A 140,254-nucleotide genomic window follows, 5' to 3' on the forward strand; every position below is an offset into this window, starting at 1 on the left:
TTCGGTTTGAGGTTCTGACTGAAAATGTAACTAAAGGAATAGAAAGTTAAGGACTCATTTGCAGAGGAAATGAAAGTAAAAACAGAAGTGTGACAAACTAATATCACCAACCAAAACAATTGAAAAATCATTTGAACATATTTCCTTCAGTTCAAGGGCAAAGTGTTGTATGCGTTTGTGTTACTTGGCTTCCTGTCCCGTTTCTGTGTCCCCTCATCACTCATCAGGATGCAATACTGTGCATGTTCTGCACAGGCACTCCAATAAGAGAAGACAGGTTTATGTCAGAACAGATTTGAGTCAAGTTCAAGACTTTTATCTAGTCTTGGGAACATACACCTTCAGTGTAATGCATTGAAGGGTATACAGGCACTTACAAGACCAATACACGTTAGACAGCAGGGATTGAATCATGCGTCATATACCAATACAAGAAGTCTGTGTGAGCTTTAGGCACATCCTGCTGCCAACAATAAACGATATGAAAAGAGAAAGAAAGTGCTTAATGTTCAGAGCACATTGAAACAGGTGCAGATCAAATTGAGGCACTTGGGAGAAGAATGCCATTTGCAGGCTTTCATTCCATAATCACTCACATGCCAACTCTCACAAACCAACTCACTCCATCCTTCTGCTATAATAAAGGACCCAGGAGCATTGGTGTGCTTGTTCACACCCTACTGTACTGTGGATTGGTGTGGCATTCCAGTCCAGCACATTTTTCATGAGACTGAAGTATACTTGCTCACTTGTTTTTATACCTTATTATAATAAAGATAAATAAAAGGGCATGGTTCAGGCTAGCTGAAGTAGAGGGGGAGGATTAAGATTGTCAGGTGCATCTTCTCATGGAATAGCTCCCAATCAGAACATGGAACAACAAAGTCCTGACATGCTCTAACAGGTAGTTAAAAATAACAACAACAGTGAATTGGATTTATATAGCACCTTTCCACCAGGTGCTTGAAGCATTTTGGTCCTCGTGTTGGTAGAGCATGGAGCTTGCAACGCCAGGATAATGGGGTTGATTCCCAGGACCACCCATACAGTGCATTCGGAAAGTATTCAGACCCCCTGATTTTGTTAAGTTACAGCCTTATTCTAAAATTGATTAAGTCAGACTTAGGAGGCTTGCACATCACCCACCACTTGGTGTATATTACTTGCTAATGTCCAGTCCCTAGATAACAAAGTTGACGAGATCAGGGCAAGGGTTGTTTTCCAGAGAGACATCAGGGATTGTAACATACTCTGTTTCACGGATACATGGCTCTATTGGGATATAGTGTCAGAGTCGGTACCGCCACGTGGATTCTCAGTGCATCACGCAAACAAGAATAAACGTCTCTCCGGGAAGAAGGGTGGGACAACTTCCGGTGAAACTGGAGGGCGCACAATTCAAATAAATAATCATAAATATTATGGATTTTAAACATATACCGGTAAGCATCTTATATCGACTGAAAAAGCTTAAATTATTGTTAATCCAACTGCACTGTCCGATTTACAGTAACTATTACAGCGAAAACATGCCATGCAATTGTTTGAGGACGGCGCCCCACATCAAAATATTTTTCAGGTTTCATACATTCACATATAATGATTAAATATTCACTTCATTTTTGAAAATCTTCCTCTGATTTGTCATCCAAAGGGTCCCAGCTATAACATGTAGTGTCGTTTTGTTAGATAAAATCCTAAAGTCAGTTTAGTAGGCGCCATCGATTTGAGTAATCCACTTGTTCAACTTACAGAGAAAGGAATCCGGAAATCTACCCCTAACTTTGTTTCAACAAGTAAACATACATTTCTATTTACTCCTCAGATACCCTCAAATGTAATCAAGCTATAATATTTCTTTTGGAAAGAAGTATGTTCAATAGGAAACCGATTTTAGCAGGTGCGTAATATCTTCATGGCGCTCGCAAACACAAATTTTCAAGACTGTGTCCTTCTACTAAAACTGATATTTCTTATTAGTTTTTGAAGTTACAAGCCTGAAACCTTGAACATAGACTGCTGACACCCTGTGGAAGCCGTATGAATTGCATCCAGGGAGCTAATTTTCAATATGACCTTTCTCTTGCATTTTTAAGAGGATGGTCGCTCTCAGAAAAAACATTCTGGTTGGTTTTTCTTTGGATTTTCTCCTACCATATCTATTGTGTTATATTTTCCTACATTATTTTAACATTTCTACAAACTTCAAAGTGTTTTCTTTCCAATGATACCAATTATATGCCACCAGTCTTTGGATGTGCCCCGTAGAAGAATATTCATAGTTATCAACAACCCTTCATGTGTTAAAGGATGAAGAGCCAGAAATTCTTCATATTTCTCTAGATAGATCAAAGGATCTTCATCATCCTCCCATTCTCCAAAGTTGGGAGACTTGACCTTCAATGGTAGTTTGTATCTGTGAACAGCAACGCCACTCTCTTCCCGGCGTGGGCCTCCAGATCTATTCTCTGTTGCCACAGTAGGCTCCCTTCCTGTCATCGGCCACACCGTGTCTCTTCTCTGGACAAACTCAGCATCTCTTCTTGCTGCAGACCTGGCATCTCTCCTTGTCCCAGACACTGAGAAATGGACAGACGTAGCTTCATCACACAATGAGCTGCCACTTTTGTACTAAGGTCCTTGAGTTTTGTCCAACTGTCTGCCTCTCCACGCCAAACAATCAACCATCGACTGCCTGATTTCTGTTATAGCAGCATCAAAGGCATTTTGTACGTTGGCATTTACGGTCAATATAGTACCGGAGAACATCTTGCCTTACAGCATTGTAATGGAATGCCTGAATATCTCTTTGCACAGGCTACCCTGGGGTGGCAGGGTAGCTTAGTGGTTAGAGCGTTGGACTAGTAACCGGAAGGTTGCAAGTTCAAATCCTCCAAGCTGACAAGTACAAATCTGTCGTTCTGCCCCTGAACAGGCAGTTAACCCACTGTTCCTAGGCCGTCATTGAAAATAAGAATTTGTTCTTAACTGACTTGCCTAGTTAAATAAAGGTCAAATTTAAGCGTGAAGTCAAACAATTGTATTTATCATCTTCCTCATCATCATTGTGGATCGGTTGCCTCAGGGCTGAGGCTACCTCAGAATGGGCATGGCCAAGAGGTGGTTCATCAGTACTCCCTTCTTCATCCTGAGAATCTCCCACATACAGTGCATCTAAAGTCACTGTTAGATCGCTTGTTTAGTCACAAAGGGACCAGCCGTGAAATCTGAAAGAAGCCCCCCTTCCTGCTCAAGGGAAGAATCCTCCCTCTCATGATGGATATCAACAAGAGTTGTAGAAGCAGCCATGGATAAGCAATCCTAAAACCCCAATTATCCTATCAACTCACAGAAAATTATATCTCTCACTGTCCCTTCGTGGTCGCCATTTTTTGTCACAAACTTGCATAAACCACACAACCTGGTCAGAAATAAAGATTAGGAAACCTATTCAGTGCAATGGTGTATTGATAGCAATACTATGGGTTTCTACATAAACAACACAAGCATAATACAATAATCAGCAATACATGAATAGACCTGTCAGAGCCAACAGTAACCATAAGAAAACCTTAGTCCTACCAGAACCTCCGGTTGATTCTTTCAGTCCTTGAATGGAAGTCCAAATCCAAGTCCATAGAAAGATGTGTAATCCAAAGGAAAGAACTCTAAAAAATGCAACTAAAAGTAAATCCCAACGGAATCTGGATGCAAAGTCACAATCCAACTGAAAAAGGTAAAGGTCCAAGTGAAAAGACTGTCTCTGAACTATTCAGTGTCTATTATACCAACAAACAGTTGTTTGGGTGAGAATAGAGGACTAATATCCCTCTGGCACACAGCAATGTGGCGTGGCCACGCCTCTGACCTCACCCATACCTGCACCCTTCAATACCTACTGCTTTATAGGCAACTATATTCCCAATACAGTGTGATACTCTAGTCTTGGCCAAGTACATACAGCAATACATTATTTTCATAAATTCAGTTATTTCAAGGGCAGCATATTATGCTTTCATGTTGATAACGCATGTTACAACTGTATGACACCACACATACTGTACCTGTCTATAGCATTAAAATACATACAGTAAGTGTTAGTAGGGACACTTGTAAATTGGGATCGCATAGTCATTCTGGAGCAAATGCATCTCCCTGTAGCCTAACTGTTTGGTGTCTCATAATGACTGTTTTGTTTATCTCATGCTGCTATTTCTTTTGCATTATGCTGAAATTAGTTGGGATCAGATAAAGTCTTGATTAGATAATGACTTAGCTGTTTGTCTGCGTTATATGCCATAATGACAATAGAATGACTAGATAGGGTAATTTTTCTGACGAAAAACTGTGCTGTTTATCATGATGACCTTTGTTTTTGTCATGATACTGTTTCTACTTTTGCCAGATCATTTACCAGCCATTGACTTATTGATAAATTAAAGCAGGGGTGTCAAACTCATTTTACCCAAGGGCCATAGTTGTTCTTCACCTCGGTCCGGAGGGCCACATCGCAGTTTCTTGAAAAGCTACAGGGGAAAAATTCCTTTGGCCATCGTTTTTTGCAATATCTTTCTAAAACTGTGGCTTTTGTTTTGTCATCAAAATAAGTTATATTTCCATCGTATTTTTTTGCATTTTCTCTATTCCCCGACAGTCTATCTTTAATTGCAGTGATTGTTAGCAGGCTAAGGTACTATTGTCATTTCTACACGGTTTATATCTGGTTCTAATAATTCTCTTAGCCTTTTTTCAAGATTGAAAAAATCTAGTCAACATGACAGACCACATTAAATTGACACATTTAGGCCTTGTGTTAATCACGTTAAGTACAGCATTAAGATGTTGAAAGCAGTCGTGATCAGATAGTCTGGATCAGATAACGACTTGGCTAGTAAGTCATCTGCTTAATTTGGTTTGTCATGATGACATAAGAAGAACTACAAAGGGTAATTTACCTGAAGATTTACCTGTGTGCTTGATTAAGGTGTCCATCTAGCTTTATTGAAGTGTGGCCCTGCTTCACGTTTTAAAGTTTGAATGACATTTCTATTGTAAACAGTTTGAGAAGTAGCGCTCTAACGTATTATAATTAGTCAGAAATACACTACATGACCAAAAGTATGTGGACGCCTAATCGTCAAAAATCTCATTCCAAAATCGTGGGCATTAACATGGAATTGGTACCCCCTCTGCTGCTTTAACAGCCTTTGCTTCTGTAACAGACTGTCCATTAGATGTTGGAACATTGCTGATGTGAATTGCTTCCATTTAGCCATAAGTTAGTTTCGGCGTTCCAATTCATCCCAAAGGTGTTCGATGGGGTTGAGGTAAGGGCTCTGTGCAGGCCAGTCAAGTTCTTCCACACCGATCTCGACCTACCATTTCTTTGTGCACAGGGCCATTGTCATGCTGAAACAGGAAAGGGCCTTCCCCAAACTGTTTCCATAAAGTTGGATGCACAGAATCGTCTAGAATGTAATTGTATGCTGTAGCGTTAAGATTTCCCTTCACTGGAACTAAGAGGCCTAGCCCAAATCATGAAAAACAGCTCACTCTTGTCACATTGTTGGAAGAAATGGAATTGAGCATTGGAAACACAAATAAATTAAGTCTACTTCTAGACTAAACAGCATGGTCAACTGAGTTTCCAAAGTGCGTATTCAGTCCAGGAGTATGCTCAATATGGGTCTGGATAAACTACTTTTGCTCAAAACTTTGTAGGTCTAATGCTCTTCTTCAGCTTGTTTCTTCTTGTCTAACTCACAAACCCTCTGTGACCTTCTGGTTGTATCATACAATGATACACTCTCAACAACTTTGTTTCCACAGCACGTATCATCTGACTCTCATATCTCAGTTACCATGGCAACACATGACCTGCCATGACCACTTTTGAATACACTGTAACCCATGGCCATACTCTTTTCAAGGTAGAATGCCTGTGGGTAGAGTTTTGTTTGTTGCATGATGAAAGTGGATTTGGACTGTAGCTCAGAAACTGGCAAGGACATTCTTAATTATGCTAGAGGATATTTTATACCTTGACACACCTTCACTTTTAAAATAATGTTATAAGCTGGTGTTCAAACCATAGACCGTATGGCTCATATTGTAAAGGACTGTTTCCATGTGCAGTCCAGATGATCTTATAGTTTTTCTCAATCGCATACAAGCAATTTTGGGATCTGTGTTGAAACAGCAATGTAGCTACGCTGAGTGTACAAAACATTAAGAATACTTTCCTTATATTGAGTTGCACCCCCCACTCCCTTTTGCCCTCAGAACAGCCTCAATTCGTCATAGCGTGGACTCTAAAAGGTGTAGAAAGCATTCCACAAGAATGCTGGCCCATGTTGACTCCAATGCTTCCCACAGTTGTGTCAAGTTGTCTGGGTGTCCTTTGGGTGGTGGATCATTCTTGATACACACCTGGCACCTACTACCATACCCCAATCAAAGGCACTTGCATATTATGTCTGGCTTATTCACCCTCTGAATGGCACACATACACAATCCATGTCTCAAGGATTTCAAATTGTCATTTAACCTGTCTCCTCCCCTGATTGAAATGGATTTAACAAGTGACATCAATAAGGGATCATAGCTTTCACTTGGTCAGTCTATTTCATGGAAATGTTTTATTTCATTTGAACCTTCATTTAACTAGGCAAGTCAGTTAAGAACAAATTCTTATTTACAATGACAGCCTAGGAACAGTGTGTTAACTGCCTTGTTCAGGGGCAGAATGTTTACTTTGCCAGCTCGAGGATTCGAATTTGCGACCTTTCAGTAACTAGTCCAACGATCTAACCACTAGGATACCTGCCTGCTGGAAAGAGCGGGTATTCCTAATGTTTTATACAGTCAGTGTAGTTTTGATGAATGTATTAATGTTTTGAGAAGGCAACTACATTTAAAAAATGCATTTACTGTTATTCAAATGTCAGAGTTTAGTATCTTGTGAAAAATACTGTTCCAAAAAATGCTTTTATGGGTTTGAGAAACACCGTACCAGAATTTTTGCAGTGTCTCATGCAATCCAGTAGATGGCGATGTATAAGTAGCTTTGAACCACTCAGGACATGGGCCTTAAAGAGAAAAGTATTTGCAGTATTTACATTTGAGGAGCCTATCAGAGACTTATTTTATTTTTGAGATCCAGCATCTATTAGTATAATGTAATGTAACATTGGACACAGTCATAAAAGGTAACTCTTTTAATTTGAATTACAAACATAGACACCATCTATTCATTTGGCAAGAGACATCTCAATTTAGACGTGACTCATTAAAAGCCAATTGGGGAGAAAACCCTCTTCAGGGACTGTAATTGTTTGAGTGGTATCTAGCAAACTAAAATAACATGCATTTTGTTTTGGTGGCAAACACTCTCAAACAAGACTATATCATCCGCTTATTGAAATAATTTTAACATTCTGTATTATTAAAAAACATTGCATTTGTCATACAACATATTCTACTGCATAGACCAGTGCACTTTTCTACATTCAACTAAAAAGTTAATATAGGAATAATCAAGATAAAGGTGTGTGAATAGTTATTGACATTATAATAGTTTATGGCTACCGGTACCTATTTTACAGTAAAGTATATGCATGAAAGATTATTAGGAGACAGTATGGCCATTCAAAACGCACACCAACAGTCAAATCTACCACATCATTTCCACATATAGTTGGAGTCACTAAAGGTGAAAAACATTGCAATGAAATAATGAGTGAATGGACACACAGCATCTTTTGGTTATTTGTTTAAATACAAAGAACATGGGGGAAAAATTGTGTCCTGCTTTGTCTGTCTGCTTGCTGGTGGCGAGTTACAGTGTGAATATTGGGCGGAGCAGAAACAGGTGTAATGGGCGGAAGGGAGAACAGCAACACAGCTAAAAGCAGCACACCTCTGATCTCCAATGGCACAGTACCACCTCCCTCTGGGGAAGACAGTACCGCTCTCTAAAAAACAACCTCCATCAGACAAAAAACAGGCCAACTCCACCCATCAATTTTTATCTCTTGATTGATGCAGAACCAGGAAGTCGATTTGACCTGCTGCCAGGTGGGCATTTGGTTCCTAGCACTCACTGGCCCGAGCTGTGGACAGAAAGAAAGATTACTTAATATCTGGAATCATTAAAAGGCATTCATTACCAAGCCATGTGAGATAACACAGATAACACAGCTCTCCGTTGGGCAGCCATAATGATCATGTCCTCCATGTCCCCAGATCACAGGCAAAACATGACAGCCATGGCTATAGTTCTGGACTGGACAAGAGTTTTTGGACAGATTGAAAGCTTTTTGATGATAAGCACAATTAATATTAGCAGCACAGATGCGCAGTGCAGTTCTGTTCAGCAGTGGGAAGGATATGCCCCACCCAGCCTACATCAGCTGGTGAGCTACAGGGGAGCAAGCGATGAGTGTGGGCAGATAGGCAGACAAGCTCTGCTCCGGCTCCGCCTATACAAGTTTTTCAATGAATTGTAATATTTGTAGCTAATTTTTAAAGAAAATACCTGCAGTCAACTTGTGCAATACATTAGGAGATAAAGCAGATTGCGTTCTTCATTTCACGTGTCATATTATTTTACATTATGAAGCTTACCGTAGTCCACCAGAACGGTTGAGCCAGTCACATGTTTGTTTGTAAATAGCACAACGGGAGAAAGCGGGAGCAGGTGAGTCCAGCTGTGTATTTGGTTTACCCTCCTAGTTAGCTAAGTAACTGGCTGGATTAACAAGGAGACGGGGCATCATATAGTCCTAGCTTTCTACTGTGTTTGAGAAGTCAAAGTGCTTAGGATGAGTTATCTATACAGCTGTCACTGCTATCTTCATTTCCTAGCATGTGTTCTCCTCTCTGTTCTCGGCAGCCTCAGTCTGCTCCTCTGCCCTCTGCAGAGCAGGCAGACAGGCTGTTGCCCTAACGACTCCACACACACACAGTGTGTACACATACTGCTCTAGAGCAAGCGGCAAAACTGAATTCATTTGCACAATTTCTCTCGTTGACATTTTCTTGTAAACTCACCAAAAAGGACATTCGGTAGCTACTACCTATATAGGTATAACTTTATGAACTGGATTGCATGTCTTTGCAACTTTTTATTTTATTTTTGCTTGCACTCATTAGCATATTTAGCATATCAGCCTCCATGGAAATTACTTTTACTTGTGAATTATTTGTTGTTGTTGCCTTTTAATGGACCCTTTTTTACTAAGCCAGTAATACTGTAAATCCCGGGATGAGAGAAGGACGGTTTGACGATATGAAAATCTGGATACCGCTCAACCCTATAGGCAACTTTCTTGCTTCCCCGTAGCTATTCAGTCACCACCACTTCTAGTTAGCTACCCTTTGCCTGGTAAGAAGACAGAGCTGCTTTACAAAATTAAAAACAATAGCAGAATTTAATTTAATAGTAAAACAACAGTCTAGCAGGTTTTTCTATCCCTTGAGTATAGAAAAGTAGGCTGTCTTTGAATTTGTAGTCTCGCTCAACCCTCCCACTTTCCCCACTGCATTTCATAGCCAGGTTCTGTAACCAACGAAGCCAAATCTCCCTCTTTTCCTCAGAGAAATGGCTTGATTCTAGCCCTTATGATTCAAAAGATATGACCCATAATCCCAGAGCTAAGTTTTTTTCTTTCTGTCATGCATTGATGGACAATCTGGTGCCCATTCAGCAGGATGGAATGGTCAGATAGATGGAATGGTCAGATAGAAATATGCTATGTAGAACAAACATGCTTCTGACATGTTGAATAAGGAATAACGTTGACTGTATTCATGGAAGTTCTATCTGCAACGTCCGAGAACATTTTGCAACTGAACGTGGCACTGGTAACATTACAATTAGCCTATATGCAGACATTTGGTGGCACAGAAAAAAAGGTAAAGGGATAGAAAACAATTTATTGACTAAATTCCTCTTGCCACTACACTATATTTGATTGGGTAAATTACTTAATTTTGAGTTCATGTGGACCCAGGGCCTCACTTGAGCACTTGGACTTCAGCCATAGGGACTTGTGACTCGACCATTGGTGACTTAGACTTGTGACTCGACCATTGGTGACTTAGACTTGTGACTCAACCATTGGTGACTTAGACTTGTGACTCGACCATTGGTGACTTAGACTTGTGACTCGACCATTGGTGACTTAGACTTGTGACTCAACCATTGGTGACTTAGACTTGTGACTCGACCATTGGTGACTTAGACTTGTGACTCGACCATTGGTGACTTAGACTTGTGACTCAACCATTGGTGACTTAGACTTGTGACTCAACCATTGGTGACTTAGACTTGTGACTCGACCATTGGTGACTTAGACTTGTGACTCGACCATTGGTGACTTAGACTTGGACTCGGAAGTGAGCATAGGGGACTCGAGGTTTAGTGTCTCGACTACATCACCAGACAAAACAGTCATTAGCTCCCGTTCGAAGTCATTGGCCCCAGTTCTACTTTTGGACACCAATGTAGCTGCGGCATCTGTGGAACACTGATAACAATGGCAATGACGTGACTGAGTGATGAAGGTGCAATCAATACTATTTTGTCAATACCGTGCAGCACCATCCGGTGAATGTGCTACTCTCTCTCTCTCGCTACCTCTCTCTCTCTCGACCTCTCTCTCGCTGAGCTTGTATGTGTCTATTTGTTTTGTATGTAATGTGTAATATCTATGTAGACTGAATTAGGAATTTACATGGCCAAATAATTATTATATATTCTTATATGCAGTACTAGTCAAAAGTTTGGACACACCTACGCATTCAAGGGTTTTCCTTTATTTTTTACTATTTTCTACATTGTAGAATAATAATGAAGACATCAAAACGATGAAATAACACATATGGAATCATGTAGTAACCAAAAAAGTGTTAAACAAATCAAAATATATTTATATTTGAGATTCTTCAAAGTAGCCACACTTTGCCTTGGTGACAGCTTTGCACACTCTTGGCATTCTCTCACGCAGCTTCCAAAATGTTGACTGGTACTGTATGTTTGTAATTTTTCTGCTGTTGGGAAGAGAATAGGATGCTATGCAGAAAGATAGGACAAGCTTGTGCACATGGAAGTCAGTGATTTATGTTTAACATAGGTTAATGAGGCAATATAAATGTGATGTGATGAAAAGGCATTTAGACTCAAATTGGCCACTGTTTTCATAATTTTGACAATAACAAGACTAAATCCTTATTCAAATGACAAAATTGCGACTTAGTTATATTTTAGCTAAAAGGACTAAGACTAGACTAAATCTAAAAAAAGAGCGCCAAAATTAACACTGAGACAGAGGTGGCATGGCGGAGTTAGTGAGTCATGGTGGAAAGAATCAGTCAGCCAGTGTTTGGGTCTCTGTGCCACCTGTGTGATAGCAGGACTGGCATACAGCACAGCCAATGCCTGCTGACAGTGTTATCTAGGCCTGGCAATAGGCAACTAACACTGAAACAGATGGAGAGCGTAATAACAAGATAACGCCCAAACCCACCCGTTGCTCCAACATGGCAGCAGATTTCTAATTATTTTTTTCTGAAGAGGATATTTTGTAATGATCACTCAAACATGCCATTGAGTTATATATGTTAATTATATTCCTAGCAAAGACAATGCATCCAGGTGACTAGGAATCATCCAGTGTACAGTGTGGGCCAATCAGAGAGGAGGTTGAGAGGTCAGGGGAACAGACCTTGGTCATTGAGTGGCTGGGCAGCGTTGCTTCCTGACCTCCTCCTGCAGAGAGAGAACCAGCGTGTCACACTACATTCCATTATACATTACGACACCTAGCTACATAACACACACACATACACCTACCTGAAACATACAGTTTCACACAAAGAGTGTGCCCTGATCTGGACTGAACTGAGCATCCACTGATATGATAGATCATTTACCTTTTGTCCTGGTTGAACTTGCATCTGCAGTGTCCGCCTGTTATAAGAAGAAGTGGTCACAAGTCAATCTGTGTCCTATGTTAATGTGAGCATGTGTAAATACATGCTATGACTGTGTCATCATGTGTGAGTATGTGTATGTGTTTATGTGATGGAGTCTTACTGAAGAGGATGGTGATGCCGATCAGACACAGAACTGCTGCCAGGATCAACCCCCCAACACGTAGCCTGTGATAATCTGAACAGAGAGAGAGAGAGAGAGCAGGAGAGAGAGCAGGAGAGAGAAGAATGGGAGAGAGAGAGTGAAAGGAAAAAAAGCATTAATCATACACAGTAAGCCAGGAATGTTGAAAGTTGTTGAGTGTTCTGAAAGATGTATCTCTCTGCTCACCAAAGGTAAATGGATCCTCCTCCTCCACTGTAGGGACAAAAATATGACAAAGGTCAGTTTATACAGCATCTAGACACCTTCAAAAATAATACAAACAACTGGAACGCACCCAACCTCAAATGGACAAATAGCGAATGGCCTACTTTAATTTGTGAATCAATGATTTATCTGGAGACCATATTATTGCATGTCAAAAGATTTAGAGTAATAAAACTATGGAACGCTATTATGATAAACAATGGTCAGTTACATACTTTCTTTCTGCTCCTCTGCGAACACAAGGGACGCAACTGCTAACAGAAGAGACACAATGGTAAGCACACAGCATAATGCATTGACAACATGGCATCCCAACAATGTCCCAAACAAGTCAGCTTTCCATCCCTGTGACAAGTGCACTCTCTAGTGGTCTCTCAACTGCTTTCACCTTGAATAGCACTGGAGAAGGTCAATGAATATATCCTTTCTCTATTTAGTTCTAGATTGGTATACTATTCATATCCATAACCATATGTATTTCATAAAATTACAAAAACATATTCTCTCTCTCACTCAAAACATACAGTAGTATCTACTGTGCTGAATACTGAGCCAGAGTTGTGAGTGAAGACTGGGCAAAACAAGATGAACAGAGATGGTAGCTTTGAGGAAACCTAAGCAGGAAGTGGCATTAATAGCTGTGTATGATTGGTCTTTAAGACCTGCCACTCACATGTCAATAAAAGCAAAGCAGAGATATTCGCCATCTTCAAACTCTCTTTCACCTGGGGAAGACAGAACATAAACAATTGCATTATAATATGATCATATTATAATATTAGACTGACTTTATATGATAAAGTAGCTGAGGATTATGACTGCAGTGCACCCTAGCAAATTGGCACTCATCCTCCTTGCCCTTTTCACACCCACATAAGCAAGAGCTCTGCTACACAAAATGGAAAAAAATGTACTCGCTTGATTGTCTGACCAAGGCTCCACTTGTTAGAATTAAATTACCCTTGTCCCACTACCTATTTGATTTGATTAGAACTTTTTAAACCTGGGAAGCTAATGGCAGCTCAAATAGTGCCCAAAACTGGCTCACACCAGTTCCAATGTCAACAGAGACATGACACAAAGTTTAGCTTTCCCTGGAGTCCCATATCTGATTTAGATTTGTACAAAATGGCTTCTGAGCAGCATAACCCATGTGATCTTGAATGTTGTCCAGAGTGCTTTGCTTCATCTCATGCCAAACCTTCAAACCCAATTATGTTTCAGCTTTTCCTTGTTCAATATATATTTTGGGATATAATGTCTTTATAATCATATAACTGTCAAATGCCATAAAGGAGTAGAAAATCCACAAGGGAAAAAATGCTGGATCATTGAGCATGGCTCCAGCGGCAAAACATAAAGTAACTAGACCCCAGTGATTTTCCATCACACCTTATGGATAAAAGACAAAGAGAGGAAATCACCTCACCAATCAGCAACCACACACTAGCAACAACCCAGCAGAGCAGAGCTCCAGGGGTTTGGCCTTCTTCAATCATACTCTGCCTAACATGATGGTTCTGGAAGGGCTGGATACTGATTTGGACAGGAATGGAGTCTCGAGGAGATTTGGTAGCTAAATCCCTTATGTCACAACTGTCTTAAGCTCAAATTTGGTTTCTGCTCATGATAAGGCTACATTTATTTTACGTCATGTGTTGTACGCCACCAGCCACATACTGGACAAGCACCAGATACAATCTTCAAGGATTCAGACTCCCATTACTCTTCTCACTATATCCTATCCAGGTTCCAGGGTTTAAGAGGGTACATACACTACACTACTAGACCATGTGTGTTGTGGTTTTTCACTATGAGCTAAAAGGGGTTTAAGAGTGTAATAGGTCTACACTTTGCCATTGCATAGTGAGTAGTAAATGTAACATTATGTGAGTACCATAAATTACTATGTTTTTGGTCACTTGGTATTTTCCTGCCTTGGTACTATAATGAAAAAACGACTATGGTACTACTTTTTTCATTGTATTACCATGGTACATTTTTAGTAAGGGCAGCTCCTATAACAAAATTACAGCTCCGATAACAACACTACAGCTCCTATAACAACACTACCTATTCTATAACAACACTACAGCTACTATAACAAAACTACAGCTTCTATAACAAAACTACAGCTTCTATAACAACAATACAGCTCCTATAACAACACTACCTATTCTATAACAAAACTACAGCTCCGATAACAACACTACAGCTCCTATAACAACACTACAGCTCCTATAACAACACTACCTATCCTATAACAACACTACAGCTCCTATAACAACACTACCTATCATATAACAACACTACAGCTCCTATAACAACACTACAGCTCCTATAACAACACTACAGCTCCTATAACAACACTACCTATCCTATAACAACACTACAGCTTCTATAACAACACTACAGCTTATATAACAACACTACAGCTCCTATAACAACACTACAGCTTCTATAACAACACTACAGCTCCGAAAACAACACTACAGCTCCTATAACAACACTACAGCTCCTATAACAACACTACAGCTTCTATAACAACACTACAGCTTCTATAACAAAACTACAGCTCCGATAACAACACTACAGCTCCTATAACAACACTACAGCTTCTATAACAACAATACAGCTCCTATAACGACACTACCTATCATATAACAACACTACAGCTTCTATAACAACACTACAGCTCCTATAACAAAACTACAGCTCCGATAACAACACTACAGCTCCTATAACAACACTACAGATCCTATAACAACACTACAGCTCCTATAACAACACTACAGCTCCTATAACAAAACTACAGCTCCGATAACAACACTACAGCTCCTATAACAACACTACAGATCCTATAACAACACTACAGCTCCTATAACAACACTACAGCTCCTATAACAACACTACAGCTCCTATAACAACACTACAGCTCCTATAACAACACTACAGCTTCTATAACAACACTACAGCTTCTATAACAACACTACAGCTCCTATAACAACACTACAGCTTCTATAACAACACTACAGCTCCTATAACAATACTACAGCTTCTATAACAACACTACAGCTCCTATAACAAAACTACAGCTCCTATAACAACACTACAGCTCCTATAACAACACTACAGATCCTATAACAACACTACAGCTCCTAAAACAACACTACAGCTTCTACAACAACACTACAGCTCCTATAACAACACTACAGCTTCTATAACAATACTACAGCTTCTATAACAACACTACAGCTTATATAACAACACTACAGCTTATATAACAATACTACAGCTCCTATAACAACACTACAGCTTCTATAACAATACTACAGCTCCTATGACAATACTACAGCTCCTTAAACAACACTACAGTTTCTACAACAACACTACAGCTCCTATAACAACACTACAGCTCCTATAACAACACTACAGCTCCTATAACAAAACTACAGCTTCTATAACAACACTACAGCTTCTATAACAAAACTACAGCTCCGATAACAACACTACAGCTCCTATAACGACACTACCTATCCTATGACAACACTACAGCTTCTATAACAACAGTACAGCTCCTATAACAACACTACAGCTTCTATAACAACACTACAGCTTCTATAACAATACTACAGCTCCTATGACAATACTACAGCTCCTTAAACAACACTACAGTTTCTACAACAACACTACAGCTCCTATAACAACACTACAGCTCCTATAACAACACTACAGCTCCTATAACAAAACTACAGCTTCTATAACAACACTACAGCTCCGATAACAAAACTACAGCTCCGATAACAAAACTACAACTCCGATAACAACACTACAGCTCCTATAACAACACTACCTATCCTATAACAGCACTACAGCTCCTATAACAACACTACAGTTTCTATAACAACACTACAGCTCCTATAACAACACTACAGATCCTATAACAACACTACAGCTCCTAAAACAACACTACAGCTTCTACAACAACACTACAGCTCCTATAACAACACTACAGCTTCTATAACAATACTACAGCTCCTATGACAATACTACAGCTCCTAAAACAACACTACAGTTTCTACAACAACACTACAGCTCCTATAACAACACTACAGCTCCTATAACAACACTACAGCTCCTATAACAAAACTACAGCTTCTACAACAACACTACAGCTCCTATAACAAAACTACAGCTTCTATAACAAAACTACAGCTCCTATGACAATACTACAGCTCCTAAAACAACACTACACTTTCTACAACAACACTACAGCTCCTATAACAACACTACAGCTTCTACATCAACACTACAGCTCCTATAACAACACTACAGCTCCTATAACAACACTACAGCTCCTATGACAACGCTACAGCTCCGATAACAACACTACAGCTCCTAAAACAACACTACAGCTTCTACAACAACACTACAGCTCCTATAACAACACTACAGCTTCTACATCAACACTACAGCTCCTATAACAACACTACAGCTCCTATGACAACACTACAGATCCTATAACAACACTACAGCTCCTATGACAACACTACAGATCCTATAACAACACTACAGCTCCTATGACAACACTACAGATCCTATAACAACACTACAGCTCCTAAAACAACACTACAGCTCCTATAACAACACTACAGCTCCTATGACAACACTACAGCTCCTATAACAACACTACAGCTCCTATAACAACATATCCTATACTACAGCTCCTATGACAACACTACAGATCCTATAACAACACTACAGCTCCTATGACAACACTACAGATCCTATAACAACACTACAGCTCCTATAACAACACTACAGATCCTATAACAACACTACAGCTCCTATGACAACACTACAGATCCTATAACAACACTACAGCTCCTATGACAACACTACAGATCCTATAACAACACTACAGCTCCTATAACAACACTACAGCTCCTATGACAACACTACAGATCCTATAACAACACTACAGCTTCTATAACAACACTACAGCTCCCATAACAACACTACAGCTCCTATAACAACACTACAGCTCCTATGACAACACTACAGATCCTATAACAACACTACAGCTTCTATAACAACACTACAGCTCCCATAACAACACTACAGCTCCCATAACAACACTACAGCTCCCATAACAACACTACAGCTCCCATAACAACACTACAGCTCCCATAACAACACTACAGCTCCCATAACAACACTACAGCTCCCATAACAACACTACAGCTCCCATAACAACACTACAGCTCCTATAACAACACTACAGCTCCTATAACAACACTACAGATCCTATAACAACACTACAGCTCCTATAACAACACTACAGCTCCATAACAACACTACAGCTCCCATAACAACACTACAGCTCCTATAACAACACTACAGCTCCTATAACAACACTACAGCTAACAACACCCTATAACAACACTACAGCTCCTATAACAACACTACAGCTCCTATAACAACACTACAGCTCCTATAACAACACTACAGCTCCTATAACAACACTACAGCTCCTATAACAACACTACAGCTCCTATAACAACACTACAGCTCCTATAACAACACTACAGCTCCTATAACAACACTACAGCTCCTATAACAACACTACAGCTCCTATAACAACACTACAGCTCCTATAACAACACTACAGCTCCTATAACAACACTACAGCTCCTATAACAACACTACAGCTCCTATAACAACACTACAGCTCCTATAACAACACTACAGCTCCTATAACAACACTACAGCTCCTATAACAACACTACAGCTCCTATAACAACACTACAGCTCCTATAACAACACTACAGCTCCTATAACAACACTACAGCTCCTATAACAACACTACAGCTCCTATAACAACACTACAGCTCCTATAACAACACTACAGATCCTATAACAACACTACAGATCCTATAACAACACTACAGCTCCTATAACAACACTACAGCTCCTATAACAACACTACAGCTCCCATAACAACACTACAGCTCCCTATAACAACACTACAGCTCCCATAACAACACTACAGCTCCTATAACAACACTACAGCTCCCATAACAACACTACAGATCCTATAACAACACTACAGCTCCTATAACAACACTACAGCTCCTATAACAACACTACAGCTCCTATAACAACACTACAGCTCCTATAACAACACTACAGCTCCCATAACAACACTACAGCTCCCATAACAACACTACAGCTCCCATAACAACACTACAGCTCCCATAACAACACTACAGCTCCCATAACAACACCACAGCTCCCATAACAACACTACAGCTTTTACAATAACACACAGTTAAAACAGAGAGCCTCCCTCCATCTTATAGCAGTGTATGGCGACTCATACTATTTGGCATTTGGCAGCGACCAGGGAAAAAAAAACCTCCCTGGTTTATTTTCGAGCGCACCCTTCCTCTACCCAGCAATGTTGGTGAAGGAGAGGGAACGCAACAAGCGGGAAGCCCTCCAAAAATCGTCCGTGGGTGGTTTACGATCCAATTCAGGGAGAGAGAGTTAGACTCTCCCGGGGTTCTTTATTTCCGCTTATTCAAGTTGGGAATCATATTGCAGAGTAAATGTTAGCAAAAGGTGGAGGTGTGGCCGATCTTGTGACATTCATGTATCAATGTTTAGGGTTGTTGGTTGTCTGTTCAAGACAGTGCTAGGCAGCGCTGCGGATCGTGCTTAGCCATCCCCTCAATTCCCCACCAGGCAGATTCACCCTGGAGACCAGGCCTGGTCATAATGGAATTAGTGTTCTAACATGGGTCACGCTGGCCTCCCTGCCACTGAATGCCTGAAGCAAAGGAAGAATCGGCCGTTTGTGTGGTAATAGTATGACTCGGTTCACCCCTCTCTCTTCGCCTTGCACTGCCCTCCTCCGCGCCTACTCATTAATTTATTAATTCACTCAATACTTTTTTCATATTTTCCACCTTTATGATCAGATCCTACATTTTATCCAACTTCACTCACTAACCTGCTCATTCACAATAGGGTCTTGCCTAAACTTACGACGAGTACAAACCCACACCAGTACCATTCACATCTGTGTTTACTCCCTTATTCACATCCACTCCCTTTCTCTTTTCTTAACTCCCTGTCATTCCATCAGCCATCTCAGTCAGTCACGACTCACCCATTCCTCTACAGCGGGTCCAGATCCCTCCATCTGCAGTATCATTAAGAATCCCAGGATATATATTCCAGAATGCTGGCCAGTCTGTCACATTGGTACAGTGCAGAACCCTGAATTCACAGTTATTTCGGAGGAAGCCCAGAAGCCTAAAAGGTTGGATCTGAGGGCTTCAAAGAGCCTGTGGTCATTTTTCTTCAAAGGGATAAAAGGAGTTAATGATGCAGCTACTCATAGGCTCCTGGCCATGCCTGAAAACCATTCATTTATGAGGTAAACATATTACCATGTTGTAGTTTTCACTGTAATGGTAGATCACTGGAAGCCTTAGAATGAGATTCTCCCAATTGTAATGTGTGGTTTAATAACAAATGATTCAGAAGGTCATCCTAGGACTAACTACATGTATTAGGAGTAAGAATAATCACATAAGGGGGAAATTACTTGTGTGAAGTTACTTGTAAAGGTACTTGTGAAATTTATCAAATCTAGAATGGTTTGGTTTTCTTAGTGTTTGTGAAGTCTCTTCTATTACTCTGTTCTCCCTTTATTCACTCTGCCTACCAACATGAGGAGGACTGGAGATCAAGTATCTGCGGCCCCAACTACAGAGAGGCAGAGACATAATGCCAGTTGGGTAAAGGTTTGAGTAACAGCAGTGTCCACTACCATATGACTAATCTAAGAGTTCCATGAGGCCTCGGAACAGGTAAGTGTGTCTTTCCATATCTCCCGAGTGGTGCAGCGGTCTACGGTCACTGCATCTCATTGCTAGAGGCATCATTACAGACCCTGGTTCGATTCCAGGCTATATCACAACCGGCTGTGATTGGGAGTCCCATAGGGTGGCGCACAATTGGCCCAGCATCGTCTGGTGTAGGGTTTGGCCGGGGTAGGCTGTCATTTTAAATAAGAATTTGTTGTTAACTGACTTGCCTAGTAAAAATAATAATATTGCCTGCTAACATGAATTTCTTTTAACTAGGGAAATTGTGTCACCTCTCTTGCGTTCTGTGCAAGCAGAGTCGGGGTATATGCAGCAGTTTGGGTTGCCTGGCTCGTTGCGAACTGTGTGAAGACCATTTCTTCCTAACAAAGACAGCCAACTTCGCCTAATGTGGGATTATTTAACAAAAGCATATTTGCGGGAAAAAAAGCACAATCGTTGCACGAATGTACCTAACCATAAACATCAATGCCTTTCTTAAAATCAATACACAGAAGTATATATTTTTTTAAACCTGCATATTTAGTTCAAATAAATTCATGTTAGCAGGCAATATTAAACTAGGGAAATTGTGTCACTTCTCTTGCATTCATTGCACGCAGAGTCAGGGTATATGCAACAGTTTGGGCCGCTTGGCTCTTGCGAACTAATTTGCCAGAATTTTATGTAATTATGACATAACATTGAAGGTTGTGCAATGTAACATCAATATTTAGACTTATGGATGCCACCCGTTAGATAGAATACAGAACAGTTCCGTACTTCACTGAAAGAATAAACGTTTTGTTTTCGAAATGATAGGTTCCGGATTTTACCATATTAATGACCTAAGACTTGTATTTCGGTGTGTTACTATATTATAATTAAGTCTATGATTTGATAGAGCAGTCTGACTGAGCGGTGGAAGGCAGCAGCAGGCTCGTAAGCATTCATTCAAAAATAACTTTACTGCGTTTGCCAGCAGCTCTTCGCAATTCTTCAAGCATTGTGCTCTTTATGACTTCAAGCCTATCAACTCCCGAGATTAGGCTGGCAATACTAAATTACCTATTAGAAGGTATATGAAATACAAATGGTATAGAGAGAAACAGTCCTATAATAACTACAACCTAAAACTTCTTACTTGGGAATATTGAAGACTCATGTTAATTATTTATTATTTGTTATTTATTTGAGACTAAATTGATTTTATTGATGTATTATATTAAGTTAAAATAAAAGTGTTAATTGTTCATTCAGTATTGTTGTAATTGTCATTATTACAAATATATATATAACAATAGGCCGATTAATCGGTATCGGCTTTTGTTGGTCCTCCAATAATCGGTATCGGCGTTGAAAAATCATAATCGGCCGACCTCTAATTGAAGCCACTTCATTGTTGCTAGTGTTTGATGAAGGAGTAGCTGCTAGAGCAAAGCAGGGCATGTGTTCCTCTGGCTGCTCAATGGAGAGGGGGGACGTGGCATACTATAACCATGACTCATCCCTCTTACCCACAGCCACAAAGTTAGCAATAGCAGCAACAGCAGCTTCACTGTTTAAAGTAGTCATACGGCCCTCTCTTCAAGGGAAAAACTTTGGTGTTGCTTTGCTGTCATTCTGAGGCAGGGAGGCCTTGAAATAAGCTTTTCATATATCTGAAGTAAAGAGTGATGTTGTTGCTATGGTGAATGTGTGATGAACCCTAATTATCTGAATCTGAGTCAAATGAGCCTTAAACTGAGGAAATATAGAACCATGGCTTGCCTATCTTCTCTTGTGATTTGTAATGTCTCACAGAATAAATGAGAGTCAAACTCTGTAATCACACTGAATCTCTCATTTTTAATGAGGCTGTCTCTCGAAGGGCCTCACTTTTGAACGCTGCTCGTCCGTATTTAAGGTCTAGACAAACATTGTATATGATTAGAGCCGGCAGTAGGCGACCCACTGAAGGCGGTAGAATACGTTTAGCCTTTGAGTGTGCGATAAGATGTATATGTCAGTTATATGTCCGTCTGTCAGTATCAATCACCTTAGCAACAGCACTGTGCTGGAGAAACCACAGTGAATAAAGATCAGTCCAGGATAACAGCTCTATCGGGCTTATCAGCTAGGCTGTTTGCACTGTACCAGAACCCCAGACCCCTGTTATCACAGATCCATAAGCATAGCTTACAGGAGACTTGGGACATGTAGTTTTTGTATCAGACTTGAAATAGAACAGCAATTTCATAATGACATGTCTGTCTACTGATCAATCATCCATACCATTTCAAAATGTCTATTAGCCTACCCATGTCACACTAGTGAGCAGAACATAACTGAGCCATGCTGTACTGTGTTGGCCTGGTTACGCATCACCATAGTTGCAGGAGCCATGCTGAAAAGGACAATGTGAAAATAAAATATCCAAGCCTGCAAGCCTACGGTTTGGGTTAGCACAATAGCGTGTGAAGGGTACCACCAAGATGTTGAATAGAAATGGTAATTCAAATGTAATTCCCCACACACAGGGGCATGTACACTGATGCATTTTCCATTACAGAAGGCCAGCACACCAACTAGTTTACCAGTCCCAAACATATTATCTTGCAAAATGTATTTAACAAAATACTAAATATTCTGATCTAGTAATAAAAAGCAATAGGCTAATGGGAGAGGATATGTAAAGTTATTATCCCATCATTAGGCCTGACCACCCCTCCACCCATCAAAGCACAGCTGGACCACAGCTGGATGATGAGCACAACAGACATTAACAATCTTGGCTCTAGAAAAATGTATTGAATACAATAAAGGAAGGACCACATGTTATGTTGTTTTCCATGAGCGTAATGCCAGATAAAATACTGAATCTCAACGGATTTAACTGGGTCCTCCCTCTTGTATAAGACTGCCTGGACACCAGCGCTAAACAGAATAGAAAGGGGAAGAAAAGTTGCCGATGGCCGAAAAGTTGCTTTAGGCCTATAGGGTTACGGACTTTTTGTTTGGATATTACAAACAACATACAGAACACTGTTATAGAACAGCGTGAGTAACGAACTAAATTCATAAAAGCAGGTTTTTACAAATACGTCTGCGTGACGAAGAAACAGTATTTATAATACTTGGACATGGCTCTGGCTCTGGCTCATATGCGCTCGTTCTGTCTGTCTCGCATAGGCCTATACTATAGGCTACAAACTGAAAGCACATTACATGCAAGTTCGATCTTTGTTCTATAAACACAATTAATAGCCTAATAAAGATGGTACACTTTGGAGTATTTTAGTTAGGCTACTCAACGTTTCCCCAAATCTAAGAAACTCTTGTCAGGAAATATAATGATATGACTATAAAGAAAAGGATATACCTATAAAGGAATTAAAGTTATTTTAAGGTCTTACTAGAGATAGGTTACTACTACTGGAAAATATAGAGTGATAAGTTTGTCTTGGTTAAAGATGCGCAAAGGAAACATTTTAGAAATTACTTAGACAAGATTAGTCTATTGTTTTCTTTAAAGATGATGTAATGAATATAATAAATAACGGTTAACATACTTTTGATGAAACTACAGCTGAGCATTCACTCGAACTCTAATTGTTAGAAAATGAAAACTTACCTCCGACACGCGTTAAACCCAAATGGAGATGTGTGTAAGGGGGAAAAACAGGAAATGTCGGGCATGGAGCTACACACAATAGACGAACGTACTCTTAAATCAGACAGACGCCAACACCCTTTTTTCACTGAGGCTCAACAGGTTTGCTCAGCTTGAAAATAGGCTGAGTTTAAATTGAAGTTGCATGCGTTGGGTAGGAGGAGGATTTTATTCTTTGTTTGTCATTGGTTGCTTTCGATGACCTGTTGTTGCTATACCAAATCATTAGCCTATATCATTAGCCTATGTAAAAACGGTGATATGGCAGATACCAAATCGAACATTATCACATCAATTTATTCAAAATAGTTGTGTACAGTACCTGCTTTGGTTACATATTGTATCGTGAGAGCATGCACAGTGCACATCTCTGAACACAAACAGTTTAACATGTTGTTTATTTCTAACAATGGTGTTCCATGGTATTTATTTGGCTTTTCATTAATAAGAATTTACACAAACAATTGAAGGCTAATCGTTTTAGCTCAATACAACTCTGTTTGACCATAATGCCTAGAGCCTATAGCTAAATGAAATGTATTTCAGTTGTTCATTCATACATCTCACTACCACCGTAAAACACCTTAAAATAAACCCATTTCTTTTTGCCAATAAAGAAACAAAACAGTAAATAGATGCATTGTGGTCCACCCTCCATCCACTTTCACAACCATTCAGGTGTCATTACATTGTCATGGCCAGAGCCCTGCCCCATTCCCACCCCCGAATCTTCATCATTAGAACAACAGCAACCAGTTAGTCAGATTCCATCCTTTAGAGATGCTTAGAGTTCACTTGTGTCATCTTCAGATTTTCTTGAGTTTTTGGAGAAAGAAAATAAAAAATGGAGATTGGAACAAGATAAATTTTTTTACATACACAGTACAACAGTACAATGTAACAATCATATGAAAGGACATTTCTTATACAGTATAAATTAGTTGTGAAGCGTCTATGTAGGCCTGGTAAAGGGTTTATAAACATATGGATAGAACATAGGCTCTTACTTGTTCTTTCTAGTGCATTTGGGATCTGAAGAGAGAATAATGAGATGTTACTACAAACACTGACAGAGTCTGGGTCTATCCTCTTGAGTTACATTCATAATGTAAGAACGTATTAGTAATTGGACTATGTGTACTTACTAAGTAGGACGAACAATCCACCTGCTACAAGCAAGCCTGCAATGATCAGGCCTCCAATTCGTAGTCTCTCATAGTCTGGGAAAGTCAACATTCAACAGCTCAGGGTCACACAGGTACAATGATTCATCCAATGACAGAAGCATATTTCTGATGTCATTTCATATCCAATAAGAATATGTTCACTTACATACCACTATGTTCATTTTGTTTGGTGGTGGTGATTTATCAGTTCCATTTGAACGAGAGTAGAGGAATGAGCTACTTACTGTAAACAAATGGATCTGCAGAGGGGAGGAGAGAAAGGGAGAACAGATAATGAACCTCAAGCAAATAAAACACATGTTGCTCTGACTGTCTGCACAGTGTGTGACTGGTTTAAGTGTGGCAGTGATCAAATCTGCTGAAAATAGTTAGTTCTCATTCACAGTCACATAAAAACAAAACCTCATGAAAAACAGAGTCTAACAAAGGGCAAGTTTTGACCAACCCGTCAGACAACTAGAGACAACACTAAATCACATCTTTCTTACTTGCTTCAATTTCCACGAAGAATGCACAGAGAACTAGGAGAGAAAAAGAAGAAACATTTTTTAAACATTTGGCATTTGGTGGATGGATCTAAGTTTATATGTAGTTTTGATCATGTTAAGGGTCAAGGTCAACCGTCATTTCTTGGAAGGACACAAAAGGTCAATGTCAAGTGCATTAAAACAATCCTTCTAAGGCTAAGCAGAACTTGTCTGTTGTTTCACTGATTTGTAGTGCCTACTGTAGCTTTCCATACTAATGTCCATAAAATCTTTAATAATATTTATTTATTTTGAAGAATTCATCTGTTGCATTACCCCATACATCTTTATTGTGAAAATGTCTGATTTACCTGCCAGCATAACCAGAACTGAGAATTGGCTCATCTTGCTTGGGAGCAAAAGGAGAAAGGCATCTGTTATAACAGCATAACATCTCACAAGTCTAGGTCCAAGAGGCTTCTAAACAGCTTCTACCCACAGGCCATAAGACTCCTGAACATCTAATCAAATGGCTACCCAAACTATTTGCATTGCCCCCTTGTTTTATACTGCTGCTCCTCTCTGTTATTATTGGGCCAATAGTCACTTTAATAAAACAGTTTCTTAAAACTGCATTGTTGGTTAGGGACTTGTAAGTAAGCATTTCACTGTTGTATTCGGCTCATTTGACAAATAATATTTGATTTGATTTGACATACCAGTAACCATTGTGGCCATTCCTAGAATTGAACACCATCTTGAATGAACCCTTGTTATTCCTAGCTGAAGAGGGATTATACTGTTTGATTATACTCGTATGATCAATAATGAACTAATATCATTAAAACCATTGTGTCTATGTTGCCCTCCTGCACAGTCCCATCCTTGTTCCCAAACACAGTGAGGATGAAGGGGTAAAATGTCCTTGTGGTGCGAGACAGACACCGAGACGCAGCAGGAGGGCATTGTGGGTGTTTGGACAGAAAACAGCTGAGGGAGGAAATGTGGGGCGGACGCCACAGGCCTCAGGACACCCTTGGCTCGACCTTGGTCACTCACTGGAGTTTACACTGCAATGTTTTGGAAATATAGAAATATGACACCCATCTCCTTCATTCTGGTAAAAACTAGTTTGTTTAACAATGGACAATTCCACCATTTGAAGACCGAGTCAAATGTAGTAATCCAACTTCTCCTACCAGAGTTTTTAGAATGAGTTTTCTACTTTTCTAATACCCCAACTCCAACTCACGATGTTGGGAATGAATCCTACATTTAAATACTAGTATGTGTATAGTTCACATCAGATACAATATGGGTGACATTGTGAACTCCAAATAGTTATTTATAAAAAAAATGAGCATTCATATACTGAAACATAACACATACATTTGAATTTATAGAGGGAAACGGAATATTTCCGATCTTATTCTAATATTATATTCCAATATGCCCAGAATGCCATTTTCCTTGTTGCAGACTAATAGTAGTGAAGGTCACCATGCTGATCAGCATGTCTTCACTCAAGGTCAAGGATACCTATCCATATATCTACTACCTGACAAGTGCCTTTCGTAGGGAACACACCAACCTAGCTCATATAACAACACAGATGGTTGTAAAACAGGGCCTGGGAAAGCCAGTGGAATCCCTTCTTACCTGAGAACGAGGTCTGTCTTGGCAAGGGGTCTGAGGATGTCTGCTGGGTAGCTCAGGTCGTCCTGCTGACTTCACACACCTAGTCTTTTCTCTTTCCTTTTACCTTGAGGAATAGCCCCTCCTTTTTGTTGTCACCTAAAACACACCATAGGACGATGAGATCCCGTGTGCAGAGCGTGTGTGGTGCGTCCAGTTGCACTGTTGTGACCCAAACACAGGCCTGTGCCCTTCTGTTTAGGGTTAAAAACACTGGGTGGGACGAGGTACTGAGTTGCAATACCAAGACCTACTGAGCTCTCATACTGATCACTATTTCATTGAATGTCTTTCGGTGGATTCGCTTTATGGTCAGTTATATTAAACTTTGTGCATGTCCTACTGATAAGCAGAATGAATGTTAGAGAAGCATACAGTTTGAGCTGGAGAGAAATGGATTTGGGGCGTCCTTGAAATATTTTAATGCCTTACAATAAATCACCATGATTACGCCACAGTGAGATACATTCATCCAGGAAGTTTCCTTCCAGTCCAGTAACCATCCTGTCAGCCAAGAACCTTTCAATGTCATTCTGAGACATTCTAAGAGGACATTCTAAGATGTCATTCTAAGAAGACAATCTAAGAGGACACAGAGACATTATGTACAGCACAGAATCGTAGCTTTGGCTGAAGTACGAGTTAGAAAAATCTAAATATTTTTGTAGTCTCTTAGATAAATGGATGTGTTAAAAACAAATGTTATATGGGTAATACAAAAGGCCAACACACAACACAGTATTAACAAGAGTAGCCATTAGCCAGAATGTATTGCATCAATACAATCTAATAGGTTTCCTAGAATAGAGATGCACTACATAATGTGTGGACACCTGCTTGTCAAACATCTCATTCCAAAATCATGGGCATTAATATGGAGATGGTCACCCCTTTGCTGTAGGCTCGTCACGATACCAACATTTTACAAACGATAAGATACCCGGCCAAGTATCACAATGCCACTCGGGCTCCTGAGTGGCGCAGCGGTCTAAGGCACTACATCTCAGTGCTAGAGGCTTCACTACAGACACCCTGGTTGGAATCCACGCTGTATCACAACTGTCTGTGATTGGGAGTCCCCTAAGGACAGTGTAGGCCGTCATTGTAAATAAGAATTTGTTCTTAACTGACTTGCCTAGTTAAATAAAGGTTAAATAAAAATAAAACATATATATATATATATATATATATATATATATATATATATATATATATATATATATATAAATACCACGGTGGAAAGAAATCTGTGGCCAAGCATCCTTTTTTGTCTCGTCCCCCGGACGCTTGTTCACATTTTCTAAGCGTCGTCCAAGAACCAGTCACTGAAATTCACACCTCTACTCAATACAAAACATTGAATTTAACGTCACACTTTCTAGTGTATAATAGAATACTGCATAGAATGGCTGATTTGCTCATATTCACAAATACCTACCTGTGGTTTGGCTGGAGGAATGGGAGGAAGGAATAAACATGCATAATGATCTTGTCACGTTCTGACCATAGTTCTTTTGTATTTTCTTTGTTTATGTGTGGTCAGGGCGTGAGTTGGGTGGGCAGTCTATGTTTTCTGTTTCTATGTGGGGTTTCTTGTTTGGCCTGATATGGTTCTCAATCAGAGGCAGGTGTTAGTCATTGTCTCTGATTGAGAACCATATTTAGGTAGCCTGTTTTCTATTGGGGTTTGTGGGTGGTTGTTTTCAGTCTTTGTGTGTCTGCACCAGATAGAACTGTTTCGGGTGTCACTTTTGTTGTTTTGTAATATGAAGTGTTCAGTTTTTGATTATTATTAAATTAAGATGAACACTAACCACGCTGCACTTTGGTCGTCTCCTTCTTCCACCCAAGACAGCCGTTACAGATCTGCATGTCATTGAGTCAGTAAGGTGAAAACACTACATGAAACCTTATTGCCTCTTCAGTTAACAGACACACTCTCCCTCCCTTCCTCACATACTCTGTCTCCCTCAATCTTATAAACACACACATACACATCACTCTCTCCCACAGACACACGCATACAGTGCAGCATTCAGACACGTTCATTATTCCACATTATGTTACATTACAGCCATCACGTGGACTGGGATATGTTTCGTATTGCGTCAGATAACAATATTGACGAATACGCTGATTCGTTTTGCAAGTTCATTAGAACGTGCCGTAGATGTCGTTCCCATAGCAACGATTAAAACATTCCCTAACCAGAAACCGTGGATTGATGGCAGCATTCGCGTGAAACTGAAAGCGCGAACCACTGCTTTTAATCAGGGCAAGGTGACTGGTAACATGACCGAATACAAACAGTGCAGCTATTCCCTCCGCAAGGCTATCAAACAAGCTAAGCGTCAGTACAGAGACAAAGTAGAATCTCAATTCAACGGCTCAGACACAAGAGGCATGTGGCAGGGTCTACAGTCAATCACGGACTACAAGAAGAAATCCAGCCCAGTCACGGACCAGGATGTCTTGCTCCCAGGCAGACTAAATAACTTTTTTGCCCGCTTTGAGGACAATACAGTGCCACTGACACGGCCTGCAACGAAAACATGCGGTCTCTCCTTCACTGCAGCCGAGGTGAGTAAGACATTTAAACGTGTTAACCCTCGCAAGGCTGCAGGCCCAGACGGCATCCCCAGCCGCGCCCTCAGAGCATGCGCAGACCAGCTGGCCGGTGTGTTTACGGACATATTCAATCAATCCCTATACCAGTCTGCTGTTCCCACATGCTTCAAGAGGGCCACCATTGTTCTTGTTCCCAAGAAAGCTAAGGTAACTGAGCTAAACGACTACCGCCCCGTAGCACTCACTTCCGTCATCATGAAGTGCTTTGAGAGACTAGTCAAGAACCATATCACCTCCACCCTACCTGACACCCTAGACCCACTCCAATTTGCTTACCGCCCAAATAGGTCCACAGACGATGCAATCTCAACCACACTGCACACTGCCCTAACCCATCTGGACAAGAGGAATACCTATGTGAGAATACTGTTCATCGACTACAGCTCGGCATTCAACACCATAGTACCCTCCAAGCTCATCATCAAGCTCGAGACCCTGCGTTCTGAGCCCTCTCCTGTACTCCCTGTTCACCCACGACTGCATGGCCACGCACGCCTCCAACTCATCATCAAGACGACACAACAGTGGTAGGCTTGATTACCAACAACGACGAGACGGCCTACAGGGAGGAGGTGAGGGCCCTCGGAGTGTGGTGTCAGGAAAATAACCTCACACTCAACGTCAACAAAACTAAGGAGATGATTGTGGACTTCAGGAAACAGCAGAGGGAACACCCCCCTATCCACATCGATGGAACAGTAGTGGAGAGGGTAGCAAGTTTTAAGTTCCTCGGCATACACATCACAGACAAACTGAATTGGTCCACTCACACAGACAGCATCGTGAAGAAAGCGCAGCAGCGCCTCTTCAACCTCAGGAGGCTGAAGAAATTCGGCTTGTCACCAAAAGCACTCACAAACTTCTACAGATGCACAATCGAGAGCATCCTGGCGGGCTGTATCACCGCCTGGTACGGCAACTGCTCCGCCCTCAACCGTAAGGCTCTCCAGAGGGTAGTGAGGTCTGCACAACGCATCACCGGGGGCAAACTACCGGCCCTCCAGGACACCTACACCACCCGATGTTACAGGAAGGCCATAAAGATCATCAAGGACATCAACCACCCGAGCCACTGCCTGTTCACCCCGCTATCATCCAGAAGGCGAGGTCAGTACAGGTGCATCAATGCTGGGACAGAGAGACTGAAAAACAGCTTCTATCTCAAGGCCATCAGACTGTTAAACAGCCACCACTAACATTGAGTGGCTGCTGCCAACACACTGACACTGACACTGACTCAACTCCAGCCACTTTAATAATGGGAATTGATGGGAAATGATGTAAATATATCACTAGCCACTTTAAACAATGCTACCTTATATAATGTTACTTACCCTACATTATTAATCTCATATGCATACGTATATACTGTACTCTATATCATCGACTGCATCCTTATGTAATACATGTATCACTAGCCACTTTAACTATGCCACTTTGTTTACATACTCATCTCATATGTATATACTGTACTCGATACCATCTACTGTATCTTGCCTATGCTGCTCTGTACCATCACTCATTCATATATCCTTATGTACATATTCTTTATCCCCTTACACTGTGTATAAGACAGTAGTTTTGGAATTGTTAGTTAGATAACTTGTTGGTTATTACTGCATTGTCGGAACTAGAAGCACAAGCATTTCGCAACACTCGCATTAACATCTGCTAACCATGTGTATGTGACAAATAAAATTTGATTTGATTTGATTCTAAAATTTACATTCCCCTCATCAATCTACACACAATACTCCATAATAACATAGCAAAAGCAGGTATTTTTTTGCGTGCAAATGTATTACAAATAAAAAACTGAAATACCATATTTACATAAGTATTCAGACCTTTTACTCAGTGCTTTGTTAAAGCACCTTTGGCAGCGATTACCTCCTTGAGTCTTCTTGGGTATGACATTATAAGCTTGGCACACCTTTATTTGGGGGGTTTCTCACATTCTTCTCTGCAGATCTTCTCAAGCTCTGTCAGGTTGGATGGGGAGCGTCGCTGCACAGCTATATTCAGGTCTCTCCAGAGATGTTCGAGTCTCTGGCTGGGCCACTCAAGGACATTGAGACTTGTCCCGAAGCTGTCCTATTGGAAAGTGAACCCACACCCCAGTCCGAGGAACAGGTTTTCATCAAGGATCTCTCTGTACTTTGCTCCATTTGTCTTTCCCTAGATCTTAACTAGTCTCCCAGTCCCTGCCACTGAAAAACATCCCCACAGCATGATGCTGCCACCTCCATGCTTCACCGTAGGGATGGTATTGGCCAGGGGATGAGCAGTGCCTGGTTTCGTGGCAGTTAGTATTCAGGCCAAAGTGTTCAATCTTGGTTACATCAGACCAGATAATCTTGTTTCTCATGGTCTGAGAGTCCTTTAGGTGCCTTTTGGCAAACTCCAAGCAGGCTGTCATGTGTATTTTACTGAGGAGTAGCTTCTGTCTGACCACCCTACCATAAAGGCCTGATTGGTGGAGTGCTTCAGAGATGGTTTTCCTTCTGGAAGGTTCTCCCAGCTCCACAGAGGAACTCTTGAGCTCTGTCAGAGTGACCATCGGGTTCTTGGTCACCTCCCTGACCAAGGCCCTTCTTCCTCAATTGCTCAGTTTGGCCAGGCGGCTAGCTCTAGGAAGAATCTTGGCGATTCCAAACTTCTTCCTTTTAAGAATGATGGAGGCCACTGTGTTCTTGGGGACCTTCAATGCTGCAGAAATGTTTTGGTACCCTTCCCCAGATCTGTGCCTTGACACAATCCTGTCTCGGAGCTCGACGGACAATTCCTTCCGCCTCATGGCTTGGTTTTTGCTCTAACATGCACTGTCAACTATGGGACCTTTATATAGACAGGTGCCTTTCCAAATTATGTTCAATCAATTGAATTTACCACAGGTGAATTCTAATCAAGTTGTAGAAACATCTCAAGGATGATTAAAGGAAACAGGATGTACAGTATCTGAGCTCAATTTCGAGTCTCGTAACAAAGAGTCTGAATACTTATGTATTTTTATTTTGTATAAACATGTGGTATTGTGTGTAGATTGATGAGGAACATGTTTATTTAATCCATTTTAGAATAAGGCTGTAATGTAACAACATGTGGAAAAAGTGAAGGGGTCTGAATACATTCAGAATGCACTGTAGGCACACTGCTCTCAACGTTTAAAATGTTAGGCAACAAACAGAATTGAAATAGCCCCAGAAAGAAATAGATTTTTGTATATAGTTTAGTCTTCCATTTGGACCTACTGTATATGAACCCTCCCTTTTGAAGCACATCTCATGAGTAGCAGACCCATTTCCTTTCTTCCTGTGCAATGCCCAACAATGTTGTTTGTTGTCAAACTAATAATTAGCAACCCGGGATTAGTTTGTTAAATTCTATTTTTTTAAAGACAAGCTGTTTTCTTTGCTGTAAAGCTGCAAGCATGCCTGTCGCGTGCTCCATTTCCCCTCTCTGACACTGATAGGCTGCATGACAGTGAACTGGTCTGTGCCCTTGGTTATAACAGGCCATTAAATGATCCAATGTGTTAACATTGCTCGCTTTGTCCGCAGCTCCAATGTAACACAACTAACAGAACACTCATCAGGGTCTGGGTCTGCAATCCCGCTGATATGCGCATGAAAATTATATGGATATTATTGGACCTACACATACAAGAGACTTGTGGCTGTTCCTTAAATTCAACTGAATTTATAAACAAAACTGACTTTTATAAAAATGTTATAACAGGCGCCAGCAGGTTTTTAAAGCGGTAGGTTTAAAAAGTCAGTTGTATCATATGAAACAGTACTACAGTATTCAAAAATGTTAGTATTATCATGACATCATGGTACCATAATATTACCATGGTACCAGTATACCGTGCAACACTACTTTGCTGTTATAACAGCCTCCACTCTTCTGGGAAGGCTTTCCACTAGATGTTGGAACATTGCTGCGGGTACTTGCTTCCATTCAGCCACAAGAGCATTAGTGAGGTTGGGCACTGATGTTAGGCGACTAGGCCTGGGTCGCAGTCGACGTTCCAATTCACCCCAAAGGTGTTTGATAGAGTTGAGGTCAGGGCTCTGTGCAGGCCGGTCAAGTTCTTCCACATCGATCTCGACAAACCATTATTGTATGGACCTCGCTTTGTGCACAGGGGCATTGTCATGGTGAAACAGGAAAGGGCCTACCCCAAACTGCCACAAAGTTGGAAGCACAGAATCATCTAGAATGTCATTGTATGCTGTAGTGTTAAGATTTCCCTTCACTGCAACAAAGGGGCCTAGCAGGAACCATGAAAAACAGCCCCAGACCGTTATTCCTCCTCCACCACACTTTAAAGTTGGCACTATGCATTGGAGCAGGTAGTATTCTCCTGGCATCCGCCAAACCCAGATTCGTCCGTCGGACTGCCAGATGGTGAAGCGTGATTATTCACTCGCGAGAACGTGTTTACACTGCTCCAGAGACCAAAGGCGGCAAGCTTTACACCACTCCAACTGACGCTTGGCGATGCGCATGGTGATTTTAGGCTTGTGTGCGGCTGCTCGGCCATGGAAACTCATTTCAAGAAGCTCCCAAAGAAGTTATTGTGCTGATATTGCTTTGAGAGGCAGTTTGGAACTTGGTAATGAGTGTTGCAACCAAGGCCAGACGATTTTTACAAGATTCAGCACTCGGCGGTCATGATCTGTGAGCTTGTGTGACCTACCACTTCGAGGCTGAGCCGTTGTTGGTCCTAGACGTTTCCATTTCGCAATAACAGCACTTATAGTTGACCGCGGCAGCTCTAGCAGGGCAGAAATTTGACTAACTGACTTGTGGTAAAGGTGGCATCCTATGACGGTGCCACGCTAAAAGTCACTGACAAACCCAACTTTTATTACTGATGATAAGTGAAGAACAAACAGTAAGACCATTTACTGCCAATGTTTGTGTATGGAGGTTTTATACACCTGTGGCTGAAATAGCCAAATCCACAAATTTGTAGGGGTGTCCACGTACTTTAGTATATACAGGTATAGTGCATCTTGTCCAAATGGCTCTATTGTTATAAATAAATGATAACTGTATAGATAATCACATACAGATCTACAAGTGGAGATAAAAAAAACTGTCCCTCCCATGCCAGTTTTGGAGTGAAGAGAAGCATGACAACCGTCAGATTGAGATCATGCTCACCTCACAGAGAGGGAGGGGCCTTGAATACAATATAATCCTTTGGAATATTCCACCTCTATTCCCAACTCACAGAGACAGCTGTCTGTCTGTCTGTCTGTCTGTCTGTCTGTCTGTCTGTCTGTCTGTCTGCCTGCCTGCCTGCCTGCCTGCCTGCCTGCCTGCTTGCCTGCCTGCCTGCCTGCCTGCCTGCCTGCCTGCCTGCCTGCCTGCCTGCCTGCCTGCCTGTCTGTCTGTCTGTCTGTCTGCCTGCCTGCCTGCCTGTCTGTCTGTCTGTCTGAAAACAAATAAAATTCAAATGTATTTGTCACATGCTTCGTAAAAAACAGGTTTGTCTTCCTGCCTGCCTGTCTGTCTGTGTGATCATGTGCTTCTCATTTGGAATAGTGTGGAAAGTAAATGAAAACACAAAGCCATGAAAAAGGCTAACACAGTGAACTGAACAACAGAGTCAAGAACCTAAGGCTCACACCTCTATGGTGGCTCCTCAGAGGGGACACATGACTGAACCTCTGCACATTATTGGCATGGTGACATGCTGCTATCTGGGACTATTTATATCCCCGCGCCATCTGCGGAGGAATACGTATCCAGTTCTTCACGAGTGATAATACAATGATGTGAGTGGTTATATACTAGTTAGAGGGACCATCAGTGACATATGAAGACCTGACATGAGAAAGAGGGGGTTACCACCATGAAGGACTGATAAAACTGTGAGATAAAGTCCATTCGGTGGTGTCCAAGTTTGTGTGTGTATTGGGGCCAACATACGTGTGTTCCATTGTTGTACTTAACAAGTACAACTGCATTCCATGAAACCAGAATAGTTTTAAGACATTTATTACTGATGATAAGTGAACAACAAACCCAACTTTTCCACAATGTTCAAAACTGACCATATAGCAGAGAGGAGGAAAAAGCTGTAGAACACAAACACATCTATCACTAATTGATTGGAAGACTGCATACCTACATACCCAGTGGTGTAAAATACTTTAAAGTACTACCTATGTAGTTTTTTGGGGTATCTGTAATTCACTTGACTATTTATGCATATTTTTTTGCTATTTATACTTTTACTTCACTTACATTTCTAAAGAAAATCATGTACTTTTTACTCCATACATTTTCCCTGACACCCAAAAGTACTCGTTACATTTTGAATGCTTAGCAGGACAGGAAAATGGCCCAAGTCACGCATTTATCAAGAGAGCATCCCTGGTCATCCTTACTGCCTCTGATCTGGTGGACTGACTAAACACAAATGCTTTGTTTGTAAATTACTATATCTGAGTGTAAGAGGGTGCTGCTGGCTACCCCCCCAGCCCCCCCAAAAAAGGTTTTTGATGCCGTCTGGTTTGCTTTTTAAAAGAAATGTGAAATTATTTACACTTTTACTTTTGATACTTAAGTACATTTTAGAGATTACATTGACTTTTGATACTTAAGTATATTTAAAACCAAATAATTTTAGTATTTTCCTCAAGTAGGATTTTACAGGGTGACTCACTTTTACTTGAGTCCTCTTCTATTATGGTATCTTTACTTTTTCTAAAGTATGACATTTGGGTACTTTTTACACCACTGTGCATACCTTAGCTACAAAGTCTACAGAACCAGTGGCCACAGGGAAAGGATTGTTGTATGCTCACACAAGAGACAGTCAGGGTGGGCTATCCAAAGGTTATAGGGTAAAGTAAACACGCAGGTACAACACAAACATAAGACATTCCCTCCACAAAAACCCTTCTCTCTCTTCTTAGCACAACAACCCTGAAACAGGTTCAGTCTTTTTTTAAGTATTCAGACAGTGACACATTTTTTGTTGTTTTGGCTCTGTACTCCAGCATGTTGGATTTGAAATTATACTATGACTATGAGGGTGAAGTGCAGCTTTATTTTGAGGGTGAACCGTTTAGAAAAGTGCATAGTTCAATTCATCCCAAAGGTGTTTGATAGAGTTGAGGTCAGGGCTTCCCCATAGTTCCCCATTTTAAGGGACATTAAAGTAGTATTAAAGTTATTTACCATTCATTTCGATTGGGCACAAAATAATCTGAAACACAACCAAAACAAGCAGCAAAAGCATCTAACAAATTTGTAGAGTCACACGCTTGATGTAGTCATTACGTGCTGTGAATATGGGACCAAATACTTAACTTTCTACTACTTTAATACACATATAAGTGGATTTGTCCAAATGGGGGGACTATGTACAAAAAGTGTTGTCATTTCTAAAGAGTTCACCTGATATGGATACACTCAAATTAAAGCTGACTGTCTAGACTTTAACCTCATAGTCATTGTATCATTTCAAATCCAAAGTGCTGGAGTTCATACCCAAAACAACAACAACAATTTTCATTGTCCCAATACATTTGGAGCTCACTGTGTTCATATATGTCTGCATCATCACTGACACAACTATGGTGCATAGCTTAGACTTAAATAAAAGTGTGGTATGTAGGCATTTATGCATGCACTGACACAAGCACGCTAGTGCTGGCACACTCAAAACGTACACTACTCTTACTTGTTAGGAGGCATATTTGTCACTAAACAAACCATCTAAGGGTCGTTGAGCATTTGACCATATCCTCTGACAAGCCACTCTGAAGATGGGGAGCATGCATAAAAAATATAAATACATCTCATATCCTCTGACAAGCCACTCTGAAGATGGGGAGCATGCATAAAAATATAAATACATCTCAGAGAATGTATGTAATTCTAAACAAATTAGCAATGTGGGATTGTGGGATTTGAAGTGATGTGAGATGTGTCCGTGTCAGAGTCATAGCAGAGCATAGCAGGCCAGCTGAGTCAACATCGCACCACCTCTACTGATCCTCCACTGGAACACTTTAGACAGCTACTCAGACGTCCTGCTCTCTATTGTTTATGCAGTGAAAACAGGTGTTAGCTGGCTGCCAGCATAACGGTAAAACAATTAATGGAGCTATAAAACGCAGTATAAAAAAGGAATATAAACTTCAGTATTCCCGGAGTAGAGGAAAAGTCAGAGACGCACAATTATAGTACATTATTAAAACGCTTTAGTAGTATCCCAGCATCATTGAACTTCAGTTCCTGTACTGTCATGGCTGCTCTCTGCTGGACAAATAGTAGAACTGCGGCTGAACTAACGAAGGCAACAAAAAAAACTAAAATCTTAGGAGAGAGAATATGATATATGGTCTTTGGTAAGAAGTTTTCAAAATGCAACATTTAGTTTAACTTCCTACGTTAACTAAAAACACAGGAATCTGATGCTAGTATCAGATACTGCATACTGCTAGATAAGCAAATAATAAAAACAAAATAGAAATTACAATAACAATGTTGCATATGTTAAAACCCCCACAAAGTGTCACCTTAAGAAGTTGAATAAGTAAATCCAACATTATTAAAAGGTGTGTGTTTAATCCTTTGTCACCATTGTGGTGATGTCATCCTCACGGTCTTTTCCCCCTGTTGACACAAACACAAGAAAAGAGACGAGAACCATATGAATATCGCAGGGCAGGGCATCATTCTCTGGTCCATCCTCTGTTAGGGCTGCAGGAGAGAGGTACTTACTGAAACAGAGCTGGAACCTCTCAGATCTCCTGAGCACAGTGTATGACAGACCAATGACGATGAGGATACCAAAGAAACCACCAATGACGCAGCCAATGAGGGTGGAAAAGTAACTGCCGTCCTCTAAAAATGTATTCGAAGAGGACAGACAGACAGACAAACAGGATAGAGAGATAGACCGACAGGATATGCAGACAGACGGACAAACAGGATAGAGAGACAGACCGACAGGATATGCAGACAGACAGACGGACAAATAGGATAGAGAGACAGACCGACAGGATATGCAGACAGACGGAAAAACAGGATAGAGACAGACAAACAGGATATGCAGACAGACAGACAGGATATGCAGACAGACAGACAAACAGGATAGACAGACAGACAAACAGGATAGAGAGACAGACAGACAGGATATGCAGACAGACAGACAGACAGACAGACAGACAGACAGACAGACAGACAGACAGGATAGAGAGACAGACAGACAGGATATGCAGACAGACAGACAAATAGGATAGAGAGACAGACAGGATATGCAGACAGACAAATAAATTAGGGTTAGCTAATGATGACAATGTCCAATACCATGCTCAGGGAAGGTGTATTAGAGAGGTGTATTTACCGTACACCCAGAGGTATCCATCCACTAGTGGTCGCTCTGAGCTCTGACATACCACACGTGTGTTGTTGTCAGAGCGGGACGTCCCACTGATAAGCCATATTGCAAAGAGCTCCTTACCTGTGTTATCACAGTACCCTTTTATTGACTGAGAGGGAGAGGGAGAGCGAGAGAGAGAGAGAGAGAGAGATTATATCTTATCTCATCTGGTGATGCATAAAGACTCCAATTAGCAAGTAATAAAGAGGCAATGAAAGTCATAGTTTTGCACTCCAACAGGCCTGCTGAATTGAGCTACTGTATGGATTTCTCAGGGATTTCAGCTGTACCAATCGTCATGCTAATTAGGTCACCTGCGTCATCCAGGCCTGTACAGAGCAAATACATGCAACCTGGATGGTTGGTATAATATAAGCTAAGGCTGTGCCACTCACCTGGGCAGCCAGATACTCAGTGTGGTCTCCTGGGCAGATAAGGGTTCTGTTTCCATGGCTACCATAGAGGGTGAAGTTGAGTTGTCTAGGAGGAGGGGACACACCACACTGGAAGGCAGCAGGCTTGCCAACAGTCACTGTTATGCTATTTGGTAGCGTAGTGTAGTTGTTCTGGGCTGGAGGATGGATGATGAGGGGGTATGAGGAAGAGATGGGTACAGTGAATGAGAGAAATGGGAGGGGAGAAGTGACAGCAAGGAGAGAAGCGCAACATAATCAGTCATAGCCTGTGACACAGCCTAGTCCTCATTTGCCTAGGAGGCAAAGCACACTACTTCTCTTGGAAAGGGTTGTTTGACTGTTTGACTATTCCAATGTGAATTGGTCTGAGATTGTATATTCCTAATATGAAGGACATCAGTGAAACCAAGGCACCACTGCAAATATTGCTGTCTGTGTACATTCTCAACCTGTATTGTAATATCAGAACACAGTTATCTAGGTCTGGATGGCTGCTCTTGAGCCCAACCAATATTGGCTAAAATAAACACAATATGGTAGCGTTACAGTAGCTAACTTTACATGTATGATTGGCAAGACAGAACCAAAGGTCAACCAAGTCAGTCCTACCTGAGCATTGAAGATGAAGCAGAGCCAACAGGAACACAGACAGACCAAGCCCTGGTCCCGTCATCCCACATACAGACATTATTCTTCTCTTCGTCAACAAAACAACTTTCTACCAACCCCTCCAAGACATCCGCTTCAGTGGACATTCATGTCCTGAGACTCTAGCTGCTGCCAATGATTCCAGCCTGAAAACACAGAGAGAGAGAGAGGACATACAACTCTCCTTGAGCTACGACCTAAACAAATGAGCAAACAACATTATCTATGATGAAGGAACTCCCTGGACTGATTTGCAAGAAAGATTCCTGGGAAAGAAAATAATGTGAACAGGTTGAGCAGGGCTGGGCCGCATTTATCACAGGAAGTGATTAGGTTCTTTCACGTCCTCCTCCAGGTGATCCTGCCAATCCTTTCTCTCTCTCTCTCTGTGTCTCTCACTCATTCCTTCTCAGAGCACATCCGTGATTTGAGTAAAGACATTTCACTTCCAAAGCAGACACCCAATATTGTCATTTTTTTCCCAAGGGAAAAAGAGACGGTATCTCACTATACCACACAGTATAAAGTTCATATTCAAGTAATGCTAAAGCCTTTAGGTTGAAAATATGTGATGTACTTTAGGTACCCTTTAGGTTTACTATCAACAGATGTATTTGCATGGCCAGTGGACATAAGTCTATAACATATTTGGGTCTGGGAAAATACACAGGCTAATGGGGTTGCCTGGCAGGGGTCATTCGGGGCAGTCATGAGTTATCCAATGATTTAATGATACGTTAGATCACATTGACTGTAGAACTGATCATATAGTGAGCCATTTATAGTATCACCTTTCAGGATGTCTGAATAGTTCCGTTCCTGTAAACCAGGAATATTTAGATTCCATAAAACCAGTTTCACAAATGTTTCCAGATACAAGGTGTTATGTGTTACGGAAATTAAAGGCTTTTTACTGAGGCTTTAAACTTTAAAAAGGCTTCTGGATGTTTGTAATTTCCACTTGATTTTCCATTACGGAAAATGTATCAACCCCTACAAAAATGTACATTATTTATAGTCCACATAATAATTCACATTTCCTGTTGCTGCAGGATTATTTTCCTTCTGTAGCCAACTGTCTCAAATGAAGATCCTATATCTGTAGATGACATTTGACATACTTCATCCAGTTTGTTAAATTAAATCTTTATTTCAATACAATATTCAATAGAACAATTTACATTTACAGAAGGAACAGAGTTTAAATCAGTAACAATAACATCCTTACTAAGAATTTCATAATTTCTTCACAGAAAATATATATACATTCACATCTGTTGAAGTCATCTGCATAGAGACTAGACTTCAAACAATATAAAACGAGGAAATGAAAGCATAAAGACCATCAAATAAGCTTGATAAACTACATCACAATAAACTACAGCAAATTGAGTCATGATGATCAACAGACAATACAGAGTTTTTCTAGTGTTGCTGTGTTGCTACCAATAAGGTAGTTGTGGTTCTCAGCAGGTAATAGGCCCTTAACTGACAACACACAGCTGAGTATGATCTCTGTAGTGTAGTGCATCATTTTGTGATGAATATGTAATATGACTTGGTGTTGCTAACCGTAATTCCTTAGTAACTTATGAAGCAGAAATGGTTAATAAGAACATCATTCTGGTTGTTATTGCACATTTGAGATTGAAATCCATGGATCACTTACAAATAAACATCCATTTTCAAAAAATCTGTTACTAATATTTACAATCAAACCAAACAAATAAAACACTGATTTAACTATGAATATCTCATACGTTCTAATTTCTAATCTACACATGTTATAGAAATATCCTTGACATTTCACCTGTTTACTTGTCCCTAAATTCATGTCCCCACCAAAAACAAAACTAAGAAACGTGTGTCATTACAGAGCGTAACATTCACTCTGACCTGCAATCTGTGATACAAACAAAGGATAGAGAGACAACTCAAGAGCTGAATATCTGACACCAATGTTTTATTTGTTACAAACATTTGAGGTCTTAGGGAATTTCAGCTACATGTTGTCTGTGTTAAAATCTCTTCAGTAACTTTGGCATTATTTGTTCAAGGGAATCATATAAAGGAGAAACTTCATGGCAAAACTATCCAGAATGTTATTTAACATCTGTTTGAGCCTTACATTTTGATACACAGACTTGTTGTGTATCATACGTTTGTTGCACCTGAAAACAGTCAAACTGTAAGGAAACCCTGAATACAAAAATGAACCCTTTAATGACATACAACTAATCCCCATGACAGTACAACCTGTACATTGTCTGGCAGAGTGGTGATTTTCTATGACTTTGTCATGCAAGTCCCATAAGTCTTTTCATTTGACGCTTTCTCATTTCCCAAGACCATAAACATGTTGATAATTCTTTGGTCAAGCTACCACTTCAAGGCTTTCCTCAGGTAATCTAGTTGAATTTACCTATACATCCAATTTCTGCACAAGGTTCCCCTAATAGGATGGGTTTTTGGACAGGTGAAGTGCAGTAAGTCTGAATGGATAATACTTAAAGGTCAGTGCTCCCATGTACGCGCCATTTTGTGCACTCCTGGTGAATTGTGATACGTCTGTGAAGATAAGACAGGAAAAGAAGATTATACTTCCACCTGTGTGCATCTGTGTGTGTGTGTGTGTGTGTGTGTGTGTGTGTGTGTGTGTGTGTGTGTGTGTGTGCGTGTGTGTGTGCATCTGTGTGTGTGCGTGTGTGTGTGTGTGCGTGTGTGTGTGTGTGCGTACATGCGGGTATGTCTGTGTACTGTACTCACCCTCATGGCTGAGGAGATCCAGGGTAGGAAGCGGGACACTCTGGTGTAGACGCCAGGCTTCTTGGCCATGGCACAGCCTGTTCCCCAGCTCACCACCCCCAGCAGGCGGTAGCGGCTGGCCTTGGACAGGGAGTCCTCAGCCACAAACGGGCCCCCGCTGTCCCCCTGAGATAAAAAAAAAGTAAACCACTCACATACAGTACATTATGGGGCAGTGGCGTAGCCTAGTGGTTAGAGTGTTGGACTAGTAACCGAAAGGTTGCAAGTTCAAATCCCTGAGCTGCCAAGGTACAAATCTGTCTTTCTGACAAGGCAGTTAACGCACTGTTCCTAGGCTGTCATTGAAAATAAGAATCTGTTCTTAACTGACTTGCCTAGTTAAATAAAAAATTGTAAAATCAGTCTCACTTGGGTGGATGGATTATATAAATATTAGCAATGTCTCATGTAGAATCTGGATAGAGAGCAACGGCACATTCAGATGTCAATAATTTACATGTTTATGGATGGAAGATGTACTTTTTTGTTCAAGTTTATTCATTGACTGCCAGAGCAGGGAAATTATATGTCACTATAGCTGGTTACCTGACAGGCATCGGTACCACCCTTCTCAAAGCCAGCACAGAACATGCTGGTGGTGATCTGGTTGTCATAGTAATCAGGGGCGTTACAGACAGCGTCGTTGATGATTGGCACGTTAGCCTCCTGAAGAACGTCAGCAAGAGTCCCTAAGAGAGAAAGAGAGCGAGAGATATAGAGAGAACAAAGAGAGAGAAATAGAAAGAGAGAGAGAGAAAGTGTGAGGGACAGAGAGAAAGCGCAAGAGAGAGCTATTAATCACTCCATACACATTAATGATGGCGTGATCCGACAACCATATCTGACCAAAAGATTGTCGATTCCTGGTCAATAGTGCTTGGCACATCTACACACTATGACACTGTCCCTGTTTACATATTCAAAGGTCATGCAGAAAGAGAGAGGGAGAGAAAGAAAGATATAGGGAGAGGCTGTCTTGTCCAATGACAACAATGATACAGCTACTCTGTCTCTCTATGGTCCCAGATGATGTTTTAAACCCAGCTCCTACAGTATCTGGCTCTGGGACCAGATGATGCTTTAAGTCCATATCCTACAGTATCTGGCTCTGGGACCAGATGATGCTTTAAGTCCATATCCTACAGTATCTGGCTCTGGGACCAGAAGATGCTTTAAGCCCATATCCTACAGTATCTGACTCTGGGACCAGATGTACGTTTAAGGATGTAGAAGCTTACACAGTCACTTACCATAGTAACCTACATTTCCCCAGCCAGTCACTGTCCCCAACTGGCCGTCAATCAGGCGCTGGCCGTAGTGGGGTAAGCACACCGGCTGGATGTAGTCTACAGAAAACAGAAAGCGAAGAGGAGGGAGGGAGAGATGAGATTTAATTGAATTTAAATGTATACTTGCACAAAAATGGTTAAGATAGTTTACTTGCTGGCTTGTGTGTTGTAATCACTACAGACAATGTTAATCTTGTCGGCTGATGTTGTGTGTTCTTAATTTCCCCACCAGCGTGATATTTTATCATTAGAATAGCTGCAATTCTGAGTCCAACCACTAGATGTCAGACAGGGCCCAATATATCTGTCCTTGATAAACAACAGGAAGTTCACTGCATTGGGGTCCAGAGGACCGAGTTTGGGAAAATGCTGTCCTAGAGAGTTTTCGCTCTCACATTATAACAATGTAATGTTTTTCTATGTACTTACAGCGATTCCAGGAAAGGAAAAATGACAGTGAAACAGAGGGCAAACTATTCTATCCAATTCTGATATCATTGTCTTTTGTCCAGGCGACTGCAGGCAGGCAGTAAAGAGGGCCTTTGTTTGGTAGTCTGACTGGAAACCTGAACCCTGAGGAAGGGAATTACCATAGTGTCTCGTCCCTCATCTCTATTTCGCTTTATCACTTCTCTCTCATCCCCTTCTCTCTATATCTCTCTCTCTCTCTCCCTCTTCTACCTCTAAGCACACGGTGGCTTTGTCTGATGTGCCTTGAAAAAGAACAACAAATCATCACAGTATAATAAGAATATAACAAAATGGGCCCGGATGTGTTTACCTGTGAAGTGCAGAGGCTGGGCCAGAGCCAGGACAGCGATGTCTCTGCTGTTGTCGTCTATGTTGGGGTCTACAAAGGGCAGGTAGCTGCTGTGATACACCACAGTCTTTACCTCAAGAACTCTAACATTCTTATGGGTGAGCTTGTTGTAGATGGAGCCCAGTAACACCCTCCATCGAGACACCTGTCGGTTCCTCCTGAGAGAGGGCAAATAGAATCCATGAGAAGTGTGTGTGTGTGTGTGTGTGAGAGAGAGAGAGAGAGAGAGAGAGAGAGAGAGAGAGAGAGAGTGAAAGAGAGTGAAAGAGAGTGAAGTAGAAAAAGATTCAGGGCTTACTCTGGGAAGCAGTGGGCTGCGCTGACGATCCAGCGGTCTGAGATGATGGAGCCTCCACACTGGTGCACCCCGTCATACTGCAAACTGACCTGCCACGGCCAGCTACCCTGCCTAGCATCTACACCACCTACTATACGGTCCGCTGTCAGACTACGCCTGCCACAGTCTAGACAGACAGACAGAAAGAGAGGGGAGGGAGGGATAGGGAGGAGAAAGAGATATGGATGGGGACGGAGAAGGAGGAGACAGAGAGAGATAGGGAGAGAGAAGTAAAGAGATAAATAAGAGAGGGAGAGGTACAGGAGAGAAAGAGAGATAGGGAGGAGTAAAGCGAGAGGTAATAGGGAGGATGCAGGAGAGAGTTAAGCTATCCTGTACCACTCTCAGGTTGCTTCTCATCACTTTGTGTAAAAAGAGTATCACGGGACCAAACCAAACCTCTCAGCTGAACCTACCTTGACAAAGCAGACTTAGAACCTGGCCAGTTTCACAGTCACTGAAAAACAACAACAACAGTTAGACACAGCAGCCTGGAACCCTACATTCCTGCCCTTCTCTACTTTTCAGCCGGCTGCTGCTTTAATAAACACTGCCTTAAGGTAATCGTCTAGGAGATTTAAGAGTGTTAAAATAATGTCTTACCATGGATATAGAGACTCTTTGATCTTCTTTCCATAGGTCAGCTCCTTCTCTTTGACACAGAAGAACTCCTCACGGTCGTTACTGCCTTCAGGGATACTGGACACGGAGTAATTCACCACGCTGGAGGAGACATAAGGCATGCATCTCTTTATTGCAGAGACTTCTATCACTGACAGATCAGTTGAAAGATCCCTGGCCTAAACCCAATGAAGTTACTTAGAGGCGCAGTATGTATAACTTGTTGTAGGACCCAACCAAATCCACATAGCAATGTGAGGTAAAGATCTGTCAATCTCATTGAAAGAAAGTCTGAGAAGCGGTAGATCCATTTTGTATCCTATTTTTATGCTTCCTGTCCTTAAGTTTAGATTTCGCCTCTTTTTATTTTCAGCTTTGTACACCAGCTGAAAATACAATCTTTTTTTATTTTGAAAATACATTTCACAGCTGTTTAGATTCTCTAAACTATGCATTGTTTGCTTTGTGGCCATAAACTTAAATTAGGCAAACCATTAGAATTTTTGCAACCAGGCAAGGGTGGAGCAATTTCTGTGCAACCTTCTTGCATGGCATAGGGGTATCAGCCCCCCGCACCTCTCTGATTCAGATGGGTTGGGTTAAATGCGGAAGACACATTTCAGTTGAATGCATTCAGTTGTACAACTGACTAGGTATCCCCTTTTCCTTTTATCATGCTGTAGATAGTGACTCCCACTTTTGTATTTAATCTAAAGCCTTTCATATCACAATCCATCAATCTCCTCACCTGACAAAGCCCATCTCCTCACAGCTGATGTTGGCCAGGAGCTGGTTGGCCTCTGAGGAACAGAGGTGTCTCCACCGTCGCTCGGCCGAGTCAAACACCCGGAGACGCAGGTCCGAGCTTGGATTGGAGTTCACCTGGACTGGGTTGGAGCAATGAAATACTGGATCAAACAAACCGTTCCATCGATTCAGATACGATATGAGGTTGACTTTGGTGGAGTGGTTTCCCTCTCACTTACCATCATATAATCCTGTGTCTTCTTCTCTGATACAAAATGTTACTAGGATTTGAAAAACAAACAAACAAAAGTCAACAACATGTAATATAAAACTGTAAAGTGCATACACACTCTGTTGATGAAACAGCAAACCTCACAGAGACTGCAAACAAATCCACTGACTGCAATCAAACAATGTTGGTAATATCTGTACCAAAGATGGGAGGATGAATTAAGATAGTTCACTCAGGCCGTAGGCCCATAGACACCAATGTGATAGCAACTGGTTCTGGTGTACTTAGTTCATTGACTTCCATTCAAACAGAAACAAATGAGGGAGTGGGATGTTTCGCTTCCTCTTCCGTCTCTGTCTGTACTATGGAAAAACTAAAACTACATTGCCCATAAAGCACTGCTCATTGCCAAAAGGTACACATCACTACTATGTGAGAGCAGAAGCAGAGATATCTCACCTACAGCCCAGACAGCAGCTCCAATCCCCCCCAGTAGCACCACGGTCAGACACACGCCTGCCACGCGACATGGGGTCAGGAAGGTCACCCCCGCGCTTCCTGTAAAAGACAACATACACAACAAAAACAACACACACCACAAAAACATAACATTACGTTCAACATCACACTGAAGGTAGTCTGGCCCAGGAGTGTGAAGGTGAACAACAAGGCACTGGAATGACAAGCCACCCTTGCTGTCTCTGCAGGGCTCCCCTCTCTTCACTGGGATTCTCTGACCCTATTAAGGTTGCTGAGTCATTGGCTTGCTTGCACTTTCCCATTCCGTCCCTAGGAGGGGTGCATTACGTTGTGCCAGGCTTTTTTCGGTGGTCTGTCTGTCCTATCTGGTGTAATTCTCCTGTCTTATCTAGTGTCCTGTGTGATCTTAAGTATGCTTCATCTAATTCTCCAATCTCTCTCTCTCTCCCTGTGCCCTATGACCATGCCTCAGGACTACCGGGTCCGATGACTCCTGGCTTTCCCCGTCCCCAGTCCACCTGGTCGTGCTGCTGATCCAGTTTCTGCACTTCTGCCTGCAGTTATAGAAACCTGATCTGTTCACCGGTCGTGCTACCTTGTCCCAGACCTGCTGTTTCGACCCTCGCTCTCTCCCCCTTCTCTCTCTACCACACCTGCTGTCTCGACCTCTGAATGCTCGGCTATGAAAAGCCAACTGACCATGCTGGTCATCTATGAACGTTTGAACATCTTGAAGAACGATCTGGCCTTCATGGCCATGTACTCTTATAATCCCCACCAGGCACAGCGAGAAGAGGACAGGCCACTCCTCACAGCCTAGTTCCATTCTAGGTTTCTTCCTACGTTCCTGCCTTTCTAGGGAGTTTTTCTAGCCACCACTTTTCTACATCTGCATTGCTTGCTCTCTGGGGTTTTAGGCTGGGTTTCTGTCTAAGCAATTTGTGACAACTGCTGATGTAAAAAGGGCTTTATAAACAAATGTGATTGATTGACATTTACTCCTGATGTGCTGACTCTTGCACCCTCTATAACCACTGTGATTATTATTTGACCCTGCTGGTCATTTATGAACATTTGAACATCTTGAAGAAGTGAAAGTGTTTTAATCAGATAGGTAAAAAGGAAGAGAGAGTGTCTTAATAACACACTGGCAAATTGGCACATTGAAAAAGTACAAATGAATAGGATCAATAGTCCAAAGTCTGCTCCATTTCCATAGAGCTAAAACAAACTGCAAGCTTGATTTCAGTGCCATCTCAAGCCCCAACAAATTGTCACTGTGTCCCTAGCTAGAACACAAGGTTGGGCAGAATGAGAGGTCATTTCATTACATTGAATTGCTGATGAATGATCCATGAACTGACCAGTCACTAACTGTTACAAGTTTGGTTGAACCAAAACAAAGCCACACTTGATCAAGCACCGTTTACAACTTAAGTCACACGTGTGAGACACACTTATGTGCCGCACACACACACACACACACACACACACACACACACACACACACACACACACACACAGGTGGCATGCGTAAATCTTCTGTGTTTGCAGACAGGAATCTGAGGTGCAGAGAGTGGAGTTCTGGAGTGATCATTAACCTTGCAGGCTGGCCAGCCAGCTTCAGCATGTGTGGAGACATGCCACACACCAGACCAAACCAGCAGAGCAGACCAGCAGAGACACTGACTGCAAGGCATGATAAGTTCCTGACTCAGCGCAAACAAACCAACTGTCTGTGTGTGGATCCAACTCAGGTCTAACACACGTCTATAAGAATGCTCTGTAGGTAATACACAGGTCTACAAGTCTGTTCTTACTGTGTAAGTATACACAAGTCTTTATGTATGCTATAGGGCCAAGACGTTTTACTGATCTGGTCGTGTGACCCTAGCTATGTGGGCAACAAACCAGTCTGATGGACACTTAAGAACAATCTCCTAAATACACACATCAATACATGCCCAATAGTGAAGACATCATTCAACCATTCGACACCAACAACACAAACAGTTGCACCATATTTCAAATTTTTACATTTTAGTCATTTAGCAGACGCTTTTATCCAGAGCGACTTACAGGAGCAATTAGGGTTAAATGCCTTGCTCAATGGCACAGACAGATGTTTTATTTAGTCGACTCAGGGATTCGAACTAGCAACCTTTTGGTTACCAAAGCTCTTAACCGCTAGGCTACCTGCCACCCACTACCTGGATCACCAAAGCTGCTTGTACAGATACAGCCTGCTGGATGAGCATGTCTCTTATCAATAACATAACACTCTTTCCCATTGTATCTTATACAAGGACAATTAGCATCAACCTGATACTCTGCCAATTAAAGGAGAGGAAAATCAACATCGCAAACAAAGGAGGGAGACTGGAATTCAGTGAGAAAACACTGGGGGTCCTGTAAGGCCATGGGGTCTGCCGTCTATACTCAATACCTCAGGATATGGGCACAGTTTACAGGCAGCTGATGACTCTTCAGAGTGATGGGGAAATCCTCCACTTTTTTCCCCCTTACTCACCACTGTCAATCAGTGTGGACCATGCATCAACAATAAGATACATGGGTTTTTACTGAGAGAGCGTTAAAATAAAAACATCTGGGATTAAAAATATATATAAACCCAGCAAAAAAAGAAATGTCTCTTTATCAGGACCCTGTCTTTCAAAGATAATTCATAGAAACCCGAACAACTTCACAGATCTTCAATGTAAATGGTTTAAACACTGTTTCCCATGCTTGTAAAATGAACCATAAACAATTAATGAACATGCACCTGTGGAACACTAACAGACACTGTCATGTTCTGACCTTACCTCTTTTGTTATGTCTTTGTTTTAGTATGGTCAGGGCGTGAGTTGGGTGGGTTGTCTATGTTAGTTTTTCTATGATTTGCTATTTCTGTGTTTGGCCTGGTATGGTTCTCAATCAAGGGCAGCTGTCAATCGTTGTCCCTGATTGAGAACCATATTTACGTAGCCTGTTTTCTATTGTGTTTCGTGGGTAATTATTTTCTGTTTTCTGTTGTGTGTCTGCACCAGCCAGAACTGTTTTCGGTTGTTTCTCTTTGTTATTTTTGTTATTTCCATGTTCATTCTAATAAATATGGACACATACCACCTTGACCTTGGTTCTCACCTTCTTCCACCAACAACGGCCGTTACAGTAACAGCTTACAGACGGTAGGCAATTAAGGTCACAGTTATGAAAACTTAGGACACTAAAGAGGCCTTTCTACTGACTCTGAAAAACACCAAAAGAAAGATGCCCAGGGTCCCTGCTCGAGTGAACGTGCCTTAGGCATGCTGCAAGGAGGCATGAGGACTGCAGATGTGGCCAGGGCAATAAATTGCAATGTCTGTACTGTGAGACACCTAAGACAGCGCTACAGGGAGACAGAACGGACAGCTGATCATCCTCACAGTGGCAGACCAAGTGTAACAACACCTGCACAGGATCGGTACATCCGAACATCGCACCTGCGGGACAGGTAAAGGATGGCAACAACAACTGACCGAGTTACACCAGGAACGCACAATCCCTCTATCAGTGCTCAGACTGTCCGCAATAGGCTGAGAAAGGCTGGACTGAGGGCTTGCAGGCCTGTTGTAAGGCAGGTCCTCACCAGACATCACCGGTGAGGACAACGTCGCCTATGGGCACAAACCCACCGTCGCTGGCCCAGACAGGACTGGAAAGAAGTGCTCTCCACTGACGAGTCGCGGTTTTGTCTCACCAAGGGGTGATGGTCGGATTCGCTTTTATCGTCAAAGGAATGGGCGTTACACTAATGCCTGTACTCGGGAGCGGGATTGATTTGGAGGTGGAGGGTCCGTCATGGTCTGGGGCGGTGTGTCACAGCATCTTCGTGCTGAGCTTGTTGTCATTGCAGGCAATCTTAACGCTGTGTGTTACAGGGAAGACCTCCTCCTCCCTCATGTGGTACCCTTCCTACAGGCTCATTCTGACATGATCCTCCAGCATGACAATACCACCAGCCATACTGCTCGTTCTGTGCGTGATTTCAAGCAAGACAGAAATGTCAGTGTTCTGCCATGGCCAGCGAAGAGCCTGGATCTCAATCCCATTGAGCACGTCTAGGACTTGTTGGATTGGAGGGTGAGGGCTAGGGCCATTCCCCACATAAATGTCCAGGAACTTGCAGGTGCCTTGGTGGAAGAGTGTAGGAACATCTCACAGCAAGAACTGGAAAATCTGGTGCAGTCCATGAGGAGGATATGCACTGCAGTACTTAAAACCTCTCTGGGATATGTGGGACGGTAGCGTCCCACATCGTCAACAGCCAGTGAAAGTGCAGGGCGTAAATTCAAAACAACAAAAATCTCATAATTAAAATTCCTCAGGCATACAAGTATTTTACACTCATTTAAAGATAGAATTCTCGTTAATCCAGCCACAGTGTCTGATTTCAAAAATGCTTTACAGCGAAAGCAACACGAATGATTATGTTAGGTCACCACCAACTCACAGAAAAACACAGCCATTTTTTCAGCCAAAGAGAGGAGTCACAAAAAGCACAAATAGAGGTAAAATTAATCACTAACCTTTGATGATCTTCATCAGATGACACTCATAGGACTTCATGTTACACAATGCATGTATGTTTTGTTCGATAAAGTGCATATTTATATAAAACAAATCTCATTTTACATTGGCGCGTTACGTTCAGTAGTTCTAAAACATGCGGTGATTGTGCAGAGAGCCACATCTATTTACAGAAATACTCATTATAAATGTTGATGAAAATACAACAATACAAATACATACAATTAGAGATATACTTCTCTTAGACAAACACTTGTCTTGCTTTGGCTGTAAAGCATAATTTCAAAATCAGAGATGACAGTGTGATTAACAAAAGGCTAAGTTGTGTTTCACTATATTTCACTTGTGATTTCATGAATATGAATATTTTCTAGTAATATTTTTTGACCGTTGCGCTATGCTAATTAGTGTAGTTGATGACAATTCTCCCGGATCCTCCAATAATCGATATCGGTATCGGCGTTGAAAAATCATAATCGACCGAACTCTAGTCCAAATAGCTTCTTTTGTTAGGGTGTTTGGTAAACAAATCCAAAAGCGCGTTCAGGTCCTGCCGAACGTCGGACGAAAAGTTCAAAAAGTTCCATTACAGCCAGTAGAAACTTGTCAAACTAAGTGTAGAATCAATCTTTAGGATGTTTTTATCATAAATCTTCAATAATGTTCCAACCGGAGAATTCCTATGTCTGTAGAAAAGCAATGGAACGAGAGCTAACTCTCTTGTGACTGCGCCTCAGAGCCTGTGGCAAACTGCCAGACACCTGGCTTTTCCTCTCTCATTCAGCCCCACTTCACAGTAGAATCCTCAAACAAAGTTCTAAAGACTCTTGACATCTAGTGGAAGCCTTAGGAAGTGCAACATAACCAATATCCCACTGTATCTACAATAGGGGCTGAGTTTAAAAAAACTACAAGCCTCAGATTTCCCACTTCTTGGTTGGATTTATCTCAGGTCTTCGCCTGCCATATGAGTTCTGTTATACTCACAGACATCATTCAAACAGTTTTAGAAACTTCGGGGTGTTTTCTATCCAATACTACTAATAACATGCATATTAAACAGGCAGTTTACTTTGGGCACCTTATTCATCCAAGCTACCCAATACTGCCCCCCTGTCACCAAGAAGTTAATGCAGATAGTGGCCACATGAGATACTGACTGTTACTTTTGATGTTGATCTCCCCCCCCCCCCCTTTGTTCAGGGACACATTGTTCCATTTCTGTTAGTCACATGTCTGTGGAACTTGTTCAGTTTATGTCTCAGTTGTTGAATCTTGCTAGGTTCATACAAATATTTACACATGCTAAGTTTGCTGAAAATAAACGCAGTTGACAGTGAGAGGACATTCTTTTTTTGCTGAGTATATATAAATATAGGACGAAACACACATCACGACAAGAGAGACAACACTACATAAAGAGATAACTAAGACAACAACATAGCAAGGCAGCAACATATGACAACACAGCATGGTAGCAACACATGACAACAACATGGTAGCAACACAACATGGTAGCAGCACAAAACATGGTACAAACATTATTGGGCACAGACAACAGCACAAAGGGCAAGAAGGTAGAGACAACAATACATCACGCAAAGCAGCCACAACTGTCAGTAAGAGTGTCCATGATTGAGTCTTTGAAAGAAGAGATTAAGATAAAACTGTCCAGTTTGAGTGTTTGTTGCAGCTCGTTCCAGTCATTAGCTGCCGCAAACTGAAAAGACAAGCAACCCAGGAATGTGTGTCCTTTGGGGACCTTTAACAGAATGTGACTGGCAGAACGGGTGTTGTATGTGGAGTATGTGGGCTGCAGTAGATATCTCAGAAAGGGGGAGTGAGGCCTATAAATCAGCATCAACCAGTGGGTCTTGCGACGGGTACACAGAGATGACCAGTTTACAGAGGATGATAGAGTGCAGTGATGTGTCCTATAAGAAGCATTGGTGGCAAATCTGATGACCGAGTGGTAAAGAACATCTAGAAGCTCGAGAGCACCCTTACCTGCCGATCTATAAATGATGTCTCCGTAATCTAGCATGGGTAGGATGGTCATCTGAATCAGGGTTAGTTTGGCAGCTGGGGTGAAAGAGGAGCGATTACGATAGAGGAAACCAAGTCTAGATTTAACTTTAGCCTGCAGCTTTGATATGTGCTGAGGGAAGGACAGTGTACCGTCTAGCCATACTCCCAAGTACTTGTATGAGGTGACTACCTCAAGCTCTAAACCCTCAGAGGTAGTAATCACACCTGTGGGGAGAGTGGCATTCTTCTTACCAAACCACATGACCTTTGTTTTGGAGGTGTTCAGAACAAGGTTAAGGAGAGTTGGAAGGCTTGTTGGAAACTAAGAAAACTTTGTTGTAGAGTATTTAACAGAAACTCCAGGGAGGAGCCAGCTGGGTATAAGATTGTATCATCTGCATATACTGTAAATGGATGAGAGAGCTTCCTACTGCCTGAACTATGTTGTTGATGTAAACTGAGAAGGGTGTGGGGCCTAGGATCGAGCCTTGGGATACTCCCTTGGTGAAAGGCAGTGACTGAGACAGCAGATTTTCTGACTTTATGCACTGCACTCTTTGAGAGGTAGTTAGCAGATCAGGCCAAAGATTCCTCAGAGACACCAATAAGACACACAGTTGATCTGCATAACATAGAGTGAAGCTCTGTTAGTGTGATAACTGTACATTATATAATAAAATGGACTATTTTGGTGCAGTCACCTATGGCAACCGCAGAGAACCCTGACTCAGCACATGTTATAGGCTGCTGATTCAAGGGTTTTTCCAGATATCAGTCTGGAGCCATGATACACTGGCTCATGGGTGTGCTGGCTTTTGTTCCAACCCAGCACTAACGTGCATGAAGACCATGATTAGTTGATTGTTTGAAACAGGTATGGTCTAGAGAGCAGAACCATTCATACCCAGTCGCATTGCAGAACCCTGCACTACATATTTTAATTAGAACATTCCTTCTCTGTACAAAAGCGATTCTCAACCTTGTTGATTTTGAGGAGACATTCTACTGATAACAAACACTTTCCCCATGACTACAAAACCCATCCCAAACCCATCCACCTATGTCCTGTGAGGTCGTATCAATAGATAAATGTGTTATTGTTCCTGCGCATGACTCTCAGTAATGACAGGGGTGAGGAAGGGACCACAGATCCTATTGACATAACTTTATCTCAGGCCAGTCTCCCTTCCAGTATTCCCGCTGCTGGTTCCAATAAAGCCCCACATTTCCTAAACCCACTCCAGTGGATTCTGGAGTCACAGGCCTGGAGCTGGAGAACAAGCCCTGCTATTGTTTTAGCCTCTACCTGAGTACAATCTGTGTGTGGGAAATACACATATCCTTTGCTGAAGGGAGATACATAAGGTGAAAGGCCTAGTTCATTCCCTTGTGTCTCTCTCAGGAAGATGGTATTCTGCCTCATTTCACAATAGAAAGAACATTTCATAAAGTTACATATGTTTCTGAACTGTGACTAAAATATCTCACACATCAATCAATGAGTCATGGAATGCCACAAATCAGCAACTAAACCACAGATAGAGACCACAGTGTTGTACACATGAGCCCACACCTCAACCCAGACCAAAACAAAACCAGACAACACAACAATCACCAGTCATGCTGTAACTGTTTCAGCTACACTGTACAGGATCAACTCAGAAGGAAACTGAGATGTTGTTCATTGGATGGTGACTCGGGTTTGACAATGGCTTTACATTGAAACATAGAATCTGTCAGAGAGTCCTGGTGAGCATCTCTCTGACAGATTCTATGTTTCAATGTAAAGCAATGCTAGAACCCACTGGATTTAGTAAACATTGTTAAATGATTGATAATGGTGAAGGATAATGTTCTCCATTCAGAAATAACTCTGGACTCAACAATTAGATAATAAAAGAGGTTCCTTGTGTTATATAGAATCAAAGATGCATGGATAAAGTATCACTCCACTCTTAGAAAAATGGGTTTCTAAAGGGTTCTTTGGCTGTCCCCATTGGAAAACCCTTTTAGGTTCCAGGTAGAACACTTTTGTGTTCCATGTAGAACCCTCTGGGGAAAGGTGACCACATAGAACCCATAGGGTTCTATCTGGAACCAAAAAGTGATCTTCAAATGGTTCCCCTATGGGCACAGCAAAATAATCCTTTTAAGTTCTAGATAGCACCTTTTTCTAAGAGTGTGTGTCCTTTTATAAAAGCGAAATTATTTGAAAGATCTTCGGCAAAAACAGACTGTATGAAAATAATTATATTTAAAAGGTTACTAATCTAGATCACAAACTCGACACCACAAAAGGTAGCTTACCCCATCAAACAGCAAGCAGTGGCCAGTTCTATTAATCTTTAACGCTGATGTCTGATGTCAAATATAGAGGGAAAATATGTGGCAAGCACAATGTCTGGATGTGTGTGGAACACTCACCGTTCTTTTTCTCAGTCATTTTTTCTTGCTCAAAAGTTGAAAATGAAAAGAGTTAGCTGAAGTTTAGAGTGGCCCTGCTTCACAGCTCCTGTGATGGTCAATTTGCCACCCAGTCTTATTCCCAGCCTATATAAATAGATAGCACGGAACATGAACGTTAATACTCTTTTTGACTGGAGAGAGGTGGGTTAAACAAGTTAAATAAACCAAAGGGCAAAGTGAGTTGTTTTTAGCAGATTTGACTAATAGTCCAGGCTGAAGGGGAAATTGACATTTTTCTATGGAATAAATGTGTAATAAACATGTCGATACTGATCAGGGGTAGCTATATTGTAATTTACCACAGAATTTGGATATGCTGTTTCTCCTCAGTATGCATACTAGCTAGCTACCTATAGGCCTACCATCCAGCATATAATGATTAGGCCTACATACCTTTTATATCGAGAAACTCATAACAATCACCCTTAGACGTGAACACTGGACAGAATGTAACTGTTACTTTTCCATATGTATTTTCATGATCAAAAACAACTCACATACTTTAAAATGACAGAGTAACGCTAGTAGGTTACTCAAAATCCATACCATTCTCAGAGTACTAACCTCTCTTTTGCAACAGGTGTATGACTGCTTGTCAAGTCAAGCGTGAAAAAATGAAGTTACAATCTCGGCGATTACTCTCGAGGCTCGCTGTTCCCTCCGGGGTAGAAGTATGAATAGGCTGTAAACTCCACCATGGATATTCCCAATACTTCGACAAGTGATTGTATGCCTACAAAAGAGTACGAAAAGAAAACGTTCCTCACTTTCTCCCCTTCTGCGAAAGAAAACAGTTCTCCGTTCAAAACTGAGAATAAAATATAATTTCCGATAGATAAAACGTGTAGCTACCAACGTATTTACACAGTTGTTTTTCCGGTAAAAACAAGACAGCTCAGCAGTTCGACTTGTTCTGCGCTCATTGCCTTTTCGAAACGGTCAAGGTAGCACACATGTGACGTCATGAGATATCGGTCAAATGGCACCTGCAGAGCAGAGCACAGGCTTAAAGCCCTTGTGTTTTTAATGACCATGGTTAGTCAAGTGTAACTATTAACAACCCCTTCAATTGATTTACCGTTTCCTAGTTTCACATGTATGTGTTAAGTTTAGCTAATGTTCGAGGCGATAGACCACAGTGCATTGTAGTTGAGGCATGGGTAGGCCAGTCCGAGGCTTACACCATGCCACAGGAGCTTAATGGACAGTGCAGGACAGTGAAACATTAATGTCTAAACAATAGGGTGTAAAAATGGGGCTGGGATAAGACTGGAACTAGACAGGTCTGTAGGCATAGATCTGCCTATAATGGATGCTCATTGTGAACAAGGTCTAAATAGACAGGACCAAAAACAAGCTCTGGCTTGTTTAGAGACAGTGACATTATAAGCCAGCAACAGTGCCTTGACTTTTTGTTGCAGGCTTATAATGTCAATGCCTTTCTACACGTCTATTTTTGTTTCTCAATATCCTTGACCAGTTCCTAGTTAGGAAAAAGAGAAGTGAGTGACAGACAGAAAGACAGACACTGTCGAGGTCTTCGCTGCTAATGTAAAGAAGGACAGTGAGTAAGGGAGTGGGGGAGCGTCAGAGATGGCTTTGGGAGTCTTCCAGACTGGCTGGATGAGGCTGCTCTCTCTTATCCTGCAAGGTAAGACTGACATCATATTCATCATTATCATACGCAGCACACTTTTAGCATGGTATGTGAATAGACATACCAAGTATTGTATTGTAAATCATATTCATTAATTCCTTGTATCCCAGGCTGCTGTGTGGGTGTCCTCTGTAGTGACTGGGCTGTGCGTGTCCCCTCCGCTCCCCTGTGTGCCGTGGCCGGCTCGTCTGTGGTCCTCCCCTGCTTCTACGACTACCCTCAGCCCTACAGGGTGCTGTCTGAGATGTGGTGCCGGGACCAGAGCCGCTGCATCACCCCCAGGTACGTGTACCATAGCCAAGGCATCTTCCCTGAGCCAACCTCCCAGGGCAGAGTGGAGTACCTGGGGAAGGAAGGAACCAGGAACTGCTCCCTGAGGATCTCTGATCTGAGGAGGTCTGATAGCGGGACATACGTCTTCTATTTTATCACCAACCACCCAGTGGAGAAGCCTCCTGGACAGCCTGGAGTAACCCTGCTAGTGGCAGGTAAGACCACAGTGCTTATTATATGTTTTTTTGACACGTATTTTGTGTAAATACGCCTTGTGGTCAATGATTATATGTAGATAGCAACTGACCAGTGGCGAGTTAATAAAGTCGCATTGAGTTAATAAAGCCTCATACAGACATGGTCTCTTTTTTGCTTTCTTTAGTAAGGCAGCTCCAAAATGCAGGTGTTTCAGCCTAGCTCAGTGCTTTCTGTGGTGGTGGGGCAGGCAGCGTAAAATACAGAGCATAGGGGTTAGTAATGTTCTCTTGGCTCAGTGTTCTGTCACTCATGGGGACACTATGTCACAACAAAATCTACAGGGGAGAGCTCGCAAATTCATGCCCCCTGGGTGCTGCCACAGATTTACATTAGAAGTGCTCATCCAAGAAGGCTCAAGGTCATTGGCCACAGATAGAATTACGTAAAATCACGTTATATCTACCGATGCTTTGATTGGACTGATCATGTCAACATAATACTTTCAAAATCTTAGCTAGCAAGCTAGATAAGCAGTCTTCATCATGAATCAAGTCGACAATCTACTGGCAAATCATTTTCAATCCTTGTCATATGAAGATAAATTATAGATAAAACGTATCGGGGCTCATTGGCCAATTCAACAATAAGTTGTTTGGAAGCAATCAGTGGCTAACTGCAAGCATTGCAAAGCCATCATTAGCCTGCTATTCAGTGAAGTGGATGTGTGGTCCCAAGTCTAAGATTAAGGGTCTCTTTTCCTAGTTTAAAATAATAAACTTTCATTGACCATGCTGCTTTTTACCACGCTCAAAACAACTGTTAACTCGGAACTGCAAAATCTGACTTTAGTGAGTTCAAGACAACTCAGAACTCGGGGAAATACAATCTACGACTGGGAAAATACGTTTTGAACTCTCATGCAGATCGGAATTGTAAATCCGGAACTCGGGCCTCTTTCTAGAGCTACGACCTGAAGATCACTGACGTCATGATTCACTGACATCATGATTCAACTTTTTTTCTTTGAGTTCCCAGTTGGTATTTTTGGCATTTTATTAGGATCCCCATTAGCTATTGCAAAAGCAGCAGCTACTCTTCCTGGGGTCCACACAAAACATGACATAATACATTAACATTAATAGACAAGAACAGCTCAAGGACAGAACTACATATGCAACGGATGTGAAACGGCTAGCTTAGTTAGCGGTGCGCGCTACTAAATAGCGTTTCAATCGGTGACGTCACCTGCTCTGAGACCTTGAAGCGGATTTTGTGGAGCGATGGGTAGCGATGCTTCGTGGGTGACTGTTGTTGATGTGTGCAGAGGGTCCCTGGTTCGAGCCCGGGTATGGGTGAGGGTACGGTTTAAAGTTATACTGTTACATTGATGCTGTTGACCCGGGTTGCTGCGGAAAAGGAGGAAGGTCAAAAGGGGGGTGAGTGTAACGGATGTGAAACGGCTAGCTTAGTTAGCGGTGCGTGCTAAATAGCGTTTCAATCGGTGACGTCACTTGCTCTGAGACCTTGAAGTAGTAGTTCCCCGATAGGTAACCATGCTTCGTGGGTGACTGTTGTTGATGTGTGCAGAGGGTCCCTGGTATGGGCGAGGGGAAAAAAGTTATACAAGTTATACATACACAGTTGTCTTGAAAGCACCAACAATCCAGAGAATGGCAGACTTTGATGACAAAGTATGATGACTAGTGAGCACAGAACAACAACGTGAGTCCAAAAATGTCTTCTGTGCTGCTGCATAAATGATGTAATATGCCAGGGAGATATGTATACTGCCGATGTTCTGAATTTTTCAAAAGTACTGAACAAATAGTTATATTGACTAAATCAAATCAAATGTATTTATATAGCCCTTCGTACATCAGCTGATATCTCAAAGTGCTGTACAGAAACCCAGCCTAAAACCCCAAACAGCAAGCAATGCAGGTGTAGAAGCACAGTGGCTTGGAAAAACTCCCCAGAAAGGCCAAAACCTAGGAAGAAACCTAGAGAGGAACCAGGCTATGTGGGGTGGCCAGTCCTCTTCAAATCAAATCAAATCCAATTTTATTTGTCACATACACATGGTTAGCAGATGTTAATGCGAGTGTAGCGAAATGCTTGTGCTTCTAGTTCCGACAATGCAATAATAACCAACAAGTAATCTAACTAACAATTCCAAAACTACTGTCTTATACACACAAGTGTAGGGGGATAAGGAATATGTACATAAAGATATATGAATGAGTGATGGTACAGAGCGGCATAGGTAAGATACAGTAGATGGTATCGAGTACAGTATATACATATGAGATGAGTATGTAAACAAAGTGGCATAGTTAAAGTGGCTAGTGATACATGTATTACATAAAGATGCAGTAGATGATATAGAGTACAGTATATACGTATACATATGAGATTAATAATGTAAACAGTATGTAAACATTATGTTAGGTAGCATTGTTTAAAGTGGCTAGTGATATATTTTACATCATTTCCCATCAATTCCCATTATTAAAGTGGCTGGAGTTGAGTCAGTGTGTTGGCAGCAGCCACTCAATGTTAGTGGTGGCTGTTTAACAGTCTGATGGCCTTGAGATGGAAGCTGTTTTTCAGTCTCTCGGTCCCAGCTTTGATGCACCTGTACTGACCTCGCCTTCTGGATGATAGCGGGGTGAACAGGCAGTGGCTCGGGTGGTTGTTGTCCTTGATGATCTTTATGGCCTTCCTGTAACATCGGGTGGTGTAGGTGTCCTGGAGGGCAGGTAGTTTGCCCCCGGTGATGCGTTGTGCAGACCTCACTACCCTCTGGAGAGCCTTACGGTTGTGGGCGGAGCAGTTGCCGTACCAGGCGGTGATACACCCCGCCAGGATGCTCTCGATTGTGCATCTGTAGAAGTTTGTGAGTGCTTTTGGTGAAAAGCCAAATTTCTTCAGCCTCCTGAGGTTGAAGAGGCGCTGCTGCGCCTTCTTCACGATGCTGTCTGTGTGGGTGGACCAATTCAGTTTGTCTGTGATGTGTATGCCGAGGAACTTAAAACTTACTACCCTCTCCACTACTGTTCCATCGATGTGGATAGGGGGGTGTTCCCTCTGCTGTTTCCTGAAGTCCACAATCATCTCCTTAGTTTTGTTGACGTTGAGTGTGAGGTTATTTTCCTGACACCACACTCCGAGGGCCCTCACCTCCTCCCTGTAGGCCGTCTCGTCGTTGTTGGTAATCAAGCCTACCACTGTTGTGTCGTCCGCAAACTTGATGATTGAGCTGGAGGCGTGCGTGGCCACGCAGTCGTGGGTGAACAGGGAGTACAGGAGAGGGCTCAGAACACACCCTTGTGGGGCCCCAGTGTTGAGGATCAGCGGGGTGGAGATGTTGTTGCCTACCCTCACCACCTGGGGGGGCGGCCCGTCAGGAAGTCCAGTACCCAGTTGCACAGGGCGGGGTCGAGACCCAGGGTCTCGAGCTTGATGACGAGCTTGGAGGGTACTATGGTGTTAAATGCCGAGCTGTAGTCGATGAACAGCATTCTCACATAGGTATTCCTCTTGTCCAGATGGGTTAGGGCAGTGTGCAGTGTGGTTGAGATTGCATCGTCTGTGGACCTATTTGGGCGGTAAGCAAATTGGAGTGGGTCTAGGGTGTCAGGTAGGGTGGAGGTGATATGGTCCTTGACTAGTCTCTCAAAGCACTTCATGATGACGGAAGTGAGTGCTACGGGGCGGTAGTCGTTTAGCTCAGTTACCTTAGCTTTCTTGGGAACAGGAACAATGGTGGCCCTCTTGAAGCATGTGGGAACAGCAGACTGGGATAGGGATTGATTGAATATGTCCGTAAACACACCAGCCAGCTGGTCTGCGCATGCTCTGAGGGCGCGGCTGGGGATGCCGTCTGGGCCTGCAGCCTTGCGAGGGTTAACACGTTTAAATGTTTTACTCACCTCGGCTGCAGTGAAGGAGAGGCCGCATGTTTTGGTTGCAGGCCGTGTCAGTGGCACTGTATTGTCCTCAAAGCGGGCAAAAAAGTTATTTAGTCTGCCTGGGAGCAAGACATCCTGGTCCGTGACGGGGCTGGTTTTCTTTTGGTAATCCGTGATTGACTGTAGACCCTGCCACATACCTCTTGTGTCTGAGCCGTTGAATTGAGATTCTACTTTGTCTCTATACTGACGCTTAGCTTGTTTGATTGCCTTGCGGAGGGAATAGCTACACTGTTTGTATTCGGTCATGTTTCCGGTCACCTTGCCCTGATTAAAAACAGTGGTTCGTGCTTTCAGTTTCACGCGAATGCTGCCATCAATCCACGGTTTCTGGTTTAGGAATGTTTTAATCGTTGCTATGGGAACGACATCTTCAACGCACGTTCTAATGAACTCGCACACCGAATCAGCGTATTCGTCAATGTTGTTGTCTGACGCAATACGAAACATATCCCAGTCCACGTGATGGAAACAGTCTTGGAGTGTGGAATCAGATTGGTCGGACCAGCGTTGGACAGACCTCAGCGTGGGAGCTTCTTGTTTTAGTTTCTGTCTGTAGGCAGGGATCAACAAAATGGAGACGAAAGGAGGGCTGTACCGGGTGGAGATTATAAGAGAACATGGCCAAGATGTTCAAATGTTCATGAAATGACCAGCATGGTCCAATAATAATAAGGCAGAACAGTTGAAACTGGAGCAGCAGCACGGCCAGGTGGACTGGGGACAGCAAGGAGTCATCATGTCAGGTAGTCCCGAGACATGGTCCTAGGGCTCAGGTCCTCCGAGAGAGAGAAAGAAAGAGAGAAAGAGAGAATTAGAGAGAGCACACTTAAATTCACACAGGACACCGAATAGGACAGGAGAAGTACTCCAGATATAACAAACTGACCCTAGCCCCCCGACACATAAACTACTGCAGCATAAATACTGGAGGCTGAGACAGGAGGGGTCAAGAGACTACATCTGTCCTAGCTTGCTCATTAATGTCTTAATCAAAATGATGGATTGCCTCTTATGCCATAGTTTGTACATCTCAATTGTCAGAATAAACCACATTTGTTTAAGCAAGTTAGCCATATTAGCTATATTTTTTAAAAGGCAGTAAATTGGGCTGAATGAACTGTTTCTCTGCCAGACAAGGCTCAGCTGATGTAGCAATGGTAAGGTGTTGGGACTGCTGTTGGGACTCTGCTGTCGGGACAGCTTTATGTAGGCCAGTTTGTTGGCACGGTTTGTCACCGTTGTCGTGAAAATAATGTATTGTTTAGTGTTGTGTTGCGTAGTGGCTTTGCTGGCATGCAGCCCAATATTTATTTATTTTTTGCCCCACCAAGATTTACATGCTAAAATCGCCACTTTATACTGTAGCTAAGAAAGTAATACAACGTGTATGTTTTGTAGTAAGCTGTTAGTAGCCCATGTACCTCACCCTAATAATTTGGTCCCTTTCCCCTCATAACTTAGCCACCTGTTCTAACTTGGTGGTGCACCTATAAGCTGTTTTTAAGAAATGTCATCATTGAATATTGTAAGAGCTTTCATTGTCTACTTATATGCCCCTTTATTTATCCTTTGGTTCTAACTTGGTGTACAGGGAGAATACTGTAAGAACGGCCAATGTTCTGAATTCTGTCTCTGTACATTTCAAAAGTGCTGAACAAAGAGTTATATTGACTACGTCCATCTTAGCTCGCTCATTAATGTCTTAATCGGAATTACGGATTGCCTCTTATCCGCTCATCGTTCCCTTATGCCATAGTTTGTACATCTCAATTGTCAGTAGAAACCACATTTGTTTAAGCAAGTCAGCCATATCAGCTGTTTTTTTTAAAGGCAGTAAATGAGGCTGAATTAATCGTATCGCAGCCTCTGGTAAGGATTCACTCCATGGTGATGAGAAGAAAGCTCTGCTGTTGGGACAGCTTCATGTAGGCCCCAACAGTTTGTGGGCACCGTTTGTCCCCATTAGAGTGCAATTAATGCATTGTTTAGTGTTGTCTTGTGTTTTAAAAAATGTTGCGTTACTGTAATGCAGGGATGCTGTAATGCATCGATACATGTTCAAAACACAAACATTTAATATCAGCATTCAAGGTTGTTTTCTGTACATACAGTCAAGGGTTTTTATTTATTTTTTACTATTTTCTACATTGTATAATAATAGTGAAGACATCAAAACTATGAAATAACACATGGAATCATGTAGTAACAAAAAAAGCGTTTAACAAATCAAAATATATTTTAGATTCTTCAAAGTAGCCACATTTTGTCTTGATGATGGCTATGCACATGGCATTCTCTTAACCAGCTTCACCTGGAATGCTTTTCCAACAGTCTTGAAGGAGTTCGCACATATGCTGAACATTTGTTGGCTGCTTTTCCTTCACTCTGCTGTCCAACTCATCCCAAACCATCTCAATTGTGTTGAGGTCGGGTGATTGTGGAGGCCAGGTCATCTGATGCAGAACTCCATCACTCTCCTTGGTCAAATAGTTATTACACAGCCTGGAAGTGTGTTGGGTCATTGTCCTGTTAAAAAAACAAATGATAGTCCCACTAAGTGCAAACCAGATGTGATGGAGTATTGCTGCAGAATGCTGTGGTAGCCATGCTGGTTAAGTGTGCCTTGAATTCTAAATAAATCACTGACAGTGTCACCAGCAAAGCACCCCCACACCATCACACCTCCCCCTCCATGCTTCAAGGTGGGAACCACACATGCAGAGATCATCCATTCAACTACTCTGCGTCTCACAAAGACACGGTAGTTGGACCCAAAAATCTAAAATGTTGATTCATCAGACCAAAGGACAGATTTCCACCAGTCTAATATCCGTTGCTCGTGTTTCTTGGCCCAAGCAAGTCTCTTCTTATTATTGGTGTCTTTTAGTAGTGATTTCTTTGCAGAAATTTGACCATGAAGGCCTGATTCACACAGTCTCCTCTGAACAGTTGATGTTGAGATGTGTCTGTTACTTGAACTCTGTGAAGCATTTATTTGGGCTGGAATTTCTGAGGTTGGTAACTCTAATGAACTTATCCTCTGCAGAAGAGGTAACTCTGGGTCTTCCTTTCCTGTGGTGCTCCTCATGAGAGCTAGTTTCATCATAGCGCTTGATGGTTTTTGCGACTGCACTTGAAGAAACTTTCAAAGTTCTTCAAATGTTCTGGATTGACTGACCTTCATGTCTTAAAGTAATGATGGACTGTCATTTCTCTTTGCTTATTTGAGCTGTTCTTGCCATAATATGGACTTGGTCTTTTACCAAATAGGGCTATCTTCTGTAAACCACCCCTACCTTGTCACAACACAACTGATTGGCTCAAACACATGAAGAAGGAAATACATTCCCCCAAATGAACTTTTAACAATGCACACCCATTAATGGAAATGCATTCCAGGTGACTACCTTTTGAAGCTGGTTGAGAGAATGCCAAGCGTGTATTTGATTTGTTTAACATGATTCCATGTGTAATTTCATAGATTTGATGTATTCACTATAATTCTACAATGTAGAAAATAGTAAACATAAAAACCCTTGAATGAATCGGTGTGTCCAAACTTTTGACTGGAACTGTACATTTAGTGTGTAACTATTTGACTCATGAGAATAGGAGAGCTGTCTGCACAGAGATCAGGTCTGACCACAAGCCTCAGAGGTTCCAATGAAATGGATGTCACCATAATTTCTGAGTCACTCTGAGGAGAGGAGCCATTGCTTCCTTGTTTCAGTATGATCACATGGTTCAGAGAGACTCTCATAGTGTTCTTACAGTTCCTCAGAAAGTTTGTTAATGTCTTAATATTTACTAATTTTCTCATTAACTTACTGAAAGTCTTTCTGAGTAATAATGACAATGCTATTGATATCTGTATGTACAGTACCAGCTGTTGACAACAACAGTGAGAGCTCTCTTGTAACTAAGAAGTTATTGTACTTTAAAACCTGATGGTATAGTTGCATGCCCTGCGACCAAAATCAAATCAAATCAAATCAAATTTTATTTGTCACATACACATGGTTAGCAGATGTTAATGCGAGTGTAGCGAAATGCTTGTGCTTCTAGTTCCGACAATGCAGTGATAACCAACAAGTAATCTAACTAACAATTCCAAAGCTACTGTCTTATACACAGTGTAAGGGGATAAGGAATATGTACATAAGGATATATGAATGAGTGATGGTACAGAGCAGCATACAGTAGATGGTATCGAGTACAGTATATACATATGAGATGAGTATGTAGACAAAGTAAACAAAGTGGCATAGTTAAAGTGGCTAGTGACATAAGAATGCAGTCGATGATCTAGAGTACAGTATATACATATGCATATGAGATTAATAATGTAGGGTAAGTAACATTATATAAGGTAGCATTGTTTAAAGTGGCTAGTGATATATTTACATCATTTCCCATTATTAAAGTGGCTGGAGTTGGGTCAGTGTCAATGACAGTGTGTTGGCAGCAGCCACTCAATGTTAGTGGTGGCTGTTTAACAGTCTGATGGCCTTGAGATAGAAGCTGTTTTTCAGTCTCTCGGTCCCAGCTTTGATGCACCTGTACTGACCTCGCCTTCTGGATGATAGCGGGGTGAACAGGCAGTGGTTCGGGTGGTTGATGTCCTTGATGATCTTTATGGCCTTCCTGTAACATCGGGTGGTGTAGGTGTCCTGGAGGGCAGGTAGTTTACCCCCGGTGATGCGTTGTGCAGACCTCACTACCCTCTGGAGAGCCTTACGGTTGAGGGCGGAGCAGTTGCCGTACCAGGCGGTGATACAGCCCGCCAGGATGCTCTCGATTGTGCATCTGTAGAAGTTTGTGAGTGCTTTTGGTGACAAGCCGAATTTCTTCAGCCTCCTGAGGTTGAAGAGGCGCTGCTGCGCCTTCTTCACGACGCTGTCAGTGTGAGTGGACCAATTCAGTTTGTCTGTGATGTGTATGCCGAGGAACTACCCTCTCCACTACTGTTCCATCGATGTGGATAGGGGGGTGTTCCCTCTGCTGTTTCCTGAAGTCCACAATCATCTCCTTAGTTTTGTTGACGTTGAGTGTGAGGTTATTTTCCTGACACCACACTCCGAGGGCCCTCACCTCCTCCCTGTAGGCCGTCTCGTCGTTGTTGGTAATCAAGCCTACCACTGTTGTGTCGTCCGCAAACTTGATGATTGAGTTGGAGGCGTGCATGGCCACGCAGTCGTGGGTGAACAGGGAGTACAGGAGAGGGCTCAGAACGCACCCTTGTGGGGCCCCCGTGTTGAGGATCAGCGGGGAGGAGATGTTGTTGCCTACCCTCACCACCTGGGGGCGGCCCGTCAGGAAGTCCAGAACCCAGTTGCACAGGGCGGGGTCGAGACCCAGGGTCTCGAGCTTGATGACGAGCTTGGAGGGTACTATGGTGTTGAATGCCGAGCTGTAGTCGATGAACAGCATTCTCACATAGGTATTCCTCTTGTCCAGGTGGGTTAGGGCAGTGTGCAGTGTGGTTGAGATTGCATCGTCTGTGGACCTATTTGGGCGGTAAGCAAATTGGAGTGGGTCTAGGGTGTCAGGTAGGGTGGAGGTGATATGGTCCTTGACTAGTCTCTCAAAGCACTTCATGATGACGGAAGTGAGTGCTACGGGGCGGTAGTCGTTTAGCTCAGTTACCTTAGCTTTCTTGGGAACAGGAACAATGGTGGCCCTCTTGAAGCATGTGGGAACAGCAGACTGGTATAGGGATTGATTGAATATGTCCGTAAACACACCGGCCAGCTGGTCTGCGCATGCTCTGAGGGCGCGGCTGGGGATGCCGTCTGGGCCTGCAGCCTTGCGAGGGTTAACACGTTTAAATGTCTTACTCACCTCGGCTGCAGTGAAGGAGAGACCGCATGTTTTCGTTGCAGGCCGTGTCAGTGGCAATGTATTGTCCTCAAAGCGGGCAAAAAGTTATTTAGTCTGCCTGGGAGCAAGACATCCTGGTCCGTGACTGGGCTGGGTTTCTTCTTGTAGTCATTACATTTACATTACATTTAAGTCATTTAGCAGACGCTCTTATCCAGAGCGACTTACAAATTGGTGCATTCACCTTATGACCTCCAGTGGAACAGTAGTGCATCTAAATCTTTTCAGGGGGAGGGGGGGTGATAGTCCGTGATTGACTGTAGACCCTGCCACATGCCTCTTGTGTCTGAGCCATTGAATTGAGATTCCACTTTGTCTCTGTACTGACGCTTAGCTTGTTTAATAGCCTTGCGGAGGGAATAGCTGCATTGTTTATATTCGGACATATTACCAGACACCTTGCCCTGATTAAAAGCAGTGGTTCGCGCTTTCAGTTTCACGCGAATGCTGCCATCAATCCACGGTTTCTGGTTTGGGAATGTTTTTATCGTTGCTATGGGAACGACATCTTCGATGCACGTTCTAATGAACTCGCACACCGAATCAGCGTATTCGTCAATATTTCCATCTGACGCAATACGAAACATGTCCCAGTCCACGTGATGGAAGCAGTCTTGGAGTGTGGAGTCAGCTTGGTCTGACCAGCGTTGGACAGACCTCAGCGTGGGAGCCTCTTGTTTTAGTTTCTGCCTGTAGGCAGGGATCAGCAAAATGGAGTCGTGGTCAGCTTTTCCGAAAGGGGGCGGGGCAGGGCCTTATATGCGTCGCGGAAGTTAGAGTAACAATGATCCAAGGTTTTACCACCCCTGGTTGCGCAATCGATATGCTGGTAAAATTTAGGGAGTCTTGTTTTCAGATTAGCTTTGTTAAAATCCCCAGCTACAATGAATGCAGCCTCCGGATAAATGGTTTCCAGTTTGCAAAGAGTTAAATAAAGTTCGTTCAGAGCCATCGATGTGTCTGCTTGGGGGGGGGATATATACGGCTGTGATTATAATCGAGGAGAATTCTCTTGGAAGATAATGCGGTCTACATTTGATTGTGAGGAATTCTAAATCAGGTGAACAGAAGGATTTGAGTTCCTGTATGTTTCCTTCATCACACCATGTCTCGTTAGTCATGAGGCATACGCCCCCGCCACTCTTCTTACCAGAAAGATGTTTGTTTCTGTCGGCGCGATGCGTGGAGAAACCCGTTGGCTGCACCGCGTCGGATAGCGTCTTCCCAGTAAGCCATGTTTCTGTGAAGCAGAGAACGTTGCAGTCTCTGATGTCCCTCTGGGAAAGACCACAAAGACTGTATGCAAAAATTTGCGGAATTGTAGCAGGAAGTCACATGGTCTTGACTGTCGGTATGGAATCGTCCTTTGGGTGACCACCCCGCCGCCTCTGACTCATAATAATTCCCAGACAGCCACCACTACAAACACAACAACATATGGATATACATTTCAGTGTATTTCCATTTAAAACAGGAATAGACAAATAATCTGATGTGCCCTGTCCTGTTATCTGTCTGGTATGTTTTATTGGGCTCCCGAGTGGCGCAGCGGTCTAAGGCACTGCATTTTAGTGCAAGAGGCGTCACTACAGTCCCTGGTTTGAATCCAGGCTGAATCACATCCAGCTGTGATTGGGAGTTCCATAGGGTGGCGCACAATTGGCCCAGCGTTGTCCGGGTTTGGCCGTCATTGTAAATAAGAATTTGTTCATAACTGTCTTGCCTGGTTTAATAACTAAGAAAATTGCTTACATATCTCTTGTCTACTTTCAGATAATTCCAGTGAAGTAGCAGTGTCCCTCAGTCCCGCTGGTGATGTTGTTGAGGGCAGCTCAGTGACGTTATTCTGCTGTAGTACTGCCCACACTCCAGTGGAGGGCTACACCTGGTACCAGACTGGAGGCTCTACGGCTGTTGATAAGAGACAGATGATGACCATCACCAATATCAGCACAACAGACAGTGGAAACTACTACTGTGAGGCCCTGACCACTAATAGACCAATCTACTCCTCAGCGTTGTCTATTAATGTCCAGTGTAAGTACTTTGAAATCACAATCACAGATAATGAATGAATCAGTAACAATGTTTGTCAGTTTTTTTGGGACGCTCTTTGACAGGTTAGTATGTACCAGACATGTCTCAGTGTTACCCAAATATAGGAAACTATACTGTAAAATAAAGTGTGATTTTTTTTAACCTTTCTCTGCCTTCAGATGCTCCAAAGAACACATCAGTGTCAGTCAATCCTTTTGGGGATGTAGTGATGGGCAGCTCTGTGACTCTGTCCTGCAGCAGTGATGCCAACCCTGCAGTAAAGCACTACACCTGGCTTCAGAGGACAGAATCCCAAGCTTCACTGAGAGGGTCAGGGCAGAGTTACAGCATCACTAACATCAGCCTTGAGGACAGTGGGCAGTACTGCTGTGTAGCGATGAACAAGCATGGATCACAGAGCTATACTGTAACCATGACTGTGGGGAAAGGTAGGTACAAGGGGATGCATTGAACATATACATCATTTGTAGTCTAGTCTGTAATAAAACATCACGATTATGCCACCTGTTATTGTACATTTTCCATTGAAACAAATGACAGTATGTACACGAGTGTGAAGCTATCCCTGGCCTATAGAGCTTACAGTAGTTTATTCTCTGCAGTAAATGGCCAGTCCTCCATATTGTGGAGCTTGGTGGTGCCAGTGGGGATCTCCATCGCTCTGACACTGATCATCATTATAACAGTGGCTTGCATTAGGTGGTGAGTGATAAAGTTACAAATACAGTGATGTGATCTGTAATCTCTGTATGTACAGTGCCTTGCGAAAGTATTCGGCCCCCTTGAACTTTGCAACCTTTTGCCACATTTCTGGCTTCAAACATAAAGATATAAAACTGTATTTTTTTGTGAAGAATCAACAACAGGTGGGACACAATCATGAAGTGGAACGACATTTATTGGATATTTCAAACTTTTTTAACAAATCAAAAACTGAAAAATTGGGCGTGCAAAATTATTCAGTCCCTTTACTTTCAGTGCAGCAAACTCTCTCCAGAAGTTCTGTGAGGATCTCTGAATGATCCAATGTTGACCTAAATGACTAACGATGATAAATACAATCCACCTGTGTGTAATCAAGTCTCCGTATAAATGCACCTGCACTGTGATAGTCTCAGAGGTCCGTTAAAATCGCAGAGAGCATCATGAAGAACAAGGAACACACCAGGCAGGTCCGAGATACTGTTGTGAAGAAGTTTAAAGCCGGATTTGGATACAAAAAGATTTCCCAAGCTTTAAACATCCCAAGGAGCACTGTGCAAGCGATAATATTGAAATGGAAGGAGTATCAGACCACTGCAAATCTACCAAGACCTGGCCGTCCCTCTAAACTTTCAGCTCATACAAGGAGAAGACTGATCAGAGATGCAGCCAAGAGGCCCATGATCACTCTGGATGAACTGCAGAGATCTACAGCTGAGGTGGGAGACTCTGTCCATAGGACAACAATCAGTTGTATATTGCACAAATCTGGCCTTTATGGAAGAGTGGCAAGAAGAAAGCCATTTCTTAAAGATATCCATAAAAAGTGTTGTTTAAAGTTTGCCACAAGCCACCTGGGAGACACACCAAACATGTGGAAGAAGGTGCTCTGGTCAGATGAAACCAAAATTGAACTTTTTGGCAACAATGCAAAACGTTATGTTTGGCGTAAAAGCAACACAGCTCATCACCCTGAACACACCATCCCCACTGTCAAACATGGTGGTGGCAGCATCATGGTTTGGGCCTGCTTTTCTTCAGCAGGGACAGGGAAGATGGTTAAAATTGATGGGAAGATGGATGGAGCCAAATACAGGACCATTCTGGAAGAAAACCTGATGGAGTCTGCAAAAGACCTGAGACTGGGACGGAGATTTGTCTTCCAACAAGACAATTATCCAAAACATAAAGCAAAATCTACAATGGAATGGTTCAAAAATAAACATATCCAGGTGTTAGAATGGCCAAGTCAAAGTCCAGACCTGAATCCAATCGAGAATCTGTGGAAAGAACTGAAAACTGCTGTTCACAAATGCTCTCCATCCAACCTCACTGAGCTCGAGCTGTTTTGCAAGGAGGAATGGGAAAAAATTTCAGTCTCTCGATGTGCAAAACTGATAGAGACATACCCCAAGCGACTTACAGCTGTAATCGCAGCAAAAGGTGGCGCTACAAAGTATTAACTTAAGGGGGCTGAATAATTTTGCACGCCCAATTTTTCAGTTTTTGATTTGTTAAAAAAGTTTGAAATATCCAATAAATGTCATTCCACTTCATGATTGTGTCCCACTTGTTGTTGATTCTTCACAAAAAAATATAGTTTTATATCTTTATGTTTGAAGCCTGAAATGTGGCAAAAGGTCGCAAAGTTCAAGGGGGCCGAATACTTTCGCAAGGCACTGTATTGGTTTGCGCTGTATATAATTCTACAACTCCTGTACCTTTGAGTGTTTCCTTTTCATTTGATATCTACAGTATAACTTTATATTGTCTATTAACAGTATTGTACTCTTCCATCTGATGCGTTTAGTGGAAACAGAAAACATTATCAACCAAAACAGAGAATCTCCAGTAGAAAATAAAGACAATATACCAAGTTTATTAAATGATACGTCCGGTTCCATAACAACTTTCCCCTACAGGAAAACTGTCCCAGCATCAAGTCAACAAGGTTACAGTCTTACAGAGACCACCATCCAGCAGCCATTACCCTAATACTCCATAAAGGATGACCATAACAAATGAGACACTTAAGTTAACAGGAACTGAAAGGGAACTGAATTAACTCTGGTGGGAGATGTTGTGTCCAGTTTACTGCCACACGGTGGCACTGTTGTGTAGCTATTTCCAGCTGTATTCGTTAATAAAATGTACAGTAATATCTGTAGAATGTACTGTGCTCCTCATTTCAGCTCTCTACTGTAGAAAATAAGTAATTTCACTGTAATAGGCCTACTGTAATTTAGTTATTTTATGATGGTGAGTTGTTGAGGACTGGATGACCAAAAGTGAAACGACAACCAGAGATTAGTTTCAATATGTAAATATATATTTAAATTGAATTACAATGATATAAAAATGGATAATAACATACTGTATATATATAACATAACCATATGTCACAATGCCAAGCTACACCACCCCAGGCTGAGCTCTGCCTATTTTTATTTTATTTTTAAATGTAACCTTTACTTACCTAGGCAAGTCAGTTAAGAACAAATTTATAATGATGGCCTACCCCGGCCAAACCCCAACGACGCTAGGCCAATTGTGCGCCGCCCTATGGGCCTCCCAATCACAGATGTGAAACAGCCTAGATTTGAACCTGGTATTGTAGTGACACCTTTTGCGCTGAGATGCAGTGCCTTAGACCACTGTATTATATACAAGTTCTTCAAGTTTGAGTTGAGTAGCAAAATAAATAAGTCAACAACAGGTTGCAAGTTCAAAAATAATAATTCTCCTCCATTAGTGAATAGAAACTGAATTACTGAGACTCTCTCAGCCTGGTCAAAAAGGAGGTCATAACAGTACATAATTAATAAAAGCAACAAACCTGTCAAGTTCTGACCCTAGTTTTTGTGTTATTTCTTTGTTTTTAGTTGGTCAGGACGTGAGTTGGGTGGGTATTCTATGTTTTGTGTTTCTAGGTTGGGTTTCTGTTTCGGCCTAGTATGGTTCTCAATCAGAGGCAGGTGTCGTTAGTTGTCTCTGATTGAGAATCATACTTAGGTAGCCTGGGTTTCACTGTTGGTTTGTGGCTGTTTGTTTCCGTGTCTGTCACCACATGGTACTGTTTTCGTTCATGTTCACATTTATTGTTTTGTATTTCTTAGTGTTCAGTTTATGTTTTAAAATAAACGATATGGACACTTACCACGCTGCGAGCATCTTTCTCGCTACTCAGACGAAGAGGAGGAACGCCCTTGCAAAACCAAACAACCAAAAATACAGGTTTTGGTGCAGTCGAGGGAAGATCTAACAAAATATTAATTCAACTTCAATTCAAGATAAATAAACAATATTCTCTCAAACTTAGTCAGATAGTTACAAACTAAACCCGTCACATGGCCACTTCTCTCTTACCAGCACCTTCCCCCAGGCGGCTGCACCTCAAACAAAAAAAGTAACGGTCCTCAAATGAAATTTTAGGATCAATCATTCAATTTTAACAAGATAGAAGCATGCACAAACAAAGGATGCACATCGTCACACCAGAGACACATACTGTACATTACAAGTACAATACAAGACATTTACAGTGCCTTCGGAAAGTATTTAGACCCCTTGTATTTTTTCACATTGTGTTAGGTTACAGCCTTATTCTAAAATGGATTAAATCGTTTTTTTCCTCATCAATCTACATACAATATACCCTAATGACAAAGAAAAAAAGGTTTTTTAGAATTTTTTGCAAATTTATAAAAAATAAGAACTGGAATATTACATTTACGTAAGTATTCAGACCCTTTACTCAGTCCTTTGTTGAAGCACCTTTGGCAGCAATTACAGACGATTCTTCTTGGGTATTACTCTACAACTTGGCACCTGTATTTGGGGAGTTTCTCCCATTCTCTGTAGATCCTTTCAAGCTCTGTCAGGTTGGATGGGGAGCGTCGTTGCACAGCTATTTTCAGGTCTCTCTAGAGATGTTCCCGAAGCCACTCCTGCGTTGTCTTGGCTGTGTGCTTAGGGCCATTGTCCTATTGGAAGGTCAACCTTCACCCCAGTCTGAGGTTCTGAGCGCTCTGGGGCAGGTTTTCATCAAGGATCTCTCTGTACTTTGCTCTGTTCATCTTTACCTCAATCCTGTGTGGTGGTGAATTTCTTTACTATCAAATGAGGAGAGACAAACGTATCACACAAGTTAGAGTTATACTTAAACTAAACCTTTAATCACTTATTAATAAGGGAGCAGGTCAATACAATGCACACATATAAAGTGAATCGATTGAGTGCTCTACGATAATGATGGCTGGTCGACGATTCACGCGGTTAGGGTTCGTTGCTTTCATCCTTGTCAATCATTGGCTCATTGGTGAAATTTGCATTATGACAATATCTTGAATTAAATCATTCTAAAACCTTAATTAATGCAATTGCAGACAGTAGTTGACAATCAGGAACATAGCATGCATGTTTCCGAGTAAGTTCCGCTTCAAACAAAAGGTCTCAAGTTGTTTTGTTAAACCGTATGTCTAGCCCTGGTGATGTCACTACCCACGTCATTACGTCATTTTACTCCTGAGACCAAAACCATGCCTACAAAGCTATATAAACAATGGCTTTGAGTGCTATCTAAAAATTTAGTAAACATCCACTCTCCAAAGTTGATTTATAGTGGAATGTCTGACTAGTCTTATCTCCTTCACTCCCCTGCAGAGTTCTGTCTCAGTCACACATTTATTTTTATAATATGCAGAGAGAGAGAGAGAACTAGAAAACAACTGTGGAACAATTCTAAACCTCTATAATGAATATACAGTGGGGAGAACAAGTATTTGATACACTGCCGATTTTGCAGGTTTTCCTACTTACAAAGCATGTAGAGGTCTGTAATTTTTATCATAGGTACACTTCAACTGTGAGAGACGGAATCTAAAACATAAATCCAGAAAATCACATTGTATGATTTTTAAGTAATTAATTTGCATTTTACTGCATGACATAAGTATTTGATACATCAGAAAAGCAGAACTTAATATTTGGTACAGAAACATTTGTTTGCAATTACAGAGATCATACGTTTCCTGTAGATCTTGACCAGGTTTGCACACACTGCAGCAGGGATTTTGGCCCACTCCTCCATACAGACCTTCTCCAGATCCTTTGGGTTTCGGGGCTGTCACTGGGCAATACGGACTTTCAGCTCCCTCCAAAGATTTTCTATTGGGTTCAGGTCTGGAGACTGGCTAGGCCACTCCAGGACCTTGAGATGCTTCTTACGGAGCCACTCCTTAGTTGCCCTGGCTTTGTGTTTCGGGTCGTTGTCATGCTGGAAGATCCACCACGACCCATCTTCAATTCTCTTACTGAGGGAAGGAGGTTGTTGGCCAAGATCCCGTGATACATGGCCCCATCCATCCTCCCCTCAATACGGTGCAGTCGTCCTGTCCCCTTTGCAGAAAAGCATCCCCAAAGAATGATGTTTCCACCTCCATGCTTCACGGTTAGGATGGTGTTCTTGGGGTTGTACTCATCCTTCTTCTTCCTCCAAACACGGCGAGTGGAGTTTAGACCAAAAAGCTCTATTTTTGTCTCATCAGACCACATGACCTTCTCCCATTCCTCCTCTGGATCAACCAGATGGTCATTGGCAAACTTCAGACTGGCCTGGACATGCGCTGGCTTTAGCAGGGGAACCTTGCGTGCGCTGCAGGATTTTAATCCATGACGGCGTAGTGTGTTACTAATGGTTTTCTTTGAGACTGTGGTCCCAGCTCTCTTCAGGTCATTGACCAGGTCCTGCCATGTAGTTCTGGGCTGATCCCTCACCTTCCTCATGATCATTGATGCCCCACGAGGTGAGATCTTGCATGGAGCCCCAGACCGAGGGTGATTGACCGTCATCTTGAACTTCTTCCATTTTCTAATAATTGCGCCAACAGTTGTTGCCTTCTCACCAAGCTGCTTGTCTATTGTCCTGTAGACCATCCCAGCCTTGTGCAGGTCTACAATTTTACCCCTGATGTCCTTACACAGCTCTCTGGTTTTGGCTATTGTGGAGAGGTTGGAGTCTGTTTGATTGAGTGTGTGGACAGGTGTCTTTTATACAGGTAACGAGTTCAAACAGGTGCAGTTAATACAGGTAATGAGAGGAGAACAGGAGGGCTTCTTAAAGATTGGTTGGTGGTGCCAGTGGGGATCCCCATCGCTCTGACACTGATCATCATTATAACAGTGGCTTGCATTAGGAGGTGAGTGATAAAGTTACAATATGTTTAAGAGTTCAAATTAAAGTGATGTAATCTGTAATCTCTATGTTTTACGAGTGGCGTAGCTGTTTTAAGTACTGCATAGCAGGTACAGTTAGGTCACAGTTATGAAGACTTAGGACACTAAAGAGGCCTTTCTACTGACTCTGAAAAGCACCAAAAGAAAGATGCCCAGGGTCCCTGCTCATCTGCGTGAATGTGGCTTAGGCATGCTGCAAGGAGGCATTTGGACTGCAGATGTGGCCTGGGCAATCAATTGCAATGTCCGTACTGTGAGACGCCTAAAACAGTGCTACAGGGAGACAGGACGGACAGCTGATCATGCTCACAGTGGAAGACCATGTGTAACAACACCTGCACAGGATCGGTACATCCGAACATCACACCTGCATCACACCCGCGGGACAGGTTCAGGATGGCAACAACAACTGTTACACCAGGAACGCACAATTCCTCCATCAGTGCTCAGACTGTCCGCAATAGGCTGAGAGAGCTTGTAGGCCTGTTGTAAGGCAGGTCCTCACCAGACATCACCGGCAACAACGTAGCCTATGGGCACAAACCCATCGTCGCTGGACCAGACAGGACTGACAAAAAATGCTCTTCACTAGCGAGTCATGGGTTTGTCTCACCAGGGGTTATGGTTGGATTCGCGTTACACAGAGGCCTGAGCTTTACACCGAGGCCTGTACTCTGGAGCGGGATCGATTTGGAGGTGGAGGGTCCGTCATGGTCTGGGGCGGTGTGTCACAGCATCATTGGACTGAGCTTGTCATTGCATGCAATCTCAACGCTGTGCGTTACAGGGAAGACATCCTCCTCCCTCATGTGGTACCCTTCCTGCAGGCTCATCCTGACATGACTCTCCAGCATGACAACGCCACCAGCCATACTGCTCGTTCTGTGCATGATTTCCTGCAAGACAGGAATGTCAGTGTTCTGCCATGGCCAGCGAAGAGCCCAGATCTCAATCCCATTGAGCACGTCTGGGACCTGTTGGATCAGCGGGCTAGGGCCATTCCCCCTAGAAATGTCCGGGAACTTGCAGGTGCCTTGGTGGAAGAGTGGGGTAACATCTCACAGCAAGAACTGCCAAATCTGGAGCAGTCCATGAAGAGGAGATGCACTGCAGTACTTAATGCAGCTGGTGGCCACACCAGATACTGACGGTTACTTTTGATTTTGAACCCCCCTTTGTTCAGGGACACATTATTCAATTTCTGTTAGTCACATGTCTGTGGAACTTGTTCAGTTTGTGTCTCAGTTGTTGAATCTTGTTATGTTCATACAAATATTTACACATGTTAAGTTTGCTGAAAATAAACGCAGTTGACAGTGGGAGGACGTTTCTTTTTTTGCTGAGTTTATCTGTAGCATGTACTCGGTAGCTCTGCCCATCACATATTATACACAGGTTCTTCAAGTTGGGGTTGAGTGGCAAAATAAAATAACAGTACATATTTAATAAAACAAACTAACTAAACAACCAAAAATACAAGATCTGGTTAGGTCAAGGGAAGATCTTACAAAACTTAAATTCAAGGTAAATCAACAATATTTTCTCAAACTTTGTCAGACAGTTACAAACTAAACCAGCCACATGGCCACTTCCCTCTTACCTGCACCTTCCCCTGGGCGGTCACACCTCAAACTAAAAATTAAACAGTCAGCCAATGAAATTTCAGGATCAATCACAAGCAATGGAAGCTCACCGAGACACATGCATTACAAGTACAGTACAATACATATACATCTATTGCTATAACTACCCATTAATTGCATACTTTACATATCTTAACATGTGTTCCAATGCTGCTTAGTTTATTCAACATTATGAAATGATATGTTCAGGCTTCAGGTTTGGCAACAGTGGAGTAGATAACAGAATGGTCCACCTCTAATCTTTCTTCTGACCTGCAAAAAGCAAATAGAGTTGTTGTATGAGTATATTCACACATTTCAAATAAACAGACTTCCAGAAATAGGGTACATTGAAAAGGACTGAACTGATTGTGAGTGCACTCTTACCTGGCAGTAGGACTGGGGAGGGGGAACTGGATGTTGGCATACTGTAGGTTGTCTGTCACCTTGGCCTGTTTGGTTTTCATCTTGGAGTAAACCACATCATCCTCATGGAGTCCTGAGAGTTGGGCCCTGTCGATGGAGCTGCAGAACTGCTGGAAGTCAAAGGTAGCGTAATGAGGGTCAGGAGGGTTCTGCAGAGCTGGTGGCTCGACCACAGAGTACAGAGAACTGTCTTGGAGGTGGGTGTGAGAGGGAGGCAGTTGAATGTTGGCATAGAGGGCATTTTCCCGTTCCTCCGTTCTAGCTTCCTGTGTTGCTGGGTCATTACTGGTCCTTCTACTGAATAAGACTGGGTTTTGATCATCCTGAAAGATGGAATTAGTCAAAAACAATACAAAATGTTTGATATATTGACGGCTCACTGTAGCTTCATCCATTGGTTAAACTAAGTAACATGTTACCAGAAAAGAATGAAAGCTTGCGCTTGAACATTGTTCAAATATCATGAACCTCCAGATAACATTGTTGCACTGACATGCTATTGGTATGTTGAATTGGAGTGTATATGCTGTGTTCCATTGACCTTTTTGTCCACAGCAGTCTTTTGACATAATTTGAATGGGCTCTTCCTGTCAAAGAAAACAAACTTCTTTGGGGAACAAATCGGTATCACAAGGCCATCATACTCTACATTATGTTATTGAATTGAGTAAACAATGTTTCAGAGACTTACCACATCCATAGGAACACAAGAAGTATGATCACCATGAAAACTGTGGCCGCGGAACTGATGTAAACCGGCATTTGGACAGTATTTGTATCTGAAAATGACACAGGATACATGAACGCAAAAAATTCAAGTCAAGGGAATTCCCACTTGAAGTGTATTGGTTCAGGATATTTCACTGGACAGTAGAAACTTAACATTTGCTTCCATACTGACCCTGCAGGATCAGAGACAGAACAGTAGAGTTGTGAGCCCCTTCTTTGTTCCTGGCCTCACAGAAATACTGTCCACTGTCAGAGGAGGTTAGAGAAGTCAATCTCAACACCTCTCCTGACCCTGTATGTGAGGTGTCTGTTCCATCCTTCTTAAACCAGGTGTAGTTCTCCACTGCTGGGTTGGCATGACTGCTGCAGGTCAGGTTCACAGAGCTTCCCTCTACCACTGGACCAGAGGGACTTACTGACACCAAGGTGTTCCTTGGGGCATCTAAAGCAAGCATAAATATTAAAACATTGATACAGTTGAAGTCAGAAGTTTACATACACCTTAGCAAAATACATTAGAACTCGGTTTTTCACAATTCTTGACATTAAATCCTAGTAAAAATTCCCTGTCTTAGGTCAGTTAGGATCACCACTTTATTTTAAGAATGTGAAATGTCAGAATAATAGGAGAGAGAATGATTTATTTCAGCTTTTATTTCTTTCATCACATTCCCAGTGGGTCAGAAGTTTACATACACTCAATTAGTGTTTGGCAGCATTGCCTTTAAATTGATTAACTTGGGTCAAACGTTTCGGGTAGCCCTCCCACAATAAATTGGATAAATTTTGGCCCATTCCCCCTGACAGAGCTGATGTAACTGAGTCAGATGTGTAGGTCTCCTTGCTCGCACACGCTTTTTCAGTTCTGCCCACAAATGTTCTATGGGATTAAGGTCAGAGCACTGTGATGGCCACTCTAATACCTTGACTTTGTTGTCCTTCAACCATTTTGCCACAACTTTGGAAGTATGCTTGGGGTCATTGTCCATTTGGAAGACCCATGATGTTTTGAGTTGTTGCTTCAATATATCTACATAATTTTCCTTCATCATGATGCCAACTATTTTGTGAAGTGCATCAGTCCCTCCTGCAGCAAGGCAACCCCACAAAATGATGCTGCCAACCCCGTGCTTCCAGTTGGGATGGTGTTCTTCAGCTTGCAAGCCTCCCCCTTTTTCATCCAAACATAACGATGGTCATTATGGCCAAACAGCTCTATTTTTGTTTCATCAGACCAGAGGACATTTCTCCAAAAAGTACAATCTTTGTCCCCATGTGCAGTTGCAAACTGTAGTCTGGCTTTTTATGGCAGTTTTGAAGCAGTGGCTTTTTCCTTGCCGAGTGGCCATTCAGGTTATGTCGATATAGGACTCGTTTTACTGTGGATATAGATATTTTTGTACCTGTTTCCTCCATCATCTTCACAAGGTCCTTTGCTGTTGTTCTGGGAATGATTAGCACTTTTCACACCAAAGTACGTTCATCTCTAGGAGACAGAACGCGTCTCCTTCCTGAGTGGTATAACAGCTGCGTGGTCCCATGGTGTTTATACTTGCTTATTATTTTTTGTATAGATGAATGTGGTACCTTCAGGCATTTGTACATTTCTACCAAGGATGAACCAGACTTGTGGAGGTCTACATTTTTTTCTGAGATCTTGGCTGATTTCTTGTGATTTTCCCATGAAGTCAAGCAAAGAGGCACTGAGTTTGAAGGTAGGCCTTGAAATTCGTCCACAGGTACACCTCCAATTGACTCAAATGATGTAAATTAGAATATAAGAAGCTTCCAAAGCCATGACATAATTTTCTGGAATTTTACAAGCTGTTTAAAGGCACAGTCAACTTAGTGTATGTAAACTTCTGACCCACTGGATTTGTGATACAGTGAATTATAAGTGAAATAATCTGTCTGTAAACAATTGTTGGAAATATTACTTGTGTCATGCACAAAGTAGATGTCCTAACTGACTTGCCAAAACTCTAGTTTGTTAACAAGTGTCACAACTTCCGCCGGAGTCGGTCCCTCTCCTGGTTCGGGCGGAGTTCGGCAGTCGATGTCACCGGCCTTCTAGCCATCGCCGATCCACCTTTCATTTTCCATTGGGATTGTCTTGTCTTCCCTCACACCTGGTTTCTATTCCATCAATTACATGTTGTGTATTTAACCCTCCGTTTCTCCCATGTCCTTGTCCGGAATTGTTTATTGTAAGTGCTTGTGCACGTTATGTCTGGTGTGTATCGGGTTATGTACCCATTTATTGATGGTTCTGTTTTCTGGTGGGTTTTTAATATTAACAAAATACAATCATTCTTAAAATCGTATATTTTATACAACATTTGGATGTAAACTTCATAGAAGGTCTATACTTTCCGAGTAACAGTATTTTCTTCATACCATTCTTAACCTTTCTAGCGCAGGCGTTCCGCTAGCGGAACCCCTCGACAACATTCCGCTGAAAAGGCAGCACGCAAAATTCAAAAATATATTTTTTTAAATATGTAACTTTCACACATTAACAAGTCCAATACAGCAAACGAAAGATAAACATCTTGTTAATCTACCCATCATGTCCGATTTCAAAAATGCTTTACAGCGAAAGCACAACATGTGATTATGTTAGGTCATAGCCAAGTCAAAAAGCACAGCCATGTTTCCAGCCAAAGATAGGAGTCACAAAAAGCAGAAATATAGATTAAATTAATCACTAACCTTTGATGATCATCAGATGACACTCATAGGACATCATCTTACACAATACATGTATGTTTTGTTCGATAATGTGCATATTTATATATATATATATTTCTAAGGGACTTGTTTGCCGTTCCTACCGCTTCCACTGGATGTCACCAGTCTTTAGAAATTGAGGTTATTCCTTTGTTTAATGAAGAAGTACGGCCATCTTGAACAAGTGTCACTTCATGTGTACTGTTTGATAGAGGCGCAAGACCAGAAAGCATGATTGAGTTAGTTGTCTTCCTGTATTAAACACAGATCATCCCGTCTTCAATTTGATCGAATTATTTACATTTAAAAATACCTAAAGTTGTATTACAAAAGTAACTTGAAATGTTTTGGCAAAGTTTACAGGTAACTTTTGAGATACTTTGTAGTGACGTTGGTCAAGTTGGAACCAGTGTTTTTCTGGATGAAACGCGCCAAATAAATGGACCCTTTGGATATATATGGGCGGAATTAATCGAACAAAAGGACCATTTGCGATGTTAATTGGACATATTGGAGTGCCAACAAAAGAAGCTTGTCAAAGGTAAGGCATGTTTTATATTTTATTTCTGCGTTTTGTGTCGCACCTGCAGGGTTGAAATATGCTTCTCTCATTGTTTACTGTTGTGCTATCCTCAGATAATAGCATCTTATTCTTTCGCCGAAAAGCCTTTTTGAAATCTGACGTGTTGTCTGGATTCACGAGTGTAGCTTTAATTTGGTATCTTACATGTGTGATTTAATGAAAGTTTGATTTTTATAGTATTTTATTTGAATTTGGCGCTCTGCATTTTCCCTGGCTATTGGCCAGGTGGGACGCTACCGTTGGATTTGTTTCACATTTTTTGGTTACTACATGATTCCATATGTGTTATTTCATCTTTCTGATGTCTTCACTATTATCCTACAATGTAGAAAATTGTAAAAATAAAGAAAAACCCTGGCACTTTTGACTGGTACTGTATATATTGTTGTGACATGACTTTTATTCATGTGATGACTGTTATTTATCTAATCAACTAACTATGTTTAATTGTCACGCACCTCTTGGCTGCTTTTCCTTCACTCTGCGTTCTGACTCATCCCAACCATCTCAATTTGGTTGAAGTTGGGGGATTGTGGAGGCCAGGTCATCTGATGCAGCACTCCATCACTCTCCTTCTTGGTTAAATAGCCCTTAAACAGCCTGGAGGAGTGTTGGGACATTGTCCTGTTGAAAAACAAATAATAGTCCCCCACTAAGCCCAATCCAGATGTGATGGTGTATCGATGTAGAATGCTGTGGTAGCCATGATGGTTAAGTGTGCCTTGAATTCTAAATAAGTCACAGACAGTGTCACCAGCAAAACACCCCCACACCATAACACCTCCTCCATGCTTTACGGTGGGAAATACACATGCAGAGATCATCCTTTCACCCACACCGCATCTCACAAAGACACGGCGGTTGGAACCAAAAATCTCAAATTTGGACTCCAGACCAAAGGACACATTTCCACCAGTCTAATGTCCATTGCTCATGTTTCTACAAGCAAGTCAATTCTTCTTATTGGTGTTCTTTAGTAGTGGTATCTTTGCAGCAATTCGACCATGAAGGCCTGATTCACACAGTCTCCTCTGAACAGTTGATGTTGAGATGTGTCTGTTACTTGAACTCTGTGAAGCATTTATTTGGGCTGCAATTTATGAGGCTGGTAACTCTAATGAACTTATCCTCTGCAGCAGAGGTATCTCTGGGTCTTCCTTTCCTGTGGCGGTCCTCATGAGAGCCAGTTTCATCATAGAGCTTGATGGTTTTTGCGACTGCACTTGAAGAAACCTTATCATTCAAATACATTCCAGGTGATTACCTCATGAAGCTGGTTGAGAGAATGCCAAGAGTGCAACGCTGTCATCAAGGCAAAGGGTGGCTATTTGAAGAATCTCAAATATAACATTTATTTTGACTTTTTTCATTACTGCATGATTCCATATGTGTTATTTCATAGTTGTGATGTCTTCACTATTAGTCTACAATGCAGAAAATAGTACAAATAAAACCCTTGAATGAGTAGGTGTTCTAAACCTTTTGACCGGTAGTGTAATTAATTTAATCGGGTAACAATTAAACATAGTTAGGTGATTAGATGAATAACAGTCTTCAGATTAATGAAAGTAAAGTCACGAGACTCTTACCACACGTTATTTTGCCTTTATATTTCACAAAACCAAAACACTGAACTTTCATCCATATTAATGGTTCCAGTAAATAAAGTGGATCAGAATATTTTCATTGGTGCTCTCAGAACAGTTTTGAATTAAGTTAGTAGCCTATAGTTCACTGTTATTTCCTCTCACCATGCCCTACCATCATGTACGTCAACCTCAAACTGCTTAACTTCCCCTAAAAGTTATCACAATCTAAACACACAGCCAGGCTCAGCAAATAGAGACTGCAGTTCATCATGGCAAATTCAAATTTCTTATCTAACACATTCACATTCAGACCAAACTGACAAAGACTGTTATGCAAGAACACTATTTCCTTAACATCATTCTTTCATAATTCCCTGCTATTATTTTTACACAGTAATGCGATGAGATATGTGCCCTTCCAAGACAGACGCAGCACCTCGCTCGTGCAGACTTTTGAACGCAGATAGCTGCTCCATTATGATAGAATGATATGATCTGCTCACGTTAAGTATATCAGATATTCACTCACATTTGACATCAAGAGACGTTGGAGCAGAGTTGAGATTCTCTTGACCTTGAACAGCACATTGGTATCTGCCAGAATCCTCACTGCTGGCCAGGAACTCTGTGTTGGATACTGAGTGTCCATCCCTGGACCAAACAATAGTGGGATGGTCACTTGGTGTACAGGTTGTGACACACGTTAGTGTCACCCTCTCTCCTGCTCTCACAGTTGCAGGCTGTACTTTGGCTGTCAGCCCTGGTTGAGAGGAGAAAGGAACTGAGTGATCACTGAATGTTTTTTGAAATGTTATCAGAGTCTGATTTTCTTCTGGTATCAAAATTACCTGTCAAACTTAGTGAAACCCATGTTTTGCTGCTCCATGCATTCGTTTCGCCACCTTTATTAACCGTCTCAAATCTGAAGTGGTATTGTGTTGCGTCACTACTAATTAGGTTATTAATTTTCAAAGTGCAGTTGTTGTCTTTGTTTCCAAGGTATTCTACACGTCCTCTGTATTCCTGGGCCAGAAAAAGATCATTGTTCTTCCTTTGACTCGAGAAATACCAGAAGCTATTTGTAATAGTCTGATCTGAGGGGTAGGCATAACTGCATGCAAACACCACTGATGACCCTCTTAAGGCACATGGAGCTGTGTCGTTAAAGGTCACCTTCCAATTACTCCCAGAAACACCTTTAAAAAACAACAACAACAAAGCAAAAAACAGTTAGTTGTCACACATATCTACAACACTAATGCAAATACATACAGTGCCAATTTGCCATTTACAGGTAGTTAAAATAACATGTAATATATTATCGCTGTCGGATGAAAACTTTGTAACTCCATTTTTGCCAACTTTCATTTTTGTACATATATTGAAAGCAGTAACTCCCCTCAATGTACTCTGAACATTTCATGACTCTAGGACCAAGAAAATATATTCAAATAGCTCCTGAATTTTCATAATTGTATGTTAATTTATGGGAAAACATGGTCATATTTTCCATCTCCTGAAAAATTCCTGTTTTGGAGATGAGGTTATCAGACAGTGATGATATGCCATTTAGCAGATCCTTTTATCCAAAGTGACTTACAGTTAAACCATCAACCCTGGCGGTGCAAGCGCCATGCTTTACCAACTGAGCCCCGTGTCTCCTACCACATGCTGGTGCATGTGCACCACAAACAGACTATCAGTCACTTCTGTATTTCTGTGAGTTAATCGAGTGAGTTACTCTTTATTCTCAGATAAAGTCCTTTGAGGTGAATCATTTGCTAAAAATACATCTCACCATCAAGGCAACAAAACAATGACATTAGAAGAACAATATAACATATCCCCTCTGACCTCTGCAGTAGTTCCCTGTTAATCTCTTATGAGCCATACACAGGAGTAGAACGTTTATAAATTAGTACTGACATCCACAGCATGATAGAGCATCAGAGCAAAAATATATTCTACTCACCTAGCAACGTGAGACTAATCACCAGCATCACACTGATCATTTTCAAGAGCCACATCGCATCAAACTGAAACACTGATACAAAATAGCACAGAATTGAATTACTTAACTTAATACTTAATAAGTCAATCATCAAACCGGCTCAAACAGTGTTTTCACTGAAAGCAGGTGTAAAATTTGTCTTTGTCTCTGAAGAGTTCTCTCACAACTTGGATACAGCTCTAATTCATCTAGTCATTCTGTCTTTAAATTCTCACAACAGATAGATTGAACATCACTATGCACCAATGTTGCACCAGTTAAAGGAAAGAAGACGCATGAAACTCTACAGAGAGAAACAACACTACTCACCCTCCTGCAGAACGTGTCCAGAGAGAATGACCAGCAAATAACCATGCAAATAAATACCATGGCGAGATGTGATAATAACTATGTCGCAAGCAGAATGTAGACGATTGGCCATATTAGGCCATAATCTATGGATTACACATGACGGAATACAGATGAGATTTTTGAATTATTAGGATCGCCATTAGCCAACACCAATGGCGACAGGGAGTCTTACTGGGGTCTGACATAACAAAAAAGACATTACAGTCAAAAGACTAGAATTTACATACATTTAAAAATATTATAATGTAGTGTGTGTGTACTGTATATCTATCAGTTACACTTACATGTCAGTACATACACACAACAAGTAGGTCACATGGGGAGCGTTGTGCAATGAGGTGTTGCGCTATTTGTTTCCTCTGACACATTGGTGCGGCTGGCTTCTGGGTTGGATGCTGGCGCTGTGTTAAGAAGCAGTGCGGCTTGGTTGGTTTGTGTTTCGGCGGACGCGTGGCTTTCGACCTTCGTCTCTCCCGAGCCCGTATGGGAGTTGTAGCGATGAGACAAGATAGTAACTACTAACAATTGGATAGCACGAAATTGGGGAGAAAAGGGGGTAAAAAAAGAATACATAAAAAAAGAAGAGGAGGCGGAGAAAAAGGTGCCAGAGGGCGGGCTGCCTTCTTAGAATTCGTAGGTAATCGAATAAACTCCCACTTCCTTCCATTCTGCTAGCAAACGTGCAATCTTAGGAGAATAAAATCGTTGACCTACATGCAAGATTAAACTACCAAAGGGACATTCAAAATGTCGACTTCATGAAGTCGTGGCTGAATGACGACACTATCAACCGGAGACTTTAATGCAGGGAAACTTAAATCTGTTTTACCAAATTCCTATCAGCATGTTAAATGTGCAAAACAAACAAAAACAAAAACTCTGGACCACCTTTACTCCATACACAGAGACACGTACAAAGCTCTCCCTTGCCCTCCATTTGGCAAATCTGACCATAATTCTATCCCCCTGATTCCTGCTTACAAGCAAAACAATTCACCAGTGACAAGATCAATAAAAAATGGTCAGATGAAGCAGAAACTAAACTATAGGACAGTTTTGTTAGCACAGACTGGAATATTTTCCTGGGATTCCTCCCATGGCATTGAGGAGTACACCACATCAGTTATTGACTACATCCATAAGTGCATCGATGATGTCGTCCCTATAGTGACCGTACATATATACCCCAACCAGAAGCCATGGATTACAGGCAACATCCGCACTGAACTAAAGGCTAGAGCTGCCGCTTTCATGAGGCGGGACTCTAACCTGGAAGCTTATAAGAAATCCCACTATGCCCTCCGACGAACCATCAAACAGGCAAAGCGTCAATACAGGATGAAGATCAAATCGTACTAAACCGGCTCTGATGCTCGTCGGATGTGGCAGGGCTTGCAAACAATTACATACTACAAAGGGAAGCACAGCCAAGAACTGCCCAGTGACACGAGCCTACCAGACGAGCTAAACTACTTCTATACTCGCTGTGAGGCAAATAACACTGAAACATGCATGAGAGCACCAGCTGTTCCGGAAGACTGTGTGATCATGCTCTCTGCAGTCGATTTGAGTAAGACCTTTAAACAGGTCAACATTCAGAAGGCCGCAGGGCCAGACGATTTACCAGGACGTGTACTTCAAGCATGCGCTGACCAACTGGCAAGTGTCTTCACTGATATTTTCAACCTCTCCTTGTCCAAGACTTTAATACCAACATGCTTTAAGCAGACCACCATAGTGCCTGTGCCCAAGAACACTAAGGTAACCTGCCTAAATGTCTGCCGATCCGTAGCACTCACATCTGTAGCCATGAAGTGCTTTGAAAGGCTGGTCATGGCTTACATCAACACCATTATCCCAGAAACCCTAGACCCACTCCAATTTGAATACTGCCCCAACAGATCCACAGATGATGCAACCTCTATTGTACTCCACACTGCCCTTTCCCACCTGGACAAAAGGAACACCTATGTGAGAATGCTATTCATTGATTACAGCTCAGCGTTAAACACCATAATGCCTTCAAAACTCATCAATAAACGAAGACCCTGGGACTAAATACCTCCCTCTGCAACTGAAAAACCCTACGAGGGTTTTTGCTAAACACATGCCTGAACCCACACACAACCCACCTATTAATGAATAGTTGTTAGTGGTAAATACTCTGTCTGATTTAGAAGTGTGGGGTCTATTTATTTGATTTGGGTGTGTTCTTCATGGATTTGAAAGGATGCTGTACACAAATGAACGTTTCTATTGTCAGTGTTTTGGTTTCACACAAACCCAATGTAAACCTGTTACACAAAATGTTTAAAATGTTTGAAATATCTTTAAATAATGCATGTTGTACAGGAAAACAAACACTGGGCTTAATGATCTCTGACCTCTGTTCTGACTCCCTGGTGAGGCCTGATCACCCTCACCAGAAAGACAGCAGATATTGTTTTTTTATGGGCTATGTAAAAACAAATAATTAAGAAGACGTTTATAATTCATCAATAGTCCAATGGGTGATTCGGACCATGAGAAGGACAGAGAGAGAGAGCTGTCTCTAGTCTATTTTACCATTACCTTATGGGATACAGTTATTTCCTTATGGAGTTATCAAGAGATAATTGGATTTGTTATTCTAATTTGTATTTTTTTTTAATTTAACACCTGTTTTGAGTGTTGTGCCCTTCAGACACAATCAGAAGGCGGGAACGCCTACGCTCAGGCTCCTCCTGTCTGGGCTCCACCATGGTTATCTGAGGTTCTGAGAATACGACTGGTTTTCTGAGAACACAGGCTGTCGCAGGCCTGATGAAAACAGCCACCTGTCAGAAGATGCTTAGACTCGTTCACCTTGTTATGACCCTATACTTGTGATGAAAGGTCAAGTTTCGGTCAAACCCACTTCTGAGCTTTTAATTGTTGACAAGATGGTTGCTGCTGACGGGGGGGTGGGGGTTAGATTTATTAACATATTGTTGCCAGAGACAGTCACGCAAGGAGGACTGGGGAGGCTACATGAGTTACAGGATGTCTTAGACATTTTGCAGAACCTGGGGAGAGCTATCATATACTTTACTCTGTACCAACTTCCGCCTACAATTGTATTACTAAAGGAGAATTTTAATACTTAAACAAAGATTCTGTGTTTCCTTTCTACTACCATGTACGTTTGATAATTATATAGACAGGATCATCTGTTGAAGATATTGACCAACAACATAATGGACTAAAGTTGAGGGACATTATCAAAGGCCATCCACTTTGAATGTGTGCCATTAAAAGGACATACTGAAATACAATCTGATGAAGAACATGAAGAAACACCAGGAAAGGAATGAATGCGGGGGGCGGAGAGGGGTGGTCAACCGTGCCCGTAATTGATTTAGATTTATTTGGATTATCAGGTTGATTGTCGAGGTCTGCACCCTGCGAAAGTTATAGTAATTTAGACTAATGCATTGAAATACTAACCTGTCATTACCACAAGTGATGAGAAAAGTGAGGGTCTTTCTTAGCAAGTTGGTGTGATGAGCTGCCAACTCTGGATGAGCCCCCATTTATCCCTGTAGATACAGACGATGCGTAATGATTGAAGGTTGTTTTCTTTTAACAAGTTGAGGGTAAGGTCATCTAAACCTGATAAAATATTGTGTATCAATGAGTTGATGAGCAAGCAACAACATTTTGAAGGTCTTAGCAGAATTGTTAAACAACTGGGTTTTATATTTTGACTAGGTTGATGTCCCAGGGACAGTTAGTGAAAACATAGGTTGTGTGGTATGAAATATGGAAACAGTGGTTAACATTGAGAGATGTATTCATCTCTGAATCTACAGATCTCTTGGTATGTGTGTGTATTTTTGATACTCACTCCCATTAATAGAAGTCTAACCTTTATTATGGATTATAGTATTACCATTATAATTGGATTGTACAACCCAGAATGAAGGGTTTGAAATTATGAAGTGTCTGTTTTTTTCTGTTTTGATTTCCATTACTTTAATAGGAGTAAAGAATATTTTCATATAGAAGCTCAAATCTAAATGCTTACATTAAAATGTAATGATTATTATCACACAAGTGATAAGAGGATGGGGAATGTAATGGGAATTTTAATGTTTGTGCTTATCTTAGAACTCATTTCTGTGTTCTATTCATGTGCTAATCATATACTAAAAGTCACTGATGACCCTGTCAAGGCACATGGAGACACGTTGTCAGAAGTCACCCCATAAGGACCTCCCAGAACACCTTTAAAAATATCAAACAAACACAAAACAAACAAAAAACATAAACTACACAAAAACAGATCATATTTATATTATCACACGTATCTATTTGTGCAAATACATACAGTGCCAATTTTAAGTGAGGAAAATATAGCATTCCTGTTTGTGGCCTACCTTCAGAAATGTTCATTTGAGAGATCGTACTCTACACACGCTGGTGCACAAACAGACAATCATTCACTTCTAAATGTTTGATCATTAGAAGAGTGAGTTTCTCTGTAATCTCAGATAAGATAAAGTCCTTTTCTTTGAGGTTAATAATTTGCTAAAAAACACATCTCACCATCAAGGCAACACAACAATGACATTAGAAAAAATATATAACATATCCCCTCTGACCTCTGCAGTAGTTCCCTGTAAATTTCTTATGACCCATACACAGTATTAGTACAGTCTCAATAATTGAACATAAACCAGTAAAAAGTTTAATATTGAGATGCAAACTAAAAATGTAATACATTTCAACTCTATATCTGACATGAAACAGGTGTCTTCTTTCTTTAAGCACATAACCATGTGTGTGAGGTGTATACTTTTGTTTCAAAGGTTTAGCCCCCGGCCATAAAAGGTTCAACCAGGTGTACGTAGTTCTTCACTGCTGGGTTGTGATGGGGTCAACTTGGCGTCATGATAGGGTCTGCACCAAATATTTGATGTATTATAATAATTGATTATGCGTATGTTGTATTAACAGAAGGGGAAGGGCTATAAGACCACTCCCCCTCCACATTTATAGGGTCCTAGGCAACAGATGAATAATATATATATTATTAAGGGTAGCCCCTAGGCTACCCTGGGGCAGCAGGGTAGCCTAGTGGTTAGAGCTTTGGACTAGTAACCGAAAGGTTGCAAATTCAAATCCCTAAGCTGACAAGGTACAAATCTGTCATTCTGCCCCTGAACAGGCAGTTAACCCACTGTCCGTAGGCCGTCATTGAAAATAAGAATTTGTTCTTAACTGACTTGCCTAGTTAAATAAAGGTAAAAAAATAAATATAAGGTTTAATATTGTTCCACAATCTTTTCTATTCACTGCCTCTTATAAAGAAATGGTCTGGGAGATGTGTGAGTTACTGAAGTCAAAACAGGGGGTCTATGAGAAAGCGCCTAAAGATAAACACAGAACCCTGCAGGGGAGTGAAAGAGATAAGAGACTAGTGTCGTGGAGAATCATTTCAAAATATAACACTTACAAGAACTTGTGAATTCAATATAGGCTTTTAATACAAACATATCAGAAGCCTAGATGGTCCGCGGAACACACACATTCCCAGAGCACTGGCTCTGTCTTTATACACACACAGTATATGAGTCCATTCCATATGAAACTATATTGTTTAAATGCAAAAAGATTCCAAGTGGGACTATTTGTAAATCCCATCGGTACCTTACTAGAAGTCAGGTAAAACGTGATCTAATACTTATTTCATCATATATAAACTGTAATCTCTATGAACCGCTCATTGATCGATCAGAGACTATACACCGCCAGGTGAAAATTCCATTCTTACTAACCTCAAAACGATTAGTTGTTTGTTCTTTTGACAAAGATGCAAACTCTTTTATAGCGGCATTTCCTGCTACCGCACTAAGTTCCAGTGTCATTTTACACTAATTTCCCCCATACTTCTTACGCTTAGATATTTTCTATAGCTCTGCAAACCACTCGCACGTCTGCGAGGGAAAGCAGAATCATATCTGTCCCCCATCGTAATGTATTTTCTGATGATAGAATGTTAATTAACATCAAAACGCTGGTAAGTTAAGATTCTTGTTATGGTTTTATGTGATTGTTCCAATTCATTATTTTATTTATCCTGTTTACCGGGTAATGTTTCCCTACATTATCCAGTTTGCTCTTTCATATTCAGGTAGAATTAACGTGCGCTTCTTTCCGCGACTCTATGGCTTTATTAAATTTCGCTATCTCTATATTCCAGGGAGAAACAGTCCATTTGTTTCCATGCCACTATTTATTTCTTTTTCCTAAACACTCCCTTTTATTAACTATTTCCCAAGGTAGGGCCACCAACTTTCCCAGATAATAATTCATTAGTTACAGCACTTAATACCTCCTATTAAAGCCTACTCTATAATGTCTACAACTGTATTACTGAATACTACAGACGCCTTAATGTCTTATTCTAGTACAGTACCTCAAATATCACTGTGTTTTCCCTTTCACAGATATCATTACTATCATCATTTTATTAATTTGCTTATTCTATTGCTTTAACTTTATTCAGTGTATTAAATCCCATTTCATATAATTTTCCTTCTAATTCAGCTATTTATAATGTCTGCACTTTCTTATCTCTTTATTTATTTTATTTTGCTATATTCTCTCTTAGCCTATTTTACTGTTTAATTCCTGATTCATGGTTTTAGTGAAACAAAGTCGCTATTTTTAAACTGCAGCCTCTGTCATCTGCTGTTTTCCTCCTATTTCGTTACAGGGCTTGTGATATTTTAAAATATGTGTTCTAGACTTCTATTTTGGTGTCTCTCATGCAGTTTTGTCACTTTATTCTAGACCGCCTAGATTTATTTTAACCACGTAAGTATAGTTTTTGCTTATCTGTATATTCTTTCTTCCTACCTTGCACCCATTATATATATCTGGGCCCTTTTTAATTCCTATTTTTAACACCTATTGTATTTTTTACAATGGTCGTTTAACACATTATCACGTCAATGTTTTATTCTTGTTTTCACCTTCTTTTGCTCAATGTTTTTAGATTTTGTTCCCTTTGTCTAGCGATTAAGAGTGTCTACCCTTAATCTTATTACCCTGCCTGTCACAGAAAGACTCCGCCGTCCCTCCTCTGGACATCCTCTGGCACGACACACACACAACCTGTTCTTCTTCCTTTCACCACAGAGAATTCTCATTCATGCGTTTATTTTCATTCAATCAATTTCTTTATTCACATTCGTTCACATACACCCTTCGTTTTACCTAAAACCGACCTATAGTTTCTTACCTAACTTAATTCACATCCTCTACATAAACTCGTATTATCCTATAGGATTTTTCACGCATACCCTTCGTTTTTACCTAAAAACGACCTATAGTTTCTTACCTAACTTAATTCACTTCCTCTACATAAGCTGGTATTATCCTATAGGATTTTTCACGCATACCCTTCGTTTTTACCTAAAAACGACCTATGAGCAAGCAACATTTGCCCCACACCAGGCCAGGCAGCTCAGCCAGAGAGCGCAAACAACCGCATCTAGTCAAACCACACAAGGTCCCCAAATGAATGGCTCGGTGAGAGGGGCAGTCCGAATCACACACACCCAACACAGGTCACCCGCTCAGGTTGATTGGGCTGTGTTTACGCACATCCCAAAACACATCCTGAGACAGTCGAGCCTGGTCAAGCAGAATCAGACGGAGTAATTCCTCCCAATCAAACCAGACACGTGGGTCCGTTCGAACGGTCCGACCAGAACGAGTGCAAGCCCCCTCCACTAAACGCCTGACTCCAGTAAGGTTCACAGCTCCTATTCACTTAGTCCCTACACATGCGCACATGCATTTACTTTTAAAACAATCGCAAATTCACACATGCATGCAATTCATTGAATTCAAAAGTTATTTAGCTTTTACTGGGTTTTTAGGAAATTTTAAAGAGAGACCTACGTGACGACCTTCTCGCTGAGACAGGATCTCTGAAGCAATCTATACAAACATTTCAACTACGTAAGAACAAGCTTACCTTTTTTATAGTTGTGTGGCCACATTTGTTTGCAAGATTGTCCAAAGAAACTATCACCAGCCCGGAACGTCAGTCTTTGCGATCCCTGTCCCTCCTGGCAAAGCTCGCCAAATTATGTCGTAGAGAATCATTTCAAAATATAACACTTACAAGAACTTGTGAATTCAATATAGGCTTTTAATACAAACATATCAGAAGCCTAGATGGTCCGCGGAACACACACTTTCCCAGAGCACTGGCTCTGTCTTTATACACACACAGTATATGAGTCCATTCCATATGTTAATGAAGTTACTTCCCTCAAGTCATCGGTCACCATTATCTTTCAGTCCAGGCTTCTTCCATGTTCATGCCTAATAACGCCTGTATCCGCTCTTGATTAGATTACAATGGTGGCAGGACCCTCTCATGTCCTAAAATGTATGTATATCTATCTTACCCTAAGCACTTATGGCCTTTACCCTCTCTATCTAATATTTATAATGATGTCCTGATCCTTCCATAATATATCATGTATTTAAGGGTCACCTCCTCCTCTTTGCCCTAAGCCCTTATGCACAGTAAAGCACGTATGGCTTCGGCCATTACACTTATGTCTGTTTAATCTTTGGTTTCCTGTCCGCTTTCTGTTTGTGGTCTAATGTATACCTATCTTTGCTCAATAGTGTCATATCTGTCTCTATATGTAACAAAAACTACAACACTAGTCAGACATACCACTATAAATCTATAACTTGGGGAGTGGACATTTACTGCTGAGCCTTTAGAAAACACTGAAACTATTGTTTGTATAGCTGTGTATGCATGGGCTTGGTCTAATGAGTAGAAGGCAATGACGTATGCAGTGACATCACTAGGTCTGGACTTCGGGCTTAATAAAATAACTTGGACCCTTTCCTATTTTGCAGAACTCAGGAGAGACATCAGTTGTATGTGTGATGTTTGATCTTTGACTTCTGTCTACAGCTGTATTTCGATTAAAATTGTTATCATTTATAAGTGCACATTTTGAGTATTCCTTATTTGTTAAGTAAAAGAATGGAGCACAGTAAAACGGAACCAACAGTTGGCATCACTGTTGCAGGTAAGATTCACAGAGCTGCCCTCTACCACTGGACCAGAGAGACTGACCACCACTGAAGCGTCCTTTGGGGCAGATAGTTGACAAAATCTCTATAGATCAATTTTCCATAATTTATTTATCAAAAACATCCTGGTTAGTTATCGTCACAATTTTGAGCTTTCTGGCATGGCGTCAGAGTGACAAGACTGTCCATTCTACTTATACAGGACGTAGCCCAACACAGGGGGTTTGCACTGCAGCTGTAGGTGAGAGTGACTGAGCTACCCTTATTAACAACATCTTTAGATGGACTGACTGACAATGTGACATTCTTTTGAGCATCTGTAGGAGACAGAGTAATTGTTTATGTAATGTTGAGCAAATCTCTTATAGAAAAAACCTACTGTAGTACCTCTTACCACACATTATGTTGCCTGTATACTTCACAATATCATAACGCTGAACTTTCATCCCTATAAATTGTTCGGTAAACGTAATGGTTTAGTCACCATACCCTGTCATCATGAACACCATCCTCAAACATTGCTTAACTTCTTCGAGATAGGGGGCGCTCTTTTAATTTTTGGATAAAAAACGTTCCCGTTTTAAACGCAATATTTTGTCACGAAAAGATGCTCGACTATGCATGTAATTGACAGCTTTGGAAAGAAAAAACTCTGACGTTTCCAAAACTGCAAAGATATTATCTGTGAGTGCCCCAGAACTAATGCTACAGGCGAAACCAAGATGAAGTTTCATACAGGAAATGCCCCAAATTCTGAAGGCGCTGTGTTCCAATGTCTCCTTATATGGCTGTGAATGCGCCAGGAATGAGCCTGCCCTTTCTGTCGTTTCTCCAAGGTGTCTGTAGCATTGTGACGTATTTGTAGGCATATCATTGGAAGATTGACCATAAGAGACTATATTTACCAGGTGTCCGCCCGGTGTCCTGTGTTGAAATTATTGCGTAATCTCTAGGTCCATGCGCGTTCCATTTCTTCAGAAGAGAAAGTCAACTGCCACGAAGGATTTATCATCGATAGATATGTGAAAAACACCTTGAGGATTGATTCTAAACATCGTTTGCCATGTTTCTGTCGATATTATGGAGTTAATTTGGAAAAAAGTTCGCGTTTTAATGACTTGATTTTTTCTTATTTTTTTCTTACCCAAACGTGATGAAGAAAACGGAGCGATTTGTCAACACAAATAATCTTTTTGTAAAAACTGAACATCTGCTATCTAACTGAGAGTCTCCTCATTGAAAACATCTGAAGTTCTTCAAAGGTAAATGATTTTATTTGAATGCTTTTCTGGTTTTTGTGAAAATGTTGCCTGCTGAATGCCAGGCATAATCCTATGCTAGGCTATCAATACTGTTACACAAATGCTTGTTTAGCTATGGTTCAAAAGCATATTTTGAAAATCTGAGATGACAGTGTTGTTAACAAAAGGCTAAGCTTGAGAGCAAATATATTTATTTCATTTCATTTGCGATTTTCATGAATAGTTAACGTTGCGTTATGCTAATGAGCTTGCGGATAGATTTACACAATCCTGGATACAGGTTTTTTTCGTAGCTAAACGTGACGCAGAAAACGGAGCGATTTGTCCTAAACAAATAATCTTTCAGGAAAAACTGAACATTTGCTATCTAACTGAGAGTCTCCTCATTGAAAACATCCGAAGTTCTTCAAAGGTAAATGATTTTATTTGAATGCTTTTCTGGTTTTTGTGAAAATGTTGCCTGCTGAATGCTAACGCTAAATGTTACGCTAAATGCTACGCTAGCTATCAATACTTTTACACAAATGCTTGTTTTGCTATGGTTGAGAAGCATATTTTGAAAATCTGAGATGACAGTGTTGTTAACAAAAGGCTAAGCTTGAGAGCTAGCATATTGATTTCATTTCATTTGCGATTTTCATGAATAGTTAACGTTGCGTTATGGTAATGGGCTTGAGGCTGTAGTCACGATCCCGGATCCGGGATGGCTCGATGCAAGAAGTTAACTTTTTAGTGATCCCTTTGTGCGCCAATCCTGTTAACGGGATTGATTTGACAACACCCAGTGAAATAGCAGCGCGCCAAATTCAAAAACAGAAATACTCATAAATCATACAAGGGTTATACATCGGTTTAAAGATGAACTTCTTGTTAATCCAGCCACAGTGTCAGATTTCAAAAAGGCTTTACGGCGAAAGCAAACCATGCTATTATCTGAGGACAGCACCCCATCAAACAAACACATGACGCGACGCGACACAAAAGTCAGAAATAACTATATAATTCATGCCTTACCTTTGAAGATCTTCTTCTGTTGGCACTCCAATATGTCCATTAAACATCACAAATGGTCCTTTTGTTCGATAAATTCCATCGTTATATCCCCAAAATGTCCATTTATTTGGCTCGTTTGATTCAGAAAATTCACAGGTTCCAACTCGCGCAACATGACTACAAAGTATCTAATAAGTTACCTGTAAACTTGATCCAGACATTTCAAACAATTTTCCTAATCCAACTTTAGGTATTTTTTAAATGTAAATAATCAATAAAATGTAAGACCGAATAAACTGTGTTCAATACCAGATGAAAAAATCAAATCAAATGCGAAATGCTTGTGCTTCTAGTTCCGACAATGCAGTGATAACCAACGAGTAATCTAAACGAACAATTCCACAACAACTACTTTATACACACAAGTGTAAAGGGATGAAGAATATGTACATAAAAATATATGAATAGGCATAGGCAAGATGCAGTAGATGGTATCGAGTACAGTATATACATATGAGATAAAAGTGGCATTGTTTAAAGTGGCTAGTGATACATTTTTACATCAATTTTTCCATTATTAAAGTGGCTGAGTCAGTATGTCGGCAGCAGCCACTCAATGTTAGTGGTGGCTGTTTAACAGTCTGATGGCCTTGAGATAGAAGCTATTTTTCAGTCTCTCGGTCCCTGCTTTGATGCACCTGTATTGACCTCGCCTTCTTGATGATAGCGGGGTGAATAGGCAGTGGCTTGGGTGGTTGTTGTCCTTGATGATCTTTATGGCCTTCCTGTGACATCAGGTGGTGTAGGTGTCTTGGAGGGCAGGTAGTTTGCCCCCGGTGATGCGTTGTGCAGACCTCACTACCCTCTGGAGAGCCTTACGGTTGTGGGCAGAGCAGTTGCCGTAGCAGGCAGTGATACAGCCCGACAGGATGCTCTCGATTGTGCATCTGTAGAAGTTTGTGAGTGCTTTTGGAAACAAGCTGAATAAGTATGTGTTTCAATGCTGCTTAGTTTATTCAACATTATGAAAGGATATGTTCAGGATTCAGGTTTGTCAACAGTAGAGTAGAACATTGTTCAAATACCATAAACCTCCAGATAACACTGTTGCACTGACATGCGATTTGTATTGTGAATTAGGGTGTACATGCTGTATTCTACTCACTTCTTTGTCAACAGCAGTATTTTTACATCATTTGAACGGGCTCTTCCTGTCAAAGAAAACACATTTCTCTGGGGGGACAGGCCATCATACTCTACATTAGGATATTGAACTGAGTACACAATGTTTCCAGACTTACCTCATCCATAGGAACACAATAAGTATGATCACCATGAAAACTGCAGCCGCGGAACTGATGTAAACTGGCATTTGAACAGTATTTGTTTCTGAAAATGACACAAGATACATGAACACATTACATTCAAGTCAAGGGAATTCCCACTTGAAATGTATTGGTTCAGGACAACAGGACATTTCACTGGACAGTAGAACATAACATTTGATTCCATACTGACCCTGCAGAATCAGAGACAGAACAGTAGAGTTGTGAGCCCCTTCTTTGTTCCTGGCCTCATAGTAGTACTGTCCACTGTCAGAGGAGGTTAGAGAGGTCAATCTCAACACCTCTCCTGAGCCTGTCTGTGAGGTGTCTGTTCCATCCTTCTTAAACCAGGTGTAGTTATCCACTCCTGAACACCAAGGTGTTCCTTGGGGCATCTAAAGCAAGCAGAAAATATAAAAAGGTCATATCTGCTGTATATTTGGTAATGATTTTTCCAAACAGTCCTTCCCAACACGGTTGTCTTAATTTCATCTATATTCTACTGTAGCATAAAACCGTTCCTTTGCAGTATCTTGGAGATTACTCTGTCTCTTGCTCAACAACATAACATTTTAACAACCTGCTTACCTTTTAAGCAAGCACAAGCACCTTTGGACAAAAAACAAACATCCCCGCAAGCAGACGTAACCTACACAGAACATTAAGAACCATGAAGGATGAGTTGAGGGCTCCATCTTTGTTCTGTGCCTCCCAGTAATACCTCCCTGAGTTAGCAGGAGCGACCTCCTCAAGTATCAAATGAGTCCCTGACTGGATAGGGCTGCTCTCATTGACACTGTACCAGGTGTAGCTCACTGCTGGGTTAGCATGGCTCGTACAGGTCAGATTCACAAACCTGCCCTCTCCTACTGGACCAGAGGGACTGACTGACACAGAGGTGTCCTAATGAGGGCCTGAAAGTGACAACAAATTACACATTGGGGAAAAGAATGTTCTTCCGCAGACTTTGTATTCAAAGGTCCTATTGGCACAACAGTCTTGTTGGCCTACAGCTCATACATTCTGACGGTGGAGGCTGCTGAGGGGAAGACGACTCATAATAATGCCCAGAATGGTGTGAATGTTGTATAGCATTCCATTCACTCGATTCCAGACATTATTATGGACATCCCCTCAGCAGCCTCCACTGAATTCTGACGGTCAATTAAACTGCCAATACCCACACTGAACACCAAAGCCCCATATAATACCCACCACTGCGAACTGTATGCTCTCGTTGGCTGGCCCTCGCTTCATACTCGCCGCCAAACCCACTGGCTCCAGGTCATCTACAAGACCCAGCTAGGTAAAGCCCCCCCTTATCTCAGCTCGATGGTCACCATAGCAGGACCCACCTGTAGCACGCGCTCCAGCAGGTATATCTCTCTGGTCACCCCCAAAGCCAATTCCTCCTTTGGCCGCCTCTCCTTCCAGTTCTCTGCTGCCAATGACTGCAACAAACTACAAAAATCTCTGAAACTGGAAACACTTTTCTCCCTCACTAGTTTAAGCACCAGCTGTCAGACCAGCTCACAGATTACTGCACCTGTACATAGCCCATCTATAATTTAGCCCAAACAACTACCTCTCCCCCTACTGTATTTATTTTGCTCCTTTTTACCCCATTATTTCTATCTCTACCTTGCACATTCTTCCACTGCAAATCTACCATTCAAGTGTTTTACTTGCTATATTGTATTTACTTCACCACCATGGCCTTTTTTTTGCCTTTACCTCCCTTATCTCACCTCATTTGCTCACATTGTATATAGACTTATTTTTCTATTATTGACTGTATGTTTGTTTTACTCCATGTGTAACTCTGTGTTGTTGTATGTGTCAAACTGCTTTGCTTTATCTTGGCCAGGTCGCAATTGTAAACGAGAACTTGTTCTCAACTTGCCTACCTGGTTAAATAAAGGTGAAATAAAAATAAATAAATAAATATCTCTAGAACAACATTACTACAGTACCTCTCACCACACATTATGTTGTCCATATATTTCACATATTCATAACATTGAACGTTCATCCCCATAAGTGGTTCCAATATATCTAATAGGTCAGAATGTTTTCTATACATTCCGTTAGTAGCCTATAATTCACTGTTTTATTTCCTCTCACCATATCCAGTCATCATGAACACCATTGTCACTTTGCATAACTTCCCCTACAAGTAACCACAATATAAACACACACAGGCACACTCAGCAAATAGGCACCGCCGTTGTCATTCAGACCAAACTGACAAAAGCTGATATTGGAGAGCACTATTTCATCAATACAGTTCTTTCAAAATCACTCCTATTATTTTACCAGAAATTCATAACAGACCTTGAATTTAACTTTATTTGCAACATAATGCAATTAAATTAACACATTTCAGAATCACCACATCCTTGGTGCAGAGCTTTGAACGTAGATAGCAGCTTGAATATGCCTAAAATGATCTCCTCACATTAAAAAGTTAACTGCTGGATCTAGGTACTTTTAACTGCTATCCCAAGAAACCTGCCTCAGGAAGCCTTTCAAAGGGAGAGATTCAGAATCATTGATAAACATGATGTCGTGTCTTTGGCATCATTAAAACTGAAGACTTATTTTTATCAAATAACGCTCTGTAATTATTATTACATGATTAAACTAATTCATCATGTAACTGTAATTAACTAGGAAGTCGGAGCACCAAGAAAAATATTCAGATTACAAAGTTATAATTTTCCTAATATACCTTTCAGATATTTTAATATCTGATCAATTAGTCTTCGAATTAATGAATAATTCTTTACCTCACGTTAGTCTCATTCCAAACGTCGTAAATTGTTGGTTATCTGCACGAACCCAGTCTTCACTATGAGTCATCCATACATCAATTGTCTTAAATTATTTATTTACTAACTAAGTAATTCACAGAAATGCATAAACAAACAGTAGATAATTACAAGGAAACGATAGCAGAGTTTCCCTAGTGGGATAAACCGGTATCGCGGCTTGGTGGACAAAAGGGAAGTGGGGGTCGACTGAGATAAGACACTACAAAGTTGATAATTATAACAATTGAAATGCTAATCCTTTGCACATGAACACTCACACATTCGGGAATAACTGCAATCAATATCTATATTTACGCTCAGTGTGTCGTCGGAAATCTCTGTTGAAAAGTTTGTTTCTGTTGGAGAGTTTGTCCGCCCTCTCTCTCTCTCTCTCTCTCTCTCTCTCTCTCTCTCTCTCTCTCTCTCTCTGTCTCTCTCTCTCTCTCTCTCTCTCTCTCTCTCTGCTGTGGTTAGAATGGATAGTTCAGAGTAACATTCATTCATGTCGTTATAGAATAGATGTTTCGGCGGTTGTCGGTCCTCGCATTCACGGGTACATAATTCCTAGCTGCAGACTAGTAATTTGTATCAATGATTTGTTCTTATTCTGTCAGTATCGATAGTCTAAGAGTTTAACCACATGGTATGGTTAAGAATTCAGAAAGAGAAATGCATGGTCTACAACCTTAGCCCTCTCGTGGTTATCGAGGTAAGCTGGTCTCTACTGTCACTGGAATTTCATAATTCCTATTAATTATACATTAATTAAATCACTCAGTCTATTTTATAAGAATTTGTAAGATTCCTATTTGCATAAAATGGACAGAGACCAGTCTTATCAAAATTAGATAATATTATTTATTCTCGGAGCGCGCTGTCATGTAACCACGAACAACAGTTTATATACAAAATATGACATCATAGGTTATAAAATGTTCTTCCTCCCAACAGTTTAAACGTTTATTCCCACCCCTTTGCTCTCTTACTCCAGACACACAGTTAAATCAAGACTTCTGAAGTTTTCATCCATCACCATTCAGCAGACAGTTCCAGCTAATGGAAAACCTAAGAAAACACCCACTGCCTTATCTAAACATCCCAGAGCTAAGCTGAGTCGGTTCAACCATAGGTTAACGACCCTTTCTGCTTACTTAAAAACCCACAATTCCAGTCCCCTCTAACCTGGCTGGAATGGCATTTATTTTATTTAATTACCCCCTGTTTCATGCTCCACAATCCCTTCCTTATGAATTAATATTGTTAATCAGATATAATAGAACAGAGTAGAGTTTAATTAGTTATAGTTATATTTAAAATGTAGATACTGTTTAGTCATTATTCATAAAATTCCTATCACTACTCAAACCTTTGCCCTCTCGTGGTTATCGAGGTAAGCTGGTCTCTACTCAAACCTTCGTCCTCTCGTGGTTATCGAGGTAAGCTGGTCTGAAGTGGGAAAACCCAGGTGGGGGTTTTATTCGGAACATAGAAAGGGGCGGTCCCATGACGCTAGCTCAATGTCTGTACTCATGGGCGGGCCTCTGATTTAGTTCATCTCCAAAGGGAATTTGAGTTTCCTTCATTAAACAGTCTAAAATCACATTACATCATTTCACCAATAGTTTCATCTTAACTCATTCATTTTATACATCAAGTAGATGTAAGCCCCATAACTGAGACGCTTGTGTAAACAGGGTTATGGTAAGGTGGCTGTATTTCTCTCATGAGTTTCACAAAATTGTACCAAACGGACCAGTTCGTAGCTAGCTACTTCACAGATCTTTTATACATTCTCCAGAACATGAATATTGTTCGGTTGTCAAGTTCTGTGAGGTGGAAGAAATTCCTTTGTTCTCTCTATGAAAACTCACTCTCTCTATATACTGTGGCCATGAGGAGAACTCCAGGAATTTACGACCTCTCAGTGGTGCCGAGGCAGGGGTATGGTGCTCGCTGTGTCCAAAGAGGGCAACGTCATGACAATGAACAAAAAACTTGGAGGCGGACATTCCATCAGTCCTGGGAGAAAGAAAATAAACAAGTACTTAGTTTGCACTATGCTACATTTTAATCAGTCCTAAAAATTCTTCATCAATAATCGAGTTTACTGCATCTTGGGCAGGAAGTCTCATTAAACCCATGCATATACATAATTATACTTCAGACACATTTATACTTCAGACACATCAGATGATATAGTGTCCCATATAGCTGAATTGGGTACCTTCTAAAGTAAACAATTATCTTGTAATCTTAATCTTTTTGACCTGTTGCATTGACATACAATTATGTACTAACTGTCCCAAATTTCCCCACTGTGTCTCTCACAGCCTTTTTGAGTTCAGTGTGTACTTGCAGCTATTGTTCCACAGGAAGGTTATTTCTAAACCAAACAACAGACGACAAACACGAGAACAGTGGACCAGGCCTTGAATAGTGAGCAGCCTCTAATTTAATATCAGTCCGAATGCTAAATACCTCTGTCTTACTCTCCACGAGACCTCCCGGCCTACTCAGCTGTTCACCCGAACCCCACTCATACACGGCTAGAGCCCAATACTCCACCGGATCCTTGCTGTAAACTCTGGTCCTTGGCACCGGATCACCGCTGCTACCGATTGGCTATAGTGGCTAACGCCACAGCCACGAAGCTAGCACCGGTTAGCTGTGAGCCAGGCGCATCTCCAGGCTAGCAAACAAAATTCTACAATACCTCTTTCGCCATTATCCATGATAATCGAAAACTTCAACAAGCATTTCTCAACGGCTAGCCATGCCTTCCTCCTGGCTACTCCAACCTCGGCCAACAGCCCCCCGCAGCTACTCGCCCAAGCCTCCCCAGCTTATCCTTTACCCAAATCCAGATAGCAGATGTTCTGAAAGAGCTGCAAAACCTGGACCCATACAAATCAGCTGGGCTTGACAATCTGGACCCTCTATTTCTGAAACTATCCGCCGCCATTGTCGCAACCCCTATTACCAGCCTGTTCAACCTCTCTTTCATAACGTCTGAGATCCCAAAGGATTGGAAAGCTGCCGCGGTCATCGCCCTCTTCAAAGGGGGAGACACCCTGCACCCAAACTGTTACAGACCTAAATCCATCCTACCCTGCCTATTTAAGGTATTCGAAAGCCAAGTCAACAAACAGATCACTGACCATCTCGAATCCCACCGTACCTTCTCCGCTGTGCAATCTGGTTTCCGAGCCGGTCACAGGGGCACCTCAGCCACACTCAAGGTACTAAACGATATCATAACCGCCATTGATAAAAGACAGTACTGTGCAGCCGTCTTCATCGACCTGGCCAAGGCTTTCGACTGTCAATCACCATATTCTTATCGGCAGACTCAGTAGCCTCGGTTTTTCTAATGACTGCTTTGCCTGGCTCACCAACTACTTTACAGACAGAGTTCAGTGTGTCAAATCGGAGGGCATGTTGTCCGGTCCTCTGGCAGTCTCTATGGGGGTGCCACAGGGTTCAATTCTCTGGCCGACTCTTTTGTCTGTATATATCTGTAACGGGTGTCGTCGGTGGAAGAAGGTGAGGACCAAGGTGCAGCGTGGTAAGTGTTCATGATTTTTAATAATAATCAAAACTGAACACTGAATAAAAAAATAACAAAGTAACAACCAAAACAGTTCTGTCTGGTGCAGACACACATAGACTGAAAATAACCACCCACAAAACACAATTGAAAACAGGCTACCTAAATATGGTTCTCAATCAGGGACAACGATAGACAGCTGCCTCTGATTGAGAACCATATCAGGCCAAACACAGAAATAGAAATCATAGAAAAACTAACATAGACAACCCACCCAACTCACGCCCTGACCATACTAAAACAAAGACAAAACAAAGGAACTAAGGTCAGAGGTGAACCAAAGGTGCGGACTCTGGCCGCAAAACCTGAACCTATAGGGGAGGGTCTGGGTGGGCGTCTGTCCGCGGTGGCGGCTCTGGCGCGGGATGTGGACCCCACTTCACCACAGTTTTTGTCCGCCTCCTCAACCGCCCCTGCGGCCTCTTACGAGCGGCGACCCTCGCCGCCGACCTCCAACTGAGGACCCTAGTCATGGGTCCCGAATGGACGGGAAACTCCGGCAGCACCGGACAGGCGGGAGACTCCGGCAGCGCCGGACAGGTGGGAGACTCCGGCAGCTCCAGAGAGAAGGGCGATCCTGGCATCGCCGGCGTGACAGGCGGCTCTGGCAGCTCCTGGCTGACTGACGGCTCTGGCAGCTCCATGCTGACTGACGGCTCTGGCAGGTCCTGGCTGACTGATGGCTCTGGCAGCTCCTGGCTGACTGACGGCTCTGGCAGCTCCTGGCTGACTGATGGCTCTGGCAACTCCTGGCTGACTGACGGCTCTGGCAGCTCCTGGCTGACTGACGGCTCAGGACAGACTGGCGGCTCTGGTAGCTCCTGGCTGACTGACGGCTCTGACAGCTCCTGGCTGACTGACGGCTCTGGCAGCTCCATGCTGACTGACGGCTCTGGCAGGTCCTGGCTGACTGATGGCTCTGGCAGCTCCTGGCTGACTGACGGCTCTGGCAGCTCCTGGCTGACTGACGGCTCTGGCAACTCCTGGCTGACTGACGGCTCTGGCAGCTCCTGGCTGACTGACGGCTCAGGACAGACTGGCGGCTCTGGCAGCTCAGGACAGACGGGCGGCTCAGGCAGCTCAGGACAGACGGGCGGCTCTGGCAGCTCAGGACAGACGGGCGGCTCAGGCAGCGCAGGACAGACGGGAGACTCTGGAAGAGCAGGATAGACGGGAGAGTCTGGCAGCGCAGACGGGAGGAAGGCTCTGGCAGCGCTGGACAGGCAGGAGCACCTGTAGGGAGAAGACGGAGAGACAGCTTGGTGCGGGGGACTGCCACCTGAGGGCTGGTGCATGGAGTTGGCACCGGATAGACCGGACCATGAAGGCGCACTGGAGCTCTTGAGCACTGAGCCTGCCCAACCTTACCTGGTTGAATGCTCCCCGTAGCCAGGCCAGTGCGGCGAGGTGCAATAGCCCGCACTGGGCTGTGCTGGCGAACCGGGGACACCATGCGTAAGGCTGGTGCCATGTACACCGGCCCGAGGAGACGCACTGGAGACCAGATGCGCTGAGCCGGCTTCATAGCACCTGGCTCAATGCCCACTCTAGCCCGGCCGATACGAAGTGCTGCAATGTACCGCACTGGGCTATGCACGCGCACTGGGGACACCGTGCACTCCACCGCATAACACGGTGCCTGCCCAGTCCCTCTCGCTCTCCGGTAAGCACGGGAAGTTGGCGCAGGTCTCCTACCTGCCTTCGCCACACTCCCCGTGTTCCCCCCCAATACATTTTGGGGCTGCCTCTCGGGCTTCCAGCCGCGCTGCCGCGCTGCCTCCTCATACCGGCGCCTCTCCACTTTCATTGCCTCCAGCTCTGCTTTAAAGGCGGCGATATTCCCCTGCTTGTGCCCAGGGTCCCTTGCAGTCCAAAATCTCCTCCCAAGTCCAGGAGTCTTGTGTTTTCGGCCGCTGCTGCTGCTGCCCGTTAACACGCTGCTTGGTCCTCTTGTGGTGGGTGGTTCTGTAACGGGTGTCGTCGGTGGAAGAAGGTGAGGACCAAGGTGCAGCGTGATAAGTGTTCATGATTTTTAATAATAATCAAAACTGAACACTGAATAACAAAATAACAAAGTAACAACCAAAACAGTTCTGTCTGGTGCAGACACACAAAGACTGAAAATAACCACCCACAAAACACAATTGAAAACAGGCTCCCTAAATATGGTTCTCAATCAGGGACAACGATAGACAGCTGCCTCTGATTGAGAACCATATCAGGCCAAACACAGAAATAAAAAATCATAGAAAAACTAACACAGTCAACCCACCCAACTCACGCCCTGACCATACTAAGACAAAGACAAAACAAAGGAACTAAGGTCAGAACGTGACAATATCAATGATGTTGCTCTTGCTGCGGACGATTCCCTGATCCACCTCTACGCAGACGACACCATTCTGTATACTTCTGGCCCTTCCTTGGACACTGTGCTATCTAACCACCAAATGAGCTTCAATGCCATACAACACTCCTTCCGTGGCCTCCAACTGCTCTTAAACGCTAGTAAAACCAAATGCATGCTTTTCAACCGTTTGCTGCCTGCACCCGCACGCCCGACTAGCATCACCACCCTGGATGGTTCCGACCTAGAATATGTGGACATCTATAAGTACCTAGGTGTCTGGCTAGACTGTAAACTCACCTTTCAGACTCATATCAAACATCTCCAATCTAAAATCAAATCTAGAGTCGGCTTTCTATTTCGCAACAAAGCCTCCTTCACTCACGCCACCAAACTTACCCTAGTAAAACTGACTATCCTACCGATCCTCGACTTCGGCGATATCATCTACAAAATAGCTTACAATACTCTACTCAGCAAACTGGATGCAGTTTATCACAGTGCCATATGTTTTGTTACTAAAGCACATTATACCACCCACCACTGAGACCTGTATGCTCTAGTCGGCTGGCCCTCGCTACTTATTCGGCGCCAGACCCACTGGCTCCAGGTCATCTACAAGTCCATGCTAGGTAAAGCTCCGCTTTATCTCAGTTCACTGGTCACGATGGCAACACCCACCCGTAGCACGTGCTCCAGCAGGTGTAACTCACTGACCATCCCTAAAGCCAACACCTCATTTGGCCGCCTTTCCTTCCAGTTCTCTGCTGCCTGTGACTGGAACGAATTGCAAAAATCGCTGAAGTTGGAGACTTTTATCTCCCTCACCAACATTAAACATTTGCTATCTGAGCAGCTAACCGATCGCTGCAGCTGTACATAGTCCATTGGTTAATAGCCCACCCAATTTACCTACCTCATCCCTGTACTGTTTTTATTTATTTACTTTTCTGCTCTTTTGCACACCATTATCTCTACCTGCACATGACCATCTGATCATTTATCACTCCAGTGTTAATCTGCTAAATTGTAATTATTCGCCTACCTCCTCATGCCTTTTGCACACAATGTATATAGTCTGTTTTTTCTTTTTTTTCCCTACTGTGTTATTGACTTGTTTATTGTTTACTCCGTGTGTAAGTCTGTGTTGTTGTCTGTTCACACTGCTATGCTTTATCTTGGCCAGGTCGTAGTTGTAAATGAGAACTTGTTCTCAACTAGCCTACCTGGTTATATAAAGGTGAAATAAAAAAAATTGTAAAAAAAAAACCTCCTTCAAATTACAAAAATATTGCATTATTGGATTGCTATCTGAGAGCCATTTACCATTCACTTTGTTACTTTCACTAGTCTCCATGACCTGTTTCCTTCAACTTAAACACTTCTTCTCTTTCTGTAAGCGGTGCGTACTGGTGGCAGAGAAGTCAGGCGCAGGAGAGCAAAAACTGATTTACAATGGCGCAGTTTAATAAATAAAACCACTTTTAACATTGCAATAATCAATGGGTAAAACCCGTCACACACCTGTAATGCACAAGCATTACAATAAACAATTCCAGAAAAGGACATGGGTGGAACAGAAGGTTAAATACACAACACGTAATGATGGAATTGAAACCAGGTGTGTGGGAAGACAAGACAAAACAAATGGAAAATGAAAGGTGGATCGGCAATGGCTAGAAGACCGGTGACGTCGACCGCCGAACGTCGGCTGAACAGGGAGTGGGACCGACCTCGGAGGAAGTCGTGACACATTCCAGTAGAAAAAGAAACATTCTCAATCACTACTCCTAATACACACGGACCACTCTCAAACAATGTTCTGCTTTACCCCCTATTGCAAGTGATACAATAAAACAAAACAAACATGATAACTTTCTCCATATCGGAAGTATACCTTACAAAGAATTGCTCTGTATTTGTATTACCAATCTCTGTTGGATATTCACTTTCTGCTTCTATATTTATTAACCTCTCTAGTGAGATTGCAGAGCGCCAAATTCAAATACAGAAATACTAATTTTGCCCAGCAGACAAATAATTACTAACAGTAACCAGCCAAGTACAAGAGTTACACAAGTCAGAAATAGAGATAAAATTCATCCCTTACCTTTGATGATCTTAATAGGTTGCACTCAGAAGACATTCATTTACTCAATAAATGTTCCTTTTGTTCGATAGTCTCTTTATATCCAAAAACCTCCGTTTTGTTTTCGCCTTTTCTTCAGTAATCCACAGGCTCAAACGCAGTCAAAACAGACAGACAAAAAAATCAAAATTGTATCCGTAAAGTTCATAGAAACATGTCAAACGATGTTTATATTCAATCCTCAGGTTGTTTTTAGCATAAATAACCTATAATATTTAAGCCGGACAATAACGTCGTCAATATAAAAGGTAAACAAGAAAGGCACTCTCTCGGGATTGCGCATGAAAAAGCTCTGTGACACTGCAGGGTCCACCCATTTCGACTGCTCTTACTCCCTCATTTTTCAGAATACAAGCCTGAAACCGTTTCAAAATACTGTTGACATCTAGTGGAAGGCATAGGAACTGCAATTGGAGTCCTAAGTCAATGGATACTTGTAATGGCATTGAAATAGAAAACTACAAAACCCACCAAAAAACTACTTCCTAAATTGATTTTTCTTAGGTTTTCACCTGCCAAATCAGTTCTGTTATATCCACAGACACTAGTAGCAGGCGATTTAATTTGGGCAACCTTTTCATCCAAACTCTATCAGGAGTACAATAAATTGTAGCCTTTTAAGTTTAGATGACAGAAAATCATGTTCAACATTGATTGGTTCTATTTTACAGGGTATGGGCTTATTTCAAAATGCATTACCATGGTGGGGGCAATCTTCTAAGAGCTTATAGTTTGTATTGGTTAGGGGTAAGTCAAGACCTGTACAATGCTTTAACCTTATCATTTCTCAAATGATCCATAAAGGGACCACTCTAAACATTTCTCAGAATACTTTTTTCACCACTTGCGTGTGGGTGTGCTAGTTGTATATTATTATTTTTGTTCTATTCTTAGTTCATCAGATAATCATAATAACACATTATACAAATATTATGTTACTTTATCTCTAGTACCTTTCATATCTACATACATAATAACGTTATACATTAAACTCCACCTGTAGATCCAACGGCTGTGTTGGACAGACCCATAGTTAACATTACAGATGGAAAACCTCAGCTCACAGAACAGTTGGGGGCATTCATTCATCTCTTTCACACACGAGCTAGTCCCCTGAAAGCTCTCATTCATTCAATACTTAATAGCTCAATTTCAAACCTCTTACATCCAAATTTCAATCAATCATTTTATTATACAAATTCCAAAGAGCTTTATAAAACCCACATTTCAATCAATCAGCTTATTATCTAAATTCCACGACGAGCAAACCCGTATCCGGGAGCGTAATCATAGCCTCAATCGCATTAGCATAACGCAACTTATCCTATTCATGAAAATCGCAAATGAAATGAAATAAATATATTGAAACACAAGCTTAGCCTTTTGTTAACAACACTGTCATCTCAGATTTTCAAAATATGCGTTACAGCCAACGCTAGACAAGCATTTGTGTAAGTTTAGCATGGCATAATGCTATGCTAGGCTCTGCTGGCAGCAGGCAACATTTTCACGAAAATAAGAAAAGCAACCAAATTAAATCATTTACCTTTGAAGAACTTTAGATGCTTTCACTCAGGAGACTCCCAGTTAGATAGCAAATGTTCCTTTTTTCCAAAAATAATATTTTTGTAGGCGAAAAAGCTCCCGTTTGTTCATAATGCTTGGCTGAGAAATCGACCGAAAAATGCTTCAACTATAACGCCAAACTTTTTTCAAAATTTGCTCCATGATATTGACAGAAACACAGCAAACGTTGTTTAGGATCCATCCTCAAGGTGTTTTTAACATATATATTTGATAATATATCCGTCGAGGCAATTGGTTTCTCATAAGAAGTGATTGGAAAAATGGCTACCTCAGTATTTTACGCGAGATTTTCTCCGGGAGACACGATGTGACCACTCGCCAAATATGGTCCCTTACAGCTATTCTCCAATGGAAATGCCTAAAAAGACGTCACAATGCTGTAGACACCTTTGGGAATGCGTGGAAAACGTAAACTCATTCGTAGCTCATTCACAGCCATATAAGGAGTCATTGGCATGAGGTGGTTTCAAAAAATGTGGCACTTCCTGATTGGATTTTTATCTGGGTTTCGCCTGTAACATCAGTTCTGTGGCACTCACAGACAATATCTTGCAGTTTTGGAAACGTCAGAGTGTTTTCTTTCGAAAGCTGTCAATTATATGCATAGTCGAGCATCTTTTTGTGACAAAATATCTTGTTTAAAACGGGAACGTTTAAAAAAAAAAAAATTCTAGCGCCCCCTAATGCATAACTGGTTAACACCCACATTTTAATCAATCAGTTTTTTATTATCCAAATTCCAATCACACAACTCTCACACTAGGAAAACACCTGTTCAGTTAATTAGTCAAGCACACAATATATTCATCCACATTCACTTAGTACTATTCCCAAACACACTCAGTATTCTCCTGCATAACTCGGTGTTACCTCCTATGCATACATATGTATCTTCTGCGGTTCCTCTATAGTCTCCATAGTAGCCATAGTCTCTACAGTATCAATGGTACCTAAGCATCAAGCATTAATAGTCCCAATAGCATCCATAGTCCCTATAGGTATAGCAATGGTCCCTACAGCATCTATAGTCTCTCAGCATCTATAGTCCCTCAGCATCATAGTATCAATAATTTATATAATCTTAAATGCTATGGTCTCCATAGACTCTATAGTCTTGCCGCTTCCCATACATATAGAATAGCACCTTGTGCACCTTATGCTATTCTCAGTGGTTCCCCAACCAACCACATAGACACGTCTCATAAATGCCTAAAATAAGACCTTGTGCTATTACCAGTGGTTCTCAGACCACGTAGACACTTTTCATATAAATGCCTACAGACAATTGTCAGTGGGGCCTCTCCTGCCCTTACTCTAGCCTTCCTTACATTTCATTATTTACATTTTTTTTAATGTATATACAGATTAATTTAAATGGATTTACTGAAATCAGTTGCCATCCCTCAATTGTTTGCAGAGGATGTGTCTTCTCCTGGGCATCTCAAAGTAAGGGTCTGGTCTGGATGGGTCCTCATCCTCTTTTGGTCAGACGTGAATTTCTTTCACGCTTTATAAAATTCGCCACCGGTTTGGCTTGCAGACCCCCACTGGAAAGCTCCGCAGGCAGAATCAATCATGTTGTTCGTTGACTGCATATTGTCATGGAAATTCTTCCACAGGGACACTTAAAGTCAATCTTAAGTTAATCATTGTTTATTTGTCAGTGCACTGAAGAGGTTCCAACCAACTCAAAACATCATAGAACACATGTCAATCAGGAGCTCTGCCTGGGCAGTCCCAATAGTTGTCTTATGTACGGCTATACACAGACAAGTTATATTTGCATGATTTAGCATAATTCATGAATCATTACTGTTTTATTTAGTTCATGTGACAGACCAATACTGGTTCATAACGGTTTCTTCTCTCTAAGCTGAGACTTTAAAACTGAGATATCTTTCAAAACAAGGTCTGTGCGTACTGCCAAATTGTAGCTACTGATAGTGAGCATTTGTACAGTCAACCACTTGCATGAACACATAATGTAAGGGTTTTCTTCTGGTGAAAGAGAGGTCGGACCAAAATGAAGCGTGGTGGTTATTCATGTTTAATTTATAAAGACACTATACATGAACAGACTAAACAAAACAAGAAAAGTGAAAATCTAAACAGTCCTATCTGGTGCAAACACAGAGATAGGAACAATCACCCACAAAACCCAACACAAAACAGGCTACCTAAATATGGTTCCCAATCAGAGACAATGACTAACACCTGCCTCTGATTGAGAACCATATCAGGCCAAACATATAAATAGACAAACCAGACACACAACATAGAATGCCCACCCAGCTCACGTCCTGACCAACACTAAAACAAGGAAAACACATAGCAACGATGGTCAGAACGTGACAGAACCCCCCCCCCCCCAAGGTGCGGACTCCGAACGCACAACCTAAACCTATAGGGGAGGGTCTGGGTGGGCAACTGTCCGCGGTGGCGGCTCTGGCGCTGGACGTGGACCCCACTCCATAATTGTCTTAGTCCACCTCCTTAGCTTCCCTTGAGTGGCGACCCTCGCCGCTAACCTTGGCCTAGGAAACCTAACAACGGGCCCCACTGGACTGAGGGGCAGCTCCGGACTGAAGTAGCTCAGGACTGAGGGGAAGCTCGGGACTGAGGGGAAGCTCGGGACTGAGGGGAAGCTCGGGACTGAGGGGAAGCTCGGGCAGGTTGATGGATCTACCAGATCCTGGCTGACTGGTGGTTCCGGCAGATCCTGGCCGACTGGCGGATCCTGGCCGACTGGCGGATCCTGGCCGACTGGCAGTTCTGGCGGATCCTGGCTGACTGGCGAATCCTGGCAGACTGGCGGATCCTGGCAGATCCTGGCAGACGGGCGGATCCTGGCAGACTGGCGGATCCTGGCCGACTGGCAGGTCTGGCGGATCCTGGCAGACTGGCGGATCCTGGCAGACTGGCGGATCCTGGCTGACTGGCAGTTCTGGGGGATCCTGGCTGACTGGCGGATCTAACTGATCCTGGCAGACTGGCGGCTCTCTGATTGAGAACCATATCAGGCCAAACATAGAAATAGACAAACCAGACACACAACATAGAATGCCCACCCAGCTCACGTCCTGACCAACACTAAAACAAGGAAAACACATACCAACGATGGTCAGAACGTGACACATAAATTGGTTTATAGAACAGCACATGAATAGAACACAGAAATTAGTTATAAGAAAAGCACAAAAACATTCAAATGTCCATTACAGTTACTTAAGGCAAAAACAAAAGTAGGGTGGTTGTTCGGGGTGGATGGATGGATGGATAAGGTTGCGAGTTTGAATCTCGTCAGCAACAACTTTAGCATTTTAACTAATTAGCAACTTTTGAACTACTTACTACATTTGAACTACGTATTAGCATGTTAGTTAACCCTTCCCCTAACCTTAACTCTTTAACCTAACTCCTAAACTTAACCTTAACCCTAACCCCTAATCCTAACCCCTAGTTTAGCTAATGTTAGCCTGCTAGCTAACATTAGCCACCTAGATAGAATTGGTTACATATCATACAATTTGCTAATTTATAACATATAGTATGTTTAGCAAATTCGTAACATATTCTATATTTTGCAAATTCCTAAGATATCATTTGAATTGTAATTCGTAACATATCATATGAAATGGGTGATGGATATTCACAAATATTCACAAAACGTAACGTATCATACTAAATGGAGTGTTTCGGATTTACTTACAGAATAATAGCAAACGCTCTGAGACCAGGTTGGTTCCAAAGGCCTAGACCTTTGACTGAACGCAGCCACACCCCATTTTTTCAAACCTGGCAGACAGGCCGGCAGGATCTACCTACCTGGCCGGCTGGCCGGACCTACCATCCTGGCCGACCGGACAGACCTACTTACCTGGCCGGCCGGACCTACCTACCTACATGGCAGTCAGGCCGGACCTACCTTAATGGCCGGTTTTACCTATCTTTCTGGCCGGCTGACCATACCTACCTACCTGGTCGGCCGACTGGTCTCATCTGGCTGTCCGTGCGGTCCTATCTGTCCAGCAGGCCGACTGGACCTATCTATTTATGTTACATTTTCACCTAGGTTACATTATTTTCTGCATTATCATAATATTACATTGTCTTGTTACATTGTCATTTATGTTACATTATCTTGTTACATTGTCAATGTTACATTGTCTTGTAGTTTTACGGTTTGTTACATTATGTTGTTATATTGTCAATGTGATACATTATCTTGCTACATTATCATTTGTGTTACATTATCTTGTTGCATTGTCATTTGTTACATTATCTTTGATACTTTATTATCTTCTTATTCTTCAATCAACAGTCTTTGCTGTTTTTTTTCCTGTGTTCCCTTACCATAAATAAATCCTTTAAGCATCTCTTTTGTTATAGTTTTACCTTATTACAGTATCAAATGTACAGTTTTGCATCATATCAAAGAAAATAAGTACTTGAATTTCTCTGAAAGTTTTGGACTGAAGAGTCATCAATAAGTGCAATAATTCAATGTGACTGTTACTGGTGTCGTTCAAAATATCACCATGGGGTTGCGCCCAACTCCTATCCAGACTATGGACAGCATTTCTGCCTGACTGCTAGACTTGTTATTTGACTCTGGTCAGCTACTCAGTCTTTCCCCACCCCTATCCATTCCCTTTCAGCTCACCCACGCAGGCTTCCTCTGAGCATACTGAGCTGCCAGGGACGGACAGGGGAGGGGAATAGAGAGCATAATTGCTTGCTTTACTCAGCTTGTAGACAGGCAGACAGTTTAGGCAGAGAGACACAGAAGAACACTTGGAGAGATTGAGAGGAGGCACAAAATAAAGAAAGAGAGACGTAAGACAAAAGGGAAACAAATCACCAACAGCAAAAAAAAATTGATCCCAACAAGATGCCAAACGCCCCACCACCAGGCTGGAACCCAGATGAGAAGTCTGGGATGGGACAACCAGCTCCTCCACCCTACCAGGACCACCCCAACGCAGGATACCCCGCACCAGCAGGCTACCCCGCACCAGCAGGCTACCCCCCCAATCCCCAGGGCTACGCACCACCGCCACAGTATGGAGGAGCTCCCGGGGCCCCTTACAGCCAGCCATACCCCCAGGGACAGTACTCCCCGGGACACTACCCCCAGTCCACCGTCACAGTCCAGCCTACTGTGTTTGTGACCCGTGGAGCTCTGCCTTACCCTCTGCCAGACTACCTGGGCTACTCCATTTTCACCATGCTGTGCTGCTGCCTGCCACTGGGCATCGCTGCACTTATCTACTCCATCTCGGTGAGTGGGACTTTTATTGCTGTTTTAAGAGTATTCAAATGTAATGTAGACTAATGTGTTTCTAGTAGAGATGTATCCTAAATAATCCACAGAACATAACTTGTTTCATTTTGTAGAGTAGTCAGTAGTGTATTTCTCACTCTAGTCTTTTTTTAGCATTATCCAAAAAACCCAGTTACCGGTTTTGTTTAAATAAGGGCCCGTCTCTCTCTATCTCGCTCTTTAGAGTCAGTGATTTGAATTTTGACTTGGTGGTGGGCTGCATAGCTGGGGAGAGGGACATGTTTGTGATAGTTTTGGCCTTACAGTGTTGGTGTCTCACAGTCTTGAGTTCTGTTTTGAATAAGGTCCTGAGGATAGGTTGGTTTGAGGGGATCAGGGGAGGGGAGATGGGGTGCGGAGTAGGAGTAGGAATCAGGGAGAGTGTGTGTAAGAAAGGGAGGGACCCTTCCCGGAATATGGGTGATTAAAAATAGTGACGTGACAATGCGGGTGCCTTGACTGTGAGTGACGTAAGAGGGGGAGGTATTCAACATTTAAAAGGTATTCTGAAGACGAAAGGAGAACTCCATCAATCCTCCATCTTGTCCTTTGCCAAACCTCACCATCGAATGGACAGACACACTGAGAAGAGGGGTAGGAAAGGGCTGGAAACCCTGAAATATCCCTACATGCCCCAAGTCAATTTCAATTTAAGGGGCTTTATTGGCATGGGAAACATATGTTTAAATTGCTAATGCCAGTTGAATAGATAATTAACAAAAGTTGAATAGTCAATAAAAAATGTACAGTAAACATTACACTTACAAAAGTTCAAAAAGAATAAAGACATTTCAAAAGTCATTATGTCTATGTACAGTGTTGTAATGATGTGCAAATAGTTAAAGTACAAAAAGGAAAATGAATAAAACATAAAACATGAGTTGTATTTACAATGGTGTGTGTTTTTCACTGGTTGCCCTTTTCTTTTGTCAAATCTTGCTGCTGTTATTGCACACTGTAGTATTTTACAGATTGTACACTGGATTGTACACCGTGTAATCTGAGGGAAATATGTGTCTCTAATATGGTCATACGATTGTCAGGATGTTAGGAAGTGCATCTCAGTTTCCACCTCGTTTTGTGGCCAGTGTGCACATAGCAAGTCCCTTTACTTACTTACTGGGATTACAAACGCATATCAGGTTAGGCAGCTAATTGTTGACTGGGTATGACTCATATAGATCAATGTGGGTAATGGAGGAAACATCCAGGTCAAAGCCTGGTATAGAGAGAAAGGAGGTTGAAGACCTCTAAGATGTTATTATGGGCATCTTTATTTCACAATGAGACAGTGGCTTATTATCAAGTATCAAAACCCAGTGGATGATTTCTAACGTAATAACAACATCAACGGAGGTTGAACAATGTGCTGGTGAATTGACTTCATGCACATCCATCATATACATAGTCGCTCAGTAAAGTTCCTCCTCTCCTGGGCAAGTCAAGAGCTATTATATACTGTAAAATATTTCATATTTTCATATTTGTATCATATTTGTACTGTGTACTTGAGTTTATGTCCTCAAACGTGACTACACCTCAGCAACTATATTTGCCAGAAAGGTGAGATGTTAACCTTTCTTTGAGTATGTAGGATTACTAGTTATTGTTGATGGCCCTCTCATGATAAATAATTAATTTTGGGGCCGCATGGAATATTCAATAAATTTGATTTTATATATAAATAAAGACTAAAGTGCAAATGTTCTGTGATTTGACCCGTCCCTCTGTGCATTTTAACCCACCTAATACCAACATTTCTCACATTTTTCACCATTCTAAAGCTCTAATTATTGTGTTACTTTCACAACGTCATTTCTGTAGATTATCATTTATTTTGTGATTAGTGATTCATTTTAAGGAAAAAAAAAAAAAACCTGTCCCTCATTTAAAGGTCAAGCATGTTACTTGAACTGAACTCTCGTTTTAATATGGTGAAACTATTCCTTTTTAAATATTATTTTCAAAAGAAACATTGAACATCTAATAGTCAAATAATAGTGTAAAATCAGATGAACCCGTCTACTATTTTTGACCATGTTCTGGTGTTTCGTGGTGGAAAACTGAGTGTGTTGAGCATAACAGGTCGACCCTGTTACACATAGATAGACAGGCTAGAAATGTTTTCACAATAATAATAAACATTGTGAAGCTTGCATTCAATTGCCCCTCCCTGTTGAACACAAAAAACTTCCATTTCCCCTGTAACAAGGGGATTTATGGTTGATCAACAGTGTTACGAGCATACCTGTTGGCACTTAAAGTATATTAATAGGAACTATTAGCAGTTGATGTTATTCTTCAATAACACAGACCCCAAAGAAAAAAAGAAGAAAAAAATAACACATCATAGTTGTTATGCTGGAAAGTAGATGACAGATGTTCCGTCTTCCCTGTCTTCAGTGATTCTCCACAGAACAAAGAGACAGGATGTAATCTATATCCCAACCCATGTCACGTTCTGACCTTTATTTCCTTTGTTTTGTCTTTATTTAGTATGGTCAGGGCGTGAGTTGGGGTGGGCAGGTGTCGTTAGTTGTCTCTGATTGAGAATCATACTTAGGTAGCCTGGGTTTCACTGTCGGTTTGTGGGTGTTTGTTTCCGTGTGAGTGTTTGTCGCCACACGGTACTGTTTTTTTTTTTTTGTAGATTTCACGTTATCGTTTTTGTTTGAGTGTTCATTTGTCTTTATTAAAAACATTATGGACACTTACCACGCTGCAGACGAAGAGGAGATCTGTCGTTACAACCCTAGCCTGTGGTTGACCAATTAGAATTTCTTGCAGTAAAATTGGGCCAATGGCCAAATAACAAGTACCTCGTGTATAGGCAATTTTAACCAATTAGAACTTGCCACAAGTAGCTATGAGTCCCAGACTGAAATTCCTCCCATGTCTCTGACCCATTAATCAATGTTTCCCTATTACAGAAAAACAGCTATTTCCATTGATCGTTAATTCCCTCTTCACCTTTAGTCCTCTGCGTTGTGTATTTATCTTAAAATATTCTTACAGCACTTACTATAGTATTTTTTTTATTTAACCTTGAGTTGGGAAAACATGTTTTATATTAAGTTGAACATGTGCTCATTATGACAATGTTAAAATTAGGTGGAACGACCCACATCACAGACTGAATCATTTTAGCATGCTCTTGTAATCTCATATCCATGACTCACTGCCATGAAGTTATGTTTCATTTTCCCTTAAACTGAAGTATCTCATATCCACGACTCACTGCCATGAAGTTATGTTTCATTTTCCCCTAAACTGAAGTATCTCATATCCACGACTCACTGCCATGAAGTTATGTTTCATTTTCTCATAAACTGAAGCAACCTGAGCTGATTCTTATCTGTGCAACACCCTAGTCATTGGGAAAACACATTCATGCCTCCTTATCTTTCGGGTATCAACACAAACAACAGACTGTTGTTTCTGCAATTATTTTCTCCAGTTTTACACAACTGAAAAGGCTATCTGGGGACAGATAGCCTGTAAGCATCCAGAAGATACTCTGGAATCAATCTGTCAGACCTAGGTTTGATTTGACGCTTAAATCCTCTTAAGGATCTGACCCTTTAAAAAAAAAAAAAAATCGAAAATGACATACCCAAATCTAACTGCCTGTAGCTCTTGACCTGAAGCAAGGATATGCATATTATGGGTACCATTTTAAAGGAAACACTTTGAAGTTTGTGGAAATGTGAAATTAATGTAGGAGATTATAACACATTAGATCAGGTAAAAGATAATGCACTAATTAGAATAGAAATTGTGATAAATATAATGGGATAATGGCCTACTTATAGTAAACAGTTGAGCACCTGCAGAAGGTGATTTTAATAATGAAGAATGCAGATAAACAAAACATGAGAAGTGTACAGACCATGAATGAAAACAAACCAATACTGCCTGATGACAGAGGCTACAGAGGGCTAAATAAAGGGGAGGTAATCAAGGTACTGATGAAGTCCAGGTTTGCATGACGATGGGAGCGGGAGACCGGGAATAGGCGTGACCACACCCAGTTCAGACCTGGAGGAGACATAATGGGTGAGTGGTGTATTATCTCTCTAAGAGGCTACATGACGCTCTGCCAGGAAGCTTGGGCATGACTATCCCACACCGAGCTCTTCCCACCCTGACTCAGTTGCGGCAAGCTGCAGTTGCCAGTTTTTGGTGGATACTGCGTACAGAAGTGACAAACCGCACTGCAAACACAGTTTTCTCTTCTGTTTCTTCCAGTCAGCATCACTGTCTGATTGGCACATAGACTTAATTCCCACTCACATAGAGTACACTACCGGCCCATCTTAAAACTATTCCCAGACAGGGAGAGATACAAAGGAGTCATGTATCTAGGAAAATGTATGTTCCAAGAAATGTGTTACTGTACTCTATATGTAGAAAGAAAAGGAGATATGGAGATATGTCCTGCATGAGAAAGCTGGTGAAATTATGACTTCCTATTTCCTACCGGCTACTGTTGTGGAAATGATTCCCTTGGATTACATACAGTGCATTCGGAAAGTATTCAGGCCCCTTAACTTTTTCCACATTTTGTTATTACAGAGTTATTCTAAAATGGATTAAATTGTTTTTCCTCCTATCAATCTACACACAATAACCCATATTGACAAAGGAAAAACAGTTTATTTTTTGTAAATGTATAGCAAATAAAAACAGAAATATCACATTTACATAACTATTCAGACCCTTTATTCAGTACTTTGTTGAAGCACTTTTGACAGCGATTACAGCCTTGAGTCTTCTTCGGATGATGCTACAAGCTTGACAAACCTGAATTTGTGGAGTTGCCGCTGAAAAAACACCCCCGCAGCATGATGCTGCCGACAACCACCCCACCCATTCAGGCCAAAGAGTTTCGTCAGAGAATCTTGTTTTTCATGGTCTGAGAGTCCTTTAGGTGCCTTTTGGCAAACTCCAAGCGGGCTGTCATGTGCCTTTTACTGAGGAGTGGCCCGATTGGTGGAGTGCTGCAGAAATGATTGCCCTTCTGGAAGGTTCTCCCATCTCCAGAGGAGCTCTGGAGCTCTGTCAGAGTTACCATCGGGTTCTTGGTCGCTTTCCTGATGAAGGCCCTTCTTCCTCAATTGCTCAGTTTGGCCAGGCGGCCAGCTCTAGGGAGAGTCTTCCTAGTGCTGGCCGCCTGGCCAAACTGAGCAAACTTCTTCCATTTAAAAATGATGGAGGTCACTGTGTTCTCAGGCACCTCCATTGCTGTAGAATTGTTTTGGTACCATTCCCCAGATCTGTGCCTCGACACAATCCTGTCTCTGAAAAATTCTGCTCTGATATGCACTGTCAACTGTGGGACCTTATATAGACAGGTGTGTGCCTTTCCAAATCATGTCCAATAAATTGAATTTACCACAGGTTGACTCCAATCAAGTTGTAGAAAGATCTCAAGGATGATCAATGGAAACAGGATGCACCTGAGCTCAATTTGGAGTCACATAGCAAAGGGTCTGAATACTTATGTAAATAAGGTATTTCTATTTTTTATTTGTAATACATTTGCAAACATTTCTAAACCTGTTTTAGCTTTGTCATTATGGGGTATTGTGTGTAGATTGATGAGGAAAATGTTGTATTTCATCCATTTTAGAATAAGGCTGTAATGTAACTAAATGTGGAAAAAGTGAAGGGGTCTGAATACGTTCTGAATGCATTGTAGATAGTTGCATTCCCTATTTTATTGAGTTTGGATTGTTTGAGGTTAGTTCGAGATCTATGCAGGATATTGTTATGTTTTGATTTATAGGATTTTCCACATCTCAGCATGTTTTTCCTGGCCTAACCCACAAGAGGGAGAGTTGCTTTATAGTTGAGCTGAGAGTCTGTTGGGTTTGGGATTTGCGCCAGGTTGTCTGGGAAGGGTAGGGGGAGGGGAACAGGCCTGTGGGAGGGTCAACAGAGGTACAGGGCTGGGCAGGGGATTGCAACTGGAATCTGCCTCTTGGAAATTCAACGTTCACACAGTGGGGCCTTTCTAACATGGTGGACAAGAGGGCATAATCAGAGAGCAGAAAGAAGCTATTGTGTGTGTGTGTGCCTTTGCTAGTGTGTGTGCTCGTGCTTGTGTGTGCGTGCTCATGCTTGTGTGTGTGTGTGTGTGTGTGTCTGCTCGAGCTTGGTTGCGTGTCTGTGTGTGTGTGTGTGCTCGTGCTTGTCTATGTGCGTGTGTGTGTGTGTGTGTGCTCGTGCTTGTCTATGTGCGTGTGTGTGTGTGTCTGCTCGAGCTTGGTTGCGTGTCTGTGTGTGTGTGTGTGCTCGTGCTTGTCTATGTGCGTGTGTGCTCGTGCTTGTGTGTGTGTGTGTGTGCTCGTGCTTGTCTATGTGCGTGTGTGTGTGTGTGCTCGTGCTTGTGTGTGGTTACGTGTCTGTGGCTGAAAGTGTTTTTAGATTTGTGTCTGTGTGTCGTAGGCTGTGTGTTTTCCAGTCAGTATGTTGCGAAATGTTTTAGTGTGATTTGCCATGAAATAAGAACAGGACGATGAACAGATCCCTTTTGGAGATTGCACACAATTTCCTGGCAATTGTCTTCGAAAGGAGTAGCGTGTCTGTTGTTTCCCTTGACAAGTTTCAAGTTCATTTAGTAATCCATTAAGCATATTTTCCTGTCTTTGTACATTCTGAAGAAAACGGTGCTTAAACAGGTATTATTTTAATACTATTTATACTATACTCTGGCATTATCAGAAAATGGTTACACACACTAACTATTAACACCACTTGCTAGGATACCCCAGCCTCCTTTTATGAAGCGGCCCCTATCTGGCGCCATGGGTTGTTGGGAATGAATAGGGCCATTACCACATGTCCAAATAGAATGTTGCTTACGCTGTTGGTATTTGCTCTAAACCCTGAACTTCATTGTGAATGTTATCTTTATTGTGACTGTCATGATATGTTGAGAATGGTACTTCGATATTTGTCAATGTCTGAGATAAAGCTGTTTGCTTTATCTCAGACATCCGTTTATGACATATTCTTTTTCATCAGATTTTTTGTGTTTAACGTTACAGAGTGCACTTTGAGGAAACAGAGATGTGTAAAATAAGTTATAGTGGCCTTAGACGAGAAAAACATAAGCAATCACAATCACAACTAACAAATCTATGAATTTGAAACATTGTCGAACACGGCTCCTTTGTAAGCAGGACCGTTAGTGGCATGAATCCGGCATGTGTTAAGCTGAACCTATAAGCAACATGTGGTGAAAAGGGAAAGTGGCTGAAAATTAGGTCATTTAAGGGAGAATAATTTAAGAGAGAGCTCAGATGCATCAAACACCACAACGTCTGTGTTCCACTCCCAGTAATTCTCCAATTAATACAGTCCACACTCCAAATGTTTCTGTCATTTTTTAGGTGAAGTGTAGAGACTTAGCTGTCAATGAAAATAGCAACAGCATTGTTTCAGTTAACCCTTCGATAGCCACTTTATCTATCCATCCATTGTTTAAACACACTCATCCCTCTTATCCCCATTACTGACAGTACCCTACTGTCACGTCGTGTATGTCGGTGGCAGGGAAGTCAGGCGCAGGAGAATTGAACTTGGTAAAAATGGAGTATTTTCATAACTTAAAACATAAACTCCAAAGTCCATAATAAAATAAATGTGGTTACAAAGACACGTCGCACACCAATCCATAAAACATGAACATAACAATAAACAATCTCTGACAAGGACATGAGGGGAAACAGAGAGTTAAATACACAACAATTAATGAATGGGATTGGAACCAGGTGTGTAAGAAGACCAGACGAAACCAATGGAAAATGAAACATAGATCAATGATGGCTAGAAGACCGGTGACGTCGATCGCCAAGCACCGCCCGAACAAGGAGAGGCATCGACTTCGGTAGAAGTCGTGACACCTACTCTACCCTCATGTACATACTGTATATTAGGTAGAATTTGGTAGAGTTTGTTTTTGGTCTACTCTTGTAAATATTGATGTGTTGATTATATCTTAGTGGAATAAGAAAGTATGTAGTTACTAAGCTAACACAATTCTGTACATTGCTCTGTAATGTACAATTGACCTTATTTTAGAACCCCAAAAAAGTAATAAATAAAATAAAATGTTATTTGTCACATGCGCCGAATACAACAGGTGTAGTAGACCTGACAATGAAATGCTTACTTACTAGCCCTTAAACAACAATGCAGTTTTAAGAAAATCCCTAAAAAAGTAAGAGATAAGAATAACAAATAATTAAAGAGCAACCGTAAATAACAATAGCAGGGCTATATACATGGGGTAGCGGTACAGAGTCAATGTGTCAATGTGCAGGGGGGCATTGGTGTCGGGGTAATTGAGGTAATTATGTACATGTAGGTAGAGTTATTAAAGTGACTATGAACTGCAGCCTTGTTAGTCAACAGTATCATCCAGGAAACCAGATTAGACGGTTAGCTCTATTCTATGACTTAAGATGACATCTGAGATGACATGTATTACTGGTTGTCATTACACAATGCCAAAAAAGATGCACAACTGTTTCTGGGTGGTCGTTACAAAAGGAACAATTTGAGTTGATGTTTTCCTTAATCATATCACCCATCTCACATCCTGCTCCTCCCTCTCCATGAGGTCACACACCAGTTATAGATCCTCCACAAAAAAACTATTCATGAAATGTTCACTTTGTAGTCCGATTGCACTCAACACATTGCTTAGAACATATTGCAGATACAGTATTTTATATTTTATAAAACACTAGAATAACCAGTTAATTGTTCAGAATAATTTATTTAGGTTTTAGTTGGTATTAAATGTAATGTGGTTTTCAAGGAGCCTGACCCGACAGATTATATTATGATGAGTCATATGGACAATATGCTGCAGTGCTGATATAGGCCCATGGGGAAATTAGTATTACGTGGGTAAGTGAGTGGAATCAAGCTTCCAGTAGGTTTCTGGGGCCTCATTTATAAACCGTGCATATATACAAAATATACCCCAAAATGTGCATGTGCAAGTTTTATTTAAAAAAGTACTTGACGTGAGAATGTACTCACCTCCCTGCAAACTTCAGACCATGCATACTTACATCTGCTAGTGGTTGAAATATTGTATTGCAAGCTTGCAAGTGAGTACTTTTGATGAAAATAAAACAAATTTAAGAGGAAAACATTAACAAGAACGCAACTATTTGCCATCAGTGAGAAGAGCAAAAATATGTTTTATTTTCATAATCTAAAATAGTTAGACATAATCTTATAATTAGACAAAGGAATATTTGTCCTATTTATTTTATTTTCATAACCATTGCAGTATATACAGTGTTCCAGAATACACAGTATTCCAGAAAATACAATAATTCTCACCTTTTCTGGCTGTGATGGGTTCATATTCCATACAGCAAATGACCACGCACATCTCTCATGTAATTGGACGTAGTAGCCTAGTAAATGGATAGGCTATATGTATTTCAAGTTTTGCAATATCATGGCAAACAGAGCATATAGACAGACAGATGGGATGGAGGAAATCTTGTGAACCTCAAGGAAATGGAAGAAAACCATTTGGTGGAGTGCCCAGATAATTATTCAAGACACGCAAATGCACAAACCCTCAGAAATACAACAACTGTCCAGTGCTAAGAGAGCCAACAAGCCCTTCTCCTCCAACTAGCCGTGTGGAAACAATTATGATCCAGCTGTCAGTAATCAGGAGAAGGGTTTACAATAGCAGGCAAGCCTTCTCACGCCATACTACCCTAAATTAACACAGAACCTCTCTGCCTAAAGCCTTCTGTCAACCCTTGCCCTGCTGTGGAAGCCAACTCAATAATTTCACCAGAAAACAGAAACAGATTGAGGCTATGTTAACAACATCATGTGACTAGGGGGAGGTTGATTCAATTGAGACTTAAATTAAATTGAGTCAGTCACTGTTGAGTGGGAGAGATCTTATAGGGGGTGTGAGGTCATGTTGTTATTCTTTAAACATAGACTAAGGTGGCAGAAACACTACATTTATTTCACTATGAAAATTTTAGCTTCTGCTGCTTACCCAATAATGCTTTGAGTGGGAATTTTGGTGCCTGTTGTTTGTGTTTTACAGCCACTTCATGTTTGGCACAAGACTCTTCCTGACTTGGAGAAAGAAAGTAATCCAAGACCACATGTGACACACATATACTGTTCAACTTTTTCTTAGAGCTTTACTGTTGCTTAGTGTGTGACTCATACTGACTCTTGTAGTCAGCTGCTCAGAGATGTCTATAGTGTAAAGTCAATGGCTAGGAGAGTCACGGACACTGAGACTTCAGTTAGTTGACTCAATGTTTAGCATCGCCTGTCAACTCTTGTTCTTCCCCCAAGAGAAATAATAACAGGTGTCAAAATATGTCTTACAATATAGCATCATTCTTAAGACTGTAGCTAGGGGAGAGAGCTACAGGTTTGTGCTCCATCCACAGCTGTTTCAACTTAGTGCTGCTTGGGGTGTGGCCACAGGAAATCAGTATTTTAGTTGTTTTTCATCAATTTATTTTTTATTTTCTGACTTTGTTAGCATGTTGGCTGAGTATTGTGTTTGTGAATTAATACTGCATCTCCTGAAATAACTCCAATCGAATAAGAGCATGGCACTGAATCATCATTGAACTCTCTCCGTTGAAGTCTCTTTCTCTTTTTCCTGAATGACGATTACAACAATTACAACTCTCTCTCCCTCCATCCCTCTGTCCTTCTATCCTTCTGTGCTCCCTCCCTCCCTCCCTCCCTCCCTCCCTCCCTCCCTCCCTCCCTCCCTCCCTCTCTCTCTGCTCTCAGACTAGAGACGCCAACAACCAGGGTCATCAGCAGATTGCTGAGAAGAATTCTCGTCTAGCGCGGATACTGAACCACACCGCCCTGGGTATCGGCATCACCGTCATCGTCCTGTACATCGTCTCTGCCATCATCCTGGGCAACCGTATCGACTGATCTGACACCTCAACACCGGCTAGCACCACAGCCACCGCTTCTCTCAACCCCAGCACCCAAAATCATCATAACCTTGACCACATACAATAGGTGCCGGTGACAGGCACTTTCCAAAGAGATACATCCCACTGGGTACACACTGGTTGAATCAACGTTGTTTCCACGTCATTTCAATTAAATGGCGTTGAACCATCGTGGAATATACGTTGAATTGACGCCTGTGCCCTGTGGGATATATCATAATGCTGTTTATTCATCAATGTTTATGACATACATTTTGAAAAACTACATCTAATGACTTACTTTTTTTAATACCGGCAGACCGGATAGTTTAAATCATTCATTATTTTGCCTGTTTAATTGTATATTTAATATACATAAATAAACACCAAATTATGGACACAAATTGTATTTTGGAATATTTCTAATACATTTCTGAAGGATAGTGTATGTACATTCAGTGTGTATGGATAAGTCATATCAGAGTTTAAAGACAGATTTGACAATGTTATGAGAATGCAGCAGAAAGAGACTATTCTTAAAGTCTGAAATTACATGTATTACTGGTTGTCATTACACAGAGTGCCAGTGAGGTTACCACTCACAAGAGTAAACATTTTACAACTCAATGTCAAATATTTACTTATTGTTACACAAATGTATCAATTTGCTCAATTCAGTGTTGTGGGCTATCAGTAATGACACAAGAAAGACTCAACTCAACTTATTTTGGTCAACCGTGGGGACTAATGCCTAGATTCAATTTGTAGAGCAGATCTGCTGAAATGTAAAGGTAATTTCCGTTTGAGTCGACATATGCAGCGTTTACCATGAACGCAGTCTCTCTGCAGTCACAGGAACATTGCCTTCCACTCTACGGATTGAATCTAGCCCTAGAAGTCCAAATAAATTGCAGGGCTGTTCCAGTTTGGCCTTACAGTTGATTCATTTGGTAAAAATGTCCACACTATCAATGTCATTTAGAGTCACATATTGCCAGATTATGTATAACACTGTATATGTTAGGTATATATTTTATTTGACTATGTATTCAGTGTTGCTCAACTCTTCTATTTACCAAGGGGTTGTACTTTATCCTTCTCTAAGTGTGTAGTTGATGGAAATAGTGTTTACCTTGTATCATGTCTGTATGTTTGTGAAAACACAAAGGAAGAGACCATTATAAGAATGCAGATATTTAAACCAAATTTGTTTTAAAATAAAGTTCAGTGTAAATAAAAATCACACACCGACTTCAGAAACTTTTAGATCAAACGGCCTTTTGACTGGTGGCAGGGTACAACTAATAATCCTAGAGCAGGTTTTCATCAAGGATATCTCTGTACTTTGCTCCATTAATCTTTCTCTCGATCCTGGCTAGTCTCTCAGTCCCTGCCGCTGAAAAACATGCCCACGGCATGATGCTTAAGGTCTTAAGGTGCCTTTTGGCAAACTCCAAGCGGGCTGTCATGTGCCTTTACTGAGTGACTTCCGTCTGGTCACTCTACCATGAAGGCCTGATTGGTGGAGTGCTGCAGAGATGGCTGTCCTTCTGGAAGGTTCTCCGATCTCCACAGAGGAACTCATCGGGTTCTTGGTTACCTCCTGACCAAGGCCCTTCTCAACCGATTGCTCAGTTTGGCCCGGGCGGCCAGCTCTAGGAAGAGTCTAGGTGGTTCTAAACTTCTTCCATTTAGGAATGATGGAGGCCACTGTGTTCTTAGGGACCTTCAATGCTGCAGAATTGTTTTGTACCCATCCCCAGAACGGTATTTCGACAAAATCCTGTCTCGGAGCTCAATAGATAATTCCTTCAACCTCATGGCTTGGTTTTTATTCTGACATGCACTGTCAACTGTGGGACCTTATATAGTAAGGTGTGTGCCTTTCCAAATCATGGTCCAAGGTAAACTCCAATTAAGTTGTAGAAACATCTCAAGGATGATCAATGGAAACAGGATGCAACTGAGCTCAATTTCGAATTGAATAGCATAGGGTCTGAATACTTAAAAACCTGTTTTCACTTTGTCATTACGGGGTGTGTAGATTGATGAGAAAACAACAAACGTAATACATTTTAAAATAAGGCTGTAACGTAATGTGGAAAAAGTCAAGGGGGTCTACATACTTTCCGAATGCACTGTACAGTACCAGTCAAAAGTTGGAAACACCTACTCATTCAGGGGTTTTTCTTTATTTTTACTATTTTCTACATTGTAGAATAATAGTGAAGATATCAAAACTATGAAATAACACATATGGAATCAGGTAGTACCTAAAAAGGTCTTAACTAAATCAAAACATATTTTATATTTGAGATTCTTCAAAGTAGCCACCCTTTGCCTTGATGACAGCTTTGCACACTATTGGCATTCTCTCAACCAGCTTCAGGAGGTAGTCACCTGGAATGCATTTAAATTAACATGTGTGCCTTGTTCAAAGTTTTTTGTGGAATTTCTTACCTTCTTAGTGCGTTTGAGACAATCAGTTGTTTTGTGACAAGGTATGGGTGGTATACAGAAGATATCCCTATTTGGTAAACGACCAAGTCCATATTATAGCAAGAGCAGCTCATATAAGCAAAGAAAAAAATGACAGTTCATCATTACTTTAAGACATGAAGGTCAGTCAATGTGGAAAATTTCAAGAACTTTTCAAGTTTTTTCAAGTGCATTCTCAAAGACCCTCAAGCGCTATGATGAAACTAGCTCTCATGTGGACTACCACAGGAAAGGAAGACCCAGAGTTACCTCTGCTGCAGAGGATAAGTTCATTACATGCTGACCAGACCGGACACGTCGCTTCCGCGAGCGTCGCAAAATAAATGTAGAAATCCGTGTTATTCAATTATTGCAACCACACTGCTCGCGCGCCAACGAGTGTCTGCGATGCCAAGGGCTAAAATAGAACTCCTTTCTATTTCTGAAGCAGATTGCGCTGCAAGTCCTGCCTCTCCCATCTCCTCATTGGTTTATAGAAGCAGGTACCCACGTGCCATCTCCTCATTGGTTATACCCATGTAGGTGATTGAAAGACGAAATGTTTTGCCGGTTGTCGTGGTAATACTATGAAAGTGTAGATGGCAATCACCATATATGTTCAAAGATTAAAAGTCTGGAAGGAGGAGAGATGACTAGAAATGATTCGGTTGGCCATTTTATTTGTAGATTCATTGTCGGAGTAGAGGACCTTGTGCATTTCAGGTAAAATAACACCTCAATGTTTACATCCCAGGACAAATTAGCTAGCAACAGCAAGCTAGCTAAATAGGACAAATTAGCTAGCAATTGCAAGCTAACTAGCTAAATTGCCATTCATGTTTAATGCTTTCGAACTGTCCCCAAATTAATGTCATTGGTTCAGAGTTTGTTTTGATATTTTAACCTGTGTGTCTTGATCACGTTTGTTGTAGGGGGACAAAATAAATGTATGCACGATAGCGCACGATGGCGCAAATGCGCAGCCGGTTAGGGTTCCGTGTTAGAGTTACCAGCCTCAGAAATTGTAGGTCAAATAAATGCTTCACAGAGTTCAAGTAACAGACACATCTCAACATCAACTGTTCAGGGGAGACTGTGTGAATCAGGCCTTCATGATCGAATTGCTGCAAAGAAACCACTACTAAAGGACACCAATAAGAAGAAAATACTTGCTTGGGCCAAAAAATACAATCAATGGACATTAGACCGGTGGAAATCTCTCCTTTGGTCTGATGAGTCCAAATTTGAGATTTGTGGTTCCAATCGCTGTGTCTTTGTGTGACTCCTCCATGATTCCCACCGTGTAATTAATTTAAATACCTGCAGACCGGCTAGTGTATGTACATTCAGTGTGTATGGATAAGTCATATCAGAGTTTAAAGACAGATTTGACAATGTTATGAGAATGCAGCAGAAAGAGACTATTCTTAAAGTCTGAAATTACATGTATTACTGGTTGTCATTACACAGAGTGCCAGTGAGGTTACCACTCACAAGAGTAAAAGTTGTACAACTCAATGTCAAATATTTACTTCTTGTTACACGTGTAACAATTTCCTCAATTCAGTGTTCTTCGCTGTCGGCAATGACACAAGCAATATCTATTTCAACTTATTTTGGACAACTGTGGAGACTAAGGCCTACATTCAATATGTAGCATGGAAGGTCCGTTGTATAGCACGATTGAAATTTAAAGGTAATTTCCGATTGACTCAACATATCCAACATTTACCGTGAATGCAGTCTCCTCGAACGCAGGAACATTTCTTTTTTTCATTTTGGTACGGATTGAATCTAGCTCTAGAAGTCAAAAGGAATTGCCACGCTGTTCCAGTTTGGCCTTTCAGTTGATTCATTTGGTAAAAATGTCCCCACTACACTATCAATGTCATTTATAGTCACATATTGTCAGATTATGTATAACGCTGTATAGACATATATTTTATTTTACTATATATTCAGTGATGCTCAACTTTTCTATCTACCTCTTCTATTTTATCCTTCTCTAAAGTATGTAGTTGATGGAAAAAAATGTTTTTTTGTTTGTGAAAACACAAAAGAAGAGGCCATTATCAGAATACAGATTTGTAAACCAAAATATTTTTAAATAAAGCCCAAAGTGTAAATAAATCACACACTCTAATTTCAAACACATTTAGATTAAATGCCTTTTGTCTGGCAGCAGGGTACAATTAATAGTCCACTAAAAAACATGATTAATTTCTCTCTTTACCCTCTGATTTCTGTATATTAGCATTTGTAATATCGACAAAGTACCAGTCAACGGTTTGGACACACCTACTCAATCAAGGGTTTAAGTAGGTGTGCCTGGAAAATACAAAAGGAAATTCATATCTAAAATTAAAAGTTATATTACAGATACATGGATTATCTCTTGAAAATAACATACTGTCTGAGCCTTCAGTGCACTATGAACTGAACAAAAAAGGAGAACCTAAACGTAATGGTAGAAAACAAGCACAGATTCAATGCCAGTAAATCTGCTCACCCACATGGGAGAGTCTATTTACACACAAAGCCACACAGCGTCAATGCCAGTAAGTTTTGCTCAAGGCGAGAGAGTCCATTGGCCTGCTTTGGATGGGGTGTGTCCTGGTTTATCAGTGTTGCCTTGGCTGCTCTCTGTTGGTTTGTGTAGACAACTGTATAGCTTAGCTTGCCAGGTTTATGTGGAAGACATGGCTAGGAACAATATTCACTGCAATAATACAAACTACAGTAACAAGGAGGAAAAACGTATTTGGGAGTAACAAAGATTGCGCCCCCCCCCCCCTTCTCTGTAGGAGAAAGGAAGTGCAACTAGAGAAGTGGAACATGACATGACAGACATGAGGTTAAAACAGCTTGTAGACGTTAACTGAGGCTACTGTGTTTGTGTGCACTCTTTCTCTCTCTCTCTCTCTCTCTCTCTCTCTCTCTCTCTCTCACCCTCTCTCTTTCTCTCTGTCTCTCTCTCTCTCTCTCTCTCTCTCTGTCTCTCTCTCTCTTATACCTCTCTCTCTTTCCCTCTCTCTCGCTCTCTCTCTGTCTCTCTGTCTCTCTCTCTCCCTCTCTCTCTTTCTCTGTCTCTCTCTCCCTCTCTCTCTGTCTCTTTCTCTCTTATACCTCTCTCTCTCCCTCTCTCTCGCTCTCTCTGTCTCTCTGTCTCTCTCTCCCTCTCTCTCTGTCTCTTTCTCTCTTATACCTCTCTCTCTTTCCTCTCTCTCTCTGTCTCTCTCTTATACCTCTCTCTCTTTCCCCTCTCTCTCTCTCTCTCTCTCTCTATGTCTCTCTCTCTTATACCTCTATCTCTCTCTCTCTCTCTCTCTCTCTCTCTCTCTCTCTCTCTCTCTCTCTCTCTCTCACACTCTCTCAATTCAAATAGAGCTTTATTGGCATGGGAAACATGTTTACATTGTCAAAGCAAATGGAATAGATAAACAAAGGGTGAAGTAAACAATAAGAAATTACCAGTTAACATTACACTCACAAAAGCTTCAAAATAATAGACATTTCAAATGTTATATGTACAGTGTTGTAACAATGAGCAAATAGTCTCTCTCTCTTTCCCGCTCTCTCAGTTAGTGGTAACACAACCTCTGTGATCAGATAGCAGGACAAAGTGCCTGGTAGACTTACAAACTCAGGCCCAGGTCCTACTGTAAGTCTGTTTACCCACAGTATGCAGGCTAAAGGAGTCCCCATAGGCCTGCATGGGAGGGGTCACCACCACCTTAGCCAGCATATTCTGACCATTTCACATTAGGTGAAACTTTAGGTGAATGTGCTCACCTATTAGTGAAAAGCCTACATTTCACAGAAATGGTTTTTTAATGTGTTTGCATACATATATGACCAACCTAAAATAGAGACATAACCAAAGGAACTAAGGTCAGGACGTGACAAACCAAAACTTAACGGAGGAACTAGAGAAGTGGGACATGACATGACAGACATGTGGTTAAAACCACTTGTAGAGGTTAACTGAGCCTACTGTGTATGTATGCACTCTTTCTCTCTGTCTCTCTCTCTCTCTCTTATTCTCTCTCTCAATTCAATTCAATTCAAATGGCTTTATTGGCATGGGAAACATTTTTAAATTGTCAAAAATTATAAACAATCAGAAATTACTAGTTAACATTACACTCACAAAAGCTTCAAAAATAGAGACATTTAAAATGGTATATGTTTATGCTCTCTCAGTTAGTGATAACACAACCTCTGTGATCAGATAGCAGGACAAAGTGCCTGGTAGACTTACATTTACATTTACATTTACATTTACGTCATTTAGCAGACGCTCTTATCCAGAGCGACTTACAAATTGGTGCTTTCACCTTATGACATCCAGTGGAACAGCCACTTTACAATAGTGCATCTAGGTCTTTTAAGGGGGGAGAAGGATTACTTTATCCTATCCTAGGTATTCCTTAAAGAGGTGTGGTTTCAGGTGTCTCCGGAAGGTGGTGATTGACTCCGCTGTCCTGGCGTCGTGAGGGAGTTTGTTCCACCATTGGGGGCCAGAGCAGCGAACAGTTTTGACTGGGCTGAGCGGGAACTGTACTTCCTCAGTGGTAGGGAGGCGAGCAGGCCAGAGGTGGATGAACGCAGTGCCCTTGTTTGGGTGTAGGGCCTGATCAGAGCCTGGAGGTACTGAGGTGCCGTTCCCCTCACAGCTCCGTAGGCAAGCACCATGGTCTTGTAGCGGATGCGAGCTTCAACTGGAAGCCAGTGGAGAGAGCGGAGGAGCGGGGTGACGTGAGAGAACTTGGGAAGGTTGAACACCAGACGGGCTGCGGCGTTCTGGATGAGTTGTAGGGGTTTAATGGCACAGGCAGGGAGCCCAGCCAACAGCGAGTTGCAGTAATCCAGACGGGAGATGACAAGTGCCTGGATTAGGACCTGCGCCGCTTCCTGTGTGAGGCAGGGTCGTACTCTGCGGATGTTGTAGAGCATGAACCTACAGGAACGGGCCACCGCCTTGATGTTATTTGAGAACGACAGGGTGTTGTCCAGGATCACGCCAAGGTTCTTAGCGCTCTGGGACGAGGACACAATGGAGTTGTCAACCGTGATGGCGAGATCATGGAACGGGCAGTCCTTCCCCGGGAGGAAGAGCAGCTCCGTCTTGCCGAGGTTCAGCTTGAGGTGATGATCCGTCATCCACACTGATATGTCTGACAGACATGCAGAGATGCGATTCGCCACCTGGTCGTCAGAAGGGGGAAAGGAGAAGATTAATTGTGTGTCGTCTGCATAGCAATGATAGGAGAGACCATGTGAGGTTATGACAGAGCCAAGTGACTTGGTGTATAGCGAGAATAGGAGAGGGCCTAGAACAGAGCCCTGGGGGACACCAGTGGTGAGAGCACGTGGTGAGGAGACGGATTCTCGCCACGCCACCTGGTAGGAGCGACCTGTCAGGTAGGACGCAATCCAAGCGTGGGCCGCGCCGGAGATGCCCAACTCGGAGAGGGTGGAGAGGAGGATCTGATGGTTCACAGTATCGAAGGCAGCCGATAGGTCTAGAAGGATGAGAGCAGAGGAGAGAGAGTTAGCTTTAGCAGTGCGGAGCGCCTCCGTGATACAGAGAAGAGCAGTCTCAGTTGAATGACTAGTCTTGAAACCTGACTGATTTGGATCAAGAAGGTCATTCTGAGAGAGATAGCGGGAGAGCTGGCCAAGGACGGCACGTTCAAGAGTTTTGGAGAGAAAAGAAAGAAGGGATACTGGTCTGTAGTTGTTGACATCGGAGGGATCGAGTGTAGGTTTTTTCAGAAGGGTGCAACTCTCGCTCTCTTGAAGACAGGAGGGACGTAGCCAGCGGTCAGGGATGAGTTGATGAGTGAGGTGAGGTAAGGGAGAAGGTCACCGGAGATGGTCTGGAGAAGAGAGGAGGGGATAGGGTCAAGCGGGCAGGTTGTTGGGCGGCCGGCCGTCACAAGACGCGAGATGTCATCTGGAGAGAGAGGGGAGAAAGAGGTCAGAGCACAGGGTAGGGCAGTGTGAGCAGAACCAGCGGTGTCGTTTGACTTAGCAAACGAGGATCGGATGTCGTCGACCTTCTTTTCAAAATGGTTGACGAAGTCATCTGCAGAGAGGGAGGAGGGGGGAGGGGGAGGAGGATTCAAGAGGGAGGAGAAGGTGGCAAAGAGCTTCCTAGGGTTAGGGGCAGATGCTTGGAATTTAGAGTGGTAGAAAGTGGCTTTAGCAGCAGAGACAGAGGAGGAAAATGTAGAGAGGAGGGAGTGAAAGGATGCCAGGTCCGCAGGGAGGCGAGTTTTCCTCCATTTCCGCTCGGCTGCCCGGAGCCCTGTTCTGTGAGCTCGCAATGAGTCGTCGAGCCACGGAGCGGGAGGGGAGGACCGAGCCGGCCTGGAGGATAGGGGACATAGAGAGTCAAAGGATGCAGAAAGGGAGGAGAGGAGGGTTGAGGAGGCAGAATCAGGAGATAGGTTGGAGAAGGTTTGAGCAGAGGGAAGAGATGATAGGATGGAAGAGGAGAGAGTAGGGGGAGAGAGAGCGAAGGTTGGGACGGCGCGATACCATCCGAGTAGGGGCAGTGTGGGAAGTGTTGGATGAGAGCGAGAGGGAAAAGGATACAAGGTAGTGGTCGGAGACTTGGAGGGGAGTTGCAATGAGGTTAGTGGAGGAACAGCATCTAGTAAAGATGAGGTCGAGCGTATTGCCTGCCTTGTGAGTAGGGGGGAAGGTGAGAGGGTGAGGTCAAAAGAGGAGAGGAGTGGAAAGAAGGAGGCAGAGAGGAATGAGTCAAAGGTAGACGTGGGGAGGTTAAAGTCGCCCAGAACTGTGAGAGGTGAGCCGTCCTCAGGAAAGGAGCTTATCAAGGCATCAAGCTCATTGATGAACTCTCCGAGGGAACCTGGAGGGCGATAAATGATAAGGATGTTAAGCTTGAAAGGGCTAGTAACTGTGACAGCATGGAATTCAAAGGAGGCGATAGACAGATGGGTAAGGGGAGAAAGAGAGAATGACCACTTGGGAGAGATGAGGATCCCGGTGCCACCACCCCGCTGACCAGAAGCTCTCGGGGTGTGCGAGAGCACGTGGGCGGACGAAGAGAGAGCAGTAGGAGTAGCGGTGTTGTCTGTGGTGATCCATGTTTCCGTCAGAGCCAAGAAGTCGAGGGACTGGAGGAGGCATAGGCTGAGATGAACTCTGCCTTGTTGGCCGCAGATCGGCAGTCCCAGAGGCTACCGGAGACCTGGAACTCCACGTGGGTCGTGCGCGCTGGGACCACCAGATTAGGGTGGCCGCGGCCATGCGGTGTGGAGCGTTTGTATGGTCTGTGCAGAGAGGAGAGAACAGGGATAGACAGACACATAGTTGACAGGCTAGAGAAGAGGCTACGCTAATGCAGAGGAGATTGGAATGACAAGTGGACTACACGTCTCGAATGTTCAGAAAGTTAAGCTTACGTAGCAAGAATCTAATTGACTAAAATGATTAAAATGATACAGTACTGCTGGGGTAGGCTAGCTGCGTTGTTGACACTACCCTAATCAAGTCGTACCGTTGAGTGTGAAGTTTCTACAATGCTGCTTTTGGGAGCTAGCTGGCTAGCTAGCAGTGTTGGTTACGTTACGTTGCGTTAGGAGAACGACAATAGCTGGCTAGCTAACCTAGAAAATCGCTCTAGACTACACAATTATCTTTGAAACAAAGACGGCTATGTAGCTAGCTATGTAGCTAGCTACGATCAAACAAATCACACCGTTGGGACTGTAATGAAATGAAATGAAAATGTGATACTACCTGTGGAGCGAAGCGGAATGCGACCGGAATGCGAAAGTTCTATTCAGTAGACGTTGGCTGGCTATTGGCTAGCTAGGAGTGTCTCCTACGTTAAGGACGACAAAATAGCTGGCTAGCTAACCTCGGTGAATTAAGATAATCACTCTAAGACTACACACTCTGAACTACACAATTATCTTGGATACGAAGACAGCAAAGACAACTATGTAGCTAGCTAATACTACACTAATCAAGTCGTTCAGTTGAGTGTGATAGTTACTACAGTGCTACGGTAGCCGGTGAACGTATGCTAGCTGGCTAGCTGCTAGGCAGATAGGAGGACGACGAAATACGATAATAACGCAATTATCACTCTAAGACTCCATACTCTAAACTACACAATTATCTTGGATACGAAGACAGCAAAGACAACTATGTAGCTAGCTAACACTACACTAATCAAGTCGTTCAGTTGAGTGTGATAGTTACTACAGTGCTACGGTAGACGGTGAACGTGTTGGGCAGATAGGAGACGACGAAATACGATAATTACGCAATTATCTTTGATACAACGACGACTATGTAGCTAGCTAAGAAGAAATTGCTAAGATTAGACAAATCAGACCGTTGTACTATAATGAAATGTAATGAAATGTAATGAAAAAGTTATACAACCTGCAGACCAAAGCGCGGAAGACCGAAGCGCGATGCGACCGGCTCGCTCCAACCCGGAAGTAAGGAGACTCAGGCCCTACTGTAAGTGTGTTTACCCACAGTATG

General features: G+C 41.9%; 5 protein-coding genes across 7 annotated transcripts; 2 read left to right on the forward strand and 3 right to left on the reverse strand.

Annotated features, from left to right (window-relative positions):
• Positions 1–7,202: 7,202 nt before the first annotated feature.
• Positions 7,203–24,012, reverse strand: LOC115102094 (phospholemman-like). Of its 2 annotated transcripts, none has more exons than XM_029621681.2 (8): positions 23,855–24,012; positions 13,038–13,089; positions 12,580–12,615; positions 12,326–12,352; positions 12,098–12,172; positions 11,935–11,971; positions 11,727–11,770; positions 7,203–8,111 (listed from the first exon to the last, which is right to left on the reverse strand). In XM_029621681.2, exons 2-8 carry the CDS (start codon positions 13,069–13,071, stop codon positions 8,092–8,094), a joined length of 273 nt encoding a protein of 90 aa, XP_029477541.1. In that variant the 5' UTR covers positions 13,072–13,089; positions 23,855–24,012; the 3' UTR covers positions 7,203–8,091. The 2 variants fall into 2 exon arrangements, with proteins under 2 accessions (XP_029477541.1, XP_029477531.1); XM_029621671.2 differs by having other exon boundaries at positions 12,580–12,618.
• Positions 24,013–41,474: 17,462 nt separating this feature from the next.
• Positions 41,475–57,692, reverse strand: LOC115102104 (serine protease hepsin-like). Of its 2 annotated transcripts, XM_029621701.2 has the most exons (13): positions 57,314–57,692; positions 56,708–56,833; positions 47,660–47,758; positions 47,208–47,249; positions 46,970–47,108; positions 46,204–46,323; positions 46,017–46,057; positions 45,562–45,727; positions 45,225–45,421; positions 44,405–44,500; positions 43,701–43,843; positions 43,116–43,280; positions 41,475–42,917 (listed from the first exon to the last, which is right to left on the reverse strand). In XM_029621701.2, exons 2-13 carry the CDS (start codon positions 56,724–56,726, stop codon positions 42,864–42,866), a joined length of 1,281 nt encoding a protein of 426 aa, XP_029477561.1. In that variant the 5' UTR covers positions 56,727–56,833; positions 57,314–57,692; the 3' UTR covers positions 41,475–42,863. The 2 variants fall into 2 exon arrangements, with proteins under 2 accessions (XP_029477561.1, XP_029477554.1); XM_029621694.2 differs by lacking the exons at positions 56,708–56,833; positions 57,314–57,692 and having other exon boundaries at positions 47,660–53,404.
• A 571-nt stretch (positions 57,693–58,263) lies between these two features.
• LOC115102116 (B-cell receptor CD22-like) lies at positions 58,264–74,341 on the forward strand. The gene is made up of 6 exons (XM_029621714.2): positions 58,264–58,400; positions 58,517–58,894; positions 70,505–70,768; positions 70,948–71,217; positions 71,392–71,491; positions 73,414–74,341. The coding sequence occupies exons 1-6, from the start codon at positions 58,343–58,345 to the stop codon at positions 73,484–73,486; spliced, it is 1,143 nt and encodes a 380-aa protein (XP_029477574.2). The 5' UTR covers positions 58,264–58,342; the 3' UTR covers positions 73,487–74,341.
• A 4,706-nt stretch (positions 74,342–79,047) lies between these two features.
• On the reverse strand, positions 79,048–87,477 carry LOC115114410 (B-cell receptor CD22-like). Its single transcript, XM_029642621.2, has 8 exons — positions 87,377–87,477; positions 86,253–86,600; positions 85,934–86,164; positions 80,675–80,944; positions 80,465–80,552; positions 80,315–80,360; positions 79,735–80,096; positions 79,048–79,620 (listed from the first exon to the last, which is right to left on the reverse strand). The coding sequence occupies exons 1-8, from the start codon at positions 87,429–87,431 to the stop codon at positions 79,554–79,556; spliced, it is 1,467 nt and encodes a 488-aa protein (XP_029498481.2). The 5' UTR covers positions 87,432–87,477; the 3' UTR covers positions 79,048–79,553.
• A 30,136-nt stretch (positions 87,478–117,613) lies between these two features.
• Positions 117,614–130,484, forward strand: LOC115102123 (annexin A7-like). The gene is made up of 2 exons (XM_029621726.2): positions 117,614–118,226; positions 129,087–130,484. Exons 1-2 carry the CDS (start codon positions 117,837–117,839, stop codon positions 129,237–129,239), a joined length of 543 nt encoding a protein of 180 aa, XP_029477586.1. The 5' UTR covers positions 117,614–117,836; the 3' UTR covers positions 129,240–130,484.
• The last annotated feature ends 9,770 nt before the right edge of the window (positions 130,485–140,254 follow it).

This window comes from Oncorhynchus nerka, linkage group LG3, assembly GCF_034236695.1.
Source record: "Oncorhynchus nerka isolate Pitt River linkage group LG3, Oner_Uvic_2.0, whole genome shotgun sequence".
Classification (NCBI taxonomy): Eukaryota; Metazoa; Chordata; class Actinopteri; order Salmoniformes; family Salmonidae; genus Oncorhynchus; species Oncorhynchus nerka.

Bases quoted from the DNA above. Each gene is read 5' to 3' on its own strand.
- LOC115102104 (XM_029621694.2), bottom strand. From the start codon at position 47,807: ATGTTTTTGTGGTGTGTGTTGTTTTTGTTGTGTATGTTGTCTTTTACA. The intron at 45,728-46,016 runs GTAGGTTCAGCT...CTGTCTGTCTAG, and splicing joins TCTAAGTCTGCTTTGTCAAG to ACTGTGGCAGGCGTAGTCTG. The intron at 45,422-45,561 runs GTAAGCCCTGAA...GCCCTCTCTCAG, and splicing joins GCAGCCCACTGCTTCCCAGA to GAGGAACCGACAGGTGTCTC.
- LOC115102094 (XM_029621671.2), bottom strand. From the start codon at position 13,071: ATGGCGAATATCTCTGCTTTGCTTTTATTGACAT. The intron at 12,173-12,325 runs GTGAGCAGAGAG...CTCTCTGTTCAG, and splicing joins GGAGGATCCATTTACCTTTG to ATTATCACAGGCTACGTGTT. The intron at 11,972-12,097 runs GTAAGACTCCAT...TTCTTATAACAG, and splicing joins CGGCATCACCATCCTCTTCA to GCGGACACTGCAGATGCAAG.
- LOC115102123 (XM_029621726.2), top strand. From the start codon at position 117,837: ATGCCAAACGCCCCACCACCAGGCTGGAACCCAGATGAGAAGTCTGGG. The intron at 118,227-129,086 runs GTGAGTGGGACT...CTCTGCTCTCAG, and splicing joins CACTTATCTACTCCATCTCG to ACTAGAGACGCCAACAACCA.
- LOC115102116 (XM_029621714.2), top strand. From the start codon at position 58,343: ATGGCTTTGGGAGTCTTCCAGACTGGCTGGATGAGGCTGCTCTCTCTT. The intron at 58,895-70,504 runs GTAAGACCACAG...GTCTACTTTCAG, and splicing joins AGTAACCCTGCTAGTGGCAG to ATAATTCCAGTGAAGTAGCA. The intron at 70,769-70,947 runs GTAAGTACTTTG...CTCTGCCTTCAG, and splicing joins GTTGTCTATTAATGTCCAGT to ATGCTCCAAAGAACACATCA.
- LOC115114410 (XM_029642621.2), bottom strand. From the start codon at position 87,431: ATGTGGCTCTTGAAAATGATCAGTGTGATGCTGGTGATTAGTCTCACG. The intron at 80,945-85,933 runs GTGAGTGAATAT...TGCTTGCTTTAG, and splicing joins AACGTCTCTTGATGTCAAAT to ATGCCCCAAGGAACACCTTG. The intron at 79,621-79,734 runs GTAAGAGTGCAC...TGCTTTTTGCAG, and splicing joins CTCCCCAGTCCTACTGCCAG to GTCAGAAGAAAGATTAGAGG.